The sequence below is a fragment of the Schistocerca gregaria genome, chromosome 8 (assembly GCF_023897955.1).
Source record: "Schistocerca gregaria isolate iqSchGreg1 chromosome 8, iqSchGreg1.2, whole genome shotgun sequence".
NCBI classification, from domain to species: domain Eukaryota; kingdom Metazoa; phylum Arthropoda; class Insecta; order Orthoptera; family Acrididae; genus Schistocerca; species Schistocerca gregaria.
The window spans coordinates 249,167,156-249,293,631 of NC_064927.1; the positions used below are offsets into that span (position 1 = coordinate 249,167,156).

At 40.1% G+C, this 126,476-nt stretch overlaps 1 protein-coding gene across 1 annotated transcript; it reads left to right on the forward strand.

The window, feature by feature from the left end:
- The first annotated feature begins 19,493 nt into the window (after positions 1-19,493).
- Positions 19,494-110,494, forward strand: LOC126284128 (osteopetrosis-associated transmembrane protein 1). Its single transcript, XM_049982836.1, has 6 exons — positions 19,494-19,659; positions 19,743-19,920; positions 46,555-46,672; positions 59,638-59,879; positions 71,434-71,602; positions 101,215-110,494. The coding sequence occupies exons 1-6, from the start codon at positions 19,529-19,531 to the stop codon at positions 101,268-101,270; spliced, it is 894 nt and encodes a 297-aa protein (XP_049838793.1). The 5' UTR covers positions 19,494-19,528; the 3' UTR covers positions 101,271-110,494.
- Positions 110,495-126,476: the final 15,982 nt, after the last annotated feature.

Genomic DNA, 126,476 nt, shown 5'->3' on the forward strand with positions numbered 1-126,476 from the left:
TTCCATAGTTTGAGAAATCAACAGTTTTTTGCATATTATGTGAACTGCTTATTTCAACTTTCTGCACTCGTCCAGTTAGGTATGATTTGAACCATTTGATCTCTGTTCCATTCGTACCACAGTACCTGAGCTTATCTAGAAGTATTCCATGGTTTACATAATCAAAAGCCTTTGAGAGGTCACAAAAAATCCCAACAGGTGACATCCGGTTACTAAGAGCATTTACTATTTCATTAGTGAAAGTATATATAGTATTTTCCGTTGAAAAACCTTTCTGGAAACCAAACTGACATTTTGTTAAAAATTTATTTTTACAGAGGCGTGAAGCTAGTCTACGATACATTACTTTTTTAAGAATTTTGGATAAGGCAGTCAGAAGAGAGGTTGGGCGGTAGTTGTTGGCGTCAGACGTATCCCCTTTTTTATGCAGTGGTTTAACATTGGCATACTTCAGTCAATACGTTACAAGTGTCAGTTGTGTTCTTAACAACGTTCTGTGTAGTCGTGAGGGCATTATGTTAGAATGAATTCGGACGTGGGCAAAATAATGGTGCTCGCATGCTGGGTGCTGTAACTGAGGTAGTATAGGTGTTCGGCATTTCAAGAGACACCATATCGAAGATTTATACCATATGCAGGGAAAGCAGAAAAACATTATCCGTTAAGTCACATACAGTATGTACAAAAATGGGTTCTGAGTGATTGTGATAGACGGCGATTGAAGAGGATGGTGACGAAAAGTAAAAAGAAAGCAGCTGCAAAAGTCACTGCAGAACTGAATGTTGTACCTGCGAACGCTGTCAGTAGCACCAAAACAACACGAAGGGTGGACATTGTAGGGTGAGCTGATACTCCAAAACCGCTAATCGGTGATGCAAATCCTTGTAACAGGAAAATGTGGTGTCGAAACCGTAAAATCTGTACTATGGGGCAATGGAAGATAGTCATTTGGCCGGATGAGTCTTGTTTCACACTGTTTCGAACGTCTGGCCAGGAATACGTCCCAAGAGCAAAACATGGTGGGGGTTTGGTGATGATTCGGGCAACCATATCATAAGGTATTTCATGGGACCCACGGTTACTTTGCAAGGTCGCATTACTATCAAGCATTATGTGATAATTTCGACTCGTCAGGTCTATCCCATGGTACTATATGTGTTCCCCAGTGGTGACACTGTGATCCAAGGCCCCTGTCCCCACAGCCTGCATTGTCGAGGACTGGTTTTGTGAGCACGAGGATGAACTGTCGCACCTTCCTCGACAACCACAGTCACTACAGCTCATTGTTATTGAGCCTTTGTGGTCTGGTTTCGAGAGAAGGATGCGTGACCACCGTTCACCTCCATCATTGGTATCTGAACTGATCACTATTTTGCTGGAAGAATGGTATAAGAGCCCCTTGAAAAGCATATAATATTTGTATTTGTCCATTCCGAGGCGACTGGACGCTAATTTGAATGCCAACGGTTTTTCTGCAGCGCATAAGGCATGGTAATGTGTTACGTTTTTGGTGGTATCATATTTTTTTCTACCTTCTTTAGGTGATCTATATTAATAGTCTTAACAGCGTTTTGTTGATCTTTCGCAAATGTACAACTTTCCGTCGAAGAAATAAAGAGTCTCCCAAAAGTTTAAAACCAATGAAAAGGCTGTGTCGTACTGTAAATTAGTTATAAGCAAGGAAATGGCATAATACAACATAACAGGCACTTCACTCTGAGTAGAAAGAGAGTGTTGCCACATTTCCCAACATTACTTGTGTAAATTGAGCCTTGACTCAAGGGCGTCATCAACTAAATCTTCTGTTCCAGATGCCTCAGAACATTCACGAGCAGTAAATGAAATATGAGTTTATTAGGTCGTGATTCAGGCACAAACACTTTCAATGGAGGCAACAGCGATCAGAGTGGTGGATAATTTAGTTAACAGGAACAGATGCCCTTACATATCCACACACCGCATTTCCGAAGTAGGGTGATGGTGTAAGCGCAACTTGTTAGTGGAGGCTGCATACATTCAGGGGAAAACTTGATTGGTTTGTGGCCCCCATCATCCTCCACTTAGCTTATTGTTCTGCTGACTGATTTATGACTTCCTGGGAATAATCTGTCCTTCTGAAAAAAAAAACCATACTTCCCCTCCCCATCCTCCTCCCTCGCCCCTCTGGAGACCTCAACCCTCTCACCTTCCCCTCACCAATAAAAGCACACTTTCAGACCTTAGGTATCTGAATAGTCCAGCCCCACTCTATAGATCTGACTGACTAATTAATTAAATAAATAAATTAATTAACCACAGTCCACTGCGAACCCTATTCTCCCACACCCCACTTGGAAATTGGTAGGAAAAGGACTCAATCTGTGCTGGAAAGGAGAGATTTCGTGACAGAAATTCAATTACACAGCAAAGGATATACTGTTTATTTATAAAATTCAATAATCTCGCTCATTATTTTCTGCTGTACTGGATGATGCAGGTCTTGTAAAATATACCTAAAAGAAGTAATTAAATAGATCGCTTTCTTTCTGATCACACAAGGAATACTGCCATCGACGTCAACATAACTCGCCTCTTGTATTCACACTGTTAAAAGCCTTTCACACTGACCACAGGGCATTGTACTCCTATGCCCTGGCCAATTCTCTGGGGTGCACCAGACGCTGGTGTCCAAGAGACCACACTATGCCTAATGAGGCCCTGTGACAACTGTCGGCTGTGCACTACTGGCTAGCTTGTGTTGTGCACAGACTGCAAGTTGTGGTAATCCTCTGAACAAAGTGTTAGTAAGGGAACAAGGGTGACATGAGCTCAGTGTGTGTGTGTGGGGGGGGGGGGGGGGGGGGCAAGTAATGCATTCAGGGGGATAACCTATTGTGCTCTTTTGATTAACAGGTTAATCCCCTTGGGATAATCCTTCCTTTTGACTGACAGGTTGTTAACCTATTGTTCCCTCATCCCTCTCCCCCAACACCTCAGGAAACCTCCTGCCCTACCCCCTCCCAATTGCTGATACAGATACACTTTGAGGCCTGAGTTATTCAAATAGCACCTTCTCACACTTATCAGTTTGATTGACCACTTAATTAAATTGATCAATTAATAAACCCCCTCCCCCTCTGGTAAGGTGTCCACCCTCCACACACCTCTCACCCTCCCCTACCTGGAAATTGGCATCTCTGTGTTGGAGAGGAAGGATCTCATGACAGGAAATTCAATTGCATAGCAGAGGTTATATTGTTATTTATAAAAAATTCAGTTTTCAGGGGCTGCCTGAGAAGCAGCAGCGCCATGTGCAGGTATCCACTTGTGCTTCCCAACTGACGGACTGGATGTCATTCTAATCCTTGAACAAAACCATCCGAGATATTCCCTTTGAAATGCATGCTCTTTCTCAGCTTTTCCTTGTATCTTGCGGGGCTTGCATGTGCTATCGGTCACTATCGGACCAAACCGCAAACAAAGCGGCGTTTACCATTTAAATCTCCGTGGGAAACTGATGCACGTGAGACACCTTCCTTCCAAGGCAAGTTCCAGACCGAGAATGGATTTCGCCATGGGCTCTAAGCTACTGTCTGTGCTGGAGAGAAAAGCTCACGATGAGAAATTCAATTATATAGCATAGGATATACTGTTTATTTACAAAATTTAATTTGCAGGGCTGGATCTCACATTTGTTTCGTGGATAAAGCTCACATCCAGCAACTACATGTCCTATTTATTTAGTTACACTGCGGCAGGTGGAAGGTGTCGTCCTGTGTACCCCCACATTGACATGCAGGAATCGACTAAGCTAGTGTACAGCGCCACCAATAGAGGATGTTCCAACCCCCTACCCCTCCCTGTCCCTCCCCACCACACCCAGAAAAACATTGGTAGAAAAAGACTCACTCTGCGCTGGGAAAGATGAATCCCACAACATGAAATTCAAATCAAAATCAATGGTATATTGATACATATTCTTTATTTAATCAGTTTGTGGGAGATGGGGTTCCCTCACTTGGGCAGACTTCATGACTGCACCCCCTACACTTGTTCCCCATGACATAATAGCTGTAATCACAAGAGAATGGAATGAAGTGCGATATGGGAGCCACCATTTGGGCTCTCCCACGTGTGTTTTTGTCGTCTGTGCGCCTCCACGATAGTCAAAACGTCCCAATGTCCTAATTACAGATCACATTACTAAATACAACCGATCACAGACCAGATAACGGCCTCCTTTGATTTCACGGCCCCTAAACAAAGTATCAAGTGGCTGCATTCTGTTGATTGGCGTATCTGTGTGAACCAACGTCTCCAAACATGAAGATGGAGGTTTTCATCTCTGCTCAGATTACAGTATTCATACTGGCTAAAGCTGGAGACAAAGGGAAAACTGAAGCAATTTCGATATCAAAAATAGAGTGAAATATTCCATCTGTGCTACTCTGTTCAATTAATTGTTTGCAATTTACAGGAATCAAATAAATCGCTTAAAACAATCACTGGCCCCTTACAATGATCTTTCTTCATAATAAAACATATTTCAACATTTCAGTATCACATTCAAAATTTATGCAAATCAAGTAATGAAATTTTCGTCATAAATAGATCATAGTGCTGAATACATCTGAAGTCTTGGAACTTTTTGGCAGATTAAAACTAAGTGCCGGATCGCGACTGGAATTCGGGACCTTTGCCTTTCGTGGGCAAATGCTCTGCTAACTGAGCTACCCAAGCACGACTCACGCCCCGATCTCACAGCTTTAATTCCGCCAGTACCTCGTCTCCTACCTTCCAAATTTCACAGGAGCTCTCCTGCAACCTTGCAGAACTGGCATCCCTGGAAGAAAGTCTTGTCCGCACACTCGTCCAATACAATGTTTCCATTGAACATATCTAAAGAAAAAAAAATCTTGACACAAGGTAGCGATCGCGAGAAACGCACCGTCAGCTGACTCCAGGGTAGCCCCGTCTGCACTATTTGGGAGAGAGAGACCCACAAGTGCACTGGCCATTCTCATCAGCACCGAACGCACGTGGGCACGCAATATAACTATCAGAAACAATAACTTGATCAATCGGGAATTTGACGTCACGACTGGATTTTTAAAAGTACAAAAAGGTGCTAAATTAAGGAGATGGTACCTGGATAGACTGAAAAAACCAGAGGTTGTAGAGTGTTTCAGGGAGAGCATAAGGGAACAATTGACAGGTTGGGGGGAAAGAAATACAGTAGAAGAAGAATGGGTAGCTTTGAGGGATGAAGTAGTGAAGACAGCAGACGATCAAGTAGGTAAAAAGACAAGGGCTAATAGAAATCCTTGGGTAACAGAAGAAATATTGAATTTAATTGACGAAAGGAGAGAATATAAAAACGCAGTAAACGAAGCAGGCAAAAAGGAATACAAACGTCTCAAAAATGAGATCAACAGGAAGTGCAAAATGGCTAAGCAGGGATGGCTAGAGGACAAATGTAAGGATGTAAAGGCTTATCTCACTAGGGGTATAATACATACTGCCTACAGGAAAATTAAAGAGACCTTTGGAGAGAAGAGAACCACTTGTATGAATATCAAGAGCTCAGATGGAAACCCAGTTCTAAGCAAAGAAGGGAAGGCGGAAAGGTGGAAGGAGTATATAGAGGGTTTATGCATGGGCGATGTACTTGAGGACAATATTATGGAAATGGAAGAGGATGTACATGAAGACGAAATGGGAGATAAGATACTGCGTGAAGAGTTAGACTGGGCACTGAAAGACCTGAGTCGAAACAAGGCCCCGGGAGTAGACAACATTCCATTAGAACTACTGACGGCCTTGGGAGAGCCAGTCATGACAAAACTCTACCATCTGGAGAGTAAGATGTATGAGACAGGCGAAATACCCTCAGACTTAAGGAAGAATATAATAATTCCAATCCCAAAGAAAGTAGGTGTTGACAGATGTGAAAATTACCGAACTATCAGTTTAATAAGTCACAGCTGCAAAATACTAACGCGAATTCTTTACAGACGAATGGAAAAACTGGTAGAAGCCGACCTTGGGGAAGATGAGTTTGGATTCCGTTGAAATGTTGGAACACGTGAGGCAATACTAACCTTACGACTTATCTTAGAAGAAAGATTAAGAAAAGCAAACCTACGTTTCTAGCATTTGTAGACTTAGAGAAAGCTTTTGACAATGTTAACTGGAATACTCTCTTTCAAATTCTGAAGGTGGCAGGGGTAAAATACAGGGAGCGTAAGGCTATTCACAATTTGTACAGAAACCAGATGGCAGTTATAGGAGTCGAGGGGCATGAAAGGGAAGCAGTGGTTGGGAAGGGAGTGAGACAGGTTTGTAGCCTCTCCCCGATGTTATTCAATCTGTATGTTGAACAAGCAGTAAAGGAAACAAAAGAAAAATTCGGAGAAGGTATTAAAATTCATGGAGAAGAAATAAAAACTTTGAGGTTCGCCGATGACATTGTAATTCTGTCAGAGACAGCAAAGGACTTGGAAGGGCAGTTGAACGGAATGAACAGTGTCTTGAAAGGAGGATATAAGATGAACATCGACAAAAGCAAAACGAGGATAATGGAATGCAGTCAAATCAAATCGCGTGATGCTGAGGGAATTATATTAGGAAATGAGACACTTAAAGTAAATCGGGTGATGCTGAGGGAATTAGATTAGGAAATGAGACACTTAAAGTAGTAAAGGAATTTTGCTATTTGGGTAGTAAAATAACTAATGATGGTCGAAGTAGAGAGGATATAAAATGTAGACTGGCAATGGCAAGGAAATCGTTTCTGAAGAAGAGAAATTTGTTAACATCGAGTATAGATTTAATCGTCAGGAAGTCGTTTCTGAAAGTATTTGTGTGGAGGGTAGCCTTGTATGGAAGTGAAACATGGACGATAACTAGTTTGGGCAAGAAGAGGATAGAAGCTTTCGAAATGTGGTGCTACAGAAGAATGCTGAAGAACAGATGGGTAGATCACATAACTAATGAGGAGGTATTAAATAGAATTGGGGAGAAGAGGAGTTTGTGGCACAACTTGACAATAAGGAGGGACCGGTTGGTAGGACATTTTTTGAGGCATCAAGGGATCACAAATTTAGCATTGGAGGGCAGCGTGGAGGGTAAAAATCGTAGAGGGAGATCAAGAGATGAATACACTAAGCAGATTCAGAAGTATGTAGGTTGCAGTAAGTATTGGGAGATGAAGAAGCTTGCACAGGATAGAGTAGCATGGAGAGGTGCATCAAACCAATCTCAGGACTGAAGACCACAACAACAACAACAACATAGTCTTCCTAAATGGTTCCTTCCGCTACATTCAGAAGGAAGCAGCAGAGCCCACTGCACTGTATTGAGAAGCACTAAACATAACACACTTAAACCACGATCTAGTCTGGAGCAGTAAGCTGCCAGGGCTAGATGTAAGAGACAGCTGGAAACAAAATGGTTCAAATGGCTCTGAGCACTATGGGACTTAACTTCTGAGGTCAATAGTCCCCTACAACTTACAACTACTTAAACCTAACTAACCTAACGACATCACACGCATCCATGCCCGAGGCTGGATTCGAACCTGCGACCGTAGCGGTCGCAAGATCATACTACTGCATTCAGCAGTTCCAATGATGGAATTCCAGTCGTCCGATTAGGAGAGTGACGCTGCACGCACTATGAAATGCGAGAAGTGAGACACTGCAAGTGCCATCACACCTCTCGCCTGTAACGAACTATGAGCGAGCACCCATCATCTGTTGCACTTTGCGACTTTGTAGAACATAGTACACTCCAGCCGCTGTGTTATGATACACGAAACTACAAAGTCATAACATCAGATAAGCACATCTATAAAATGTATCTTATGGTGAATGCAAATTATTTTTGAAGAAAAGTTTTGATATATTTTGCTTGAGGTGTAGAATAATTACAGGATCCTTTTCGCTTCAGGTGTATTACAAAACTGATATGTTGCATATCATTTGCGTCAGTGTTATGAGACATTGTCCGCTGCTCGTGGTATCGCGGTAGCGTTTTCGCTTCCCGAGCACGGGGTCCCGGGTTCTATTCCAGGCGGGGTTAGGGATTTTCCCTACCTCGAGATGACTGGGTGTTGTGTCGCCTTCATCGTCATCATTCATCCCCATTACGGTCGGAGCAAGGCGACGGCAAACCACCTCCACCAGGACCTTGCCTAGTAAAGCGCTGCGGGTCTCCCACATCGTTCCCCTACGCTCTGTAAAGAAGCATGGGACTTCATTTCATTTATATGAGACATTAACACTGTCCCTTGTTTTTTTTCTGGATAATTTTGCATTGCTAAGTGTACATACCACAAAGGTAGATTATAATCTATTTCTTTGGTGAATGCAGTGATGAGTTCTTATTGATGACCTATTCATGTCATCTAGAGATCGACGCTACCTCATATTTCCGCGATATGAGTGATCGAACTAATAGACTGCCTGCTCGTTACGGTATATTGATAATTTTTACTTATGGGCCGTCTGACAGCAACTGAATAAAACACAATTTTAATGCCATACGCGTTGCGCCTTTATTTTCTGCAAGGCATCATCAGTGGCAGGCTCCGTGGACAGTTTCTTACATATTACACTCCTGTTGCATTTTTGGTGCTCTTCTTCTTATGAATGCCAATTTGCGTTTTTTCCCCCACAGCCCACAGCACTATGAACTGAACGCTTGTTTCAATGCATTCATAAGAAGAAGAACACCAAAAATGCAACAGGAGCGTAATATGTAAGAAATTGTCCACGCAACCTGCCACTGATAATGCCTTGCAGAAAATAAAGGCGAAACGCGTATGGCACTAAAATTGTGTTTTATTCAGTTGCTATCAGATGCTCCATAAGTAAAAATTATCAATATACCGTAATATTACAAGCAACTGAGGAAGACAGGACTACAAAAGTTGAAGATGCCTGCTCGTTATCTACTGGGTGTGAGTCACCCATATGCTGCGTCTAGTGTCTCCTCACCCAGGCAGATTTTACAAAGATTTGCTAATCAATGCAACTTTAGGGACAAAGGTAAATGAATACTGTGTTAGAGTTGATATCATAATGTTGTGGGCAAATTACTACAAAGATCATGCGCCTGAGTAGTCTATTTACAGCAGACTCCCATCATTCGCATGGTATGATTTACAGAAATTACAATATATCTAAATGAGGATAGCAACTCAAAAAAAAAGGAAAATTGCAACTTGCTCCTCATGAATTCATGTGCAGTGTCGTATCTATCCATTACACTATTCAATGGTATCAAGGGATTCCGTGAGACCTCTTATTCAAGCAGCCGGCCGCGGTGGTCTCGCGGTTCTAGGCGCTCAGTCCGGAACCGCGTGACCGCTACGGTCGCAGGTTCGAATCCTGCCTCGGGTATGGATGTGTGTGATGTCCTTAGGTTAGTTAGGTTTAAGTAGTTCTAATTTCTAGGGGACTGATGACCACAGATGTTAAGTCCCATAATGCTCAGAGCCATTTCATTTTTCTTATTCAAGCGATTCAGCTAGATCATGATTGCCGATCTCATCTTGGAATCATGTAGTCTTCAGTGTGTCAGCACAGCTGTAGTTGACACAATTTCTTGCAATGAAAGCATTCACCATGCTTTTTAAAACACTGACTGTGTCAGAATGTGAGACACGGAACTGCCATAGTGACACATATCTAATTTTTTATTTTAATGATTTTCGTAAGATCGTTTTAACAAGACCTCATCAGTAATTTATGCTGCTGTAGAATCAATAGCAATGAAGATGTCACCACTACTTTTGATAAGTTCTGTTAAGACCTCTTTTCTGTATTGTGTTCGAAGAAGCTGCCTATTGAACACCATTACTTGCTGCAGTTCTTGTAAGATATCACAACTCTCGATGTGAGTTTGATATGCAGTGTAAGGAGAGTGATAAATTTATTTTCTGTCAACAATAGTAATCTTTGAGGAGGCGTAACTGGGGAAACGTCTTAGCGCAAAGCATAGCAATGGATTTGACCAATGCGTTTGTTTTGATAATCTACATAGTCTACTAGATTGTGGGACGGTAAGTTGCACATTAGTACTATCTATGAGTTTCCTGCAGCTCAGCTCTTAAACATTACTAGACAGTTTCGTATTACAGGTAGAGTAAAAACACAATTGGGATCCGAAAGAGCGTCTTCCCTATTCTGAAGCAACTTTGTGTATAATGGTTGCAGTTTTCGATACATTCTTAGTACAGTCATATATGGGGCGTGGGGGGGGGGGGGGGGGGGGTTTAGCCAACGAACGACATTGTAATTGTGTCAGAGACAGCAAAGGACTTTGAAGAAGAGATGAATGAATTCGACAGTGATTTGAAACGGATGTGTAAGACAAATAACAACACAAGTAAAAAAACGGGGTAATGGGCTGTGGCAAAGATAAATCAGACAAAGTGGGTGACAAAGTATCAGGAAATAAACATTCGCCATTCGATATGCAAGAAGGGAAGTCAAACGGTGTTCAGAATAAAGACACTTCGAATGTCACAATTTTATCAGTAAACTTTAGAAGTATTCGTAATGAAGTTCGCGAATTTACCGCCCTCCAGGAAAGTTCTCTCCCTAAGATTATTCTTGGGACCAAGAGCCGGCTGAAACCCGAAGTGGGACGCTCTGAGATTTCTAGCGAGTCGTGGAACGTATATTGGTAAGATAGATTAGAGGCCATAGGAAGGAGGGGGAGTGTTCATTGAGATTGACAAAAATATTGTTCCTATTGAGTTGAGTTTGACAGTGAAGTTAACTGGACGCGTATAACAGGTGTAGATGAAACCAAGTTAATTGTTGGATATTTTTATGGCTACCTTTTTTTCTAGCGAGTCGTGGAACGTATATTGGTAAGATAGATTAGAGGCCATAGGAAGGAGGGGGAGTGTTCATTGAGATTGACAAAAATATTGTTCCTATTGAGTTGAGTTTGACAGTGAAGTTAACTGGACGCGTATAACAGGTGTAGATGAAACCAAGTTAATTGTTGGATATTTTTATGGCTACCCGATTGCACTGTGTTATTCAAAGAAAGTCTATAGTCAGTAGCGCGTAAATACCCAGATCATGAAATAGTAGTTGGAGGCGACTTTAACCTACCGAGTATAGACTCTGATGTCTATGGATACATTGCTGGGATGGGTGGCGGGGAGGGGGGGGGGGGAGGTTGCGGTGGGAAAGACAGACAATCATGCGAAGTACTTTTGAACACGTTTTCTGAAAACTATCTTGATTAGCTTGCTTGGCAGCCCACATTCAATGGAAATATCTTAGACCTTGAAGCTCCAAACAGACCTGGCCTTATCGACAATGTCAATACAAATGTTCAAATGTGTGTTAAATCCTATGGGACCAAACTGCTGATGTCATCGGTCCCAAGTCCCACAAACTACTTAAAGTAACGTATGCTAAGAACAACACATACACCCATGCCCGAGGGAGGACTCGAACCTCTGGCGGGAGGGGCCATGCAGTCCGTGACATTGGCGCCTCAAACCGCTCGGGCACTCTGCACGGCAATGTCAGTACAGAAACGGGGATTAACGATCATGATGCCATTGTAGCAACTATGTGAAAGTTAATAAATCAGTCAAGAAGACTGGGAGAATGTTCTAGATAGAGCAGCTAAATAGTTTTAGCGTCTCACTTAGACACTGAATTGGCATCACTTAGTTCCATCGAAATGTATGTAGAGCAAATATGGGCAAAGTTATGTGCCTAGTAAGTGGATAAAGGATGGAAAAGACCTACCATGGTTTAATAACAAAATTCGGAGGAAGCAGGGGCTATTACCTTCTCGGTTCAAAAGGGAACGCACAAATGACAAGCGATGGTTAGTAGAGCTTCGTACGTCTGTGAAAATATCTACACGAGAAGCATAAAACAACCACCAGTGCCACCCCTCAGCAAGAGATCTGACAGAGAAGTCGAGAAATTTCTGGTCTTATGTCAAATTACTAAGCGGGTCTAAGGCTTCCATTCAGTCCTTTGTTGATCAGTCTGGCGTGGCAGTTGAAGATAGCAAAACGAAAGCCGAAGTTTGAATTTCACGTTCAAGAAATCCTTCAAACAGGAGACATACCGCCATTTGACTGTCGGTGAGACATACGTATCGACGACATAGCAATAAACATCCCTGACGTACAGAAACAACTGAAAGATTTGAAAGTAAATGAATCACCAGGTCCGGATGGACTTTTAGATTTTACAAAGTGTACTCTATGATGTAACCTCTTACCTAGCATGCGTTTATCGTGAATCTCTCGTCCTGCATGAAGTCCGAACCGACTGGCAAAAAACGCAGGTGACTCCTTTACATAAGAAAGATAAAAGAACAGACCCGCAAAATTAAAAACCAATCTCCCTAACTTCGGTTTGGTGCAGAATCCTTGAAAATATTCTCAGTTCGAATATGATAACCTTTCTTGAGACTGAGAAGCTTCTGTCCACTTATCGACAAGATTATAGAAAGCATCGCTCGTGGGAAACTCAGCTTGCCCCTTTTCTCACATGATATACTGCGGACAATGGATAAAGGGCAACAAGTAGATTCTATATTTCTAGAAATCCAGAAAATATTTGACACGATGTCCCACTGCATTCTGTTAAGGAAGGTATGAGTATACGGAATAAGTTCTCAGATTTGTGAGTGGCTCGAAGACTTCTTAAGTAATAGAACCCAGTGTGTTGTCCGCGATGGCGAGTGTTCATCAGACACAAGGGTATCGTCAGGAGTGCCCAAGGGGTGTGTGATAGGATAGCTGTTATTCTCTATATACATAAATGATTTTGCCGACTGGCTGGGCAGAAAATCTGCAGTCGTTTGCTGATGATGCTGTGGTCTACAGTAAGGTGTCAAAGCTGAGTGGTTGTATGAAGATACAAGACGACTTAGACAAAATTTGCAGTTGGCGTGATGAATGGTAGCTAGATCTAAATGTAAAAAAATGTAAGTTAATGCGAATGAGTAGCAAGAACAAACCTGTAATGTTCGGGCACAGTACTACTAGTGTTGTGTTTGACACCGTCAAGTCTTTTAAATATCTGGAAGTAATGTTGAAATGGAACGTGCAGCTAAGAACTGTGGTAGGGAAGCCGAATGGTCCACTTCAGTATATTGGGAGAATTTTGTAAAAGAGTGGTTCACCTGTAAAGGAGGTAGCATGTAGGGCAGTGGTGCGACCGATTCTTGAGTGCTGCTCGAGTATTTGGGATCTGTACTAGGTTGGATTGAAGGAAGACATCAAAGCAGTTCAGATGCATGCTGCTAGACTTGTTACTGGTAGATTCGAACAACACAGAAGTGTTAAGGAGATGCTTTGGGAACTCAAATGGGAATTTGTGGAGGGAAGGCGACATCCTTTCCGAGAAACATTACAGAGAAAATCTAGAGAGCTGGCGCCTGAAGCTGACTGCCAAACGATTCTACTGCCGCCAACATACATTGCGCGTAAAGACCACGAAAATAAGATATTGAAATTGGGGGTCATACGGAAGCGTATAGATAGTCGTTTTTCCCTCGCTCTATTCGCGACTGGAATAGGAAAGGAAATGGCTAGTAGTGGTACAGGGTACCCTCCGCCACGCACCGTTACTGTAGCTTGTGGAGTATCTTTGTACGAGGGTAATCCCAAAAGTAAGGTCTCCAATTTTTTTATAAGTACATAGACATGTTTATTTTTACAATGGTTTACATTAGTTTACAGCTTGAATATTTAGCTACTTTTCGACATAATCACTATTTTTGTCGATACATTTTTGTAGGCAATGTGGCAGTTTTTGTTTGCCCTCGCTGCCATGCTGTTCTGTTGAAAGTTACGAACCTCTTCTTTCACCTCGTCGTCGGAAATGAATTGCTTTCCGGCCAAATGTTCCTTTAGCCCAGGGAACAGGTGATAGTCACCGGGCGCCAAGTCAGGACTATAGGGTGGGTGGGTGATTATGTTCCACCGAAACTGTTGCAGGAGAGCAACGGTTTGGCGAGCGATGTGTGGGCGAGCGTTGTCATCGAGAATGTGTACGCCTTTGCTCAACATTCCTCTTCTCCGGTTCTGAACTGCCCATTTGACTTTTTTCAGAGTCTCTCAGTACCTGTCAGCGTGGTCCCTGTGGACATAACGTCGACCAACAATACCCTCTTTTGATCCCAAAAAACGGTTGTCATGACTTTATCGGCAGACAGTATTTGTTTGAATTTCCGCAGCTTTGTCGAAAAGGATGCCGCTACTGGCGTGATTGTTGCTTGGCCTCAGGTGTAAAGTAGTATGCCCAGGTTTCGTCATCCGGGATGATTGAGTCCAGAAAGTTGTCCTGTTCGGCTGTAAGGCGGTGAAGAAATGTGCGGGAAGCATCAACTCGTAGCCGCATGTGGTTCTCAGTCAGCATGCGTGGCACCCATCTTGCACACATCTTCCGGTAGTTCAATGTTTCCATTAAAATTCCGTGAGCGGTGCTTCAGGAAACCTCAGGAATTAACGTGCAGAGATCATCCAGGGTGATCCGCCGATCTTCACGCATGCTTTGCTCAACCTTCAACACTGTCTCCTCAGAAATTGACGGTCTCCCGCTTCTTTGTTCGTCGTGAATTTTGGTCCGACCTCTCTACACCACTTAAGGACATTTCTGTCATTCATGCACGACTCACCATACACTTCCGTCAATCGGCGATGGATTTCAGTAGGTGATTATAATAAAAGTTAAACTTTCAAACCGCTATAGACATAACACCACTGGTCAGAATGACATCAAATATAATTTACAAACAAGTAATAGTAATATAATTAGCAAACAAGTAATTTCTACCTCAGATTATTGTTTTGCCTTAATAGAAACCTCAATTTGTGTATTTACTTCACTTTTAATAGGGAAATAGCAATTTTTAGCTCAAAATCTTGAAAGATAATGACTGGGCTTATTTCAAAATTTGTTCTCTGTCTTGTAATACACTGCACCAACCAAAGTGTTGTCCCACAGTGAATGCTATTCTCAAACATGGGATGAATTGGTTGATGTTTGCAAGCAGATGGAAATCGCCCTGATTACTGTCAAATGATAGGCACCTGTTGTGAATCTATGAGTTGGAAGATCTCATAAGAGTCGTGTACCTATGACATCTGTACCAGAGGTACCTCAACTACTATCCTCTCCTGTGGATACTGTCTCTTATGCAGAAAGTATAGAATCGGTCATTACGCGACCACTTGACTGTGAGTGGCGTGTCAATGGTAGATCTAAGCATCATGTACAGGGTGGATGGCGACCAGGGAGGACTCAGACTGTTTTACCAATCCCCATAACCATCAAGTCTGAGGTGCTATCTTTCACTGAAATTAAAACTGAGTCAGTAAGACTCACTTGGCCTGTTTAATGGAAACCTATTTTGTCTGGTGTCAGGAGGAGGCACACACAAAAGGATATGGGTCTATTAATTGTTGACAGCTCAAACATATGGAGATTGATGTACGCCTTAGCGAAATGGCAGCAAGGGACAAGAAAGGATACCAGGTGCTCTCAGAGTGTATTCCTGGGGGCTTCATTCAACATGTTGAAGAGGCTATTATGACAGCCATAGAAGGAACAGGGTGCAACCAATTGCAGATTGTGGTGCATGCTGGAACAAATGATGCCTGTTGTATGGGCTCCAAGGTCATTCTTGAGTCATTCCAGTGACTGGCAGAGAAGGTTGAGAAGACCAACCTTATGCGTGGAGTTTTAATGACGCTCACAATTTGTAGCATTGTCCCCAGAACTGAACGTGGCTCCTTGGTTCTGAATCGAGTGGAAGGACTGAACCATAGGCTTTGGAAGTTATGTGATGAGCTGGGCTACGACTTCCTGCACTTCCACCATAGCGTTGAGAGCTGTAGGGTTCCCATAAATAGGCCAGATGTGCACTACACATCAGGGGCAAAGTGCCAGAGTTTGAAGTGCTTCGAAAAAAGCGCTGTAGCTCACATAATGTTAGACACAGGCAGCTGGTTAAAATTTCATATTGACAGTAGTGAGATCTTAGTGGAAAAATTAAGCATATAACGAAAGAATAGGTAAATGGGTAACGGAGGTGGTGCATTTGTTGCAGTAGACAAGACTTTCAAATCCACAGAAATAGAAATTGAAGCTGCATTTGTCTGAGCAAGACTCGGTATGAGGAAAATTGGATCCTTCTGTCACCCACCAGATTCATCTCCTGATGTAACTGTAAGCTTTAGAGAAAACCTCAGTTCACTTGTATGTAAGTTCCCAGTCATACTGTTATCATCAGTATAGACTGTAATCACCCAATAATTAATTGGGAAAATTACAATTTTGTTAGTGATGAGTGTGATAAGACATCCTGTAAAACATTTCTAAATGCCTCCTCTGAAACTATCTAGAATAAATAGAAATCCACTCACAATAGAAATATATTGGATCTAATGGTACAAACAGACTGGACCTGTTTCAGGATATCTACATCGAAACTAGTATCTGTGAATGTGGCACAGTTATGGCAACAATGATGAACAAGGTATGAAGGATAACTAAAACAAGCAGAAAGATATATATATATGTTCAATAAACTAGATGAAAAATCAGTAATGTCATAACTCAATGAGGAACTTAAGATTTTCAGCATAGTTCAGGAGCACATGTAGAGGAACTATGGCCCAAGTTTAGAAAAACAGTTGATCATGCACTGGATAGATATGTACCCAGTAGAACAGTTCATAATGGGAGGGACCCTTGATGGTATACAGCCACTGTAAAGAAACTTCTAGAGAAATAGAAATTACCACATAACAGGTATAAAACAAAATGTAGGGCTGTAGACAGAGAGATGCTGAATGAAACGCATTTGGCTGACGAGATAGTAATGTGTGATACCTTCAATGACTACAATAGTAGAATATTGTCAAATGGTACTTCACAAAACCCACAGATATTTGGGTCATATGTAAATGTGTTTAGTGGCACCAAAGATAGTGCCCAGCCCCTAGCAAACGAGGCAGGAACTAAAATGGAGGGTAGCAAATCAAAGACTGAAATGCTTAACTCTGTTTTCAAATTTTCCTTTACAAAGGAAAACCCAGGAGATTTGCTTCAATTTAATCTTCATGCGACGGAAAAGATGAATCAAATAAGTATTTCTGTCAGTGATGTTGAGAAACAGCTGAAATCGTTAAAATTGAACAAAGTGCCAGGGTCCAATGGAATCCCTATCAGATTCTACACTGATATTGTGGCTGACTTTCCCCTCCTCTAACTATAATCTATTGTAGATCCCACAAACAAAAAATCGTGCCCAGCTCTTGGACAAAAGCACTGGCAACACCTGTCTACAACAAGAGTAGTAGAAGTAATCCACAAAACTACTGTCCAATATCCTTGACATCAATTTGTTGTAGAATCTTGCACTTTTTCTGAGCTCAAACATAATGAGGTATCTTGAACAGAATGATCTCCTCAATGCCAATCAGCTCAGATTCCAAAAAACCGGCCATGTGAAACCCAAAAAAATGGTTCAAATGGCTCTGAGCACTATGGGACTTAAGATCTATGGTCATCAGTCCCCTAGAACTTAGAACTACTTAAACCTAACTAACCTAAGGACATCACACAACACCCAGTCATCACAAGGCAGAGAAAATCCCTGACCCCGCCGGGAATCGAACCCAGGCGCGGGAACCGAGAACGCTACCGCATGACCACGAGCTGTGGATCATGTGAAACCCAACTCAACTTTTCTCACATAACATACTGAAAACATTGGATCAAGACAGTCAAGTAGAAGCAGTAGTTCATGATTTCCAAGAAGTTTTTGACTTAGTGCCACACATATGTTTATTGTCAAAAGTACGATCATATGAGGTATCAAGCGAAATTTGGTGACTGGATTGAGGACTTTTCGGTGAGGAGGACAGTGCATGTTGTCGTGGATCGAGAGTCATCGTCAGATGTAGAAGAAACTTCAGGTGTGCCCCAGGGAGGTGTGTTGGCACCCTTGCTGTTTACTTTGTATTGCAATGACCTTGCAGACAACATTAACAGTAACCTCAGACATTTTGCAGATGAAGCATTATCTATGATTAAGTTCTGTCTGAAAGAAGCTGCATAAATATTCAGTAAGATCTTGATAAGATTTCAAAGTGGTGCAAAGATTGGCAACTTGCTTTAAATATTCAGAAATGTAAAATTTTGCACATTACAAATGAAAAAAGGTTGTCTCCTTTGATTGTAATATTAATAAGCTACTGCTCGAATCTGCCAACTCATATGAATATCTGGGTGTAAATCATTGTAGGTGTATGAAATAGAATGATCACATAGGCTCAATTGTGGCAAAAGCTGGTGGTAGACTTCGATTTATTGGTAGAAATCTGGGGAAGTGCAACCAGTCTACAAAGGAGATTGCTTACAAATCACCATTTGTAGAATATTGTCCAAGTGTGTGTGATATATACGAAGAAGAGCAGCAATGCTAGCCACTAGACATATATAAAGTTTTACTGTTACCATTGAAGTTGTGAATTGTGCGATTAACCTTAATTCAATCATTTTATGAACCACATGTCCCATTAAAGAGTATATATATTGATAAACAAGTGTAAGAATCTCTTTATCCCTAAAGATACTGCTAAAAGACATTACTTTATCAACTTAACACGGTAGTCTGATTGCTCTCTCTTGTAGATTAAACAGTTTTAAAAAATTGCAACACTGTCCTAAAATATTATGGCATGGGCAGTAGTAATCGAAAGTATGCTGGGTAACGGAATGAGAGAGATTTTAAGTGCAAAGCAACTAGAATTGAATATTTTTATTAAGTCTGCAGGGACTGATGACCTCAGCTGTTAAGTTCCATTGTGCTTGGAGCCATTTGAACTACTTGATTAAGTTCGCAACGATTTTTTTTTAAATTACAGTTTCTGTGTTTGCCGTAGGGCCAATTGCTCTTATTTTCTCTATAAATAATTATAGGCAGCTGCCTACTTCTATCTGGCGCTATATTGCTTGATCTTAAATTTCCACAAACATGTGTGACTCCTATAAATTTTAATAAATTGAACAATGAGCTCCCTAAAGTTCTGACAGACATCACCCGCCTTAGAATTCACTGTGCACGCAAAGACAAAATACTGTGGACTGAGCAGACAGCTTTCTCAAGTACGTCCCGGACTCCAGAATTCCGGCGATCTCCTGTCTACACTCTCTAATCTATCAGCGCACATGTCATTTGTGCGCAGAGATTGGAGCAATTTTTCTCAAATCTCTAACTACAGTTTCCAAATCCTGCGATCTGCCTCCTCATATGTATTATGCGCAGAGATTTTGCGCAAACAAGTCGTTTCTTGGAGACCGATCTGTACTCCATACCTTACCGATGTCAAACTAGTCTCTCACAGAACTAAACGTTTTTGTTCCGCAGACTGTATTATATGGGGCCGTAAACATGGAGGTAATACCTCCATGGCCGTAGCTGTAGCATATGATCATCTCTGAAATGTTTTGACAGAAAGCTGTGACCAACCAACCACGTGATGATGTATACAACGTACGTTCGTGTTGTAATGTGTGTGTTTCAGTGTACGATGAAATTCGTTTTGCGAAGTGAAATGGTTGTATTTATTTTCACGTTGATTAACTTTTGTTCGTTGCTTACACTTGCTAGGTAATATTACGAAAGCATAGATGGAAAACAAAAGGAAAACTGGCGCATGCTGTAATTTGTTAACTCGTGTACTTTTCTTTTAGGGCCGATGAAATGGACAAATTTGACAGTAGTCGATGTACCCTTCTGCTACAGGATTTTGCGAGACTTACGTCAAATTTTACGTTTTGTGCTATAAATTATTCGCGGCCTATAACATTGTGCGAGACATGCATTAAAGAGTATTTGCAAGTAATAGATGCCCACACTAAGATACTGGAGGTAAACTAAAAAAAATTAAAACAATCCTTTTAAAATAGAAACTGCATTTATTTACTATTAAACATTTTATCTTTTTGTTGGAGTTTGTTACATTCATAAAAATACATAAGAAACATCCGGTTTGTCACTTTTTTGTTAATGAATTTTTTTCTGCAGTTTATCGTTTTCTTTTCGTTTGTCACCTGGCCTTTAGTTTGGTGCTTTTGTATGTAACACGTTATTCTTTTCATCTGTTGCATTCTTGCGACATTTACATTGTTATTTCACTATTCTTGCCGTACAGCATCATGAAGTTAGGCGAATTGTTTCTGATTATTTAAAAAGGAGTCACTCTGGAACAATAGGTGTGAAAGAGCTGTAGCACGGATTAAAATAAGTCTTTTGAAAATGATTAGTGGAATGCATAACTGCAATTGAGAAAGCAACTCAACGGTGAGCGTTATAAGGCGGTAAAAGTATGAGATATCTCCAGAATACCCTGAGCTGTATTTAAAACCAAAGTGTAATGAAAGTATTAGTCAAGTACAGAACATTAATCATAAAAAATGAATTTCAGAGTTAAAGCTTTAAGATGATTGATGGCATATGAGAGATTGACAAACAGTGGCAGGTTGGGCAGGTAGCGACAGCCTGGGATTGCATTGTTGCGGTATGGCTATAAACGTGCTTTGCGCTTGAAGGAAGCATATATCCTGCGAATTATGTCTCGCATTTGCGTATGTAGAATTTGTCACTTGCCACCACCATCATCGATGACAACTTGTTCCAAATAGAATAAAAAGTCACTAAATAATTGTTTACAACACTTTAAATGCTTGAATTGGGTACAACATTCCCAGCAGAGCACTCAGAACAGAATGCCCATTGGTAGCCAGAGAATATGTGACATAGGTGTGCAGAATGAACCTTAACTCAACTGCCATTGTTTGTGATTCCAGCTGTAGCACTTCTAATGTTTTGAACATGCTTGTATTGACAACATCATTCGTATTTTTTTAAATATTCTAGACATTTATTTTTCAGTTTGGCAGAATGGGACGAAATAAATTCTTTAATAACATTAAAAGGCTTGTTTGTATTACAGCACAGCTAAATTTTGTGTCTAGGGACCGATGACCTAAGCAGTTTGGTCCCTTAGGAATTCACACACATTTGAACACAACTAAATTTTTGTGATCAAAGTACTAAAGATTTTACAAAAATACAAAAAACAGTGAATTAATCACAATACACCTTAGAGATCTTGCCTTCTGGAACTGTTGTTCAAAAGCATTTTTATTAACAGATATCTAAGTTTGCGTCTGGAATAACAAAGAAATTAGTGTTTCCAGGTGTATTTTACACATTGTAGGCAACTAACTAACTAATCAAGAATGTTTTTAAAAGAACTTGGTTTCCTTAGGTAGATAGTTCAAGAGGCAGTCAGTAAATTGTTCAATGTATTGACTGTCTACCTATCAGAAAATTAGTGAATTATGAACTTTGCAACAACTATATTCACTATGGTTCAGCTTTTGAAATTACCAAAAATATCAAATGCATGAAATTTTGCCTATCTTTGACATGTTTCAAATTCACAAGTACAGTGATGTTTCAGATTCACAAGTATAATCAATTAAATGCTGAAAAAGAAAACCTCTGTTTTCATTATGGTGTTGTTTCATCCATGGCACAAAAATTGGGCTTATATTTGAGACTGGTGACCACTGTCACCAAGAGGTCATGTCAGATGGCCAAGGAAGATCAGCCATAGGTTTATCAAGTTCCCAACTGTGACTAAGTGTTCATACTACACAAGCCACCATATGGGTGCATAGCAGATGGTACATTTTACAACTACTAGTCATTCCCTTTTTTGTTCCACATGCAAATGTAGCAAGGGAAAAAATTACTCTTTATATGCCTTCAAACAATCTCTCTTATCTTGCTTAGCAGGCCTTACATAGAATGTATGTTGGCAGCTATAGAATCATTAAGAAGTGAGCTGCAAATTCCACTTCTCCTCATATTCTTGGTTGCTCCTTATGAAAAGAACGTCTTCTCCCATCCAGGGATTTACAAAGTATCTCTGCACAAATGACAGGGGTCCCAAACACTGGAGCAATACTCAATAATGGGTTGCACAAATGCTTTATGTGCAGACTGCTTTATAGATGAGTTACACTTTCCTAAAATTACAGTCAGCCATTCGGCTGTATGTGCTCATTCCATTTCATATTGCTTCGCAAAAGTTTACGCCTTAATATTTCATTGTTGTGACTATGTCAAGCCGCACACTTTCAAATAATTACCAGGATGTGGTTAGGTTTCTTTCTTACTCCGAAGCCATATTCTTTTTTAAGCAGTTCAATGCCTGAAATTTTGTTCCCATCAATGAGTACATGTGTGGCAAGCATGGGTCCCCAAGTACCACCATTCCCTTCTGTGCTACAATGTCTCCTCACTGACTATCTTTCCTTCTCTTCTGGACTTTCTCGTGGTGGCAAACATTATAATGTCGACCCAGCTATTCCCTAGCTTCTCCCTTTCTTTGTTGGAATGTTCTTTGGTTCACCTCCTTTTGGCTGAAATAGTCTGTGATGAGTTTGACCTTCATTTTCCAAATTTTTCTGTAGTGTGGACCAATTGGGGGAGAACACCTTGAATAGTGCCTACTGCATGCAGTGTTTACATTCTGTGTGCAGGCTCTTATTTGCACTTCAGATACAAAGCAGTAGCCAATGTGACATGGTAGGATCATTGTGTAATTGTTTGGTTGAGTCCCCTGATGACACATGATCACACTGCTGATACCTGAACTTCTAGTTTGCCACGTGTGCCAAGGAGTAGATCCTGTCTTCCTGGGAGGTCAGGACTCCTAGCAACAGCCATTATGGCACATGGCCTTTGCTGCAGCTGGGTGGCACCCTGGGAGAGTGCTAGAGTGGAGCAGTTGGCATCAGGGCACATGAAATGTATTAAATTACATAAAAACAGTGACCATTCTAATCCAGCCTTACTACTTGCCCAACTTTGGCTACCCCATTGGAAGAGGGAGAAACCAGATGTCTAGGAACAAAACAATTTTACCAATACTTAGTATGTACCTGAACTGTTGGGTTGCTTCTGTTGGTGTTGTGGTTTCTGCAAGCCTCCGTTGTTTATCTCTCCTTGTTGTGTCGGTCGTGGTCGGTTGTTGTTGGTCTGTCGTTCGACTCGTCTTTGTGTTTACCCGGTGGTGCGTGCTGCACCGCCGGCATCTTCCCCACCTGGCGGCTCCGATCGGCAGCCCAAGGCATTCCCGCAGTTGGTTTTGGTTACTACAAATCACACCCCAATACTCCATGTGCCCCACCTCCCATCTGTGTCAACTGCGGAGAGCACCATTTGCCATGCCTGCCTGACTGAAGGATTTTCCAGAAAGAAAGGAAAACCATGGAGTACAAGACCCTGGACAGGCTGACCGACACTGAGGCTAAGAGGATATTTGAATGCCTGCATCCTGTGCGTATGACATCATCTTACGCCGCTGCTACAACAGTTGTGGCACCATCATCTCCGCCAACCCAGGTCACCTCTCAGAGCCGGAAGACTACACCTGCTCCCTTGATGGTAGGGGCCATTTTCCTCCCTGTTGCTCCTGCACCACCTACTTTGACAGCAACACCCCCCCCCCCCCCCCCTCCTCCCTCACCCATTGGGGACGTCTCTCCCCACTTCTAAGCAGGAGAAGAGTAAGTCTCCGGCTTCTTTCACTTGGAAGGGGTCCCTTGGGTCACTCCCTTCCCAGGTTTCTTGTAGTGGGAAAGACGACACCCACCAGTGGCTGAAGAGCCCAAAAGCAGCTGGTCGTAGGGCTTCGTGCTCATCCTCAGTCCTGGAGACTGAGCCAGTGAAGTCCTCCCAGCCAGGGAAACCCAAGGAGCAGTGAGAGAAATGCAAAAAGAAAACCCCCTAAGACCAAGGAAATTGCGGTGGCACCCACACCACTGCTACCTACAAGCTCTGCGTCTGAGGAAGGGGTGGAGATTTTGGCGTCCGCTGAGGACCTAGATCTCACCAGACCCTCAGTGACAGCAGGTGACTCTGAGGCGTAAATTGCCTCATTGAAAGTTCCATACCTTCTCGGTCTCACGATGTCATCCTCCAGTGGAATTTCGGCTGTTTTTTCCATCGCCTGGCTGAGTTATGGCAACTGTCAAGCTTTACATCTGCTGTCTGCATTGCCCTCCAGGAAACCTGGTTCACAGCAATGTGGACCCCTGCCCTCCGCGACTATAAGGGATATTACAGGAATCGTAATGACTATAATCGAGTGTCAGGTGGAGTTTGCCTTTATATCCTAAACTTGGTCTGTAGTGATCATGTTCCCCTTCAAACCCCTCTTGAAGCTGTGCCTGTCAGGATAAGGACACAGCAGTAAATAATTGTCTGCAATGTATATTTCCCTCCAGAAGGTGCAGTACCCCTGAATGTATTAGCTGTACTGATTGATCAACTCCGTAAACCTTTCCTACTTCTGAGAGATTTTAAGGCCCATAACCCCTAGTGGGGTGGTACCATGCTTACTGGCCGAGGTATGATGCCGAAACTTTACTGTCGCAATTCAATCTCTGCCTCTTAAATACTGGTGCTGCCACACGTTTCAGTGTGGCTCATGGTAGTTACTCGGCCATTGATTTATCAATTTGCAGCCCAGGACTTCTCTCATTTATCCATTGGAGAGCACATGACGACCTGTGTGGTAGTGACCACTTCTCTGCCTTCCTGTCTCTGCCCCAGCATCAGGTGCTTGGATGCCTGCCCAGATGGGCTTTGAACAAGGTGGACTGGGGAACTTGCACCTCAGCTGTCACCGCTGAGCCTCCCCCACACAGTAACATCAATGTGTTGGTTGAGCAGGTGACTAGCACAATTGTTTCTGCAGCAGAAACGCGATCCCTTGCTCTTTAGGGTGCCCGAGGCGAAAGGCAGTCTCTTGGTGGACGCCGGAAGTCGCTGAAGCAATTAAGGAGTGTTGGCGAGTTCTACAGCGGCATGAGCGGCACCCTTCCCTTCAGCACCTCATATCCTTTAAATGGCTCTGTGCCCGTGTTTGCTACCTTATCAGACAATGGAAGGAGTAGTTTTGGGAAAGATACATCTCCACCATTGGGTGCCACATGTCACCTTCCAAGTCTGGGCAAAGATCAAACTTCCTTTCGGGTACCAGGCCCCAACAGCTGTCCCCGATGTTACCATAAATGGTGAGTTATGTACCAAGGCAAACGCGATTGCCGAGCACTTTGCTCAAGCATCTGCGTCAGAGAACGTCCTCTCATTCGCTACACACCGCAGTGAATCCTATAATGCCCCATTTACAGAGTTGGAGCTCCTCAGTGCCCTTGCACATTGCCCCAACACAGCTCCTGGGCCTGATCACATCCACAGCCAGATGATTAAACATCTCTCTTCTGACTACAAGGCACCTATTCTCGTCATCTTCAATTGGCTCTGGTGCTATGGTGCCTTTTCATCGCAATGGCGGGAGAGCACCGTCATTCTGGTGCTTGGATGCGGTAAAACCCTGCTTGATGTGGATAGTTATCGGCCCATCAGCGTCGCCAACGTTCTTTGTAAGCTGCGGGAACGAATGGTATGTCGACGGTTGGGTTGGGTCGGGTCCTGGAGTCACGTAGCTTGCTGGCTCCATGTCAGGGCGGCTTCTGCCAGGGTCTTTCTACCACTGATAATCTCGTGTCCATCGAGCCTGCCCCCTGACTTTTCCAGATGGCAACACCTGATTTCCGTCTTTTTTGACTTGCGTAAAGCATACGACAAGACTTGGCGACATCATATTCTTTCCACATTGTATGAGTGGGGTCTCTGGGGACCACTCCCGATTTTTATCCAAAACTTCCTGTCGCCCCGTACTTTCCATGTCGAAGTTGGTGACTCGTATAGTTCCATCCATATCAAGGAGAATGGAGTCCCGCAGAGCTCTGTATTGAGTCTCTCTCTATTTTTAGTGACCATTAATGGTCTAGCAGCAGCTATTGGGCCCTCCGTCTCACTTTCTCAGTATGCAGGTGACTTCTGCATTTTGTACTGCTGCTCCAGTAATGTTGTTGCTGAGCAGCGCTTCCAGGGAGCCATCCGCAAGGCGCAGTCATGGGCTCTAGCCCATGGCTTCTAGTTTTCAGCTGCAAAGTTGTGCGACATGCACTTCTGTCGGTGTTATACCATTCATCTGGAACCCGCACCTTACCTTAATGACAAATCACTCACTGTAGTGGAGACATATCAATTCCTAGGACTGGTTTCCGACACTTGATTGACTTGGCTCCCTCATTTTCGTCAGCTTAAGCAGAAGTGCTGACAGCACCTCAACGCCCTCCGTTGCATGAGAAACAAGAGTTGGGGAGCAGATTGCTGTACGCTGCTGCAGCTCTACAGAGCCCTTGTGCCAATCCTGAATTGACTATGGGAGTGTGGTTTATGGTTCAGCAGTGCCTTCAGCATTGCATTTACTCGACCCTGTGCACCACTGTGGGGTTCAATTAGTGACAGGAGCTTTTAGGACGAGCCCGATGACCAGTGTATAGGTGGAGGCTGGTGTCGCTCCACTGCAGGTCAGATGTGCGCAACTGCTCTCCAGTTACACAGCACACATTCATAATTCCCCTGAGTATCCGATTTACCGTCTCCTTTTCCCACCCGCGGCAGTCCACCTCCGCGTTGGTGGCCCAGATCGTGTCTAACGATTGCGGTTCACATGTGGTCCATTCTCTCCGAACTGGAGTCCGTCCCTGTACCACCTCTACTTGTGGTCCATTCACGTACGCCTCCATGGTGTATGCCTCGACCGCAGCTTCATCTGGACCTTTTGCATGGTCCTAAGGACTCTGTTAACCCTGCCGCTCTCCGCTGTCACTTCCTCTTGATTCTTGACGTGATCCGGGGCTCTGAAGTGGTTTACACTGACGGCTCAATGGCTAATGGTCACATAGGCTTCGCATATGTTCATGCCAGTTGGCTGCAATGTTTTCACTTCAGAGTTGGCAACCATATCTCGTGCTCTTGAGTACATCCGCCCATGGCCTGGTGAGTCATTTCTCCTGTGTACTGACTCACTGAGCAGCCTACAAGCTATTGACCAGTGCTACCCTCGCCGTCCTATGGTAGTGTCCATTCAGGAGTCCCATCTATGCCCTGGAACAGTCCCGCCGCTCCGTGGTGTTTGTGTGGATCCCAGGACACGTCGGAATCCCCGGCAACAAACTTGCCGACAGGCTGGATAAACAGGTGACGTGGAAACGGCTTCTGGAGATAGAGATCTCTGAAGCTGACCTGCATTCTGTCTTACACCTCAGGGTTTCCCGACTTTGGGAGACAGAATGGCATAACAGCACACACAACAAACTACATGTCATTAAGGAGACTATGAATGTGTGGAAGTCTTCCATGCAGGCCTCTCGCAGAGAACCAGTTTCCCTCTGCCGGCTCCGTATTGGCCATATGTGTCTAATGCATGGTTACCTGCTCCATCGCGAGGACCCACCTTAGTGTCGCTGTGACTCCCAAATGACAATCGTCCACCTCTTGCTGGACTGCCCACTTTTAGCCACTGTGCATCAGACTTTAACTTTCCCAGCACCCTGGTGTTGGGTGACAATGCCTCCACAGCAGCTTCAGTCTTAACGTTTTATCTTGGTGAGTGGGTTGTATACTTCTGTCTAGGTTTTAGCGCATGTCCTTTGTCCCTGTGTGTCCTCCACCCTAGTGCTTTTAGGGTGGATGTTTTAATGTGTTGCAGAGTGGCTGGCTTTCCCTTTTTATTCTCGTGGTCGGCCAGCCACTGTAATCGGCTTTCATGTTTTACTCTCTTCTTTTCCTAGTGTGTGTCTGTGTTTTCATGTCCTCTTTTGTTCCTTTTAGTGATCGTTGCCTTCACTTCGTTCTTGTGGCTTTTCCTTTCTTTCCGTTTTGTGTTATATGTTTCGTCCATTTTATTCTTACACTTGTGGCATTGTTTTATTAGGAACAAGGGACCGATGGCCTCGTAGTTTGTTCCTTTCTCCTGCCTTTAAATCAACCAACCACCCATCCGCCCGGCACTTCCAATTCTAGTTCTGTCACGGATTTATCATACCCCATGAGGGGCCAGGCCAACTGTGAAAGCAGCCATGTTATTTACCTTCTCTGCTGCAAATCATTGAACAGCTTTTTATATTGGTATGACTACCAGCCAACTGTCTATCAGGATGAGTGGCCACTGCTAGACTGTGGCCAAGAGCAAAGTATACCACCTGTGGCACAACATGGAGCTGAACATAACATGATTTCAATGACTGCTTCACTACCCGAGTCACAAGGATCCTCCCCTTCACCACCATCTTTTCTGAACTGTGCAGATGGGAGTTACCCTTGCCACACGTTTTCCTCTTCTGTAAGTATTCTGGCCACATCCTATGGTAATATACTGTTCCTGAACCCTCCACCCAACACTTTCCACCCTCTCTTTCCTATCACCTCCTTCCCATTCTCATCTCCCACCCTCTTTGTTTGTTGCCCTCTGCCCGTGCACCCATCCATATTTCCCCGATCCTTCCCTTTTTCAGTCTGTTTTCCCCAACTCTCTGCCCCACAACCTCCTGCCTCTATGCCTGTCGGCATTCTCCCCCCCCCCCCCCCCCCCCCCCACCTGTATGCTGCTATTCCTTCTCCTTCCCCACCCTTCCAGATTGGTGCTTCCATTCCACGTGATAGATGCATTTTGGCCTGAGCTGCTGGTGTTGGCAATCATGTGTGTGTGTGTGAGGTATGCTTGCTTGCGTGAGTGAATAGTGCGTGTTTCTCGTTTTCTGGCAAAGGCTGTGGCCAAAAGCTTATATGTAAATGTCTTTTAATTGTACCTGTCTGCGACTCCATACCTCTTCCATGTGGTGAGTAGCAATCTGTCCTTTTTCGAAATATTGTTATACCCCAGGAAATCCTGTCATATTCGGAAAAATATGCTATATGTCTGAGAAATACATATGAAAAACAGTTAATCTATTTATATCTTGCACCGGAACAAGTTATTGGATTCAATGATTCTCATTGGCTACTGTATACTATACCACATTTGGTTATGACCAACAGAAAAAAATTGTCAATAGCAGAGCTGCCGACACTGTAAGTGCATTTTGATTTAGGATTGAACAGTTGCAATAGAGGACATAAACAATTAATTGGTGTTGTCACATGAAATTTCTCAAATTTTTCCATTGTATAATTTCTGCTGTAGACACAACCTACACAATGGCCATCATGAGTTAAGTAATGTTGATAGATTTGTATGTTGCATTAGTGTGCAAATCATTATTGGTCTCAAAAAAGTACCCTGTTGTTTCACACATTGTTATTCTGAAGTCTTGTTTTATCAATTAGCACAAAACTGTTCCACGAGGAAGGCTTTGAAACACTTAGCTCTGGCAAGAGAATGTGGTGGAGCCGTGGCTCAAGCATTGAGCAATAATTGACTTAACACTAGTACACTGCTGGCCATACATTTTTTCTTGTTGTGCACTTAGTATAGCTGGAAAAATTTGTGATTAAATGTGTTGGCGGTTTGAGTGGTATACAGGAAGTGAAACTTGGCAGGCAGAGCTACCACCTCTGACAGCAACAGTGGATGTAACCCAGCTGGGCATCGAGCCTAACACAGCTTAGCTGATAAATAAGGGTACATCACTGTGTGCTATTGAAACACTGTGTATGATTTCATCATTTGCATTCCTGTCAAGTGGTGTCATGCTAGCATCTTGCAACTCGTGCCCAGATGTTTTCATTGCAAGGGAGATCCAGAACAACGTGCTGGCCGGGGCAACAGTCGAACACACACTATATTTAGGAAGGGCAGGACAGCACAGGAAACATGCAGTCTCGTTGGAAGATAACGTGATGGAGGCCTTGAAATAGAGTACAGCCGAAAGCCTTGACACAATCAGAAAAGTAATAGTTTCTATCAAATTACTGGCTATGCAAATCGTAGGTAATTGTATTATGTATCTGTTGCGTCCCCCCTGTAAATAATCCTGGCAGGTGGTGAAACTACACTTACAATGTCTATAACTTTTGCATACTGGAGCTGTTGTTAATAGTTCATGTTATGAATGATGAAAAGTGAACATGACAGATCATGAGTGAGGTTTGGATAGTCAATTATAATGTCTGTCTGTAGTGTCCCATGGTTGGCAAAAGAAATTAGCAGCTATTGTATTTCACTTTCAGCAAATTGAGTTGAGTTTTAGGCATCTGCCCCCTCACCACAATCTGAGTACACTATATACTACTAAAAACATGAAAAGTTTATTATAAAACTGACTGTAAGGACCTGTGCTGCTCATTTCACTCACACCAATAATTTAACCTTGCCAATGGCCTTGCTACAGTGGCAACTCCAGTTCCTGTGAGATCACCAAAGGTAAGTACTGCTGGGCTGTGCTAGTTCTTGGATGGCTGACCATCCAGTCTGCCATGCACTGTTAGCAAGCAGGGTGCATTCAGCCCTTGTGAGGCAAACTGAGGAGCTGCTGGATTGAGAAGTAACAGCTCCAGTCATAAACTGACATAAAGCCAGGAGAGTGGTGTGCTGACCACATGCCCATTCATATCCTCATACAGTGACACCTTTGGGCTGAGGATGACACGGCAGCTGGTTGGTACCGTTTGACCTTCATAGCCCGTTTGGGTGGAGTTTAGCTTTAAATAATTTAACCCTAGCAATATCAATCAATTTTTGATAACGTGGAGGGGGGGGGGGGGTGTCTTTATGCCCACCACAAAATAGTGCATTAATTGTTGTTAATTTTTATGAACAATACGCTTTTTAAATAGTTACTGCTGTATAAGTAGGGTCCAGAACCTGAAAATATCTTTTAGCACAATTTTAGGAATACCAGTGCATTTTTCGCATTGTTTTCGCCACATTGGGGGGGGGGGGGGTAATTTTAAAAATACAAGTTTCATTAACCGTTGTTGACTTTAGGAAGTCGTATCCCTGCTGGAGAGCCACATTCAGAGTCTGATCCAGTCCCGGGAAGTATCCTGTCACAAGTGGGGCACTTTTGGGGTTCTTGTGTGAGAGGTTCTGGGTTTGAGGGGATGAGGAAGTGGCTCTGGTTATCTGCTTCTGTACCAGGTCAGGAGGGTAGTTGCGGGATGCGAAAGCTGTTTTCAGGTTGTTGGTGTAATGGTCCAGGGATTCAGGACTGGAGCAGATTCGTTTGCCACGAAGGCCTAGGCTGTAGGGAAGGGACCGTTTGATATGGAATGGGTGGCAGCTGTCATAATGGAGATACTGTTGCTTGTTGGTGGGTTTGATGTGGACGGATGTGTGAAACTGGCCATTGGACAGATGGAGGTCAACGTCAAGGAAAGTGGCATGGGATTTGGAGTAGGACCAGGTAAATCTGATACAACTTCCTAAAATCCTGCCCCGAAATGAGATCCATCCTTCATGAAATCCTCCCCACTCCACCAAGAGTGTCTTTCCGCCGTCCACCTAACCTTTGTAACCTCTTGGTTCATCCCTATGAAATCCCCATACCACCTTCCCTACCCTCTGGCTCCTACCCTTGCAACCGCCCCCGGTGTAAAACCTGGCCTATGCACTCTCCCACCACCACCACCTACTCCAGTCCTGTAACCCGGAAGGTGTAGACGATCAAAGGCAGAGCCACGTGTGAAAGCACCCACGTGATTTACCAACTGACCTGCCTACACTGTGACGCTTTCTATGTGGGAATGACCAGCAACAAACTGTCCATTTGCATGAATGGACACAGGCAGACAGTGTTTGTTGGTAATGAGGATCACCCTGTGGCTAAACATGTCTTGGTCCACGGCCAGCACATCTTGGCACAGTGTTACACCGTCCGAGTTATCTGGATACTTCCCACCAACACCAACCTGTCCGAACTCCGGAGATGGGAACTTGCCCTTCAATATATCCTCTCTTCTCGTTATCCACCAGGCCTCAATTTCCGCTAATTTAAAGTTGCCGCCACTCATACCTCACCTGTCATTCAACATCGTCTTTGCCTCCACACTTCCGCCTTGACTTACATCTCTGCCCATACTCTTTGCCTTTAAATATGTCTGCTTGTGTCTGTGTATGTATGGATGGATATGCATGTGTGTGTGTGCGTGAGTATATACCTATCCTTTTTTCCCCCTAAGGTAAGTCTTTCCGCTCGCGGGATTGGAATGACTCCTTACCCTCTCCCTTAAAACCCACATCCTTTCATGTTTCCTTTTCCTTCCCTCTTTGTTGAAGAAGCAACCGCTGGTTGCGAAAGCTTGAATTTTGTGTGTATGTTTGTGTGTCTATCGACACTGAATAACTTAAAACAGTTATGGAACCTGGAATAGGAAATTATTAAAAACAATATTTTTTTTCAAAATTTTTAAAATATGAAGTACATGGCTAAATTACAATATTTTCAAGAAGTGGGCATAACTGTTAAAAAGGTCTACAACTCAGTTGGTCATGAATCTCTCTTCCAAATTTTAAAGAAACAAGGGCTAGATAATAAAATTCTAACATTGAGTAAGGAAATGCTAATCAGCACTAGCTCGAAAGTTAAATTCATGGGAAAAATTTCTGAACTATTTGATATAAAGACTGGTGATACACAAAGAGATGGACTCTCCCCATTATTGTTTAACTTTGTTTTGGAAAATGTTATTACAGAGTGGGAAAAGCAAAAGTCATGTCAAAATATAGATCAATCAATTTAGGTAGAAGTAGGATTAGAGTAGATTGCCTTGCCTTTGAAAGTGATCTGGGAATTTTGACGAAGGATATTACCACAGCTCAAAATTAAACTGAAATTCTCAAAGAACCTGTGGAAAAATGGGACCCAAATATCATTAAAAAATGAAATATATGACATGCAATAAACAAGCACCAGAGTTGTTGAACAAAAAATGTGGAAAAATAGAAAAGGTTTCTCAATTTAAATACTTGTGGAAAATCATTCTAGAAAACAATCTGGTAAAAGGTGCAAATGAATTTCGCTGTCAAGATGTGGCAGCTGCATTCAGATTAACACAAATATTTATAATAAAAAATCACTTTCTAAATTCAGTAAATTTAGGCATTACAGCACTGTAATCAAAGCTGAATGTCTTTATGAAACATAAATTTCAGTTTTAAGTTGAAATAAGGATATTGAAGAAATTCAAAAGAAAGGGAAAAAAAAGATTAGGAAAATATTAGGTCCCAAAATTACTGATGGAGGAACTTACAGGCCAAGAAGTAATAAGGAAATAAAAGAATACAGACATACATTGTGACAGGAGAAAACAGACTTAAATTTTATGTGAATGGCACCCACTAGGTTGACAAAACAAATGTAGAATTCTACAAAAACAGAAGTAAGGTCAAAACTGAGCCACTTAAATGGTTCGCTGTGTTTTAGGAGGATCTTAAAGTAGATGGTATAATTCAGGCAGGCATTACAGATAGAAAAACATTCAGGCAAAAGATGTGTGACTGGAAAGGTGGTCAGAGGAAAATTTAGAAAACACCATGGTCTGATAAATTAGAGATTTTATTCTGAAAGCATGAAACAAATTTGGGCACAAAGGAAGCCCAATCATCAAAAGCGACATTGTTTGATTGTACCTTGTGTCGTCCTATTGGGCCCATACATTAATAATAATAAAAAAAGCCATCTGTAAGAAGGATGACAGAAGTGTTCCACAGAGTTACCACCAAATAGCACTGAAATCTGTTACAGAATCTATGAACATATTCTGCCATTAATCATAGTGAGGTATCTGAAACTGAATGACCTACTCAGAGCCAGCTAGCATAGAACCCAAAAAAATTGCTCGTTCAAAATCCAATTCACATTTTTCGTAGGTGACAGGGGTCATTCCACATCAAATCACGCAGGTCATGTCACCCATCATTTCTTATTTTCATGAAACTTTGCACATTTGCTTATACTTATAACAGAAGAACTTCTGCAAAAATCTTTTTGCTCTCAGATTAAAACTTTTTTATATCAAAATTTAAATGTAATGATATTCTGATAACTGGGCTCAGCAAGAATGCCAATGCAAAATTACGTTACTTGTCTACTTAAATGCCCATAACTAAGATGCTTATGAAGCTTTTGTTTTGGAATTTTCTTTCAAAAGTTATGAGAAGCACATACTTAAAAGACATGTAATTCTTTAAGCAATAAAGCTAGAAAGTAGAAAGAACAATACAAAAAAAAAAAATTAATGTGTGTCATTTTCCAATTTCCGGGAAAAGGACAGATACATTGAAAAACGCATATATCACATTTCTTCAACCTGGTGAGAACTTATAATTAGTCTTAAATAATTCCCAGGACAGTACACATTGTAATAAAATAAAATTATTAATGGGTTTTCTACAAATGGACACACAAATAAATCTGAAATCACAAGACTTTGTACTGTGATGAAAAACAATAATTCGAAGTAAGATCGTTCATACCTGACACCCACTGCTTCAGATTTTTATGAAACTTTTTTTTACCTGCTACTTTCTGCATGACAATAGTCATTGCAAAATTTCTCCATATTCTTCATGTAAGTTGAGGGGGGAAAATGGAAATATTTTACAAACATAAATGCCGCAACTTAAGTTTGTCATTTGGGTTGCATTACTTTGGACAAAAATAATAATAACAGAAAGTATCTTATTTTCAACACATCACTGACACATTTCCCCAGATATCACAGAAGGGATGTATCTTTATTGGAAAGAAATTAATAACTTACGGGAATATAGAAAATCAACTTAAGCTGTTGTGGTCCAAACTGTGCTTTTTAAATATGTAAAACACTTTCTGATAACTGATACAAGATATTATTTAAAAAGGAAAGAAAAAAGAAGCAGCACCCTGAGTTTTGATAGATATTTTATGCCCGTTTAGAGTATATCACATAATTGTTCAGAAGGACATTCATATTCAGATTATGTAAACTGACAGCACATAGTAAGGCTGCTTCATGAAAGTGCAGAGCCAAAAGTTATAAAATTAACTTAAAAATTTCCATTAAATGGGTTAACTATATTTACCTTGTCAAATTAGCATCTTTAAACAACAATTGCATCTTCTGGAAATAGTTTCATGGTGTCTGTTCCTGACATTCTTCACAGTGACAAATCATACAATATGTTAATTCCCAAACATAAGACAGTTTTGCTAAGCAACAAATTATTATCTAATTTTGCTGGGACATGTGTCACTATTAGTTTTACAATATGAAGTGTTGTTCACATACTGAGTGTAAACATGATGCATCTACAAGAACTAAAATCCCCTGATGGAGAGAGAGAGAGGAAGGAAAAAGAGAGAGAAAGGAAGGAAAAACATTAAATCAGAAACCTTTTTGACAGTAACTTTTGACGTAGAATCTTCCCCTACAGTACATCTGCCTACTGATATGGATATTGCACCCAGTCATGCATGAAGTTGTGAAGGAACAGCGACTTGACCAAAGTACCATTCACTTTCAGCTAGTCCAACACCCTGTCTTTCAGTGGTGGTACAGTGGAACTGTAATGCTTATAAGTGCCGCCTGCTGAATTGAAGTTGTTGGTGATATCCCTCTTCTCTACTGTATGTTTTGTACTGCAACAATCATTGTTATTGGAATAATGTGACATGAAACTACCATGTTTTATTGAAAACAAGTGAACTAACACAGTGAGGACTTCAGAAGGCATTCACACATTGGTATGATCATCTAATTTTAACAAACTAGTATTACTGGGCACCACGTAGAGGCCATAGCTATTAAATCCAGCTGCTTTAAAGATTTGCATCGTATTCTCCCAGCAGATAGAGATATGCTTCACCAGCTGTGACATAGTCACGTATATGAACAGTGATCCAATACTGTCAAATGTTTTTTACTCCAGTCTTGATCACAATATCAATTATTTTGATGATGACCAGTTTCAGTCAGTAAAGACCATCCTCAGATCTACAATATAAAATATATACACCTAGTGGTACTGTGTCTTTCAACACAATACAGCATTACATATCACAATATACTATCATACAACCAGGGAAATGTACAGATAAAATATGGTAAAACACAACTTTTTGCACCATGTCCTAAAGTGATGAGGCTGTAATGACATCGTCAAAACATATAAATGTACTCAGCACAGCATCGTCACATAGATCTAAAATCAGGTGTAGAATAGGCCACGTTGTCCACACGATCATTTTTGCAACTATTATGGAAACCAATTGTGATACAGTAAAAGATGAATACAGTTACCCATATAAAATTATTAAAAGGAAATATATAAAGATAATAGGTTTGACACTTTTATGGGGAATTTACTGTCAAAAATTAATATACGTAATACATTGCCTATAGCAACCTATAAGTTACACATCAAAGATAAAATGTCTATATGACAGCTAAAGAAAAGACAGATCAGTGATCAGCACCCTCTGTTGGGTCGGCTGCATGGACATTATGTAGGCACGCACTGATCATAAGTACTTAACCACTAGAGGGCTTTACATACATCGTGATATGTCTCCCACAGCCATCGTCCCACTGGTCATCATCAAAAGGATTGATATTGTGATCAAAGACTGGAATAAAAAAAATAAAAAAAACTAACATTTGATACAGATATGTCCTATCAGGAGAAAGATGATATGTTACATCAGTTGCACATTGCTTTATCATACTGGATGATTTTGACACTGATATTTATCTGTGGTAGTGATTATAGAAGTAGTAGAGTTCAAGTAGTCCAGTGCCTCGCCCTGTGTTTTATCTTTTGTTTGGTGAATACAGGAATACCATTGCATTTTAATGGCATCCGTGGCATCTTTTCTGCAATCAGCCTAATTTTCTACAGTCTGTCTTTCTTGTGTGATACTATGGCTCAGCCACAGTATTTTGTGTGACAGCAACCATTACACAGTCACTTTATTGACACAGCATTGAGACCCACTGGTGTACTGCTTTGGTGTTCCATTTGAAAAACCACCTGGAATAAATACTTTAAAGCCATTGTCATTAAGTCCCATGAAAAGGATGTTGGCGAGGTAGTGCAAGGAACAACAAATTTGATTACCTATGGCACAAACAATGTAATATTTGTATCCAGCTGTTCTGGACCATCTCAGAACAAGTTTGTGTGAAAATGGTCTCAGGAAACACGTGATGCCATAAAAAGTAGATGAAAAGCTTTGTGGTGACAAAATAAATCCCTCAACTAAATGATGTCATTTTATATAAACGGTTATGATCAAAAGCGCATTATTTTTACTGCTACATCTTGTTTACGATTTGTGGAGGAGCGTAATTTGTGTACCACTATCACTTTTTATTTTCCAGTCACAAATGCTTCTCAGGGAAAAGAGTTTGTGGTGACTCTCCACGTGAGCTAGAATAGCTCTACTTGTACCTCAGTGATATTTTTGCAGGATATATGTAGAAGGAAGCATTATATTGGTTGCCTCTTTTAGAATCTTATGCTCTTATAACATTGAACCACAGCATTATGCTGAACGCTTCTATTGCACCGTCTGCCACTGGAGTTGCCTGGCACATGATGCTTTCAGACTTACTAAATGAACCTGCAATGAGACTGACATTATTAGAGTCTTATTATGCATTTCATCCATGATATGGATCCCAGATTGATGAGCAGTATTAAAGCTTTTGTTGAACAAGGGTTTGTAAGGTACTTTGTTTTGCTGGTGGCCCAGATTTCCTGAGGATTCTCTCAATGAACCTGTCTGGCATCTGCGTTACCTGGGATTAATTTTATGTGGTTGTTCCACTTTAAATTGCTCTGTATGCATACTCCTAGATATTTTATGGATGTGACTGCTTCTACTGTTTGTTCTATAACTGTGTAATCATACAACAGCGGGCCTTTGTACCTACTTATTTATAGTATGTTACAGCTGTTCATGTAGAGGGTCAATTGCTGTCCCTGCACCAAGCACCAGTCCTCAGCATGTTTGGGAGGCCAGCTGTCTAATTCTCTGCCTAATCACCTAGTTTTAGGTTTTCTTCAAGTTCCTTGAATTGCTACAGGCAAATGCTGAGGTGATTCCTATGAAAAGGCATGGCTGATTCCTCCCCCCCATCCTTGCCACAACCCGAGCTTGTGCTCCATCTCTGACGTCCTCCATGTTGACAGGATATTAAACTGTAATCTCCCTTCCTTCTGCATTTCGCTATAATTTCCTAGCATTATGACTTCTGTGTACAGTGGCATTACCTTCAAAGAGTCTCATGGGACTATATTGTGAAAAGTAATGGTCCTATAACACTACCTCATGATACCCCCAAATTTACTCCTACATTTGATTATTTTCTTCCATTAAGAACGACATGCTGTGTTCTGTTTGTTACAAGCGCTTCAATCCAATCGCACAGTGGTCTGATACTCAGTACGCTTGTAGTTTGTTCATTAGGCGGCAATGTGGAACTGTATCAAACACCTTCCGGAAGTCAAGGAAAATGCCATTACCTTGGGTGCTGATATCTACTGCTTTTGGGGATTTCGTAGATGAAAAGAATGAGCTGAGTTTCTCATGATTGTTGTTTTTGGAATCTATGTTGTTTCTTACAGCAGAGCATTTTGGTCTCCAGAAATGTCATAATTGTTGTTGTTGTGGTCTTCAGTCCAGAGACTGGTTTGATGCAGCTCTCCATGCTACTCTGTCCTGTGCAAGCTTCTTCATCTCCCAGTAACTACTGCAACCTACATCCTTCTGAATCTGCTTAGTGTATTCATCTCTTGGTCTCCCTCTACGATTTTTACCCTCCACGCTGCCCTCCAATACTAAATTGATAATCCCTTGATGCCTCAGAATATGTCCTACCAACCGATCCCTTCTTCTAATCAAGTTGTGCCACAAATTTCTCTTCTCTCTAATTCTATTCAATACCTCATTAGTTATGTGATCTACCTATTAGTGAGCATAAAACATGTTCCCAGAATTGTACAACAAAGTGGCATTACACGTATAGTCTTATAGTTTTGTGCCTCTGTTCAACAACCATTCTTCAGAACGGGACGGACCTGTGCTCTTTTTTCCAATCTGTAGAATGTTTTGGTCCTCTAGCAATTATAGCACGCTACTACTAGAAGAGGAGCAACCTCTCTCACAAATCATATTTTCATACAGTGAGGTCCAATGGCTTATCCTCTGTTAATTGGTTCTTTTCTATCCCTTAGTCACTTATTTTGGTGTATGTCATTTTTACATTTGTGCAATGATTTGAAGAAGGACTTACAATACACTCTTCCTCAGTGTAACAGTTTTGAAAAAAAAAAAAAAAAGACATTTATATAATTTTACATTCAAATTCGCTGAATGCTTCACACATGACTCTCCTTACACTAATGTTGGCTTTGTTCCATTTTGTCTGTGAGGTTTTATCTATGTTTAAATTCGCTGTGAAGCTCCATTGTTTTCTTAGCAGCTTTCTAACACAGCCATCAAACCATGGATGGTCTCTCCCATACCTACCAGCTTCACTTGGCACGTAATTGTCTAACATGTATTGTATAATGCTCTAGAATTTGGTCCATTGGTGTCGAACATCGTGATTCTTATAGATGAAATTTTCATGTTGACCACTCAAGTAATCTGAAATCTGTTTCTTGTCGCTGATAAGCAGAAATATCTTCCTACCTTTCTTTATACTCTTATTTACAGCCATTTTCAGTGATGCTGTAATGGCCTTACAATAGCTGATCCCATGTTCTATACTAACAGAGTCAGAAAGTTCAGGCTTGTTGGAGACCTGGAGATCCAACATGCTATTTTCATAAGTCATTTCCCTGATTACCTGCTTAAGGTGTTGTTTTTGGCTAAGACGGAACAGTTTCACATTATTCCCTGTCCCTACTACTCACCTTAATCACATGAGTCTTCTAATCTACATCTGGGAAGTTGAAATTTCCCCATGATAATATAACATGAACAGGAAATTTATGCAAAATATTCTCCAAGCTTCCCCTCAAATGTTCTTCAACTACTGCTCCTGAGGCAGGGGGTCTATAAAAGCATCTAGTGACGATGATTGAACCACCTGTAACACATATCTTCACCCAAACTATTTTGCATTCACAATCTGGACCAACTTGACTAGATATTATCATACTTTTACAGCTATAAACATTCCTCCACCACCGATGTTCAACCAGCTTCGTGATGTACATTCCATTGGGCATTTAGAACTTCTTTGCTATTAACACTTGCTTTCAGCAAGAGTTCTGACCCTTGTGCTACATTGTTGCCTTTTACAAGTGAGAGTTTTCCAAAGTTTCCATAGACATTCCTGCAGTTAGCTAGTATGACATTAATGTTTTTTTACCACTGATGTGCCATTATGAATTCTACTCTCTTGAATTAATGTAGATAGTATTCTAAAATCAGAATATGTCTTAGTTGGCATGTGGAAGAATTTTTCTATCCTAAGAACATCGCATTTGTGTGCCACATGTACTCTGATACCCTAGTAGGCCTACTTTGTACCAATCTTTTTGAGATAGCCTAATCACTGGCCACATATTGCACCAAAATGTCCGCTTCAAACAAGTTTCAGCCAGATGTTACTTGACATCAATTTTGAACAGACAAAATGTTCTATCTTCCAAAGCTTGACAGTCATATACTGTTCCTTTCACAGACTAGAATTTAAACAGTACTGTAGCACAATGAAGAGATCCTTCTTCAGTCCCAGATGCCATACACAATCAAATGCTTCACCACTGCAGTGACTAGCAAATAAAGTGTCGTGACTGTGTCTAACCAGAATTGGCAATAGGAGAGCTGTCTCCTACCCAATGTACGGAAAGTATCATTGTACCAATATTGAAATGTGGCAAAGAAAAATGTAAAACCCATAATACAGACAGCTATAGACCGATTAGCTTAATGGCAGCGTTATGCAAACTCTTGGAACAGATGGTCAGTCACAGGCTTTTTCAGTATTTGGAAACAAGGAAATTTCCTCTCACCATTTCAGCGAGGATTTCAAAGATCCAGATCCGTAACCAACCACCTTTTATGGGTGAAGTCTTTTGTCAGGCAGCCCTTCGCACTTTGTCGACACCTGATGGTGGTTTTCCTCGATTTACAAAAGATATATACTACAACATGGTGAGAATAAAATTTATGAGACAATCAACCAATTTCCGTTAAAAATTTCTTGTCGTATTTGGCGTTTCTGAGTTAGTGTTCGGATGTGTGTAAACAGTGTACACTTGAGTGCTACCCTCTTTACACTATCATAGAGTTGCCACCTTTCCAGTAGCAAATATGTCACCAGCCTTACTTGCTGTTCCAGAGTCAATGACATGCCAAACCATTTCTCTCCTTACCATGAAAACAACTCCCACAAATTGTCCCTAAGCAATAAGTCAGTTTGGGATCTGTGTGCAGGACATCTTAGTGGCACTTTGTGGGGAACAAACACCTACTCTATCCCAGTTCATATTTTTGTTAATCCATCCCAGATTTTCCATTGTTTAAATGTGAAAAAGTAAAATTACCCAAGTAGTTTGAAAACTTGAAAGGATTTAGAAAATAATGACAAAGGAGAAAACATTATAATAGTAGTGAAATTCGCCTCATTACATTTGAGTACAAACTTTAATCCATTGTTCACTGAGGACATCATTGAAATTTAAGTATTGTTCAATACCTCACAATGCATTGTTGTAACTCTCAACTTTGTTACGTTATTGTTGGCCCATTACTGTGTACTGTGTTTGCAGTAGGTAGTCACAAAATGGAGGGGCAGTGGAGAACATTGTATGGTACTACTTTCAAATGTAAAGTAATACTTTATGTTGAAAAATATGGCAACAGAAAAGCACAATGAGAGTTGTAGCTGAGAGTAACATTCGCTTGTAGAAGAAACAGAAAGTGGCGTTACTTGCAACTACCGCTACTAGGAAGAAATTCACTGTCCCTTGCAATGGAAGACATCCTGACATTGAAGGAAAGTAAAAATTTTGGGATTAGTCTGTGAAAGGAGGAATAATGAGCAACCTGTGACTAGTGTCACCATAAGAAATAAAGCAAGCAGTGGCTGCAATTCTTAATATGCTAAGGCATGAGATAAAGGCTGGTCATGGATGGTATGATTGCTTTATGAAATGGGTGGGCTTCTCTTTACAATGCCCTACAATAGTATGCTAAAACTTCCACAGGATCTTGAGAAGAAACTGCAAGAGTTTCAGTTGTATGTCATCACACTTCAGAAAGAGAATAATTTTTTGGTGGCCCAAGTAGGCAATGCTGATGAGGCGCCAATTTGGTTTGAAATGCCACATAATTAATAAGAAGGGGATAAAAGAAGTTACCATCAAAAATCAGGAGGCACATAACTAATGTTGACAATTACAGGAGGTGGGCACAAACTTTTCCCGTTCTTAATCTTCAAATGGAAAACGAGCCCCAAGACCCCTAAAAATGAAAAACTGTTCCCTGATGTTATTGTTCGAAATCGAGAGAAGGGATGAATAACTGAAACTTTAATGATTGACTTACTCCAAAATGTATGGAGACTCTGTCCTGGAGTGCTTTTCAAACTACCATCAATGCTTTGTCTTGATACATTTTGTGACCACGATGATAAAAAAAAAGAGATCCACATCCTAGCCAGTGGCCTCATTATCATTCCTGGAGGAGTGACTCTTGTGTCACAACCCCTGGACATTAGTGTAAATAAATATTTCAAAGGTTAAGTTCAGGAACATCAGGAAAAATGGTTATGCAAACCAAACTATGAACTGACTCAGACAGAAAGATTAAGCGTGCTGCACGCCACATTGTTGCACACTGACTGCCTGTAAAAGCATCAAAACACCAATTATTGTAAAGTCATTCAAGAAATGCTGTATTTCAAATACTCTGGAAGGCAGTGAAGATGATGTGCTCTGGAACTACCCCAAGGATGATGGTGATGAAAGAAGAAATGAATCTGTTTCTGACGTAGACTCCTACGAGGATACCTCTGATGATGACATTAGTGATCTATGAGTAATGCCTGTAATTTATGATATATTCATTTGCCTGTCATGTAGGTAATCAAGTTAGGCATTCTTTTGTAGTAATGCTTGTCACTTAACAGTGAGGCACTTAAAAATTGTTTTTTCTTTTATGGCTATAATTTTTAAAATTGAGGTGCACAGTACATACGATGGTGTATTAGATTCGCGTGAATACTGTATATGCTGTGCAAAAGATGTTAATTAAGTGGATGAGAAAGTTACTGTAGCCTAAGTATGCACTATAATAGGATATACAGTTGTTTGCAAAATTTATATTGCTAGTGCAGCACTAAGTCATTTTTATGCTGAATTCTCAGTTACTCCAACAATAGGACTTAAACTATATGATCTTAAAACCATGTATATCTAAGAAAGTGGATAAATATAGCTCTAAAATATTTTAAGCGTTAAACTCCTTATTTGCTTTACCATTTCTAAAGTGTATTTGTTTTGTTGGCTAAGGGATAAATGGCAGACCACTAATCCGAAGGTTGATGGTTCACTCCTTAATTCGTCCTGTGGTCTTTTCACTTACTTTTTGCTTACTTTGCCTGTTAGTGTGATTTATGCCAGGTGTGATTGGTAAGTTTTAAGTATGGATCCACTACTGCTTTCTGGTTTGGCGGGCAGGTACACGGAGGGTGGGGAGTGAGTCTTTGCCTTGTCCTTGAATGCCCTCTTGACAGGAAACTGTGTTTACTTTATTCAGTTCATTGTGGCAGCTGGTTGAGTGCAGGTCTGTTAGGGCTTGTTGCCAGATTCTGTCTGCATGGATGTAAAAATGGAGGAACAAGTTTGTGTGAAATTTTGTTTTAAAATTGGGAAATCAGCTTCTGAGACTTACAAACTATTAAAAACAGCTTTTGGAGATAACTGTATGAACCAGTCAGATGTTTTTGTCTGGTTCAACAGATTTAAAATGACCGCAAATCATTTGATGATGAACCACGGCCTGACTATCCTTCCACCTCAAAAACGAATGAAAATGTTGTGAAAGTTCACAACTTAGTGTGCGCTGGTTGTAGACTTATAATTGGGGAGATGGCTGATGAACTTAAGTTTCTATTGCAGTTCAGTCAATTTTAACAGAAGATCTGAACATGCGTTGAGTGTCTGCAAAATTCATTCCAAAAGTGTTGTCAAGTGACCAGTGACAATACCGACTTGAAGTGTACCAAGGACTGATTAATCGAACTAAAATGAACCAGATTTGTTAAATAGGATAATTACAGGTGACAAATCGTGGGTATATGGATATGATCATGAAACCCAAGTGCAGTCTTCGCAGTGGAAGACTTCAGGTTCACCACGACTGAAAAAAGTACATCAAAGTTGGCCGAAGGTGAAGACAATGTTGGAGTTTTTTTCTTTTTTTTATACTCTACAAGTATTGTGAATTATTAATTTATCCCTGGAGGACAGAGAATTAACCAGAAATACTACAATTGTGCCATTGAGCATTTGCACAAAAAGGTGTGGAAGAAAAGGCCTGCATTTTGCAAAGGCAGGAGTTGGGTGCTACACCATGACAATGCACCGGCTCATTGTGCCTTCTCCAGCATTGAATTTTTGATCAAATTCAAAATTCCTGTTTTTCCACAACTGCCATATTCCCCTGATTTGACCCCTGCGGACTTCTACCTGTTTGCTAAACTGAAATTTTCATTGAAAGAGAATTATTTGACTCGATTGAAGAAATCCAGGCAAATATGGAGAGCATCCTTAACACACTTCAGGACAAATATTTCCAGGAATGTTTCTAACAGTGGAAACACAGTAGGAGTCGGTGTGTTCAGTCAGAAGGGGACAATTTTGAAGGAGATGCATCATAGTAGCTTGTAAGAACTACCATTGTACAAATACAAGCCCATTCTTAAAACTTTCCAATCACACCTTGTATATGAGGAGGGAAAATATCCAAGCTGCACTATGATTCAGGGTCCACATTAAACTGTAGGTGCTGCTATAGTTGGTTTGTAAAGCACTGTGTTGTTAAAAGCAACCTTCATGTGAGGACATCTACACTCCTGGAAATGGAAAAAAGAACACATTGACACCAGTGTGTCAGACCCACCATACTTGCTCCGGAGACTGCGAGAGGGCTGTACAAGCAATGATCACACGCACGGCACAGCGGACACACCAGGAACCGCGGTGTCGGCCGTCGAATGGCGCTAGCTGCACAGCATTTGTGCACCGCCACCGTCAGTGTCAGCCAGTTTGCCGTGGCATACGGAGCTCCATCGCAGTCTTTAACACTGGTAGCATGCCGCGACAGCGTGGACGTGAACCGTATGTGCAGTTGACGGACTTTGAGCGAGGGCGTATAGTGGGCATGCGGGAGGCCGGGTTGACGTACCGCCGAATTGCTCAACACGTGGGGCGTGAGGTCTCCACAGTACATATATGTTGTCGCCAGTGGTCGGCGGAAGGTGCACGTGCCCGTCGACCTGGGACCGGACCGCAGCGATGCACGGATGCATGCCAAGACCGTAGGATCCTACGCAGTGCCGTAGGGGACCGCATCGTCACTTCCCAGCAAATTAGGGACACTGTTGCTCCTGGGGTATCGGCGAGGACCATTCGCAACCGTCTCCATGAAGCTGGGCTACAGTCCCGCACACCGTTAGGCCGTCTTCCGCTCACGCCCCAACATCGTGCAGCCTGCCTCCAGTGGTGTCGCGACAGACGTGAATGAAGGGACGAATGGAGACGTGTCGTCTTCAGCAATGAGAGTCGCTTCTGCCTTGGTGCCAATGATGGTCGTATGCGTGTTTGGCGCTGTGCAGGTGAGCGCCACAATCAGGACTGCATACGACCGAGGCACACAGGGCCAACACCTGGCATCATGGTGTGGGGAGCGATCTCCTACACTGGCCGTACACCTCTGGTGATCGTCGAGGGGACACTGAATAGTGCACGGTACATCCAAACCGTCATCGAACCCATCGTTCTACCATTCCTAGACCGGCAAGGGAACTTGCTGTTCCAACAGGACAATGCACGTCCGCATGTATCCCGTGCCACCCAACGTGCTCTAGAAGGTGTAAGTCAACTACCCTGGCCAGCAAGATCTCCGGATCTGTCCCCCATTGAGCATGTTTGGGACTGGATGAAGCGTCGTCTCACGCGGTCTGCACGTCCAGCACGAACGCTGGTCCAACTGAGGCGCCAGGTGGAAATGGCATGGCAAGCCGTTCCACAGGACTACATCCAGCATCTCTACGATCGTCTCCATGGGAGAATAGCAGCCTGCATTGCTGCGAAAGGTGGATATCCACTGTACTAGTGCCGACATTGTGCATGCTCTGTTGCCTGTGTCTATGTGCCTGTGGTTCTGTCAGTGTGATCATGTGAGGTATCTGATCCCAGGAATGTGTCAATAAAGTTTCCCCTTCCTGGGACAATGAATTCACGGTGTTCTTATTTCAATTTCCAGGAGTGTATATGTTAACCTCCAATTCAGCAATCTCTTCTCCCTATAAATATCTCACAATTGAATATCTATAACAATTAACGAATGTTCTGTAAGTATGGTTTAACTTATTGAATTTCTAAAGTTTATTTTTTACCTTCAACAGATGAAAGATGAACATGGTGAAGAATGCAAAACGAAGCTGATCAATCAAGACCGCTTGGAAGTTATATATAGTGCATACCACTATGTTTCCAACCTATGGTCAGATGCAAGTTGTGATAGTAAGTATTCACGCTATAGAGAGAAACTGAATATAATCTGTCATGTAGTTCGGGTTACAAGGATTCTAGTGAGCATCACAAAACGAACAGTAAATGGCTATCTGATCATGACATGCAGCATCTTGTGCTAAATGTTGAAACTTGTCAGGATAAAATATCTCAAATCAGTCAAAAATTGAACATTTTAGGACATTGCTCAAAGACATGAACTGGGTAGATGTTTACAACACTTCTGACTAAAATGTAAAATACAAAGCATTCATTAATAAAGTTGCTTCCACTTTTAAATATTGTTTTCCCCTAAAGGTAACTCAAACCAAACAGAAGTTTAAAAATAAACCATGGATTATGCAAGGAGTAAAGCTATCATGTGGGACAAAAAGGAGACTGTATCTACTATCTAGGAACAGCTCTGATGTTAGCATTGCAAAGAATACTGTGAAATATTGAATCAGGTAATCCAGAAATCTAAGCAGCTTTATTACAAGAAAAAGATAATTACATCAGGCAACAAAATAAAAACTATATGGAACATAGTGAAGACAGAGACAGGTGAGGCTAAAAAGGAAGAGGAACAGATAGCTCTAAAAATAAATGAGATATAAGTAACAAGTGCCTATAGTGTTCCAAACCTCTTAAACAAGTACTTTGTTTCTGTTACCAACAACTTGGGGTCATTTGGTTCATTTATGCAATGGAGTAGCTGAGACCAGTCTTTACAAGTAACTTTAGTAAAATGTGAATTACACTCACATCTCCCAAGGAAGTAGCATCCATCATAAAACTGTTAAAATCTAAGTGTTCTAGTGGTTGTGATAACATATCAACAAAGTTAATCAAAGAATGCTTATGCGAGTTGAGTTCTATCATAAGTTATTTTTATAATCAATCTCTTACTGGGGTAACATTTCCAGACTGGCTAAACTTTGCTGAAGTTAATTCTCTTTTAAAGAAGAGGGATAAAGAAATACCATCAAACTATCGACCAATTTCAGTTCTGCTGAATTTTTCAAAAATATTTGAAGAGGTTGTGCTCAAGCGTCTACTTAAGCATCTGACTGCAAATAATATAGTCCAAGTCATAGTTAGGATTTCGTAAGGATTCCGATATAGAGAAAGTTATTAACACATAGCGGGAATGTACCTAATTCATTAAATAACAAATTAGAGGCTGCTGGCATCTTTTGTGACCTATCAGAAGCCTTTCACTGTGTGAATCATGACATTCTCTTAAGTAAATTAGAATATTATGGTGTCACCAGCAGTGCTGTGACATGCTTAGAGCCTTACTTAACTAACAAAGGGTGTTGTTTCGAAATACCTGTGGAGTAAGCAACCAGTCTTCATCTGATTGGGAAGTAATTAATGGGGTTTTCCTCAAGGTTCCATCTTGAGCCCGTGTTAGATTAGCTGTTTTATGTATGATAAATTTATTAAAAGGTATAATTGTATGCCATTCTGACAGTGTATTAATTATGTAAATAATAGCATTTCCAGTTTACTGTAATGTGTTCACTTATTTTGACAGTCTCCAGACAAATGATCGGGGGTAGTGAGTATTATATTCAAATTTTTATTTTATACTTTCTGACTCACTCTAAGCCCATCTGAGAATCATCTCATTTTTGGGTCTATGTAACGAGAACTAAATCTAATTTACTAAGAGGCTATTTTGGTTTTCTAGTGTCACCACATGTAGATCATGAGTTATGGATAAAGTTAACATTTCACATTACCTTAGGGCTGAACATTACTTTCTTTCACCTGTCTTAAGCTGGATTATGCATGGACTAAAATTTTTGCTACGACCTTTATGTACCTCCTTCGTATTTTTTGTCCTTGCTTATATCCACGACCTTAATAACATTTCATACTTATGACTATATACCTATTATATCTAACTCTCTTAATGTGTTGGTGAACTTTCACTGTCACCGCTGTCATATTATAATCTTGGTTTTGAGATTTTAATGTTTTTCCATTGTAACAGTTGCTGAGAGTCCAAAATCATCGACTTCAGGCTACGTATTATGTTGTGTATGTATCAGGCTTTTTGCACAGATGACCTGTAGTGTGCTTACCACTATAAGTATGTATTAAAGACAATAATTTTGAATTTACTTAAAGAAGGATAGCCTCTTTGTCACCTTCATAACAAACTCCATATGAGGTCTCTATAGTATGCAATTTCATCATCTACTAGGTTTCTTTGTGTGAGCATATTGTCAATAAATATTATTGTATGATTATTTTGTCTTGTATCTGCTGTTGTACATAGACAGAATTTGAAACATGACTTTGGTTGCCATCTTCATGACATGCTGACTTCTTTTACTTATTGTTTTACTTTTGTAAGGTTACGTATGCTCTGTCGGTTTCTAGACAATATTTCAGCTTTTCCTTCAATAAAAATAAATTTATAAATGTATACATCATTATAGATGATGTAAATAAAATAGAAAGAAGCTTCCACATGGGAAAAATATATTAAAAACAAAGATTCCAAGACTTACCAAGCGGGAAAGCGCCGGCAGACAGGCACATGAACAAAACACACAAACACACACACAGAGTTACTAGCTTTCGCAACTGATGGTTGCTTCTTCAGGAAGGAGAGGGAAAGACGAAAGGATGTGGGTTTTAAGGGAGAGGGTAAGGAGTCATTCCAATCCCGGGAGCGGAAAGACTTCCCTTAGGGAAAAAAAGGACAGGTGTACACTCGCGCGCGCGCCCACACACACACACACACACACACACACACACACACACACACACACACACACACATCCGCACATACACAGCTGTGTATGTGCGGATGGATGTGTGTGTGTGTGTGTGTGTGTGTGTGTGTGTGTGTGTGTGTGTGTGTGTGTGTGCGCGCGAGAGTGTACACCTGTCCTTTTTTTCCCTAAGGGAAGTCTTTCCGCTCCCGGGATTGGAATGACTCCTTACCCTCTCCCTTAAAACCCACATCCTTTCGTCTTTCCCTCTCCTTCCTGAAGAAGCAACGAAAGCTAGTAACTCTGTGTGTGTGTTTGTGTGTTTTGTTCATGTGCCTGTCTGCCGGCGCTTTCCCGCTTGGTAAGTCTTGGAATCTTTGTTTTTAATATACATCATTATATATTTATTAAAATTACATATTTATATTTGCAATTGTAGATGACATGAATACATGAGTGACCTCCAGCGGCACTAAATGTCAGCGCATTCTCTAGTAACTTCACCATGTATCAGTTCAGTGGCGCTCTTGTTCTACTGATGTACTCCATGTCTTGCAATATGGGATGGATGCACTTGGAAAAACATATTTTAAAAACTGGTCCTAACTTTGAGACATCAGTGCATCTCGTGTCAACTACCTGGCTAATTAATATATGGAGTACATTTATAGTTATAGTTGGCCACTCGTATTTACCTTCTCTGAGGTACATTTAATAATAATTTGCTCTGTATATTACATTTATGACACTGTATGCTGTTGTACATAATTTTGTGTCATTACACTCTATGGACGCTATTCACAGATCTCATGCTATGATAACTATGGGTTACCGAAACCAGCCACCATAAAGGTTTTACCACTGTGAGTTTGGTTGAGAAGTTCTCTTTCTCCAGGTTGCTCTAATACTTTGTTCTGGCACTGTTCTCTGTCACAAGTGTTCGAGCATTTCATTTTTATAGTGCCTGTGTCACAGAAACATTCTTCTCACAAATCTCTGTTACATCCCGATAAGTGTTCTGCATAAAAAGAACACACATCATCCCCACCTTCCACTGCAATGTTGTCAGATGTAAGGTCATTTTTGAGACACACAAAATTTTTCTTATTTTTACCACTAAAAGTCAAAAACTAGCTAAATGTGAAAACTGCTGAGGACACTCTGTCTGCAGTCAAATGTGGCACAGAAACAATGGACAGTAATAGAAAAAAGACACGTCATTTTATAATAACTGTGCATGACTCAAATGGAAGATTACATGGGTATTGAATCTCTAATCACTATTACAGATTCCAGAATGAGATTTTCACTCTGCAGCGGAGTGTGTGTACAGATTAAAACTGTGTGCTGGACTGAGACTCGAATTCAGGACCTTTGCCTTTTGTGGGCAAATGCTCTACCAGGGCGCAGTATCCTGGCAAAGATTGCATTAGCATTGAAGCATACTAGTGTTGAGTTTGTATCTGTTCTTGGGCGCCATGACCGACCTCATTTGAACTCTTCTGTCAAGAGTGTTAATTTGGAGTTGGAACAGTTGCTTATGTCAGGTGCAGGTTCACACATTGGTGTGGTTCCTGTTGATTCTCTCAATAGGTGGGATTATACTAGGCATGGCCTTCACCTCAACAGGAAGGGGAAGGGTAAACTGGCTGGGAAAATAGCAGGAAAGTTAAAGGGGGGAGGCACTGTCATGAGTGATAAAATACCAGTGGTTATAGGGGTCAGAAAAGACCCTTTTTTAGGATAGTGAGGACAGAAAGAAACAAAATTTTAAGAGAGGTTAGGACTGAGACAAACCTTCAGTTTGAGAAAGAAACCAAAAAACATAATTCTAGCTTATTACATCAGCATAAACAGTCATTGGTTAAAAATTTTCAACAGTGAGCAGATATTTTAACTCTACCCAATTTTAACTCAGTCAATGTGAAATGTCAGCTATCTTTATTGCATCAAAATATTCGAGGACTGAGAAATAAAATTAATGAATTAATTATCTGCATAGATGAATTAGTCTTCAAACCCAGCTGACATAATCCGCCTCTCTGAACATCATGTGACCACTGGTATAGAACTTCATGTTACATGGTTTAAGTTAGCATCTCACTTTTGTAGATCAGAAATTTGAGAAAGGAGGAGTTGCCACATTCGTCAGGAACTGTCATAAATTTAAGAACATAGACATTCATAAATTTTGCCTAGAACAGCATATGGAAGCATGTGCAACAGAAGTAGAATTTCACAAAAAATCCTTCATAATATTAAGTGTATATCAAGCACTTATGGGTAACTTCAATCTGTTCATAAAACACCTTAAGCTGTACTGGCCCATTTAACAACCAAAAACAAAGAAATAGCGGTTGCTGGTGATTTCAGTGTAGATTTCCTTAAAGACTCTCCCGATAACAACTTATTTGAGTTAGTAACACAATCATTCAACTTAATTCCCACTGTAAAGTTCCCCACTAGGGTAGCCAATTGCTCGCAAACAACCATTGATAATATCTTTATAGAAAAGTCCAATGAACAAAATTTTATTACAAAACCAATAGTCAATGGCCTCTCAGATTATGACATGCAGTTCCTTCTATTAAATGTTAACACTGAACAGGATATAAAATCTGTTAAATCTGAGCTCAAGAGGATAATCAATAAACCAAAAATTGATTATTTTAGGACACTACTCAGGGACATTCACTGGACTGATGTTTATAGTGCTCATGGCATGAATGAAAAATATAACACTTTTGCTAATAAAGTGCTTACCTTATTCGAACACTGTTTTCCCCAAAAACTTACCAAGGTTAGAGCAAAGTCTACAAAGAAGCCATGGCTTACTCAAGGAATATGGGTATCTTGTAAAACAAAAAGAAAACTGTATCTGTCAATCTGAAACAGATCCGATGTTGATGCTATAGCACATTACATGAAATACTGCAAAATATTAAAGACTCTAATACGGACATCAAAGCAAATATATTACAAGGAAAAGACAGTCATATCAGATAACAAAATAAAGACAATATGGGATATAGAGGAGGAGGAGACTGGTAGAACCAGACATGAAGAGGGACAAATAGCATTAAGAGTAAATGATACATTGGTGACAAATGTGCATAGTGTTGCAGAACTTTTTAACAAACATTTCATAACCGTTACTGAAAAGATGGAGTTGTCAGGTTCTGTAAATGCTGCTATGGAATACCTCAGACCAGACATTTCAAGTAGCTTCCATAATATGAATTTGACCCTCACTACCCCAGCAGAAATAATGTCCATCATAAAATCTTTAAAATCAAAAACATCTAGTGGGTGTGATGAAATATCACCAAAGCTAATTAAAGAATGTGATTCTGAGTTAAGTAACATATTAAGCTATCTGTGTAACCAGTCATTTGTCAGTGGAATATGTCCTGAATGGTTAAAATATGCTGAAGTTGAGCCACTGTTTAAGAAGGGAGATAAAGAAATAGCATCAAATTTCACTTTTGCCAGCATTCTCAAAAATTTTAGAAAAAGTAATGTACAATCGGCTTTATAACCATCTTATCTCAAATAACATACAGTCAAAGTCACAGTTTCAGGCAACTGGTATATTTTGTGATCTGTCAAAGGCATTTGACTGTGTAAATCACAATATCCTTTTAAGTAGATTAGAATATTATAGTGTAACAGGAAATGCTGCAAAATGGTTCAAATATTATATTTCTGGCAGGAAACAACTTGTGTTATTAGGAAAGAGACATGTATCAAGCTATCAGGCATCATCCAGCTGGGAACTAATTGCATGTGGGGGGTCCCACAAGGTTCCACTTTGGGGCTCTTACTCTTTCTTGTATATATCAATGACCTTTCATCAGTAACATTGCCAGATGCCAAGTTTGTTTTGTTTACCGATGATACAAACATTGCAATAAATAGCAAATCTAGTATAGTCTTAGAAAGATCAGCTAATAAAAATATTTGTGAACATTAATCACTGGTTCCTAACCAATTCCTTGTCACTAAACTTTGAAAAAACACCCTACATGCAGTTTAGATCATGTAAGGGGTGTCCCACGAGTATATGCCTAACGTATGATGACAGGCAGATAGAAGTAGTGGACAGTGTTAAATTCTTGGGATTACAGCTTGATAATAAATTCTACTGGGAAAAGCACACCACAGAACTGCTGAAGCGTCTAAACAAATCTCTATTTGCAATGTGAATTGTCAGACATGGAGGGGGGGGGGGGATATAAAAATGAAAAATCTGGCATACTATACAACTATGCTTACTTTCATTCCATAATGTCGTACTGGATTATTTTTTGGAGTAATTCATCAAGCCAAACTAAAGTTTTTCAGGCACAAGAACGTGCAGTAAGAGTTATATGTGGTGTGAACTCAAGAACATCGTGCAGAAGCAAGTTTAGGGGACTAGGGATACTAACTACTGCTTCTCAATATATTTATTCTTTAATGAAATTTGTCATTAAAAATATATCACTTTTTCAAACCAACAGCTCAATTCATGGAAACAATTCTAAAAATAAGAATAATCTTTACAAGGATTTAAAGTCACTTAGTCTTGTACAATAAGGTGTGCATTATTCAGGAACACACATTTTCAATAACTTGCCAGCAGCCATAAAAAGCTTAACAAACAATGACATTTAGTTTAAGAGAAGCCTAAAGGATTTATTGGTGGCCAACTCCTTCTACTCTATTGATGAATTTCTCAGTAGAACCAACTGATATATAACTTCTGCACAATTTCAGTGCAGTAATGTGTTCATTGTAAATGTGTGCGTGTGCGCGTGTGTGTGTGCGGGCGCGTGATGTACAATCTAACTTCTGCACCATTTCAGTGCAGTAATGTGTTCATTGTAAATAAGTATTATAGTAGTTGTATTATGCATTTATTACCTTATAAATAAATAAAAAACTTTTTTAGTTAAAATTCAGTGCATTAGTATTTGTAAAATGATTCTTTCATATAGTGTTCATTAAAAAATGATGATCATTCCACCTGTAGAATAGTACATTGGCTTATTTGTTTGAGTTGTAAATACTTGTCATGTATTGTCATTTTTCTAACATGTTCCACATCCTGGAGGACCTCCTCACTATGGATCAATTGGAATGAAAGTAAATCTAATCTAATCTAATCTAATCTACAACTAGGTCAATAGAGATGAATCACTTGCACTGATTGAGGAAGATCAGAGGTAGTAATTGGCCACAACATAGTTAATTGAATCATCCAGGCATTAATGTCATACAATTTAAGGAAACCACAGAGAAAATATCTTTGAATGGCCAAAAATGGATTTGAAGCTACTCTTATCAAATGAGAGTAGTTTACCTTAACTACTGTAATCACTTTGCTCAATTTCTTATGGACTAAAAAAAGAGTAGCGAGAGTAAATACTGTTGCTGGCAGACTAATATCCCAGAAATTGTGTAATTTCAGCAGTCAGGTTGAGATTCAAAACTTTCGTCCCTCACTATTCAGTGAACTACAGAAGTTAGATTAGATTGAATTACATTACATTACATTAGATTAAGTTTACATTCCATAGATAACCAAAAATGACGTGATTCTTGTGGACATAGAACAAATCAGAAAGTATAACATAAAAAACACGAACCATTTGAATAACACTACCCTCATCACATGTCAAGAGTGTGTCAAAATATGTGAATACATGACAGTAAATTAATATACTGTCAGAATGAAAGATTGTTATGCCTTTTAATAAATTTATGCACAAAATATCTGACCTTGACTATTGTGACAAAGTACTGTCAAAACTGAAATCTAACAGACAAGCTGGCACATCAGCCCTGTTAAGGTGTTAATCTGTAGAGTAGGAGGAGTTGTCTACCAAAAAGTCTTTCAAACTCTGGTGAAACTTTGCTTTATATGAAATTATGTTTTAATGGTTGCTGGCAATTTATTGAAAATGTGTGTTCCTGAATATTGGACCCCTTTTTGCACCAAGGTAAGTGATTTTAGGTCTCTATGTAGATTGTTATTATTCGTAGTATCGATACTATGTATTGAGCTGTTGATTGGAACTAGATATATTACTTGCAACAAGTTTCATTAAGGAATAAATATGACAAGGAGTGGTCAGAATGCCAAGTTCCTTGAACGGTTTTCTACATGATGACTTTGAATTTAAACCACATATGAGTTTTATTATATGCTTTCGCACACTAAAAACTTTTGCTCAGTTTGACCAGTTACCCCAGAATATGATCCGGTATGATTTAATGCAATGAAAGTAAGCAGAATGTGCAAGTTTTTTTTTATATCTACATCTTACCCAATTCTCACTGCAAATACAACTTGTTCTGGCACTTTAGCATGTCTGTAGTATGCCCTTCCCAAATGAATTTATTATCTAGTTGTAATCCCAGAAATTTAACACTGTCAACCTCTTTGATCTGCATGTCCTCATACATTGCACACATGCTGAAAGGAAATCTCTTACAGGTTCTGCTCTACGTATAGTGGGTCTATTCAAAGATTGATGACAGTGAATTAGCTTATGTCAGTGAAAATTTGTTTAGCAGTCATTTCTAAATCTGTACATGACTTGCTAGTTATTGCAGTGTATGTTCCATCTGCAAACAATTGAAAATTAGCATGTGGTAATGTAACAGACTAGAGGTCGTTAATGTACACAATAAAAAGCAACGCACTCGAGATAGAACCATGAGGAACACCACATGTGATTAATTCCCAATTAGGTGCAGGCTGATTGCTCACTCCACAGGTATTTCGCAATGTCACCCTTTTTTCCCCTCAGTTGGGTAAGACTCTAGCCATATCGCGGCACTGTCGGTGACACCATAATATTCCAATTTACTTAAGAGACTGCTGTGATTCACACAGTCAAAGGCTTCTGACATGTCACAACAAATGCCCATAGCCTGTAATTTGTTGTTTAATGAATTAAGTACATTCTCCCTGTAAGTGTAAATAGCTTTCTCTATATCAGAACCCTTAAGAAACTCGAACTACAATTTCGACCATATATTATTTCCATTCGAATGCTCAAGGATACAGGGTACTTATAAATGGTGGAAAAATCAAAATTTTTTAATGCCTTTATTAAATTCTGGTGTGCCTATGTAGATCAACACCTTCAGCCCATTACATGCAGTCTCCCATCCTTCATCAAAGACACCAACCACTTTCTCGAACGCCTGGAATCCGTACCCAGTCTGTTACCCCCAGAAACCATCCTTGTAACCATTGATGCCACTTCCCTATACACAAATATCCCGCACGTCCAGGGCCTCGCTGCAATGGAGCTCTTCCTTTCACGCCGATCACCTGCCACCCTACCTAAAACCTATTTCCTCGTCACCTTAGCCAGCTTCATCCTGACCCACAATTTCTTCACTTTTGAAGGCCAGACATACCAACAATTAAAGGGAACAGCCATGGGTACCAGGATGGCCCCCTCGTATGCCAACCTATTTATGGGTCGCTTAGAGGAAGCCTTCTTGGTTACCCAAGCCTGCCAACCCAAAGTTTGGTACAGATTTATTGATGACATCTTCGTGATCTGGACTCACAGTGAAGAACAACTCCAGAATTTCCTCTCCAACCTCATCTCCTTTGGTTCCATCAGATTCACCTGGTCCTACTCCAAATCCCATGCCACTTTCCATGACGTTGACCTCTATCTGTCCAATGGCCAGCTTCACACATCCGTCCACATCAAACCCACCAACAAGCAACAGTACCTCCATTATGACAGCTGCCACCCATTCCATATCAAACGGTCCCTTCCCTACAGCCTAGGCCTTCATGGCAAGCGAATCTGCTCCAGTCCTGAATCCCTGGACCATTACACCAACAACCTGAAAACAGCTTTTGCATCCCGCAACTACCCTCCCGACCTGGTACAGAAGCAGATAACCAGAGCCACTTCCTCATCCCTTCAAACCCAGAACCTCTCACAGAAGCAGCCCAAAAGTGCCCCACTTGTGACAGGATACTTCCCGGGACTGGATCAGACTCTGAATGTGGCTCTCCAGCAGGGATACGACTTCCTAAAATCCTGCCCCGAAATGAGATCCATCCTTCATGAAATCCTCCCCACTCCACCAAGAGTGTCTTTCCGCCGTCCACCTAACCTTCGTAACCTCTTGGTTCATCCCTATGAAATCCCCATACCACCTTCCCTACCCTCTGGCTCCTACCTTGCAACTGCCCCTGGTGTAAAACCTGGCCTATGCACTCTCCCACCACCACCACCTACTCCAGTCCTGTAACCCGGAAGGTGTAGACGATCAAAGGCAGAGCCACGTGTGAAAGTACCCACGTGATTTACCAACTGACCTGCCTACACAGTGACGCTTTCTATGTGGGAATGACCAGCAACAAACTGTCCATTCGCTTGAATGGACACAGGCAGACTGTTTGTTGGTAATGAGGATCACCCTGTGGCTAAACATGTCTCGGTGCACGGCCAGCACATCTTGGCACAGTGTTACACCGTCCGAGTTATCTGGATACTTCCCACCAACACCAACCTATCCGAACTCCGGAGATGGGAACTTGCCCTTCAATATATCCTCTCTTCTCGTTATCCACTAGGCCTCAATCTCCGCTAATTTCAAGTTGCCGCCACTCATACCTCACCTGTCATTCAACATCATCTTTGCCTCCACACTTCCGCCTTGACTTACATCTCTGCCCATACTCTTTGCCTTTAAATATGTCTGCTTGTGTCTGTGTATGTATGGATGGATATGTGTGTGTGTGTGCGCGAGTATATACCTATCCTTTTTTCCCCCTAAGGTAAGTCTTTCCGCTCCCGGGATTGGAATGACTCCTTACCCTCTCCCTTAAAACCCACATCCTTTCATCTTTCCTTTTCCTTCCCTCTTTCCTGATGAAGCAGCCGCCGGTTGCGAAAGCTCAAAATTCTGTGTGTGTGTTTGTGTGTTTTATTCATTGTGCCTGTCTACCGGCGCTTTCCCGCTTGAAAAACAAAGATTCCAAGACTTACCAAGCGGGAAAGCGCCGGCAGACAGGCACATGAACAAAACACACAAACACACACACAGAATTACTAGCTTTCGCAACCGATGGTTGCTTCTTCAGGAAGGAGAGGGAAAGATGAAAGGATGTTGGTTTTAAGGGAGAGGGTAAGGAGTCATTCCAATCCCGGGAGCGGAAAGACTTCCCTTAGGGGAAGAAAAGGACAAGTGTACACTTGCACGCACACACACACACACACACACACACACACACACACACACACACACACACACACACACACACACACATACACATCCATCCGCACATACACAGACACAAGCAGACATATTTTAAATTCGTTTCTGCTCTCAGTGTATGTAATGTTATATACGTGTGAATCATTGTAACAAAGTGAGAGACATCAACAAAAAATAAATAAATTTAGATGTACTATTTGCTTGTATCCCAACCATTCCGTGGTATGTCTCACAGGTTTCAGTCAGTAGATTTGGTTTCCCAAGGAATCGTTTATCCATTACTTTGATTTCCCAAGGATTAGTGAGTTCCACTTCTCTAACTTTGGTAATGAGAGTTGCTGAAGTTTTCCACTGTATCGTCTGGATTGAGATTGGAGCTTGACGAAGGCGATGCAGCTGTTTCTGAGCATACGAAATGACTGAATCTGTAGCTAGTTTACAGATTTCTTCCACTGAGAAGATGACACCTACCAGGAGAGCTTCTATAAAGTCTGGAATGTAGGAGTCGAGGTACTGGCAGAAGTGAAGCTGTGAAGACGGGGTGTGTGTCGTGCTTGGGTAGCTCACATGGGAGAGCACTTGCCCGTGAAAGGCATAGGTCCCGAGTTCGAGTCTCGGTCAGGCATACAGTTTTAATCTGCCAAGAATTTTCATGTCAGTGCACACTCCGCTGCAGAGTGAAAATCTCAATCTGCACCCTACTTCTCACTGGACAGATACCACAGGAGAATAAGGTTTGGATGCTGTCCAAATTTTCCCATGTCTGTATTTTCTGTGGCTTATTATCTAAAAGTCTTCAGTTGGTTCTGCTCTTTACTTTTGTTCAGTTGAGTTACTGAATTAACCTTTTATGGCCTTGATATTCTGTAGAAGTTGAATTCTAACCCATTTTCTAGCATTTTATGCTGCTTGAAGAAAAATGAATCATTGGCTCAGTATGGGCTACCAACTGATTGCTATTGTAAACACTCATAACTAAAGGAAACTTAATTTATGTTGCAGGTTGTTTCGTGAAACTGAGCAATGGCAGCCTTACCCAAGAACTGTCAAACACCACAGTTGAATTTCAGCGTCTCCACGATAAAACACACAAATGTTTTCTAGATCATTATTTTGTGGCAAATAAAACATTTGACAAAAATGTATGTGCAGACTGTGAAAAGTCGTATTGTGAGATGAATGATTACTATGATCGTCTCAAGAAAGAACAGGAAATGGGAGTCTGTGTGGATATTGTTGATACAGTAAGTAGAATGAAATGTCTTCAGCAGTTCGTTCTTGATTGTATTGTGCAGTTTCTTAATATGATGTAGTATCTTAAGTCTGTACTATACAATATATGAAATGTTTTCAAATCAATTTTGAAGAAATATAATTTTGGATTTCGCTCTTTTAGTACCTAGATGCCTTGCATCATAGGGACCTTAGAAATACAGAAAACTGGTGATTTTTGTAGTATTTGAAAAGTTTACTGAGAAATTTCCATTTAATTTGTCTTAAAGGGCCATACTCGTTATTTCATGTAAATCTCCAGAGCTTAATTTATACCTTAATTTTGGTTCTCTAATTGGTAATTGTTTTAACTGTAATGAAGATAGATAGTACGATTTCACTTAAAATAAATTTATTTTCAGTTATAATGAGAATTTTGCAAGTATATGTTTTGAGCTAAAACATTGCATAATACAGAGAAGTACAATACTTACAAAGAAACGTCACCAACTTGACCTTGTATTTTTTGGAGAAAAAAGAACAATTGCAAGATATCAGATCTAGCAATCAACTCCACGTGAAAATTTGTGCCGTAAGTCTGATAGTGCACAATTATAACCTAAAAGTATTCAAGTTTTCCTGTCTACTCCACTTTATTTATTTACAGTTCAATTTTTTACTTTTTCATTGCATTACCACCACACTGTTAAATATGTTACTTACTGTATGTTTCTGCTTCAGTCTAGACGTGTTACTTCTCTTCCAATGTTGTTTGCAAACCTTGTAACTTCTTTGGTGACAATACTCACTAAATCTCTGAAGATGGCCATGTAAGTCAAAAACCGGTTAACACAATAAAAATTAATACTGTAGAACAAAAGCAAACTGGTGCTTTTCATATATTATAATGTTGTTCTACCAAGTCAATGCAAGATTCTGTTAACATAAAAGTACAGTTTTTAAACTCTATCGTGCACTGTTTGTTCGGTGCTTGCTCTGCCCCACTTCAGCTGCCCTATACCGAAGTACGAAACACAGTATGTAGGAGTGACAACCAGAGCTATTCTGTTTGTGGAATATTGAAGGCTAAGGAACAGGAGGGAGAAGGTGGATACATTTTCCCAGTGTGTTTGGAAATCTTGTTTGAGAACACATTATTGTATGTGAAAAGTAGTAAGTAATATGAGTGTGTAATGTGCCAATGTCGCACACATATATGTTCCATATTATTTTAACAATATTCTCATATTGACATTCTATAGTTATATAGGGTAATTCAAAAGTATCAGTACGCGCTTCATGGGTGTAATATGTGCATCAAATTAAGAGTAGAATGTTAAATAAAATTTCGACTGAAATAATTTTATTTTTGAGCTATGATGCATAATGTCATTTGTGGTAGTCATTACATCATGGACTTGTACAGGCTTTTGGCATTTCATGTTCATCTACAGGATGTATACGCCCCGGGACAACTTGGAATCCTGGAAAAACCTGGGAACATTTTAGGATTCCGGGAATTTTTCATTGTTTTAGTTTTGAGTTAAATTCTTGTAATTTTAACTGGTGAGAACTGATAATCGAACAAAGAATTTTACTGTAGCCCGCTGCTGCAGAATAATACTGGAGCAGTAAAGCATAAGAGAGAAAAACACCAGTATAAAACTTAAATTACAAAGAAAATGCACCATTTGCAACAATAAAACACAGTGCACACACAAGTGTGTGCCGAAAGCAAGATGCTATGAAGGCTTTAGGACAAAGATTGTTCAGTATTTGTAACAACAACCTGCTTTCAGAGCACAAGGCATCATTACTGTTTAAATTACGTTCGTTTGAGCCGATGTGAGTGGGCCTGTGAGATGAGCAGAGCTACCTGTAAAAAAATTTCTGGCATGTCCAAGGTGCACATGTGTAGAGCAGTCATAGTTGTAGTGAGGAGCAGTATCCACATGAGTCATATGTATGTTTCATGATTTTGCTGCTCTCTTCATTTACAGCTCTCAAGACAGGTGAAAACATGACAGATTTCTGTGGCTGGGAACTATCAAATGAATTAAAATACATTCACACAATTATGGAAGACTAAAATATGCTATTAGTTTCAGTTTTCTGACCTCATTTTATTTCCACATTATTGGCTGTCAAGCATTAATCACTTTGCAGAACAATGAATTTACTTTTGTTGGTTTGCTATGGAAATTTGGCTTTTATTAATCTTTTCCACACAGGCAGACAATTTATTTGAAACGAAGTGTTTTGTTCCAAGCTATTAGTTAGTTTCAACTGTTCACTGAATTTGAAGTGCACATTTTCGTCTTCTGGCATTTATGACATTATGCCATAATAAAGAATGAAACACGAGATAATACAGTAATGGTGACCCAAATAAATTGGCATCCCGAAAATCTCACTGAAAAGCTTTAGCGGAATTTTAAATATCTGCCTTTCATGAAATACTATCTTTTCTGATTGCAAAACATCTTTCAACATTTGTCTGGTTCCTCCTCTAGGCCTGACATTATTTCTTAATTTGTGTTGTTTATGTCTTAAATTTACAGGTTACCATTCTTTGGTAAATTATGCACTGGTAGCACACTGTGTTTTATCATTGTAACTCCCTGTGATACTTCATATATGCTACTGGAGTAGAATATAAAGTGACAGTTACACCATTTCCTTATTTCACAAGCAACATTATTAATTTTTATACAGTTTGAAAAAGTCATAAAACGGTTATTGTTCTAAGTCCTGGTGTGTACAAACAACTGATCTTTTTATTTTTTCAAGAAATTTGTATTCCTTCTTACTAGCTTTCTGCAGTGCTGTGTCAATGTACACGGGGTCGCGGGTTCAATTCCCAGGGAGAAGGGGGGGGGGGGGGGGGGGGAAGGGGTTGTGTTGTCCTCGTCATTTCATCATCATTCATGAAAGTGGCGAGATTGGACTGATCAAAGGTTGGGAATTTGTACGGGTGCCGATAACTGCACATTGAGTGCCCCACAAACCAAACACCGTCATTTTAAAATTCAAATTAGGTAACACACAACAGCAATGTTAATAATTAAATAGTGCTATGCTATGACAGTCGTTCATTTCCACTTCATGTTCAAAGCAGAGAAATCTGTAGCACTAGTTACAGTTTACAAATTGTGCACTTTGACATAATGGAAAAGCATGGTAGCAATGTCACAATAGTATTTCACAAATGTCTTATGCATTCCACAGTGTAATACTTCACACATGGGCATTAAATGGTTGCAGTGGGGCAGAGTGAGTGACAAACAACAAACAAATGGTGCAAGTGAAAGTTTAAAAGCTGTCCTTTCAGAAGGCCGTAACTGTGCGCTATCAGAATTATATCCCTAATTTCGAAGCAGGATCAATTGATAGGGCAGATGCTGTGCTTTCTTCTCCCTTCAAATATGAGGTCACGTTGGTGATGTTTACTTGCTATACCCTACCCCATCAGTGGCTAGGCCACCTGTGAAAGCAGCCATGTTATACACCAGCTCTGCTGTAACCACCGCACAGCATTTTACATTGGTATGCTAACCAACCGTCAACTAGAATTAATGGCCACCACCAAACGGTTGCCAAAAACAAGGTACCAACACAACATGCAGCGGAGCTCAACATTCAAGATTTCAATGACTGTACTCCCACCACCTATCCAGTAGACTGTGTGTGTGCACGTCGCGCATGTGTGTGAGCACATGCACACGTTTTTTCAACAAGCTTGAAAAAGGAAGTTCATTCCAAAAGCTATCAAAGCTCCATACCTTTTATTTGTGTACCAATCGACGAAGCAGCACTTCTGCCTTTCAGTGAGACATCGCCTTTATTCCTAAATAATTTGTAATTCTCAATGGGAGCTTTCTGTATGTTGTTATAATTACGCTATGCATTTTTACAGAATTCTGTCCCAAAAGATCTCGGAACTTCCACCAGGCATCAATAAAAGTACTGTTGACTTGAGTTGCAAGTGCTATTAATAGTTCAAAATGCCATGCAACAATTACATACTGTTGCTAATAATGACTTTTCACTCAACAACTGCTCTCAACTCGTTCTTCAACCTTATATCCCTTTAAACTCTTCAATTCCACTTCTTCCTTGTTTGGTTGTTCTCTATACATATATATAAGTTGGATTGAATTTCTAGCAGCAATTAAAAAATTATTGAACTAGGCTTAATTCATACAGTTTATGGCCGTGTAATTTTAAAACCTAACATAACAGTAGTAACGCGTATTTCTTTGTAGTTCTCAGTTATTCATAGTCTCTTTAAACATAAATTAATCAAATCCTACATTTCTGGGGCAGAATTTACGCAATATTCATACTACTTGTTTACATAAACAATGACATCTTCAAATAACTTCCAAATTATTGCGTATTAGTTAAAAAGAATCAAGAAACTAAGTATTTTAAGATCAGTATAGGTCAGTGTTACAACAAAACATTATTATCAAAGTTGAAATTTTTAGAGCACATAGTGTTACGAAGTAGCAAAATATAAATTACAGTCTGATTTCATAAGAAATTGGAAAAATAGCTTAAGGCATAATTCTGATAAATTTTAATCCAAAAATATACTTGTAAAAAGAAAAAATAGCATTTACTTATTTTAGGAGTGACACAGGAGCAAATGAAAGTGCTCCACTAACCTATTTTGATTGTACAGATAGTTACTGACAAGGGAACCTCCCCATCACACCCCCCTCAGATTTAGTTATAAGTTGGCACAGTGGATAGGCCTTGAAAAACTGAACACAGATCAATCGAGAAAACAGGAAGAAGTTGTGTGGAACTATGAGAAAAATAAGCAAAATATACAAACTGAGTAGCCCATGTGCAATGTAGGCAACATCAAGGAGAATCTGAGCTCAGGAGCACCTAGTCCCATGGTTAATGTGAGCAGATGCGGAAGGAAAGGTCCTTGGTTCAAGTCTTCCCTCGAGTGAAAAGTTTAATTTTTTATTTTCAGACAATTATTAGCTGTTCATCCATCCGTCAAATGTTTTTGGTTCCCATTGGAGAGGCACGTCCTTTCGTCTACAAATCGCACGGTTTTGCGGTGCGGTCGCAAAACACAAGACACTAAACTTATTACAGTGAACAGAGATGTCAATGAATGAACAACAGATCGTAACTTTGCAAAAATAAAGAAAGTAAACATTTCACTTGAGGGAAGACTTGAACCAAGGACCTCTCCTTCTGCAGCTGCTCACGCTAACCACGGGACCACGGTGCTCCTGAGCTCACATTATCCTTGATGCTGCCTATCTTGTGCATGGACTATTCAGTTTGTATACTTTGTTTATTTTTGTCATAGTTCCACACAACTTCTTTCTGATTTCTCGATGATCTGTGTTCAATTTTTCAAGGCCTATCCACTGTGCCAACTTATAATTAAATCTGAGGGGGGGGGGGGGGGGGTGCAATGGGGAGGTTCCCTTGTGAGTGTAGCAAACTGGATAATCCAGTGGAAGAAAAGTCTGTGTAATTGAATCAAACGATATGTAATAAATTCCTGCTGTTATGAAAATACAACTATAAATCTGTTATGAGGATCATTCTAAAAGTAGAGAACATTTTCATTTTACAAGCCATGTGATTCTTTCGTCACTCTCTCTGTGTCGTAGACTTGTTTTAATTATTGGCACCAGTATGATGCTAGCAGTGAGCAGGAATGGTGTTTTACTGAGCATTTGTGCAGTTTTAAAATAAGTGACAGTATTAACAATCCCACTAAGTGTAAGGTTCATAGTGTAATAATATTTATAAATGCAAAAAGCTCACCTTATCAGAATTTACAGACAAATAACTGAAGTTTGTGGAAATGTGATGAATAAAGCTGCAGTTTGAAAATGGTGGGTGGATGAACTGTCAAGCCAACCTTCAGTCATAACTGATGAGCACAAATGAAGAATTGTAGAAAACGTTTGATTGGATAAACTTTTCATTTTTGACAGATCTTCAGCTTTCCTTAAATATCACGATCTGTTCTTTATGAAAATATTGGTGCTGATTTGGGCTATAGAAGAGTGTGTGTGTCAAATGGGTTCCTCTACTTTTGACAGATTAACATAAAAAAATGAATAGAAGCTGCTCTGACTTTTCTCACCCAGTACAAGAAGAATGGCGAAGAGTCTTTATACACAGTTACTTGCATTTTGCATTAAAAGTCCAGAAACAAAACACCAGACGATGGAATGGCATTATTCATGATCCTCAATGAAACCAAACAAAGCCAAATAAATTCTGAGCACCAAAAAAAGTTATGGCCACAGGTTCTTGGGATTGAAAGGGCAGGCTACTCATAGACTTTTCCTTCCCCCCCCCCCCCCCCTCACCCCCCTCCTGAATTGAAGGACTTTCTTAGTGTAAAGCTCTATGGAAATGACAATGAACTGAAAGAGGATGGTAGTGAATATTTCAACAACATTGCAACTACTGAGAGTGAAGAGGACATAGGAAAGCTTGTGGGATGCTGTGACATGTATAATTGGAACAGAGACTACATAGAAAAATAAATAAGCTATCAAAATATGTTCTTTCATTATATTAATAAAAATATCTGGAAAAGCAAAGGTCATTCACTTTTAGACACAACCCTAATAGTTCTTTATGCATAATTCAGTGAAGAAATTGAATTTTTTAAGCAGCAGAATCTTGACAAATTTAAAGTCAAATGATAAGATACCCAAACTGTGTTAGATATGGAATATATAAAAATGTGTTATACAATAAAAATAATAAAAAACTAAGCTAAACACATATTTGCAAAATATTTCAATTCTTTTCTTTTTCTTTCATTCAAGAAGGAAGGACTTGGAAGTTTTCAATAGAGTGAAGAATATTTTTCTATGTGCTTAACACAATTTTACTCTCTCTCTCTCTCTCTCTCTCTCTCTCTCTCTCTCTCTCTCTCTCTCTCTCTCTCTCTCTCTCTCTGCCCCATGACATGTTCAGCTCCAGCCATTACCACTTACTGTTTAGATGCAGCCTCATGTTGATTGTTTCAGCTACATGAAAAGGAGTAAATAAAAAGCTACGTATGTCAGTGTTTATTGCCTTTAACTATTACACTACCTGGTGATGTGCATGTTTGCTTAAAGTACACATTTTGATTAATTAATAAAACCAAACAATAATATTTATTAAACTTAATGTTGAAAAGGAAAGTTGTTACGCACCATATAGGAGAGTTGCTATATGGTGAGTAGCAACTTTCCTTTTCGTAACATTGTTACATTCCACCCTGAATTTTCCATTGTTTGATTAAACTTAATATTGTAACTTTTATTGAGAGGAGGGAAGCTGTTCTCTGTGGGTCAGTGTTACTATATAGTAATAGTGGTCCTACCACTCTTCCCTGGGGTGCTCATGACAGTACCCTTGTCTGTGAGGAACACTTCATATTCGAGAATAATGTACTGATTCTAATATTTTAGAAGTCTTCAAGCCAATCGTATATCTGGGAATCTATTCCATATGCTCATGCCTCCAACAACAGTCTGCAGAGACGTACCGTGTCCAGAAATCTGGAAATACAGAATCTGCCTCTTGGCCTTCATTCATAGTTTGTGGTGTATCACCTGAGAAAAAGGCAAACTGAGTTTTGAGCATGCAATGCTGATTGTGATCATAAGCTTCTTGGACTCAAGAAAATTAATAACTGAGGATATGTTCAAGTCTGATGCAGCAAACAGATGTGAGGGATGCTGATCTGTCATTTTGAGGATCCATTCTTTTGCTCTTCTCATATACAGGAGTCACCTGGGATTTTTTCCATTCGCTTGGGATTTTGTGTTCGCAAGAGATCAGCAATATATGCAAGTTACATAAGGGACTAATTCTGTAGATAACTCCTTCTAAAGCCAAATTGGGATTCCTTCTGGACCTGCTGACTTATTTATTTACAATGCCCAGGATTTATTTCTGTACACCAGGAATGCTTATTACTGTGTCATCCATAAGAGAGTGAGTCTGATGGTCAAATGATGGTATGTTTGTACGATTCTCCTGTATGAACAATTTCTTAAATGCAGAATGAAAACATTGGCTTGTGTTTTGCTGCCACACCAGACTGGTCAACAAGTGACTGGATGGAGGCATTAGACCCACTCAGCAATTTTACATAGGAGCAGAATTTTCTCAGGTCCCCTGACAGATCGTTTTCTTAAAGTATGGTGATGGTAGTTGTACACTTCATGTACAGACACACGAATTTCTACTAAGCTTTGCCTGTCATTATTTGTGCCTTCCCTTTTGAACCAAGAGTACAACAGCCTCTGCTTCCTCAGCATGTTCTGAATTTCATTGTTAAGCCATGGTGGGTCTTTTCTGTCCTTAATTCACTTACTAGGCACGTAGTTTTTCAGACCATGGTTTATTATTATTACTATTATTATTGTTGTTCTGTGTCCATTTTACTGGAACTAAGCTTTGTTAGTATGGAACCAACCTTTCGTCCCCATAAGAACCCCGATTCATCACTGAAAAATTGATGCTGACCTGCCTACCTGCTGACAAAGGCTCCACCGCAGTGTTTATGGACCATAAAGATTACCTGCCAGAGGACTCTATCGCCTGTCAAATACCTCCACCTGCAAACCCTGCCACAGAAATCCCACAGGGTGTCCACTCCCTCCTCAAATCCTTTGGCTCATCTCAGAAGCTGTCACTGTGTCTGTCTCTCTCCTTACCCTTAACACTCCCCACACTCCTACCTTCTACATGATTCCTGAAGTTTAGAAACCCATCCTCCCAGGACTCCCCATTGTGCCTGGTTACAGTTCCCTGACGGAGAATCCCTGCTTTTCCAGACCAACACCTTCAGCCCGTTACCCATAATCTACCCTTCTACATAAAAGACACCAAACTTTTCCTCGACTAACTCTCCATAGTGCCTGTTCCTTTAACACCCTCTGTCCTGTTTATCACTATTGAAGCCACCTCCCTCTACATTAACATCGCCATTGCCCATGGCCTTGCTGTTATTGAACACTATCTTTCCCAATGCCCAACTGATTCTGATCTTATATCCTCCTTCCTGCTTGCCATGACCAAACTAAAATCCTTACCCACAATTACTTTTCCTTTGAATGCATTAAGTACAGAAAACCTGTGGTACAGCAATGGGCAGACGTAGGCCACCTTCTCATGGCAACCTAGTCATTGGCCATCATGAGGAATCCTTTCTAACCATTCAGCATCCCAAACCCCCACCTGTTTCATATTCATAGAGTACATTTTTATGATCTGGACTGAGAACGAGGACTTGTTGTCTACGTTTCTCCAGATCCTCAAAGCCTTCCCCATTCACTTCATCTGGTCCTCCTCAACACAGCAAACCACCTTCCTCTCTTGACTTAGTCCCACACAGGTCTGTTAATGAGATGAGAGAAGCAATTTGGGCAACTCTGTTTTACAGAATATCCACTGATGAGAACCCACAGTAAGTCCTCTGCCCTAAAGGAAACACTTCATGGTTCAAGTATAATGGACAAATCATACACAAAGCACCCCATGCCAGAAACTGTTATGGTAGAACTGAAGCCAAGATATTGAGATCTTTCAGATGCTAAACACATGGAAAAATGTTTACATGGCCAAACATAAACTCCAAATGAAAGCTTCAATTGTTGCATTTGGGAATGTGTGCCAGAAACTGTTATTTTGGTAGTCAGCTTTTTAGATTGGTGTGATGGACACCATAATATGTTTTCATGTTGGAGTAACAAGCAGATTAAAAACCATGAACAGAGTAGGCATGAAAACTGAAGACAACATGAAAAGTGGGGTGGTATGAGTGGACAGGCTGAAGTTGAAACAGCTGTTAAAAGCATGACAGAGGTCAGAATAACAAAGAAAAGAAAGAAAACAAAAGACGATGAAAAGGACACTTGGAATCAACAAAATTTTGGAGGTTAAAACTTTTGACATGTTGTCATTGAGAAGAAAATGACATTCAGATCTTTAGTTTGTTTCCTGTAATCAACATTTTTGTATGCTTGTGTGTCATTACCTCTTAAAAAAATGCATGAATAGTAATCTAGTGCTTGCTTACACACAGTGAACCACATTATTCAAAAATGTATTTAATATTTTAAGCTTGAGCATGTCATCTGTCCTTAAATTATTAGGAAAAAATTGACTTCTAAAAAATATTTTTTAAAAATATACGAAACAATCCTGGTTTACTGTTTCAAAAATAATTAAAAGAATAAAATTTGTTTTTGCATTTTATTGAGAGTAGTGTGGAAGTACCGTGCAGCTAACATGAAAACTACACGTAATTCAGTGCATAAGATGAAAATCAATAATTCACTCTTGATACATAGTCCCCAGATTTAATTTTTTTTCACATAGAGATCACAATATACTAATTTGGTTAATGTTTCATTTCAATGTCTCTTCAGTTTTTGAGTTACTAAATTTCAAATACTAGTGCTAACTATGAACCATGAAATCCAGCTCCCCTTAAATGGCTCATTTCATACAGTTTTTGGTCACATCACTTTGATCCGTAACATAAGATTACTAGCATTTTCTCATATTTCACAGTGTTTCATATGCCCTTTTAAGTATAAATTAATGTATGCCATACTTTTTGAATCAACATTTAAGCAGTAGTCATTACTACATTTTTGTACAAGGTATCTGAAGAGGAATGGTGAGTGTTCAAGGATATGGCAGAAACAATCATTTGAAACAAAAACGTGCAATGAACACAAGTTATGATGTGTATACCTTAAGAGCTATGAACAATTCTTCAGTGTTCAAAACTGTGAAATGAATATCTTTTATTGCAGTCTTGTTGCTTTCTGTATTTTGAGAGGTGGTAGTATGGACCACAAGGAGGGGAGGGGGGGGGGGGGGGGGGGAAGTCCAATAAACATGAACTCTAAAGGGAATACCTCTATAGCTATGGGCATTTGTTCATATTCACTACTGTGAAACATGTCTCTTCCATAGAACAAATGCTGATAGTTCTTTGCAGTATGGATGTTAGAGCCCATGTTTACAAGGCTTTTGCTTTGAATGACTGTTCAGTCATATCCCTGAACATTGACCATTCCCCCTGAGGCACCTTATATAAACCACAAAAATTTTAAGTAACTTCCAAATTACTGTACATTAAATTGGAAATTCACACTTCTCTTGGTGGAAAATAGCAATACTGACGCAAATTATGTAAGGTGTCTATACCACTCTTGACAGAGTAGAGAATGGAGTAAACTTCCACATGACACACCATTCAAACAGTTGAAACACGGCACACAGTACAAAAGGATGATATTACTGAGCTTGTCTCCTAAAGTTGCTATTCTGGCATAGAATAATATCATAGGTCCATAAAAAAATAAATAAGTGGTGTCTACACCTCAGTGATTAACGAAGCTGTAAAAACTTATTCATCTTTGTTTTGTGATCCCTTGACCACTATACATGTAGATGGAAGCAGATTGAAAATATCTTTAATGAGTGAAAAGTTAGTTGAGTTTATATTATATGAAGTTTATTTTTGAAATGATTCTATATTAATTCCTCAATCTTTCTCTGTTAATTATACAGATGAACAGAACACGTTCCTTCTGGAGTGGAAGACTGGGTTGTGATAGAAAGAATCATTCAGTTGATGTGTATCTGGTGTGTCTGTTTACACTTATGGCAATAATACCTGTAATATTTTACACATCTTTGCGGTCTCTGGTTAGGAAGACAGAACACAAACTACTTGTTCGTAAGTATCTTGAACTGACAGCAAATAATGTAATTTCGAATACATATATTTGTAACTTATGTACATTCTTTGAAAATGTGTGACTTGACCTACTTCAGTGTACATCAACCATCTGCATATACTGAAATACATCCACAGAACATTGCTGTAACAAAATTACTATGTATAATGGTTTATGATAATTAATCAACTTCAATTCTTCTGTAGGGGCTTCACAGTTGTAGTCTCCAGTTTTATTCTCATTTTACTCATAGTAGATAAAATAGAAAGAAACTTCCACATGGGAAAAAATATATTAATTATTTATTTAATATATATATATCCTCTCTTCTCGATATCCGCCAGGCCTCAACCTCCGCTAATTTCAAGTTGCCGCCACTCATACCTCACCTGTCTTTCAACAACTTCTTTGCCTCTGTACTTCCGCCTCGACTGACATCTCTGCCCCTACTCTTTGCCTTTAAATATGTCTGCTTGTGTCTGTGTATGTGCGGATGGATATGTGTGTGTGTGTGTGTGCGCGAGTGTACACCTGTCCTTTTTTTCCCCTAAGGGAAGTCTTTCCGCTCCCGGGATTGGAATGACTCCTTACCCTCTCCCTTAAAACCCACATCCTTTCATTTTTCCCTCTCCTTCCTTCCTTCCTGACGAAGCAACTGCCAGTTGCGAAAGCTCGTAATTCTGTGTGTGTGTTTGTGTGTTTTGTTCATGTGCCTGTCTGCCGGCGCTTTCCCGCTTGGTAAGTCTTGGAATCTATATATATATATATATATATATATATATATATATATTTAATATATTTACTCATAGTAGGTTACTTAATTTGGCATTGTCAACTTTGAATACTGAAACTGTTTTATTTAGAAATAGATTTTGATCTCAACACATTGTGAAAATGGTTGTTAGATGATACAATGAAAATTAATGCCAAAAATAAATTGTTCAGTTTTCATGGAAGATACCTGTAAAGGGGAGACTGTACTCCATTGTTGGTGAACAATGCAAATAACTGAGTGTTGCAGTAGTGAGAAACTTCGATTATGCTGACTATGTTAGAAGCATAATAAACAGGAACTAGATGAGAAACTTCGATTATGCTGAAGTCTGTCCTTCTGCTGTTTTTTTTTCCTCTCTCTTCACTGCCTTTCCATTGGATGTCTTCTTGGTGGCAGTGGTGCTTGGATCTGGTTTGTGTTTTGGTCACTCATTTTCTTCCCTTCCAGCATTCTGAAACTTTCATTCATAACTATGTGGTTCTCTTGTTGGGTCTGGCTTGTTATGCTAATCCTTTTCCAAATTTTACACAAGTGCAGATTGTGCAGGGAATGTTGCACAGTGTGACCTGTGTGCCACTTTTTGCATCTTTCTTTCTTTGCACCTAATTCAGAGCTGTGTTTGTGGACACGATTCCATCCCCAATGGTGACAGGCAGTAATCTTGCTGTGTGACTGGTTCTCTTAGCCCCTTCACACCTGACCTGGCCTCCAGGCACATGACCATTCAGTAGAATGGAATGGGTACTACTGTTCCCTGCCAGAGCACTATCTTGTTTCCTCTTCTTCTGTGGTTTGCATTGCTCTCCAAGAAATGCATTTCACAGATGACCATTATCCAACATTCCATGGTTGTTGCGTGCTCTATCGGGACCATGCTGATCCCAAGAGAGCATCGGGAGGGATCTGTTCTTGGGTTCGTACAGGTATTGTCAGTGAGTGGATTTCCCTGTGTACCTTTTTGGAGGCAAAAGCGGTGCAAGTGCAAACAACCTCAGCGATTGCCATTTGCATTGTTTACTTACATTCACACGGGTCACTTACTTGTGTTGAATTGACTCCATCAGTTCAACTTCTACTCCCTGCCTCCCTCCCATTTACCTGTTTTCTCCTGCTTTGGGACTACATTGTGCACAACCACCTGTGGGAGAGTACCAAGTACGTGTTCGTCTGGTGGGAGCCTTCTAATTGAGCAACTTCACACAGACCATGATCTGTGCTTCCATAATTATGGTTCTCCCACATGCTTCAGCGCCACCCATGACATCTTTTCAGCTAACAATCTCTTCTCCTAACCCTATGGCTTCACTTCATTGCTCACTATATGATGACCTTGTGACAGTGACTGCTTTCTGGTGATGCTGTCATTTCTTTGCCACCGCAAGACAGACCATATAACGCATTGGGCATTTCACAGGACCAACTCCCCTTGTATGCCTCTGGTGTTACATTCACTGCATCTGTCTTATTGTATTGATGAGATTGTGCAATGTGTCTCAGATGCCATCTACACCGCTGCATTTGTTATTCCCCTTTCTACAGATACCTGCTTCCCCTCTATGTTGGCTAGTGCCATAATGGATCAAAGACATTGAAATATCTGCTCGGGATTTATGACGAGCCCTGCAACCCGGGTGTATACACTCTGGGAAATCCAGGAAATACTTGGGAATTTTTTCATCCAGGAGAAAACTGGGAAAAACCCGGGATTTTTTTAGAATTCAGGGAATTTTTCATTGTTTCAGTCTTCAGTTAAATTTTTGTTATTTGGCTGGTAAGAACTGATAAACTACGAAATGTGTCAAAGGCTTTAGGATGAAGACTATGGAATACTTCATAAAAATAAAGTGCTGCCGATGAGAGTGACATCACAGTTGTTTACATTAAGTTCGTTGGAGCATTTGCCAGTGGGCTCGCACATGTACAGTTGAGTTGGGTATGGGCAGTACATTTTCACACTTCTGACTACTTGAAGTGTGGCTGTTGGCCATATCAGCAGTAGTAACAAGGAGCCAGATGCTACCCAGAAAAATGCTAAGGCTCACTACCTAATCAGTCACAGTAAGAAGCAATGCTAGGACTGCCATGTCTCCTTCCTGGGCTCGTATGCCTTGTCACCTCAGACGTGGGCCGAGCCCTCTGGTCTTACGGGTTGTCACTGTTCAACAGCTGTTCTGGGTCTTGTCCTACGATGTGGTCTTTGTACTGATTCACTTTGTGACGGAATCAGTGTCCTCTTCCCGTCTGACTACCTTTCTACAGCAGAAGCAGCTAGTTGAAGAAGTTCCCTTATGTTTCATACTCCACCAAGCCTAATCCTATAATGAATTGTTCAGTAATTGGGAACTGCGTCATGCTGTTGCCACATCCCAGACCACAGTCCCTGTGCCCTGATTCAATTCAAAATCAGATGATTCAATGCCTAAATGTTCTCCAAAGACAAAATTTTCTGAGGGTCTTCATCTTTCTTTGGTTCCAAGGTGTTTTGCCCTTGCAATGGCAGGATAGTACATTTGTTCCAATCCTTAAGCCAGGCAGTATCCCAGTGTCTCTTAATAGTTACCGATCGATTAGCCTGACCAACGTACTCTGTAAGCTGCCTGAAAGGATGGTTGCCTCCAGATTATGCTGAGTTCTTGAGTCTCAGGGCCTTTAGTTCCCTATCAGTGTGCTTTCTGGGAGGGATGATCCACAACTGACCATCTGCTTGGACTGGAAACAGCAGACCGCCAGACTTTTTCTAAAAGCCAACATCTTGTCTCAATCTTTCTTGACCTGCATAAGGCTTACACCACCTTGACATTAGCACATTTTACTCACTCTAAATGACTGGGACATTTGAGGACCCCTACCAATTTTCGTTTATGAGTTTTAATCCCACCAGTTGTTCTGGGTTAGAATCATCACTTTACTCAGGTCCCCACAGGGCCAAGAGAATGGCATCCCACAGGGATACGTGTTGGGTGTCACTCTCTTCTCATTGGCATCAGTGGGTTAGTGACCTGTATTGGACCACTGGGCACTCCTGCATTATGTATCAACAACTTTTGCATTTGGTACAACTCCCAATCGGTAGCCTCTGCTGAAAATCAGCTCCAATGGCCATCTGATGGCCCTGTGCATGGGCTGTTTTCCATGGTTTCAAATTCTCTCTTACAAAATGTGAATCATACATTTCTGCTGTTGTACCACAGTCCATCCTGACCTGGAATTCTACATGGGTCTCAGCACCTAGTGTTACACCACAGTCCCATTTATTGTGTCTCCTTTTCGATAAAAAGCGTTCTTGGCTGCCTCGTGTTCATCACCTGAAGACTAGCTACATGTGAAATCTTACTGTAGCGAATCATGCTACTCTTCTATGTATTTACTGAGACGTGGTTTCATCTCGACTGGACTATGATTGCCAGGATATTGGCTCCATGGCTTCGTCAACTTTGAAACTGTTCTCAGTTCACCATTGTGGTGTGTGTGTCTGTCTTTCGGACTAGCCCTGTAGGCAAGCTTCTTGCCAAAGTGGTGATCTTTCCTCTTCTGATGTAATGGTATCAGATCTTGATCTCATATACAATCACCATTTGATAATTGCATGATCATCCCATGTATTTGATTTTATTTACATATGAGGGGTATTGGTTTCTGATTCCCACCCTCGGATGTGATTACCAATTGAAATGTGCCTCACTTCCCTCTTGAGAGATCTCTATCTCACCTTCCTGAACTTTGCTCCTCATGTTTTCTTGTACACTTCCCCCTGGATGGTGCTCAGGCCAGAGATAGGGACCAATCTTGTCCAAGGTCATAAAGACTTGGTTGTCCGTGTTTTGGTGTCCATTATGTCCAGTTCTTTAAGAGTCATATGCATTTACATCTCCTCCTGTATGGAACACTGTTTGTTGTCAGGAACATGTAGTGTATTTACATCAGAGATGACAGCCGTCACCAGAGCCCTCCATTGTATTAAACAGGCCTCCCTTGACCGTGTTTTAATATGTACTGACTCAGTGTGCAGTTTCCAGCCTGTTGACTAATGTGATTCTTGTCACCCTTTGGTCTCTGGGCCACTGCCCCATTTAATAAACTCTGTACAATTGAGATGACTGTTGCAGTGTCACACTCTTCCTTCTGCTTCTCATGGGTGATCATACCAGGTTAACTGCTAGTTTTATTTTGTATAATGTGTCGCTCCCACTTGTGGTTGTGGAACCTTACAGACTGTAGCTCATATGTTGGTGGTCCTCCACGCTAAAGCGGACTTAAGGATCCATTGCCCCTAATATTGGCGGACAATTCAAGGGTGGTTATACTGGATCTAAGTTTGTTCCATGAAAGTGGTTTTTATCCTCACTTTGTAAGGTTTTAACCTACCTCCGGAGCAAGGACAGGGTGGTTGGAGATGGGCCATCTCCCACTGTGTGCTAGGTCTGAGGAATCCCAGACTTGACTTCCTTGACCAGGCTACTCTTTCATCATTCTTTTACTCTGTTTTAATCACTTTTAGTTTCGGTTTGCCTCCTTTCTGCCACACAGAATTTTCAGTTCTGTTTGTCCCACTTTGTTGAGTAGTTGGCACTCATGATTGTAATGGATCAAGGATAGGACAGCTGTGGATGGGATATTTCTTGTCACATCCCGAGCTCCGGGAATGCCCACCTGCTGACTTTCCTATTTCCTTCATGTTGCTTTTATTGTTGATGGTACAAAAGATGTCCTTTACATTTGTAGCCTCTTTCTTTTACTGTTACAAATCTGCTGATTAAATCAGAAAACTTTCTCAGTGGACAAACTGATGACCTCGTTGTTTGGTCCCTTGGCCGCTGCCCCCACCTCCCCCCCCCCCCCCCCCCCCCGCCCCGCCCCTCCCCTCCCCTCCCCCTCCTGCCCTCCATCCCAATCAATTAGTCTCTCAGTCAACGAACCAAATAAACATTGATAGGTAGCTAGAAAGACACAAAACAATTAACATACCTAAAATTAATCATACCAAAACTTGAGTATGGAGCTTCCTAGTACATTAGACTCAGTTTTCATTCCATAGATCCAAAAATGAGATGATTCTCTTGGGTGTGGAACATGTCAGAAAGTATAACTAAAAAACATAAAATATTTGAGTATAATACTCACTGCCCTTATCATTTGTCAGGTTTTGTCAAAATAGGTGAATACATTACAGTAAACTTGAACTGCTAATATTTACAGAATTAATGCACTGCCAGAATGAAAGATTGTTATGCACTTTTTAATAAATTTATCAGACACAAAATTCCTAATCTTGACTGTTGTGACCACATGCTGTCAAAACTGAAATCTAACACTCATTTTATTTAAGCTGGTCTAACAGTCCCTGTTAAGATATTCATTATGAAGTACGAGGAGTTGCCTTTCAAAAATTCTTTCAAACTCTGTTTAAACTGTACTTTGTTTGAAATGAAGTTTTTAATGATTGCTGGCAGTTTATTGAAAATGTGTGTTCCTAAATATTTGACCTCTTTTTTTCAGACCAAGTTAAGTATTTTAGGTATTTATGTAGATTGCTCTTATTGCTAGTGTTGAGACTATGTATTCAGTTATTGGTTGGAAACAGAGACTTTCTTGCAACAAAATTATTTAATTAAGGAATAAATATACTAGAAGCAGTGGTTAGAATACAAAGTTCCTTGTACAGGTTTCTAGACGATGTTCTTGAATATACACCACTAATGATTCTTCTTACATGCTTTTGCATGCTAAAATCTTTTGCTCGGTTTGATGATTTACTCCAGAAGATGATTCCGTACGACGTAATAAAATGAAAGCAAGCAAAATATGCAAGTTTTTTTTAATATATTAAAAACAAAGATTCCAAGACTTACCAACCGGGAAAGCGCCGGCAGACAGGCACATGAACAAAACACACAAACACACACACAGAATTGCTAGCTTTCGCAACCGATGGTTGCTTCTTCAGGAAGGAGAGGGAAAGACGAAAGGATGTGGGTTTTAAGGGAGAGGGTAAGGGGTCATTCCAATCCCGGGAGCGGAAAGACTTCCCTTGGGGGAAAAAAAGGACAGATGTACACTCGCACACACACACACACACATATCCATCCGCACATACACAGACACAAGCAGACATATTTAAAGGCAAAGAGTCTGTTTGTGTGTTTTGTTCATGTGCCTGTCTGCCGGCGCTTTCCCGCTTGGTAAGTCTTGGAATCTTTGTTTTTAATATATTTTTCCCATGTGGAAGTTTCTTTCTATTTTATTTACAAGTTTTTTTTAATATTTATATCTCCTACATCTGACGCCATTCTCACTAAAAATAGACTTTTTTAGGTACTTCAGCAATTCTGAGGTATCCTCTTCCCAACTGAATTTATTATCGATTTGTAGTCCAAGAAATTTAACACTGTTAACCTCTTTGATCTGATTGTCTTCATATATTTTACACATGCCGGAAGGTATCTCTTACAGGTACTGCGTTGCATATAGTGAAAGTTTAATGACAATGAATTAGCTTCAAACCATTTATTAATGTCAGTGAATATTTGATTATCAGCCATTTCTAATCCTGTACGTGACTTCCTACTTATTGAGATCCTCATCAGATTTACTTAATAGATGAATTAGGAATTTTGTAATGATATGCTGTTTTATACACCTGCAATGCCCTTAATTGGTGTAGTAGTCCTGGTTGATGGTCTGATGAATGCGTTACCTGGGGAAGCATTGCAGCAAAGAATGAGAAAATCTTGGCTATGTGACATTCTCAAAAGCTCTGCATAAAAACCAGAACAAAAAGAATTGTTCAGTCCTGCTAGCAGGTTAGATTGCAAACAAGCTGTTAATGTTATGGTAGGGTCCAAAGAACTGATTTATGGAAGTTTTCTGTCTAGGATACGGATAATTAATAAGTAGAGCACAATATCTGCTCAAAGCCTGGTCCCATCAGTGTGAGATGCCCTATATATAATCTACATTTGTCATAAATTAACTCTGTTTTCGAGTTTGCTAACAACTGTAATTAATATCAAAACATTTTTGGACACCGTTACTTTTTACCACAGGTTTTCATGTTGCCTTAATAGAGATCTTGTTTTGCGCATCTGCTTGAATTCTTATAGGAAATTAGCAACTTTTTAGCTCAACAGATTAAAAGATAATCAGCAGGTTTAATTGAAAGTTATATGTTCACTGCATTGTAGTACATTGCACCAGCCAAAATGCAACCCACTATGAATGCTGTTCTCTAACACAGAACAAGTTGCTTGATGTTTGTAATAAGCTGGAAATCGCCCTGACTACTGTAAATAATAAGCAGCTGCTGCAAATTGGTGTTTTGGAAGAGCTCCCGAGAGTCATTAATGCACCTGTGTGATACCAGTACAAGAATACCTCAAATACTATCCTTTTCAGTCTCCTCTGCAGAAAGAACAGAATCTGTCATTACCCGTCCACTTGACTGCGAGTGACATGTCAAGTGTAGATCTAGGGTGGACAGGGACCAGAAAGGACCCAGGGTGTTGTATTGATCTCCCTATCCAACAAGTTTGATTGCTGTCTTTCATTGACTCTGAAGCTGAACCAGTGGGACTCATCTCACTCATTTTGGGAAACCTGTTTTGTTCGGTGTCTGGAGGAGGTAGATGCAAATGGGTATGGATCTATTAATCATCAGCAGTTCAGATGTATGCCGAATTAAGGTACCCCTTAGGGAAATGGCAGCAAGGGACAGGAAAGGACACTAGGTGCACTCAGTGTGTATGCCTGGGGGCCTCATTCAGCATGTTGAAGATGTTATTCCGGCAGCCATTGAGAGAACAAGGTGCAATCAGCTGCAGATTGTGCCGCATGTTGGAACAAATGATGCCTGTTGTCTGGGCTCTGAGGTCGTTCTCGTGTCACTCTAGTGACTGGCAGAGAAGGTTGAGAAGACCAACCTTGCGCATGGAGTTTCAGTGAAGCTCACAATTTGGAGCAATCTCTCCAGAACTGATCATGGCCCCTTGGTTTTGAGTCGAGTGGAAGGACTGAACCATACACTTTGAAAGTCCTGTGGCAAGCTAGGATGTAACTTCCTGTACTTGCACCATAAGGTTGAGCACTGTAGGGTCCCCTAAATAGGTCAGATGCACACTGCATATCAGAGACTGCTACTCAGGTAGCTGACTTTGTGTCGGGAGCACTAACTGTACTGCGATCAACAGCAGCATCTCCATACACCTTTTTCAACCTCTTGTGGATGTTTCCCACTCTCTCTCTTTTTCACAGCACAGGAATTGTATGACGGCACATTCCTTCTGACGAACGTCAAGTGTAGCAGCCATCTTGAAGACATACTGTGACAGCGCCACTCACAGGAACAGATTGAACAAAGTTTGAAAACAAGCGGGAAGGATGTATCTACACATTGTAAAACTTTCACACATGCAGAATGAAAACTGTATTTTTACAAAAATAATGTGCATTTCTTTTGGAGTGACCCTCGTATTAGAAGAAGGAAGCCAATGTGAAATTGCAGCAAAACATATATGAGAAAAATTGAAAAAGGTATTGTTGTTGGATATGCATATTCAGCATACAGAAAATTCAATTAACTTCTGTAGGATTAAAAAGCAATGATGTCTATGTTAAGAATGCAAAATAAATTCCATTGCCATATGCAGAGAAGTGAGTGGAAAAGTGTAAGAGTATTTTGAGGGTTTCTGTAAGAGCAAGGAACTGCCTGCTAACTTGGTAGAAGAAGAAATGGGTCACATTTTGTAGGACAGAGGGGATCAGGTATTAGATTTGGACCTCAGCTGTGAAATTTTTGGAATCTTTTCGGGCAAGTGGTAACCAAACAGTTATTCAAGTTAGTTTGCAGAGTCTGTGAGACTGAATACATACCACTGGACTTCAGAAGGAATGTTGCTCAAACACTCTCAACGACAATAAGGCCGATAAATACTAGACCTATTGTATGGTAGCTTAATATCTCATGCTTACAAGAATCATATACAGAAAAATTAATAATAAATAATACACAGGAAAAAATGTAAAATATAATTGATAGTTTAGTGGTGGTTAATCATCAGTGTGTTAGTTCTGACAAAATCTTGATAATGGAAGCAAAATTTCTGAAAATCAAGACTTTTCCTATTACTTTTTGACCAAGAAAGAAGTTTTATGATGCAGAGGGGTCCAAATGTTTGACATCGTCAAAAATAAATTTGAGAGATATAATATATAAGGGTCACTCCAAAAGAAATTTACACTATTTTTGTAAAAATGCAGTTTTCATTCTGCATGTGTGAAAGTTTTACAATGTGTAGATATATCCTTCCCGCTTGTTTTCAAACTTAGCTCAACCTGTTCCCGAGAGTGAAGCCGTCACAGCATGTCTTCAAGATGGCTGCTACACTTGACATTTGTCAGAAGCAATGTGCCGTCATAGAATTCCTGTGCCGTGAAAACGAGACAGTGGGAAACATCCACAAGAGGTTGAAAAAGTGTATGGAGATGCTGCTGTTGATCACAGTGCAGTTAGTCGGTGGTCAAGCAGGTTACATGATGAAAGCGGGCACGGCAATATTGAGGATTGTCCTCGCAGTAGCAGGCCTCGTACTGCACACACTCCAGACAATGTGCAGAGAGTTAACAAATTGGTGACTGCTGACAGACGCATCACAGTGAACGAATTGTCACACCACATTGGGATAGGTGAAGGAAGTGTTTGCAGAATGCTGAAAGTGTTGGCGCTAAAAAAGATTTGTGCCAGGTGGGGTCCCAGGATGTTGACAGTGGCTCCCAAAGAAACAAGAAAAACAGTATGCAGCGAACTTTTGGAACAGTATGAGAATGGTGGAGATGAATTTCTTAAAAGAATTGTGATAGGTGGTGAAACATGGCTCCTTCATTTTTCACCATAGATGAAGAGGCAATCAATGGATTGGCATCATGCAAATTCACCCAAGGAAAAAATTCAAAACCACATCTTCTGCTGGAAAAGTTAAGCTGTGGTGTTTTTCAGCTCTGAAAGACTCTTGCTTGTGAACATCATGCCAAGTGGAACTACCATAAATTCTGACGCATATGTGACGACACTGAAGAAAGTTCAAGCTCGACTGAGTCATGTGCGACCACATTGGTAAAAGCAGGATGTTTTGCTGTTGCACGACAATATGTCAATCAAAAAACCATGGACGTGATCACAAAACTTGGATGGACAACACAGAAACACCCACCTTACAGTCCTGACCTGGCTCCATGTGACTATCATCTCTTTGGGAAACTGAAAGACTCTCTTCGTGGAACAAGGTTTGAAGATCATCACTCCCTTGTGCACGCTGCCAAACAGTGGCTCCAATTGGTTGGTCCAGAGTTTTACCGTGTGGGTATAGAGGCACTGGTTCCAAGATGGCGTAAGGCAGTTGAGAGGGATGGAAATTATGTGGAGAAATGAAAATATTGTTCCTAAAGGATGTATCTACACACTGTAAGACTTTCAGACATGTAGAATAACAGATGGATTTAAAAAAAATAGTGTGCATTTCTTTTGGAGTCAACCTTGTACAATACATTCAGGAATAAAGAGGAAACAATTAGAATGGGATATCAAGAGAACGCTGATTGGATTAAAAAGAGCATAAGGGAGGGATACAGCCTTCCTCCTCTACTCTTATGCCTGTATATCAAAGGACTAATATAGGAAATAAAGGGAAGACTCAGAAATAGGATTAAAATTTCAGGTGGAAGGATATCAGTGATTAGCTACACGGATGGCAGTGCTATATTCGAAGACAGTAAGGAAGAATTATATGGCCTTTGTACTCCTCCATTAGATTCAGTGTGGGATGATGCTGTAACTTTCTGTACGCTAGGTGCAGCTTCTTTGCATTTATAAAACCTGATTTTGTAAACATCTTTATGGCAGCACCTCTTCATATCTCAAGAGGTGGCTTTTGTTGTTGTCCACACCTGTGTGTGCTTCACAGTGAAAGCTGCCAAAAGCACTGCAAGGTATCAAGGATTTCCTCAAGTTGACTGAACTGTAAGAGTTTCTCAGTAGCAAAGAATGAATGTATTAAAACTTCATATGTGATGTCATATCTCCTGAACTATGATAGGTGGGTGGGTGGATCTTAACCCAGCAGCTATTGATGCCAGACAAAAACAAATGTGTGTTCAAAGTTTGGTTGAATTCTGTCCAGTGGTTTACGAGGAGACTTGGGGGGGGGGGGGGGGGGGGAGGAAAAAAAAAACCAACACACACACACACACGCACGCACGCGCGTATGTCTATTTTTGTAGTATGTTCCGCATCTCTTCCTAAACCAGTGGGTAGATTTCAACCAAACTTGGCACACAAATCACTTATCGACTGGAAATTATCACTGCAGGGGTAAGGACCACCTACCTATCAAAGTAAAGGCAGTGTAGCTCACAATGTGCAAACATCCATAATTTGGTCAACCAGTATTTGAGAATGAGAGCCCTTAGAGGCTTTCGACAAACTTCACTCATAACTTCAGATCTTTATGGAACTTTTTCTTGCTGACAAACCCAACAAAATGATGACAGGAAAAGAAATTATCACTTATTACATTTTCACTGTTTATGCAGTAAAATTGTCACATGTAGTGTGATGTTATAACTTATTGCATCTTTAGTATTAACTGTATTTTGCAGCAAATTCTGCAGACAGTATTCATGTATGCCACTGAATGTACCAGCAAGATTACATCATTGTATAGCATGTAGCTCAAGAGATAAGGCCTCATAAACATTGAGCTGTGTGACAATGAAATTGCAGGATGAAATTTGCTAGAGGTACAGGTGCAGTACATGTACAAATACGTCTGACATGTTTTAAATGTATGTGAAATACATTTGACATGTATGCGCACAGTCAAACCCATAGGTAAAAAGCTCATCCTAAACCCTTGGAACAATTTCAACCAATTTTGGTACATATATTAGTTACATTGTGGAAAGAAATACTGTGGGGGTAAGAACCACCAGCCTCCTATTGAGGTGAACATGATAATGTGAAGTCAGAAGGAGGAAATGAACAGACCATGAGGGGAAAGGAGGAGATAAACAGAGAGAGGTTGAGGAGGAAATGGACAAAGGGAACAGAGGAAGAGATAAGCAGAGAGAGGTGGGAGGAGAAGACAAAGAGACATTGGAAATTGAGGAGATGGACTAGTGGAAAATTGGAATAAATACATACCCGGGCAATGCCAGTTACTCAGCTAGCTGCATATAATTCAGTCATTGTGCTGAACTATGAGAAGTGGGGGATAGAAGACAGGCTAGGAGAAAGATAAGGTAAACTGAGCAGATTATGTTACCAAGAGGGAGACAAATTAATGTGTACCATAAGTTGTGGTCTTCAGCCCACCATACTAGTCTATCCTCTGCATGCCTCATCACATCTAAATAACTATTGTTACATATATCCATTTGAACCCGCTTACTCTATTCATAAATTGATCTCTCTCTACAATTGTACCCCCGCCCCATACCAAACTGACAGTTCTTTGATGCCTCAGAATGCATCCTATCGCGCACATCCTTCTTTTAGTAAAATTGTATCATAAATTTATGTTTTCCTCTGTTCAATTCAGTACTTCCTCATCTACCCACCTAATCTTCAACATTATTCTGTAACACTGTGTTTCAGAATCTTCTGTTCTCTTCTTGATTGAACTGCTTGTCATCAGTGTTTCATTTCTGCACAAGGCTATTGTAGTGTTCATGACTGGGGGGTGCATCATGCCACAATTGATGAGCCCAGGTAGCAAGGAGCAGTAGTACTTCTATTAATTCTAAGGAACAGAATACCTCAGTTTCTTGGGATATCAGTCTGCATTGCTTGGTGCAGGCTAAAAGTCATTGAGATGTTGCAATGGAACGTTCTTGACTGAATGTCAATCACAGAAATTTCACTGGGATGATCTTATATAGACCAAGTCTCTGAGGTCATAGTCAGCACAGAGTAGTAAGCTGCTTGAGGATGGATTGAAGGTGGTCATATGGTGTGATGAGGTTGAGGAAAGATCGAAGATGAGGTCCAGTGAGGCTGTGAGCTGAGAGCTGTTGAAGACAAAGCCCAGAGAGACAGTGAATGGCAGATGCACTCAGCAAAGGCTTGAATGCTGCACTGGGATGATCCCCTTTCTGCTCAGCAAACTGCAAACTGACTGTAGAGTAGCTGGACGGCTTCCTAAATACATACCCAGTGGACGGACACCAGATGCAGCATAGAGCAGACACATGATTTTCAGAAGGGAGGTATTTCCTTTGAAGGAAATACTGTTTATGTCTAAGCTTACACTTCTGGTGGCGAGGCTGGCTCCCCATAGTACCATGGCAGTTGGTGGAGGCTTGATTGAAAACATCGCGGTATGTTTGTGTTGGTGTCATATAGTTTTCATTCAGTATCCAGAGTGGACCGAACCTTTGGCAACCTACAGTATAGTTGATGGCTATGTCACAGGTGGTACCGTGGGGATACTGCAGCTATATTCAAGATAAATACCAAAAAAAAAAAAAAAAACAGACTTCCTAACACTTACATTTACATTGGATGTTAATAATTCCCCTTTTTGAGAAATTTTTTGGAAGCTTCAGCCATTTTGCATGCATTTTATATCCTCTCTTTTAGGCCATCATTAGTTATTTTACTGCTCAAATAGCAAAACGCATCTAGTACTTTCAGTGACTCATCTACATCTACATAGATCATTCGCAAGCCACCATTTGGTGCATGGTGAAGGGTACCACTACTAGTCATTCCCATTTCTGTTCCACTCACAAATAGAGCTAGGGAAAAACTACTGTCTGTATGCCTCTGTGTGAGCCATAGTTTCTTGTATCTTATCTTCATGGTCCTTATGTGCAATGTATGTTGGTGGCAGTAGAATCGTTCAGCAGTCAGCTTCAAATGCCAGTTCTCTAAATTTTCTAAGTAGTGTTTCTCAACAAGGATTTCCAGGGATTCCCATTGGAGTTCCTGAAGCATCTCTGTAACACTGATATGTTGTTTGAACCTATGGTAACAAATATAGCAGCCCGCCTCTGAATTTCTTTGATATCATCCTTCAATCCAAACTGGTATGGATCCCAAACATTCGAGCAGTACTCAAGAATAGGTTGCAACAGCGTCTTTCGTGCGATCTCCTTTACACGTGAACCACTCTTTCCTAAAGTTCTCCCAATACATTGAAGTCGATCATTCGCCTTTCCTACTGCAGTTCTCACAAGCTTGTTCCTCTCATATCACTTCACAGCCTTCTCCACATTTAGGGCTAGCTGCCATTCATCACACCAACTGGAAATTTTGTCTAAGTAGTCTTGTATCTTTCTACAGTCACTCAACTTAGACACCTTCTGTGTACACCATGGCATTATCAGCAAACAATCACAGATTGCTGCCTGCCCTCTCTACCAAATCATTTGTGTGTGTAGAGAACAACAGTGGTCCTATCACATTTCCCTAAAACACTCCGGATGATACCCTTGTACCTGATGAACAATCACCGTTGAGGACAACGTAGTGGCTTCTATTATTTAAGAAGTCTTAGAGCTACTCACATATCTGTGAACTTATTTCATATGCTCACTTCTTCGTTAAAAGTCTGAAATGGGGCACTGTGTCCAATGCTTTCTGGAAATCTAGAAATATGGAATCTGCCTGTTGTCCTTTATTTATAGTTTGTAGTATATTCACAGCAGCTGAGTTTCGCACAAGCAATGCTTTCTAGAACCATGCTGATTCGTGGACATCTCAGTCTCAAGAAAATTTATTATTTTCGAACTGAGAATATGTTCCAGGATTCTGTAGCAAACAGAAATTAAGGATATTGGTGTTCATGTTGCAGATCAGTTCTTTTACCCATCTTATATATTGGAGTCACCTGCGCTTTTCTTTCAGTCACTTGGGACTTTGCACTGGTTGAGAGATTCTTGATAAATACAAGCTAGGTAAGGGCCAGTGGTGTAGAGCATTCTTTGTAAAATCAAAATGGGATTCTATCTGGACCTGATGAAATATTTACTCTCAGATCTTTCAGTTGTTTCTCTACGCCAGGGATTCTTATTACTATGTCGTAAATATGGGAGTCAGTCTGATGGTCAAATGAAGGTATGTTTGTATGATTCTCCTTTGTGAATGATTTCTTGAATGTGAAATTTAAAAGTTTGGCTTCCTTTTTGCTGTCTTCAGTTGTCCTACCAGACAGGTCAAGAAGGGACTGAGTGGAAGCCTTAGACCCGCTTAGCAATTTTAGACAAGAGCAAAATTTCCTCGGGTTCTCTGCCAGATCTTATGCTAAGATTTGATGATAGTTGGTGTATGCTTCGCATGTAGATCTTTTCAAAGATGCCTGAATTTCTACTAACCTTCACTTGCCATCATTTGTGCATTCCATTTTGAATCAAGAGTGCAACAACCTCTGCTTCCTCAGCATCCTCTGAATTTCGCTATTAAACCATGGTGGGTCTTTTCCGTCCTTTATGCACTTACGAGGCACATAACTCTCCAGATCGCAATTTACAATTTGTTTAAACTTTGCCTATAATTCCTTTACATGCACCTTACTGGAGATAAATGATGCCAGTTCATTGACTAAATGATGTACTAATAACCACGTATCTGCTGTATCTAGCAGAAACACTCTCCTAGCCTTCTTGACTGATTTATTAACTTCATGATTACTAATCCCTCTTTCCATACTGACATTGTCGATAAGGCCTGCTCTGTTTGTAGCTATAAATGCTTTCTATTGCATGTGGGCTGCCAAGCTAGCTGCTCAAGATAGTTTTTAGAAAACTTGTTCAAAAGTATTTCGCATGACTGTCTGCACCCCACCCTCTGCAATGTATCCATAGACGTCAGAGTCTATACTCGGTAGGTTAAAGCTGCCTCAAACTACTACTGCACGATCTGGGTATTTAAGTGCTGCTGACCCTAGACTTTATTTGAACAACTCTAGAGCTGACACAGTGGAAACGGGTGGCTGGTAAAAACATTCAACAATTAACTTGGTTTCTCCTACATCTGTTATACATGACCAGATAACTTCAGTGTCATACTAAACTTCGACCTCACTAGAGACAGCATTTTTGTCAGCTGCAGTGAATGCTCTCCCTCCTCTAGTCTAATCTGTCTATCCAGTATACATTCCACGACTCACTAAATATCTCAGAGCTTCGCACTTCGGGTTTCAGCCAGCTGTAGGTCCCAAGAATAATTTTAGTGTGAGAACTTTCCTGGAGGGCAGTAAATTCAAGAACTTTATTACATTGTCACCTAATTTGTCTGACTTAGTTTTGCAACAGTTCATTACCCTATTTTTTACTTGGGTTGATGTTTGTCTTGCACATTCCTTTCAAATCACTGTCCATTCCATTCATCCGTTCTTCAAAGTCCTTCACTGTCTCTGGCAGAATTATATTGTCATTGCCTAACCTCAAAGTTTTTATTTTTTTCTCCTTGAATTTTAGCTCCATCCCCAAATTTCCCCTTGGTTTCCTGTACTGCCTGATTGTTGTACATACTTATTAATGGTGGGCATAAGCTACAACCCTGTCTCACTACCTTCTCAAGTGCTTCAGCTCCAGCAGTGAGACATACTGTTGTTGGGCTTGTTTCTGTTTTGAGGCGCCAAGACCAGCCTCATTTAAACTCTTCTGTTAGGAGAGTTAATTTAGAGGTGGAATGGCTGCTTGGATCATATATGAGGTCTCATATGGGTGTGGTTCCTGTTGACTCTATCAGCAGGTGGGACTATACTAGGCATGTCCTTCAGCTCAACAGGAGAGGGAAGGGAAAATTGTTTGGACTAATAGCAAGTAATTTAAGGGGGGGGGCACTCTCACAAGTGTGAAGTGCCAGTGGATACAAGTGATAGAACAGCAGTCTTTTTTTAAAAGGTAGGGATGGCAGAAATGAAAGATTTTCAGGGTCAGGCTGAAAATGAAATTGAGATTAATAAAACAGGCAGGCAGAAAGCAAATTTTAATGTACACAATTCATGCAAACAGCCTTTCATTTCAACTTGATACTCGAAAATTGACTGTAAAGTTAGGTTCATCCAGTTGTAATTCAACCAGTGCACAGAATCATTTATCCTTATTGCATCAGAATACCCGAGGACTAAGGGGTAAGCTTAATGAGTTGGTTATTTGTGTTGAAGGATTAGTTGAGCAAACCAGTTGATACATCACTGACCACTGGTATAGATATGTTAAATGTTACAGGATTCAAGTTATCTTACGTCTGTAGAGAAAATATGGAGAAAGGAGGAGTCTGTAGAGAAAATATGGAGAAAGGAGGAGTTGCCACATTTGTCAGAATCTGTTTTGATTTCAAGAATATTGATAGTAATAAAAATTGCTCAGAGCCACACTTAGAAGCTTCTTCAACAGAAGTATTGTTTCATTATAAGTCCTTTATAATAGTAAGTATACACAGATCACATTCAGGAAGTTTTAGCCTCTTCATAAAAAATCTGGAATCTCTGTTGTCCCATCTCACATAAAAAAGAAGTGGTTGCTGGTGATTTTAATGTGGGTTTATTGAAAAGCTTTGCCTGTGAACGATTGTTGCAGTCAGTAACACTGTCATTTAGTTTAGTTCCTACTGTGAACTTTGCAGCTAGGATATGTAAATGCTCTGAGACTGCATTTGATGATATCTTTTTAGATAAATTTAGGGACAAAAGTCATATCACAAAACCAATGGTAAATGGGCAATCTGATCATGACATGCAGCATCTCGTGTTAAATGGGGAAACTTGTCAGGATTTAATATTTAAAAAAAAAATAAAAAAATCTGATTACAGGAGGGTAATAAATCAGTCAAAAATTGAGAAACTCAGGAAATTGCTCAAAGAAATGAACTGGATAGATGTTTACAATACTTCTTATTCAAAGGGAAAGTACAAAGCATTCATTAATAAAGTTACCTCCACTTTTGAAAATTTCTTTCCTCGAAAGGTAACTTAAGTCACACAGAAGTCAAGAAATAAACAAAGGATTACACAAGGAATGAAGATATGTGGGACGAAAAGGAGACTGTATCTACTGTCTAGCAACAGCTTTGATGTTACAATTGTAATGTATTATAAAGAATACTGCAAATTCCTGAAGCAAGTAATCCAGAAATCAAAGCAATTTGTTATAAGAAAGAGATCATTACATCAGGTAACAAAATGAAAACTCTATGGTATATAGTGAAGAAAGACAGGTGAGGCCAAAAAGGAAGGGGAATAGATAGCTCTAAAATTAAATAAGAGATTGGTAACAAGTGCATGTTGTGTTGCAAAACTCTTAAAGAAGTACTTTATTTCTGTTACTGTCAGCTCGCGGTTATCAGATTCGGTGAACAGTGCAATGAGTATCTGAGACCAGTCTTTAAAATTAACTTCAGTAAAATTTAAATGACACTCACATCTCACAAAGAAGTAGCATTCATCATAAAATCCTTAAAATGTTAATATTCTGGTGGATATGATAACATATCAACGAAATTAACCAAAGAGTGCTCGTGCGAGTTGAGTTCTTTCTTGAGTTTAATCACTCTCTTATCAACGGAATATTTCCAGACAGGCTGAAATATGCTGAAGTTAAGCCTCTTTACAAGATGGGTGATATATAGATACCATCAAACTATTGACCAATTTCACTTTAACCGGCTTTTTCAAAAATATTTGAGCAGGTTGTGTTCAAATGTCTCCTTAAGCTTCTGACTGCAAATAATATATTGTTCAAGTCACAGTTTGGGGTTCTTAGGGGTTCTGATATAGAGAAAGTTATTTACACTTACAGTGAGAATATATTTAATTCATTATATAGTAAAGATATGAATATAATAGAGGGAAACATTCCCTCTTTCCTTATGAAGCAACCGTAGGTTGCGAAAGCTTTAATTTTGTGTGTATGTTTGTGTGTCTATCGACATGCCAGTGCTTTCGTTTGGTAAGTCACAACTCTTCATTATATAGTAAATTAGATGCTACTGGCATTTTCCGTGATCTGTCAAAAGCCTTTGACTGTGTGGGCCACAGCATTCTCTTAAGTTAATTAGAATAGTGTGGTTTCACCGGCAGTGTTGCAAAATGGTTTGAGTCTTATCTAACAGGAAACAAAGGGTGTTGTTGTGAAGTGCCCGTGCAGTAAGCAGTCAGTCTTCATCTGATTGTGAATTAATTTTGTGTGGTACTACTCAAGGTTCCATCTTGGTCCATTGGTTTTTCTTGTGTACACCAACGACCTCTCGTGTGTTACATTGCCAGATGCTAAGTTCGTTTTGTTTGCAGATGATACAAATATTGCAATAAGTAGCAAATCAAGTACAGACTTAGAAATAGCTGCTAATCAAATTTTCACAGGCATTAATTAATGGTTTAAAGCTAATTCACTGTCATTAAATTTTGAAAATACTAACTACATGCAGTTCAGAGCCTGTAACAGATCTCCTTCCAGCATGCAGATTGGAAAGGTTGACAGTGTTAAATTTCTTGGTTTACAACTCGATAACAAATTGAGTTGGGAGGGGCATACCACAGAATTTCTGAAGCGCCTGAACAAATCTGTACTTGCAATGAGAATGACGTCAAATGTAGGAGATATAAATATAAAAAAAACTTGCATACTGTGCGTACTGTCATTCTATTATGTTATACATGATGATATTCTGGGGCAACTCATCAAACCGAGCAAAAGTTTCTAGCATGCAAAAGTGTGTAATAAGAATCATTTGTGGTGTTAATTCAAGAATATCATGTAGAAACCTGTTCAAAGAACTTTGTATTCTAACCACTGCTTCTCAGTACATTTATTCCTTATTGAAATTTGTTGCAAGTAATATATTTCCAACCAACAGCTCAATACATAGTATCAATGTTAGGAATAAGAACAATATACATAAAGACCTAAAATCACTTACATTGCTACAAAAAGGAGTCAAATATTCAGGAACACATTTTTGATAAATTGCCAGCAACCATTAAAAAACATGGATTCAGATGAAGCACGGTTTAAACAGAGTTTGAAAGACTTTTTGAAAGGCAAGTTCACCTACTCTATAGAGAAATGTCTTAACAGGGACTGTTAGACCAGCTTAAATAAAGTGTCTGTTAGATTTAAGTTTTGACAGCATTTGGTCACAACAGTCAAGATTAGGAATTTTGTGTCTGATATAAATTTATTTAATTTATTCATTCTGACAGTGTATTAATTCTGTAAATATTAGCAGTTACAGTTTACTGTAATGTATTCACCCATTCTGACAATCTCCTGACAAATGATCAGGATAGTAAGTATTATATTCAAATGTTTTACATATTTTATGTTATACTTTGCGACATATTCCACACCCATAACAATCATCTCATTTTTGGGGTCTATGGAACAAAAACTGAATCTAATCTATAATCTAATCTTTTTTGTCCTTCAAATTTCTATAACTACAATCTGGTTCCTGTACAAGCTATAAATGGCCTTTTCCTCCATGCCCATTGTGTTCAGAATTTTGAAGTGTATATTCCAGTTAGCATTATCAAAAGCTCTTTCTAAATCTAGAAAATATCTTCACCTGTTGGCATCTGCCTTCTTTGGCATCAGAATGTGTTGAGAGTATTTCTTCTTTCTCATATATCTTGCATACTGGGTGTGTTATATAAATTGTGTGAACTGTGCAAAATAGTTAATTGTGTGTGTGTGTGTGTGTGTGTGTGTGTGTGTGTGTGTGTGTGTGTGTGTGTGTAGGGGGGCTTACAGTAGTGGCAAGTGAAAAAGAGAGCAAATGATTATGTATTTGCAGATGTGTGGTGTGTGATAAGTAATGGAGCAGGGCAAAAACTTTTATTTTTTTCTGTTTGAGAAATGTTTGTGATGTAAGCTACAAGTTTAAAAATTATAGCATTGTTGGTGTTGTTTTGTGGAGGCAATCCCACTGTCAATGTAGACTTTTGTACAGCACCGCTGTTAGTACCTTTAAGTTAGCCCTCTTGATGTGTGCCTTTGTCGGGAATAAATATGGGTTGGGTGCTTAACAACCTGCACTGCAGACAGATGGTGAGTTAGTGTCTTGAGTCACCAAACTCTTTAACCCTTGTCAGGCTATTGGTAAGGTGGTTGGCAGCCCTGCTGCAACATGTAAATACTGTAATGTTGATATTCTGGCCCCTGTGGAAGAATATTGGGAGCAGTGGACTGAGGAAATCTGGGTAAGGTCATGGACTATGCTCAGTTGCTTCTATCTTCTTAAAGTTTGGCTAAATAACCATCTGTTTCCAATAATTTGTGCTTAGGGGCAGTAAATTAAAGAACTTTTGAATCCAAAGACAGGTTAGTGGTGGGAAGGGAATTAAAAAGATCAACTGGGATATAGTTGTGGTGTGAGATGTTGGAGAAATCTCAATGAAAATAGCAAGACTTCTATTAAAAATATTAAAAAAAACATTCCATGGAAATTGTTTAAATCTGTGCATCATTGTCTCAGAATCTGGTGATGAGGTAGAAGATAGAAGGCTTCTAAAAGGAGACAGAAACATAAATAATAGCAAATCCGACTTCAATATGACAATGGTCATTTGACTGTGATAATAAGTTTAAAGATCTATTCTTCAGTGGAACTCTTTGAGTGTGTTATCCAATATGGCAGAGGTTATATATTCATTGAACTTGCCAAGAATAGCAGCAGCGGAAATGGAATTAAAAGTAAACTTTGCTGTATTTAATGAAATAATAAAGAAATTGTACAGGGTGTGATGAGCCTCACATACCTTAAATATTGAACGGATAATGTACTAATGGCTAATGTACTAATATGATCCTCCCCCCATGAACCATGGACCTTGCCGTTGGTGGGGAGGCTTGCGTGCCTCAGCGATACAGATGGCCGTACCGTAGGTGCAACCACAACGGAGGGGTATCTGTTGAGAGGCCAGACAAACGTGTGGTTCCTGAAGAGGGGCAGCAGCCTTTTCAGTAGTTGCAGGGGCAACAGTCTGGATGATTGACTGATCTGGCCTTGCAACATTAACCAAAACGGCCTTGCTGTGCTGGTACTGCGAACGGCTGAAAGCAAGGGGAAACTACAGCCGTAATTTTTCCCGAGGACATGCAGCTTTACTGTATGATTAAATGATGATGGCATCCTCTTGGGTAAAATATTCCGGAGGTAAAATAGTCCCCCATTCGGATCTCCGGGCGGGGACTACTCAGGAGGATGTCGTTATCAGGAGAAAGAAAACTGGCGTTCTACGGATCGGAGCGTGGAATGTCAGATCCCTTAATCGGGCAGGTAGGTTAGAAAATTTAAAAAGGGAAATGGATAGGTTAAAGTTAGATATAGTGGGAATTAGTGAAGTTCGGTGGCAGGAGGAACAAGACTTCTGGTCAGGTGACTACAGGGTTATAAACACAAAATCAAATAGGGGTAATGCAGGAGTAGGTTTAATAATGAATAGGAAAATAGGAATGCGGGTAAGCTACTACAAACAGCATAGTGAACGAATTATTGTGGCCAAGATAGATACGAAGCCCACACCTACTACAGTAGTACAAGTTTATATGCCAACTAGCTCTGCAGATGATGAAGAAATTGAAGAAATGTATGATGAAATAAAAGAAATTATTCAGATAGTGAAGGGAGACGAAAATTTAATAGTAATGGGTGACTGGAATTCGAGTGTAGGAAAAGGGAGAGAAGGAAACATAGTAGGTGAATATGGATTGGGGCTAAGAAATGAAAGAGGAAGCCGCCTAGTAGAATTTTGCACAGAGCACAACTTAATCATAGCTAACACTTGGTTTAAGAATCATGAAAGAAGGTTGTATACGTGGAAGAACCCTGGAGATACCAAAAGGTATCAGATAGATTATATAATGGTAAGACAGAGATTTAGGAACCAGGTTTTAAGTTGTAAGACATTTCCAGGGGCAGATGTGGACTCCGACCACAATCTATTGGTTATGACCTGTAGATTAAAACTGAAGAAACTGCAAAAATGTGGGAAATTAAGGAGATGGGACCTGGATAAACTGAAAGAACCAGAGGTTGTACAGAGTTTCAGGGAGAGCATAAGGGAACAATTGACAGGAATAGGGGAAAGAAATACAGTAGAGGAAGAATGGGTAGCTCTGAGGGATGTAGTAGTGAAGGCAGCAGAGGATAAAGTAGGTACAAAGACGAGGGCTGCTAGAAATCCTTGGGTAACAGAAGAAATATTGAATTTAATTGATGAAAGGAGAAAATATAAAAATGCAGTAAATGAAGCAGGCAAAAAGGAATACAAACGTCTCAAAAATGAGATCGACAGGAAGTGCAAAATGGCTAAACAGGGATGGCTAGAGGACAAATGTAAGGATGTAGAAGCTTATCTCACTAGGGGTAAGATAGATACTGCCTACAGGAAAATTAAAGAGACCTTTGGAGAGAAGAGAACCACGTGTATGAATATCAAGAGCTCAGATGGCAGCCCAGTTCTAAGCAAAGAAGGGAAGGCAGAAAGGTGGAAGGAGTATATAGAAGGTTTATACAAGGGCGATGTACTTGAGGACAATATTATGGAAATGGAAGAGGATGTAGATGAAGACGAAATGGGAGATACGATACTGCGTGAAGAGTTTGACAGAGCACTGAAAGACCTGAGTCGAAACAAGGCCCCCGGAGTAGACAACATTCCATTAGAACTACTGACAGCCTTGGGACAACCAGTCCTGACAAAACTCTACCAGCTGGTGAGCAAGATGTATGAGACAGGCGAAATACCCTCAGACTTCAAGAAGAATATAATAATTCCAATCCCAAAGAAAGCAGGTGCTGACAGATGTGAAAATTACCGAACTATCAGTTTAATAAGCCACGGCTGCAAAATACTAACGCGAATTCTTTACAGACGAATGGAAAAACTGGTAGATGCAGACCTCGGGGAGGATCAGTTTGGATTCCGTCAAAATGTTGGGACACGTGAGGCAATACTGACCTTACGACTTATCTTAGAAGAAAGATTAAGAAAAGGCAAACCTACGTTTCTAGCATTTGTAGACTTAGAGAAAGCTTTTGACAATGTTGACTGGAATACTCTTTTTCAAATTCTAAAGGTGGCAGGGGCAAGATACAGGGAGCGAAAGGCTATTTATAATTTGTACAGAAACCAGATGGCAGTCATAAGAGTCGAGGGGCATGAAAGGGAAGCAGTGGTTGGGAAAGGAGTGAGACAGGGTTGTAGCCTCTCCCCGATGTTATTCAATCTGTATATTGAGCAAGCAGTAAAGGAAACAAAAGAAAAATTTGGAGTAGGTATTAAAATTCATGGAGACGAAGTAAAAACTTTGAGGTTCGCCGATGACATTGTAATTCTGTCAGAGACGGCAAAGGACTTGGAAGTGCAGTTGAACGGAATGGACAGTGTCTTGAAAGGAGGATATAAGATGAACATTAACAAAAGCAAAACGAGGATAATGGAATGTAGTCAAATTAAATCGGGTGATGCTGAGGGAATTAGATTAGGAAATGAGACACTTAAAGTAGTAAAGGAGTTTTGCTATTTAGGAAGTAAAATAACTGATGATGGTCGAAGTAGAGAGGATATAAAATGTAGACTGGCAATGGCAAGGAAAGCGTTTCTGAAGAAGAGAAATTTGTTAACATGGAATATAGATTTATGTATCAGGAAGTTGTTTCTGAAAGTATTTGTTTGGAGTGTAGCCATGTATGGAAGTGAAACATGGACGATAACTAGTTTGGACAAGAAGAGAATAGAAGCTTTCGAAATGTGGTGCTACAGAAGAATACTGAAGATAAGGTGGATAGAGCACGTAACTAATGAGGAGGTATTGATTAGGATTGGGGAGAAGAGAAGTTTGTGGCACAACTTGATTAGAAGAGGGGTTCGGTTGGTAGGACATGTTTTGAGGCATCAAGGGATCACAAATTTAGCATTGGAGGGCAGCGTGGAGGGTAAAAATCATAGAGGGAGACCGAGAGATGAGTACACTAAGCAGATTCAGAAGGATGTAGGTTGCAGTAGGTACTGGGAGATGAAGCAGCTTGCACAGGATAGAGTAGCATGGAGAGCTGCATCAAACCAGTCTCAGGACTGAAGACAACAACAACAACAACATGATCCTGAATAAAAAAGGATACAAACCTGGGAAGAAACAGAGTTGTCTGATAAAAAAATATTATGGTCTTTCAATTAAGAAAATCTCAAATAGAAATACAGCTGTTTTGAAAATTTATTTAATAGTGAGAGGTACCAAATTAAATCAAGCTGTAAGTTGAACATTTTATGTAATGATGGATATACATAAGCAGATGAAATAGAACAATTATTTTACAAAGATATTTCTGCAAGCAAATGTTACTGGAATGATGATGCCAGATGGGGTGCGTAAAATCTTTGGAATTTCAAAGGAAGGAAAGAAACTTTGAGATTATGGTATTTAAATTAAGGAAACCTCAAATAGAACAAGGCAGCTGTTTAAGAGAAGGCATTAGTTTCAAACAAATGATAATAGGAACATGTTAGAATATGTTGATTTGAACAAAACTATCTGGAAATGCCCTAAAATGCATTTGAGAATTTACAGTGGGAATTTACCAAGGGAAACAATTGACAGAAAAATGAGTTCGTGAAAATAAGACAGAAGCTTACGTTAGGTAGAAGTCACATTTTATTATTAAAGATGAAACTGTAACTGACAGTAGAGAGAAAATGTTCCAAGCATTACATCTTCAGCCAGTCAACAGTGTCCTTCTAAATTTACACTTTTCTGCAATGAATTTTCCTTTTGATTCAATAGAAAAAGCATTAGATATTTATTAGCCAAAGGAACAATCTGGTTTTAGAAGTGGACATAGCACATGGACCATTTGCCAGATGTGAAAATGAAATTATAGTTCTGAGCAATGAGTGTGAATTACCACTTTTCTGAAATTTAAAGATTTTGAGAAAAGCTTTTGACTAAGTTTGAACAAAATCTGTTGTAAAAGCCGATAAGAAAGGAGCCACTGATTTTTTCCTCTTAATATATATACTGAGGAGTATATATTTGTAAATGTTGTAGATTCTGTTGAACTTCACCCTAACTGTAAGAAATTCAGATTTGAAAGAAGAGTCAAGCAAGAATATTACATGGCACGGAAGCTATTATCTGCTGTTCTAAAGGAATTTACCTTAAACTGGGAAAAGAAGCACCAATAATTGATAATGGAAGATACTTGATGTGACTGCATTTTACTGATCTTATTGTATGTACTATTATTTAGCTCTATTCATAATAAATTTCAATAATGAATAGAAGAAATTAATAGAGCAAGTTTGAAAGTAGGCCTGAAAATCTTTGAAAGTATTAAGAAGTGATATGTATGACAAACATTGCCTTTCCCACTGTGGTCCACCTAGTATGAAAATTCAAAACTGTAATTTGAAACACCAGATGGAGTACTTACTAATGGCAGCAGTGCAGTAATTGTTTTGTTGTAGTCCATAATACTTTAAAATCTGAGGAAAAATGAGAGCGGTAGAACAGTCTTTCACTTCTACAGAAATAGGAACTGACAGGAAAGGTTATAAATATCATGCAAACCTCATTTCAACTTGATATAAAACCTTGGCATACAGTAGTGAATGCTAGTATGCTGGTGAAGGTGTATGAAGTGAGATGAGTTGGGCCAAGAAAAAAAAGAATGAGATTAACAACAGAAGAATATATAAATGGAAAACTGCAAAAAGAACATTTAGTACACCATTACTACCAAAAGTAATAGTAGTTCTGAACTGGCACTGAAGTTAGGTTTATGATAAGTCGAGGAAAACAAAGAAAGGGATAATAAAAAGTAAAGGAGGGCCATTAACATTTAACACCCCAGTGTTAGTGAGTTCATTTATGATGTTAAATGAGAGTTCTTTTTCTTATTCAATAAATTAACAATGATAGCAATGTTATAGGATAAAAATGGTAGGATGAATAAAAGAATGACAAAAAAGGCAAGAGAACAGAGCAAGACTAAAAAATGGAAGCTGTTGTATTTTTGAAATGACATGTGTAGAGGAAAGGCAGAGAGAAAAATAGAATGGCATTGACACACACATACAAAAACACAGTGTGATATTATTGCAGTCTGTTGAAAGGCACTGTCACAATGCTGTTGTCAGTGTTCCCTCAGTGTGAGCATTTATATGAAATATCAAGATGGTAAGGCATCTCATAATCACTGTACCCTTCAGGCTCAGTGTCAACTGAGAACTCCACTCTTTATATCATATCATTGCTGGCAATCGCTCATGTTGCTTCTCTTGAATTGCCTGCTCTCTTTTTCTAGATTTGTGTCTGTAATAAACTAAGTATTTTATCTGTTCTTCTCTTGCCCTAAACCTTAATTTTGTTGACTCCATCCTTTTGGTAGTTTCACATTTCCCTGCTATCTCTTTGTAACATTATATTCTTAGAATCAGTATAATTATTGATAATATCTCACTTACCAGGGGCGTTTGAAAAGTCCGCGCAAAAATAAAAACTACTTACGTGTTTGGGGTAAACATTTATTTTTCGACATAGCCTCCCTTTTAGACTTACACACTTTGTCCAACACTGTTCTAATTTTTTGATCCCTTCCAAATAATAGGAATTGTCCAAGTCTGCAAAATAGCTATTAGTTGCTGCAATCAACCACCTCATTTGAATAAACTCTTTGTCCCGCCAACCATTTCTTCAAATTGGGGAACAAATAGTAGTCCAAGGGGGCCAGGTCTGGAGAATAGGGGCAATGTGAAACAAGTTGGAATCCTGTTTCCATTAATTGTGCGACCACAACTCCTGAGGTGTATGCCGATGCGTTCTCGTGGTGGAAAAGGACTTTTTTGCGGTCCAGTCGCCAGCATTTTTCTTGCAGCTCAGTTTTCAAACAGTCCAGTAACAATGAATAATATTCAACTGTAATAGTTTTACGCTTTCCCAGATAGTCAATGAGGATTATCCCTTGTGAATCCCAAAAGACAGTCGCCATAACCTTTCTGGCCGAAGGAATGATCTTCACCTTTTTTGGTGCAGATTCTCCCTTGGTAACCCATTGTTTAAATTGTTGTTTGGTCTCAGGAGTATAGTAATGTATCCATGTTTCATCCACAGTGATGAAACGACACTTGAAGTCCTGCGAATTCTACCTGAACAGCTGCAAACTTTAAACGATTCCGTTTTTGGTCACGAGTGAGCAATCGCAGAACCCATCTTGTGGATAGCTTTCTCATGTCCAAATGTTTATGCAAAATATTATGTACTCATTCATTTGAGATGCCCACAGCACCTTAACTCTTCTGTCATCCATCACCATATCATGGATTTTATCAATGATTTCTTGAATCATAACCTCCACAGGGCGTCCAGAATGTTCAGCATCACTTGTGCCCATATGACCACTCCGAAAATTTTGAAACCACTTATAAACTGTTCTAATCAAAGGTGCAGAGTCACCATACTGTTTATCAAGCTTCTCTTTAGTCTCCTGAGGCGTTTTGCCTTTCATAAAGTAATGTTTAATCACCATAAAGAATTCTTTTTCGTCCATTTTTGGCAATCACTTGACTTCCTTGATTCACATGAATGCCAAACACAAAGAAATAGACCAATATGGCTGAAACTTGGTGTGTGTTCTTTACAAAGATGCTACTAACTAAACATGACCTCGATACGTGCCGGTTTTGCCATCTCTCGGACTTTGCAAGGACATATCAAACACCCTTCATACAGTTTTTAATTTACATTGTCATTACATACAAAACAGCATAGTTAGTGTTTGTAATTAATTTTAAGGTAACTTTATACCACGCAAATTTTCTGTGATGGCCATTTAATTTACAGAGAAGCGGTTGGCAGAGCATCTAAGCAGGCCATCAACAAGTACAGCTGCTACCTGATGATACAATGACATAATCTAATGTTAATGTACCAAAGATTGTTGTTACTTTTATAATAGCTGTTATGTTCATATTTGAAGCTGTGATTTCATTCTTTGTACATTATCTTCTAAGGTTACATGGCCAAAAAAATTGTGATATGTTTCAGTTTTACAGTATTTATTTAGGTGTGATATTTTTCATATTATAATAGAACAGGAGTCTCGTAGCAAAATACTAGATTCATATATGTATGTTTATTTATTTTTAGGTTAAGTAGCCATATTAAAAAATTGCTGCAAACATGACTAAATGTGCAAACTACTGTTATTGGTTAAGTTTCATGACCTGTACTCATTTCCTGTCTTTATGGGAGACAAGAAAATGTGCATGTGAATGAGAACTAAAACATTGAGTGACAAATGATAAATGGCAGAAGACTGGCTGGAATGTACAGTGAACAGTTAAGAAAGAAATGAAAAGTTGTGACAGCACTGATTGCTTAATTTGCTGTGTTTGAAGCAACAAAAGGAAAAAGTTTCAGTGAAATTGAGGTAATTAAAGACAGAGCATTAGCTCAGCTGGTAAAGTACGAGGACGGAAATATCTAATGTGAGTTCAGTGCCTTAACCATTGTGCAACATAGTTCAGCCCCAGTTGCCAGCAGGTGTGAATATTCAAAGAAAATTTGAATATATCTGGGGTCTGAATCACAATGCAAACTAATTAATTGCACAATTATTACTGAATTTTGAAGTTAGCCAGCCAGTTGAAGACAATGTGTAATGTACTTACACACAACTGAATATTAAATTTTATATTGTTTCTATGCTAGAGTTTTATATTTGAGCCACTTGATGATGGTACAAATCTGCTGGTATTTGAACTAATTAGATGGCAGGGAGGAACCTTGCATCAAATAACACAGGAATAAACATTAAATTATTGCTGTAAGTGACAGTGTTTGGGTACATCTACGACAAATGGGTCACACAATAATCAGTGTCATAAGTGCAGTAGAATGAATGTACCTAAAATGCTTCTTACAACCCTCCCCTTACCTGTTCTTCATATCCCAGTCATGAAACTTGTAAGTGCACTAATGTTTTTACGTTTGCAAGTTTAGTAATTTTTTACACTTCTCTTTGTTACCTGTTACCAATCATGTTATGTATGTTGGGTGTTTTTGTAGTTATTCCATGTTAACAAAGTAAACTCATTGTAACAATGGAAAATCCAGGATGAAATAATGATATTATTATGAAAAGGATATTTTTACACTTCTCTTTGTTACCTGTTACCAATCATGTTATGTATGTTGGGTGTTTTTGTAGTTATTCCATGTGAACAAAGTAAACTCATTGTAACAATGGAAAATCCAGGATGAAATAATGATATTATTATGAAAAGGATAGTTTTCTACTCACAATAAACCGGAGATGCTAAGTTGCGGATAGGCACAACTGAAAGTGTGTCAAAAAAGTAAGAGTTGGCAGAAAGTGTCCTTTCTTTGGCAGTCTGTTTGTTGTCCCTATCTGTGACTCACCATCTTTACTATATAGTGAGTAGCAATCTGTTGTGTTCATAATATTATCATTCAACTCATTGTAAACTGCATGCCTCTTCTAGGAATGTGTGTCTCACTACTTTCCATGATGTAGTTTATGTTACAACCAAAATCCATAGCAGTATAGCTTGATTTTTGAAACATTAAATATTCTGCCATATATATTTCCGGCTTGTCTTTCTGATATCTTTCCCTCAGAGCCACTGTCCTCAAGGCAACATAATCTGGAAACGACCACGTTTTGTTGTGATTGATTGCTGTAAAACCCTTCTGCAAGTGCTCTGGTACCTTATTGATGTGAGGTGGATATTTTCTTCATCTGTAGTTATGATTATATTTCCTTCTTCCATACCAACTCTATAAAAATATGAATTTTCTGTATGAAAATGTGTATAGAATAGCTCTGTTATGGACATCTTGCACACTTTGCTACCCAAAAGTGGCTTCCGTAGTTTGTCATCCAGTAGTTTGAGCCAATGAAAAAAGATTGAGATCCCGGCAGAAGCCTGTATGTGACACCGTGGCAACCAGAGAATCTGACCTATCTTCAGGATCAAGTGCTTTATCATAGGAATGGTGCTTGGACATGTCATTGGACTGACTGTCTCTTGTCACTTGTGATCCAGACATCTGTCAGCGCATAGCTGGCAATGTTTGGGGCATATGTCATAAGAGAGAGGAGGAGGGGGGGGGGGGGGGCTGTTAATATCAGTATAAGCTTATTCATTGACAAATCAAAGAGTGGAAGGAGAATATTATCAGAAATGATAATAAGTGATGACAACTATAGCGTACCTTCACTCATACTTGCTATGCTCTTAAATAACACTTAATCTGCCAGCACGTAGCTGTTGGTGAGAGGAGTACTTGCTACTTTATTCAGATGACAACAAACTTAGTAACTGCAATTTCTCCATGTGGAATATGGATTCAGAATAAGTTATTTTACAGTCATTGTTCACATAGAGGTCCTTTACACAATGGTGCCATGCTTCAGCTAAAGGAATCCCCTTTTCCCCTCTTTAATCACATGTGGGAGATTGGAGTCTTCTCTGATTCTTAAAGGTATGTGTTACTAACTATCGTAGTGTTCCCTTACTAGACTTATACCTTCGGCTGGATGGTGAATTGCTGTCTCGTGTGGGATTTGAATCCAAACACCTTCTTGCTTCTAGAGCAGATCCAGGTGATATAAATTCCACTGTTAATAATCTCATTCTGCAGGAGATTACTGCACAGCAGGCTTGCACAGACAAAACAGCACTACTTAGAAGTATCTTCCAATACTGAAATAGCCAATAATACTACTTGAAGGTATTTCATCTGTGATATCTTCATATAACGTTATCAGTGTGGTTTCGAGTTCACTGTCTGTTCCAAGCATTTAGAACAGTGTTCCTAGGGAGAGTGTCTTGCCTTTGCTGTTGTCATCAGTAGCGTAATAGACATATTTAGGAGACCACTACATTGTTCAGAATATATCAGTTGTTTTCACATATATTTTGCTTTTTTTTCCAGTCTCTAAACAGCAACACATGAGCTACTAGTCAATATCCTGAGTCTGGAGAAGTGGGCACTATGCTATGGTTTTGGGTTGGTTTATCAACAGAAAAACATTAGTCTAGATATTCAGTTTTAACGGCGTAAATAGTGTTTAGGTATTCAGTTTTAATGGCGTAAGTAGAAACCAGTGGCATTACAAATAAGGAACAGCTTTCTTAGTACTAAAATTTCATTGAAATTTCTCCTGTGTAGCACACCTCAGGGATCTTTAAGGTCTGCAAGGAACTAAATATTCTTCAGTGCTTTAATCACAATTCAAAGAATACCTGTTTCAGTTTTATAAAACATGTATGCAATCCCAATCCAGTTATAGCTGCTGGTTATATAAATCAGTGGGACTGCACATACTGAGATACCTAACACTATACACCATGACAGGATTTGCCTGGCTGTAGACTCCTACAGAACCAGTCCCGTAACCAGTCACTGCTGAAATAAGTGGTCCACTACGATCTGTTTGGCAGCAACCCCTAATAATGCATGACTATCCCACCCTGTGGCTACTCATCTCACTGTGCAAATGGTTTTCACAAATCATGTGTGAGCAAACCATTTGGGTTCTCCATATTCATCATCATCATCATCATCATCGTCTTCTTCTTCTTCTTCTTCTTCTTCTTCTTCAGTTTCCCATCAGTGTCTGCGTAGGCTTCTTTATCTGCAGTGGTCTTCCCACCACCTCTGTGCTATTGCTCTGGCTCAGACCAGCGCATATGCATACTTTCTTCCACCCCATTTAAGCACTTGTCCCTTGACCTTCCCAATGGTCTCTAATTCTCTTCTTCAACTGGTGCATCTTTCTAGGCTTCATAGTTTTATCCATTCTCTGAAAGTACCCAAACATTGGTGATGGCAGTAACAGTAACTAATGTAGCACACAAAGTAAATTACTCTGCACTGAAAACAATTCAAATGCAAGCAATATGCCTCATTTTCTGATTGTTATTTTTAAGTTTTTGTTCAAATTGTGAGACTGTAGAGCTGCAGGTGGCTTTAAGCTACACTACTTAAATTTGCCCTAAACATTACAGATAGAAATTGAGCAACAACAGACTTAATAAATGAATTAATTACAGAAAATCATAATATTCATGAGAGAGAGGAGGGGGTGGTGTGTTAATATCAGGATTAGCTTCTTCATTGACAAATCAAAGAGTGGAAGGAGAATATTATCAGAAATGATAATAAGTGATGACAACTATAGCGTACCTTCCCTCTTACTTGCTATGCTGTTAAATAACACTTCATCATCATCAATTTAACATACACTTCTGGATGGAGGCTCCTGCTAGGCTTTTTCAAGCAATGCAGTCTTCAGTTAAAAGCATTTCTGGTGCTTCTTCACATTTTAAAATGGCATCTTACCCATCTTTTGTTCAGTTGTCATCGCAGTCCTCTCTTAGCTGTTGGATTGCAGCAAAGAACTTCAGTGGTCCATCTATCATTCATGTGTATGGCTACATGAACTGCCCATTCACATTCAGTTTTCATTACAGTCATGATTGCCTTCATTTCCAGTCTGATTTCTGACCATTTGTTTTCCTGTCTGGTCTGAACATGCATCTCTCCCTTGCTTGCTGAGCGATCCTTGGTTCTTTAATGACTTTTTCATTCGAATTTCTTGTCTCAGCTGCCACAATTCAAACCAGTAACACACAAACACCAGGCACAAATTGAGACTCACATAGCATGTGTGGCACAGCTTCCATTTTTGTAACTCAGCAGGTCCAAGTGCAACTGTCCAAATTGGGATGTGGCGCATGGCGACGTGACATATGCCTGCGCCAGGTCGTGTGGCGGCATGTTTGAGGCACAACTCCTCACACCATGCGAGCATTATGGGAGGGGTGAGGTGGGGGTGGAAAAGTTGTCCTGGCATGTCCTCCGTCAGGCTATCCACACATGGCCAGTGGTAGTGTTGGGCGTCTGAAAAATATTGCCTTATCACTGAACATTATTGTCATTGAGTGATGTTTCATTTTTTTCATTAGTCCATTATATTTTTCAGTTATTTATACCTATATAGTTTTGCTGTTTCATTTCATTATTGTTTCTTTTGTCATGAACCATTCACAGTTCATTGACTGGTGAACCATTAGCCACTGGGATTATATCTTCTGTTTCCACAATGTTTTCAAATTGCAAGAAGGGACAGACAATTCATCACGAGGGTAATGAAGTAGGAAGTAATAATATAAAATCATGTGACCAAAAAGCAAGACCAGAAATTCTAAATGTTATACTGTGAGACTAGGGTGTGTATGTGCTGCCTGTGCTAACATATCTGTACAATCCATTACAAAAATTTGAAAAGTAGAAATTCCCGTAGATGTATCTGCTATCCACTCCTGGTAAAAAGTGTCCAATATCTGAAGTATATGAGTTTCACTTTGATTACTTGGATATGAATGTGATAAGGGACTTCATACTGCATGCATGCAGACATCACATTTTCGCTGTAATCTAGACATTCCCCCTGAATGACATTTTTAACTGGCGCATAGTTTAGAGAAAAAGCATTTCAGTGGTTGTGTACACGGTATCATCATCGATTAACTAGTTACACAAAAGGCTACACGAATGACGAATGCAATTGGCTTTATTTCGAAAGTATGGTTGACCTGGAAGAGTCTGATGATATGATATATATTTAATTTACTGAAATGTGGTGGTGACAAGACAGTCCTACTTTCATGACAGCGTTTTTTTTTTTTAACAACGTGAACTCTTCCCCACACAAGGCCCACCTGGCTAGTTTCCATATTCCTGTCACACGCATTGTTCTCAGCTGCTGACAGTACACTGACCATTGTGTTGTTTTCTTTTCTCAATAACTATCCTATTCACGAATCACACATTGTCATTGTGGCCAGCTGTAGGCAAGTAACCATTGTCTGACATGGGCGTGTCACTCTGCCTTAATGGTATGCTCATCGTCATTTTAATACTGGCCAGATGAGAAACAGGAATAAAACCCTTTGGCAAATTTCCATTCCAGTCATTTCATTGTTAAAAATAAAATGGGTTATGAGGATTCAACCAAAATTGCAACAGAATTGACAATTTATTTTTGTGTGAATTAATAAGCTTTCTTCATTCTAAGAAGCATCGCCATTTATGATTAACAGCTACATTTCTCTTGGTGACAGGTTTCATTGTACTCCTCTTGGCAAAACACAGTATAATTTGCACAAACTCACTTTGCAGTAGCTATTTAGACAAAATTCTGAAACGGCAATTAGTGATGAGAGAAATCAATAGCTTACAGAAACCTTCATTGTGTCAGTTTGCAGTAACATAAGAGAAATTTCGTGCTAGGAAATTCTCCGCTTCACTAGTTAGTGATGACACTTAAAAAATTATAGTCGCAGAAGTGAAAAAATAAATAAAATAAAAACTATAACTTCTTATATATCACCATAGATAAAGTAGGTGTTAACAATTTCACAAAATGCTCTCCTCCTTTGGTGCTACAATTCAACCAAATTTCATTTCAATATGAGGAGTGTTATGAATATTATATTCTCATAGCTTTGCAATCTGGAGTGAACTCGCTATGTCCAATCCTTTTTCTCAAGATTGTAGGCCGATAGTGGCCTCATCCCAAGTCTAAAGAAAAATTCAGTTTGTTAGCTAAATTTCACTTGCAACATCGTATAGTGTAACGTGCACCAAATGCAGGATCATAATGACCACTATTTTTCCTTGCAAACTTTTCAGAATTTTTGTGCAGTGTCTTACCTAAATGGGTGCATCGTAATATGTAGTGAGATGATGGGCACTTCACCATGAAGCTGACATATATCACTACAGATAAAACAAAAATCAAATATTTTTACTGAATAGTTTTCGTAAAATACTTTGAGATAGATTACAGAGTGAGGGCTCTTAAATTTCGTTGGCGCAGAGCTTCATCAACCTGTGCATGCAAAGATTGTGTACACATCTCAATATGCACAGGACCAGTGCAACACATGAGGAATGTGCGAGTCGCACTGTAGTGTCGTGTCGCATCACACATGCTAAACATGTCTCGATTTGCTCTCAGCGTTATGGTAAAGTTTCCTTTTCTGGCACAACTGAAACTTAGTTTCAAAACCTTATTTATGTTACTATAATTGATCTATTTATTTCTATTTCTGTCCATCCAGCTATCTTCAGCTGCCCTCAGCACAAAAACTGAATAAGAAAAACTGACTTCACTACTGACTTCCATAATCTTTTTTTGGTGCATTTGTTGTATGTTGTACAGCAATTGTAATTTGAATCGTAGCTTGCATTGTTTGCAGTTTAGATTTTGTTCATGTTCTTAGTATCCATTTCTCTAGCAGAAACAGTATTTATTGGTTTTGTCTTTTACTTCACAAGTGCAGTACTTGTAGAACTTTTCGATCGTCTTTTTTCTTCTGGAAAAGAAAATTTTATTTTTTCTCATAGAAGCTCAGCAGTCTTAATCAGTTAGTGCAGATTTCTGATTTTATTTCTGTCTGTAGTTTTCAGTTGCTTTATACAGTTTAGGAAATACTTGCATTTGATGTTCTTAGTAGTTTGGATTTATAGTAATATAGCCTGAGGAAAAAGAAAAATGTTTGTCTAAGGAGGCTGAGATGAAGACTCTTTGTGAATAGTGTGATTTAAGTTTTGCACTTACTTCTTTCTTTTTAGTAATTAATAAAGTCAGTACTAGATTTAAGAGAGAATTTTTTAGTGAGTTTAATTTTAAGTGTGGATTAATGTATTGGAACTCTTAACTGATTAAAGAAACATTACAGTAATTAAATTTTATATTTGTGACAAATTTCGACAAATTGTACTTTCAGTAAAATGTTTTGGTGGGTAGTGCTTCATAAACAATTGGTATGACATTTTTGAATGAAGCTGTAATAAGATCCATGTATTTTAAATTAGAAGAAAATGTTATGAACACAGCTGACCTATGAAGTGAGGCATACAAGAACACAGAGTATACATAGAGTGTAAAACAACAAATGTTGTATGACTTTAAATAATTGCTACTAGAAATAAGAGAAGTGTGATTTTTTAAGAGAGACATAAAGAGTATTGTACAAAGATTTTATGTTTATAATAGTTTGAAATGTATAAACATTGTTATACAGTTGCAGTGATATGCCATCAGTTATTAATCACACGCTCTAAAAAGGCTCTTAGCACAGCGGCTAACTGGTGTAGCTGTACATATAGAAATAGTAAGATCATACTTCAATTTAGATTGATATTCACTTGTGTGCGCTTGCTACCAACTGTAGCTTTCAATACTGTGTGCAAAGAATATGTCAATACATTTAAACTGTTTCAAACTCTGTTACACATAATATGTAAAATAAAGAAAGGCAACCACTGACCTTTAGCTGATTGATGCATGGCGAATAGAAACATGTAACAGAAAACATTATTTACATTAGCTTTTGAGCTCTTGCTCTTTCTGTACTAAAAGTACACACACACACACACACACACACACACACACACACACACACACACACACACATTGTAGTCATGGTGCGACTCCCACTGTGTCCATGGTGTGTGTGTTTTTTTGTGTTTGATTGTGTTTGTGTGTGTTATTTTACCAGAGAAGAAGCTAGATCTTGAAAGCTAGAGTAAATACTGTTTTCTATTACATTTTCTATGCGCTATAAGTGAGTGGTTACTTTTCCTTTGTTTTGTGTGTTACCCATTCAGGAACTTCCATTCCTGTTACATATATTATGCCTGCTTTCATTTATGATCACTTTGACACACTGCTTACTCGTGCTGACTGGATTGTTCACTTAAATGAAAAAGCTTTTGATACCTACTGAGGCCATTTGACTTCAAACAATGCAGCCACTCCAGTCAGCCGCTGAACCAAGAGTCTTAATAGTGTGAACAGTTTGTATGAGATATCTCTGTTTAGTAAGTGAGCAAGTTCCTCAGTTAAATTTTCTTGCATAATTTTGTAAAGAATATTAAAGTTTATTGATATCTTTTGCTATTGTTGTTGGTTTAGAGTTTGAATAGACAACATATACATTTCTGCTGTATTTATTAAATGCAAAAGAGATACCACTTATTTAAAGTTGTTCCCTAATTGTTAATAAATTAATGAAATTTAGCTCTGTATTTTATATAGCTGTCCCCCTCCCCCTTTCTCTCTCTCTCTCTCTCTCTCTCTCTCTCTCTCTCTCTCTCTCTCTCTCTCTCTCTCTCTGCAGAATCTCTGAATTCTTGGTGAAGCAGTTACGTGAGACCGGTTTGGTTCTGTAGTGAGTTTGCTTGAGTTTTTCAAAGCTTGTTGCATCTAAATACTATGTACATATTGTATAATTTGGCCTTCATGAAAAAGAAACAACTATTGGGATTTGATTTCAGGCATGTAGTCCTAAGTGCCTCTTGAGAAGCTAGTATGACATCATCCCATGTAGAACCATTCTATAGCATTGCTGATAGTTGTTCTTTCATCACTACAACTGCTACACTCTCACCTTTAAATGTCCAACTTTTTTTTTTCCCCTGTATTGTTGGAACTTTTAAAAACAGATTTGGTTGTAAGACACATTAGTGGTGGAGACTATTCAAATAGTGCATTTAGTCTACTGTTCAGAAACCAGTAGCTTGGTAAAGGAAGAAATGACTTACTCATGATGAAATAGTCAAACTTCCCATGTTCTTTTAAGTTAATTACCTATTTCCATCTTTTCAGCCGTAATACTGTGTTTTCCCAGCCAGAAAATTTATATATTGCATTCTTTTGCTTCTTAGTTAGGTCACAGATGCTGCGTGCAGATGTTACAGGTAAATGTAATGGCCTGGAAATACATGATGGTGCACCCAACACTGATCTGTTCTCACACTTTCGCCAAGAAATCCACATCCCACAACAGTTAAAGTTTTCCAGAACAATTATGTTTTGTACACGAGGCTGTTTCTTCCCTGACATAGCTTAGCCACTGCCTGGGGGAGTTGTGCTTGGGTAGCTCAGTTGTGCCCATGAAAAGCAAAGGTCCCGAGTTCGAATCTTGGTCAGGCACACAGTTTTAATCTACCAAGAAGTTTCATATCAGCACACACTCTGCTGCAGAGTGAAAACCTCAATCTGGAAACCTCCCCCAGGCTGTGGCTAAGCCACGTCTCTGCAATATCCTTTCTTCCAGGAGTTGCTAGTTCCGCAAGGTTTGCGGAAGAGCTTCTGTGAAGTTTCGAAGGTAGGAGGCAAGGTACTGGCAGAATTTAAGCTGTGAGGTCGGGTCGTGTGTTGTACTTGGATAGTTCAGTTGGTAGAGCAATTGCCTGCAAAAGGCAAAGGTCCCAAGTTCGAGTCTCAGTCCGGCACTCAGTTTTAATCTGCCAGGAAGTTTCATATTAGCGCGCACTCCACTGCACAATGAAAATCTCTTTGTGTGTGGCAATTCTACAAAAAGGACCACACTGCTGCTCAGAAGGCTAAAATTTGACCCCTTTCAGACTCACTCAATTCGTTGTAGGAAGCATGAATGCGAGACTGTGGCATGGTTGCATGCTTGTTTCATATGTTAGCATCACACTGAGCATTCTGGCTGTGAGCATTCCCTAAGAAAGTGTAGACACAGATGGTGCTCTGGTAGCTATGCCATTACACTATCTGTTGGCGGACGACGACGACGAAACCTCTATCAGTACATCTACCATCCCCTGGGTGACATATGCTGTCATTGAATAAAAATCGTTGTCGACTTTCCAGGTGTACTAATTTTTTTCCAGCAGTTTACTTCTTAAAACTGTTGTACAAGATCTGTTCAAAAAGTTCAGGAACATTCTTAGCTTTGTGCCAGTGGTGTGTTGGAGTGAAATGCAGTGGGCATCCCTGCAAGTGCCTGTGTTTAATGTGTAACTAAGAGATATACAACAATGAAACTGCTAGAAGTTTCATTGTTGTATATCTCTTAGTTATTGTTCAGTGTTGTATTGAGTAGAATGTTGTATCACACAGTTTGTGGATTTTGAGATGGCAAAATTAGAGTCATATCTAGTAATACTTCAATGTCCATCATAGACATACGAACAAAATTTTTGAAACCCTGTATGTCTTGAACTTTAAGCTCCGTGACTACACCGATAACTGAGAAAATTATGCACCCACCATCTATGTTCCTTTCTCTGATTTTTATTCTCTCGTTTTACAATTAGATTCACAGTGCTAGCGCATAGAAATAAAAGTTCTGTGTCAGAAACCATGTTTCGTGAAACTGACTCACTACTTGTCACCGAGCGAGGTGGCGCAGTGGTTAGCACATTGGACTCGCATTCGGGAGGACGACGGTTCAATCCCGTCTCCGGCCACCCTGATTTAGGTTTTCCGTGATTTCCCTAAATCGTTTCAGGCAAATGCCAGGATGGTTCCTTTGAAAGGGCACGGCCGATTTCCTTCCCAATCCTTCCCTAACCAGAGCTTGCGCTCCGTCTCTAATGACCTAGTTGTCGACGGGACGTGAAACACTATCCACCACCACCATCACTACATGTCACCCAGTGAGAACACTCTACGTGGCTGCTTGTGGCGGGAGTTCCCTGAACTAAGTCATGGTATACATGCGCTGAGATACTTTTCTCTGCAACTTGTGCCGAGTACAAATCTCCGTGACAAATCCCACAGTGTAAACTTAGCTTTATAGAACAAAATTTTCATTTTTATTTAAGAGAACAATTCTTAGCCATCATTTTGGAATAAAGCAAAATTAAATGGGAAGGTAATTTTACATTATTAGTAATAATAGCTTTTATTGAGCATAAAACATTAATATATATGTTAACAACAATTGTAAACATTAAGATAAGTTTTGCTCGGTGAGTATCAAGCCTCCCAAAATTAATTGGACAGAGTATATAATTTGATAGTCTCCTAAAGCCATAGGCAACATCGCAGGCAGGAATATCAAAATACCCTTCTTTGATACGCAAGCTATGTCTTCTGCTTCTGTGAATACAAAACCGGTTATTTTTTTTACTTTTTCAAAGATATGAGAGTTTATCACTACCATCTACTGCCTTCTACATTTACGCTTTAAAAAAAAAAAAAAAAGAGGAAATTTAACCAAAATATAATACATCTCAACAACTCAGTTCAAATTAAAAAGTTCTAGTGATGAACTCCCCTCTGGTTGATTGGATGACATCTCATCTTTATCGCTTTGTTCGTCATTTTCATTTGAAGCCCTTTACTATTGTGTTGCGTAGTTACCTGCTTATTGGTGCTCTTCACACTTCCTTTTTCATTTCTACTAACTTTACCCATTTCCTTAAAGGTTATTCTTCAGTAGCCGCTTTTGCAGATGTTGACTTCAAATACGATGCTTCTCCCTTTTAAGCCTCCGCCACACACCGTCAGGTGGCTTGCGGAGTATGGATGTAGATGTAGATGTAGATGTAAGTGTCCTATCGTATTTCAGGTAGGAGCTTTCGAGGAACCGTAAAAATCCTTCAGTAAGATACTTGATTTGCTGGTGCTATTCTGCAACTTGATAAATTGTCATCGGCTTGAATTTCTCACCATCCACATCTCTACACTCTTTTTCACTATCTGAAAGTGTTTCACTGTGTACTAAAGATACCATAAGAAAAAATAGTCATGTTTCATAACTTACATACCTAACATGTATAAAACCAGTCAGCAAATAGCTAAAAGTGTACATTTGAGCACAAAATAGCAAATTCATCTTACCTGTATGTATTATGGAAAATATTTAAATTTTGAAATAGATGTTGACTTTAATTTCTGATCATCCAGAAGGCAATAACATATCATGAAGAATGCAGCTTACCAAATTTTCCACCATTACTGTCAAAAAATCTCATTGATATCAACACGAAGAACAGCTATTACCAGTAGTAGCTGAAATGATACATTTCACTGGGTACTATGTTTCGCTGTGTACTACTCCCCCGTATTTTCAAGTTCCTGCATAACCACATACTCCAAAATCATGACATATTCATGGAATGCATAACAACATCCTCAACAATTGTGAGGTAGTGGTACTAATCAGCAAAGTATTTCTGACAAATCAGATTTCGAAAGTGATTGGTGCTTATTTCATTTGCAGCAATTAAACCTGTGATATTAGGTACCTGCCTAACCACATGCTCGAAAATTGTGACTTATTCATAGAAACAAGAAATTAATTTTTGACAGTCTAGATTATGAATGTGGTGGGTACTTGCTTCACTCTCAGCAATTAAAGCTGTCCTAAATGGTGCCTGCCTAACCATATGCTCAAATATCCTGACACATTTGCATCCGTACTCTGCAAACCACTACAAAGTGTGTGGCAGAGTGTACATGCTATTGCACCATTTATTAGAGTTTCTTCTCATTCCATTCATGTATGGAGCACAGGAAGAATGGCTGTTAGAGTGCCTGTGCTGAATTATGCCAATTTTGTCCTTACGATTCTTGCGTGAGTAATTTGCAGGGGGTTGTAGTATATCCCCACAGTCATCACTTAAAGCTGGTTCTTGATACTTTGCAGAGTTCCTCTGCATAGTTTACATCTATCTTCAAGAGTCTGACAGTTTTCTTCAGCGTCATGGTAACTCTCCCCCAAGGGCCAAACAGACCTGTGACCATTTATGCTGCCCTTATCTGTATGCATTTAATATCCCTAGTTAGTCCTATTTGGTATGAGTCCCACACACTTCAGCAATAATCTGAAGTGGATCGCATGTGTGATTTGTCAGCAGTCTTCTTTGTAGACTGACTGACTGTACTTACCCAGTATTCTACCTAAGTATGCCACCTGCTCTACCCACAACTATCCGCCTATCATGCAAAAGCCCCGAGTTCGATTCCCAGCAGGGGACTGGGTGTTCTGTGTCCTTCATCATCATTTTCACCATCAATGACCCACAAGTCGCCAAAGTGCCGTCAACTAAAAAGGATTTTCAATACGGTGGCCGCACTCCCCCGCATGGGGCCTCCCGGCCAACAATGCCATACAATCATTTCCATTTTTTCTACCCACAACAGATCTCATGTGATCAGTCCATTTCATACCCTCTAAAAAGTGTTACAGGCCAGATATTCATATGAGTTGGCAGATTCCAGCTGTAACTCATTGTTATCAAGATCTGACTGAATATTTATGTAGCTTCATTCAGACAGTAATTTATTGTATATATAACTGCATCATATGTAAAAAGTCTGAAGTTACTATTAATATTGTCCTCAAGATCCTTAATATACAACATGAACAACTAGGGTCCCAACACAATTCCCTGGGGCACACCCGAAGTTACTTCTACATCTGACGACGACTCTCCACCCAAGATAATTTGCTGTGTTCGCCCTACAAAAAAGTCTTGAATCAAGTCACAAATTTTACTAGATACTCCATATGATCGTACTTTCGACAATAAGTTTAGGTGTGGTACTGAGTGAAATGCTTTTAGGAAAGCTAGAAATATCTACCTAATTATTGTGATCCAAAGCTTTCATATATGTTGTGAGAAAAGTAAAAGCTGATTTTCACATGATCAATCTTTTTAGAATCCACGCCGATTGGCATTGAGAAGATTCTGTTCAAGATACCTCATTATGTTAGAGCTCAGAATATTTTCTAAGACTCTGCTACAAATTGACGTGAAGGATATCGGATGGTAGTTTTGTGGATCATTTCTGCTACCCTTCTTGTAGACAGGTATCACCTGTGTTTCCTTCCTGTTACCGTGTATAGTTTTTTGTTCACAATATCTGTGAGAGATAATAGTTGAAAGAGAGAGTAACTCAGGTACAAATTCAATATAGAATCTGATAGGGATTCCTCCAGGGCCCTGTTGCTTTGTTCAGTTTTAACAAAATTATTCTTCAACACCACTGACACTAATACTGATGTCAGTCATCTTTTCAATGGTATGTGGATTAAATTTAGGCAATTCTCCCAGGGTTTCCTTTGTAAAAGAACATTTGGAAACGGAATTAAACATTTCAGCTTTCATTTTGCTACCTTCAATTTCAGTTCCTGTGTCATTCACTATGGACTGGGTGCTAACCTTTGTGCCACTAACAGCCTTTATGTATGACCAGACTTTTTTGGGTTTTGTGAATGATCATTTGACAATGTTCTTCTATGATAGCAACTGAAGGCTTCGTGCTTTGCTCTCTTGACAGCCAAACATGTTTTATTCAGCATCTCTCTATTTATAGTCCTATGCTTTGTTCTACCCTTCTTGTGCTGTAGTCTCTGTTTCTTTCAAAGTTTCTTTTCAGTGACTACTTACTATGGAGGTTCCCTCCAATTATGAACTGCATCCAGTGCATGAGCAGCTATTCATATAAACTTGAGTAATAGTTCTTCTACATGCTCCTACCTTGCGCTGAAAGTTTCAAGTTCCTCTTTGAGAGTTGACACTACTGGTTTTTCGTCTAGTTTACTGAATGTACATATCTTTCTGCTTCTTATAGTTGTGCATTGGTAATCATTGTTGCCACAACCATGTCTATTTCCTGCCATCAGATCAAACACATTTTCATCATGAGTGGGGTTCTGAACTATCTATTCCAGACAGTTATCAGGGAAGGCATTTTGTAATATTTCACAGGATGTTGCATCATGACCACCACTAACAAAACTGTAGTTTTCCCAATTGATTCTTGGATGATTCACATCTGCACAAGTGATTACAGAGTGACTGGGGTGCTTATGTATAAGCAAGCTGAGGTTGTCTCTAACGCTTCTAGTCATACCAGATGAGTCTGGAGGGCAAGAGAAGGATGTAGTTAGCGTTTTATGCCCACTCCTGATACTGAATCTTGCCCAAACAGTTTTGCATGCAGCTTCAATTTCTACCTCGGTGGGTTTGAGTATTTTGTATACTGTGACAAATACAACGCCTCCATTTCCCATTAGCCTATCCTTTCAGTATACACTGAAATTTTCCCCAAGAATCTCCCTGCTGTCAATTTCAGGTTTAAACCAACTTTCTGTACCTAGTGTTGCGTGAGCTTTGCTGCTTTTCAGGAGTGCTTCTAACTGGGCACTTTGTTGTGAATGCTTTGGCCGTTAACCTCTAGAATTTTAATACTGTCGCCAGTGGGAGGGATTTCTTTCGGTCCTACACTGATAGTTCTGGGACTCCAACAGCCATCATTAACTGGATTGGCTGGAGAGTCGCCTAATCTACAAAATCCTTGTGTGCATTCAACATGCTGTCAGCTGCCTGGGTACAGTGTGGTACAAAACTGCAAAGTATTTCTGACACATCAGATTATGAATGTGATTTGTGTTTGTTTCACTTGCAGCAGTTAAAGCTGTACTACTAGCTACCTGCCTGAGCATGTTCTGAAGAATGATGACGTATTCAGAAGAAAACAGAATAGAGTGCTGGATATAGTGAAATATCTGCAACAACAAGCAAAAGCAATGAAAGCACTACTAATATTATGAACAACAGTTGCCAAGGGAAAAAATGTAAAAAGTGGATTATGTTTTATTGAATCTGATAGTAGACGGTTTCTGCAGCCTGCAATAGACATAAAAATAAATCTGCCTCACATGGATGCTGGTTCCTCCAGACATATTGAAAGTGACAAGAATAAAAAATTTAAAAGAAGTTTTTTACTGTGTAGTGCCGTGCAGAAAGCGATTATTACTGGCCCATGTGCTTTCTCTGGCATTTGTATGGGCACCTGTGACCGAGCCCTTCATGGTTTACTGTGAGATGCTGGAAACCTGCATGCAGCAGGAGAAACAATCTGACCTCATAATGGTTCCTGGCAAAATATTGTCCTTTGTGAGCTTTAATAGAATAAGTTTGGAACACTTAGGCACCACCCGATTTCTTCTCACCTCTGCTAAACTAGTACTTTTCACTGGAATTCTTCTTGAGGTAGCTTTCCTGTTAAGGGTTGATATTAAGTGCTCGATATATTGTGAGGTGCCCATGTCCCCACGTAATAAGTTACCTTTTTTTCCCAAATTTCCCAGTCGCCATTTTTTAATTTTTATTTTATTTTATTTATTTAATTTTTTTTAATGGTCTTGCTATGTATTTAACCATTCATTTGGTTTCCGATTGCAGGGAGCGAGGGCTATAAGGGAAATTCTACATTTAAATAACTCAATATGAAATCACAATACACTGTTTCCACAATTGTTCTATATTCAGATAACTTATCAACTCGCAACAATTTATAATTAACAAAGCTTTCCGGGCAACATGTTCATACATGATTCTTCACCAAAACCATAAGTTCATACTTAACTTGAGATAGGACATCATAGTGTGCAGTAATATTCACTTTCCTTTATAGTGCTTGACCATTGTCGTCAAGTCCCTTTCTTCTTTGGAGTCCACAGCAACCCCAAAGCACTACTGCAAAGTGAAAGTGACCCTTTCCTAACCAGTCCAAATTACACGTCCACTTTCTATGTTGTGCCTGCATTTACCTGCCTCATATTGCACATAAATTCGAATAAACTCAGACACATTAGGTGCTCTTTACTCTACTGCTAATTAAATTCACATTTTTCACAACCACCTCTTTCGACGGTCTAGTAAAAATAAAGTGAGATGTATTGCTGTGCTTTATAGCATTATGTACCTCTACAGTCTATCTTGACAACATCCTCTTCACCACCAAGTTTGTCGTTCTGTTGGAGTTACATCCAAGCAAACCTCACAACAAAATTGTCACAATTAACGACAGTTTGTTTTGCCAAGTCAAGTTCTCAGGCAGTAAATTCAGCTTTCATTCATTCACCAATAAGTAACTCTCATATTAATCCCTGCAAACCATCAATTCTTCCTGATTGAGCACTTTGAGAAGTGCCGGTTTTTGCTACATTTCTAAATTAAACCAGGAAATTTGTCTCTTTTTTTAAGAGACATTTCTGTTACGCATTTCATACATTTACTTGTTGACACTTTCAAACCGTGACATACACCGCTAAATGTCGTCACCATGCAAAAGCATTTCAGTTAATTCGGTCCATTTCATACAACTGGCCCGCTATAATCACACGAAAAGCAAAAATATCAAACTAGACAATCGCTTCAATTTTGGCAGTGTAATTTCCTTGCTTGTTTTCTCGCCATTCGTTGGTTACGTGAAAGTACCCACCAGTAGTTCTGATCTATACTTTAGCACTACGAACAGCACACTCTCGTATTTCATAAAATATGACCGCAAAAAAGCAAGGGAATCATTAAAAAATTTTGCAATTGTAATATTTGTAATTCCTAATACTTGAATATTTAACAGCTAAATTCTGTTATCTGATTTCATTGCATTGACTATCACCCTGTTTACTTGAGGCTCCCAAAATAGGATTTTGTAAAGCCATTTTCCATTACCACTTCTGGGTGGTCACGTGAACACTTCAAAATCCATTCTGGAAACCCACTTTTAGTTGCCAGTTTTTCAATTCTGCAATCGATTTCCACTCCCATGTAAAACTAATCAGTTTTGAAAAGTGCTTGGACTGTTAGGTTATCTTTGTTTTTAAAATTTTTCGGCTAATATGGATGGAATGACTTTTTCTACAGTTATGGAGCCATACAAGACATAGTAATTTAAAAAAATAGCTTTGGGAAATTGACTTAATCAATTCTAACACTACAAGAAGACGCTAGAGATATACTGTTGAATTTGTATGATTTTTTGAAAACTTGTAAAGTATCTCATACAGAAGGGTAACTTTGAACCACTAAAAATAAAGGCCCAGGCACAAATCCGCCCGGTGCACTTGTATCGAGGTCCGGTGAGCTGGCCAGACTGTGGATGGTTTTTAGGCGGTTTTTCATCTGCCTCGGCGAATGTGGGCTGGCTCCCCTTATTCCATCTCAGCTAAACTGTGTTAGCGATTGATGCGCAAACAAATTCTCCATGTACGCGTACACCACCAATACTCTACCACACAAACATAGCAGTTACATTCGTCTAGTGTGAGACATTCCCTCCCTGGAGGAGGGGAGGGAGGGGGTGTCCACTGGGAGCTGAACCACACAATAACCCTGGGTTCGGTGTGGGGTGACAGAGGGGTGAAGTGGACTGCACTAGTCATTGTGGGGTTGTGGACCGCTGCAGCTGCGGTGGGGACGGGACGAAGCCCCTTTGTTGTTTCTAAGTCCCCGGTTCACATACAAACATGAATAATATCTGTGGTATGCAGCACCACAGGAAACAAACATAAGTTAAATTTTCTAAATAACTGAAAGGAAAAGATGAAAAATAATGAGGAATACAATTTTTTTTTATTTTACATGGAAAATTTTAAGAAATATGAAAAACATTTTGCATAATTAAATCTAATTTTCACATGAAATGTAATGATAATTTGATCTTTATGTGTGAAAATGTAATTATATGGTAATATTCATGCTTATTTATATATACACACTTTCACCCAACTCTGGGACAGAAAAAAAAAAAAAAAAAATAATACATCACTTGGTTATTTTTTTTTTATTTTTTATTTTTATTTTTTTTTTTTTTTTTTTGGAGGGGGGGGGGGGCTGCTTATACCCCCAACTATGTCCTCCCATTTATAAAATAGTACATCTGTAACTGTGGGACACCTCCTATTGTTGCAAGATTGTATCATAGCCCCCTCTTCATCGAAATCCTCTAGTATTCCTGGATAGTATGTGTCACCATACTGTATTACAACAAATTCACCAATCTGCTTACAAGTGGTTTAATTTCATGTTGAAATTTTGTTGTACTAGAAATCTCTTCAATATATTTCTGACTGAAGGATTTCAAGTTTTTGTCAGAATTCGATTCCACAATTGTTGGCTCTTCTAATAGATCCTCATCAGAAGAACATCCAGGATTTGTCTTCTTCCAGGCTTCCTAATGCCACTGGTATAACGCAGTGATTCATTATTACCTTCGTGTTGCTGCACCAGTTCTTCATGAGATAGACTCTTTCTTGCAGCTAGGTTAATCTTCCTCTTCCTTGGAATCTTTGGAGTTACTGCACACGCATGTATTGTACACTTAAGTACATCCAAGAAAGCTGCGGATATACAATTGCACTAAAAAGTATTGGCACAGTTACATTTTATTGGTTGTAGGTTAAACGAAACATACATTTCAGAACAGAACCCAGACATGTGCCACCTTACATTACGTAGGTTACAAATATGTCCATATCACCTGTCCGTAAAGTAACATACAGTGTTATGAAAATAAACATCGCTCTTCAGCATCCAAAAAAGTATTGGCACATGCATATTAATTGGACAGTGTGTTCATTTTCTTCATTGATGTTCACCTTGTAATAGTTAGTGTGCATCCCTTTAGCATCTATAACAGCACATAAATGCTTAGGAATGCTTTGTATTAAATTCCAGGCGATATCAAGGGTACTTTTTGATCATTCTTCCAGGAGCACTTTCTCCAGGTCATTTTTACCAGATGGACACCTTTTTATGACTTGTGTGTCAAGATGAGCCGTAGGTTCTCAATGGGGTTCAAATCAGGGCTCTTAGGTGGTGTTAGAACCCTTCCGGGGGCATTGTGCAGTGACCACTCCCAGGTTTTCATGGTGGTATGTTTTGGACATTGTCTTGCTGGAAATGAAACACCGCAGCAAGGCCCAATGTCTGTGCATTAGCGTGTAAATTACCTCACGACACATTGATGTATCTCATATGATCCATTGTACTGTGGATTACAGCTAGATTTACAATGCCGGACGCCACCATACAGCCGCAGACCATGATACTGCCCCCACTGTGTTTGACTGTGGGATGAATGTGTTTGATGTCGAGGTGCGTATTCGGCTTGTGCCAAACTTTCTTTCTTGCATCGGATCCAAACACACTGAACTTCGATTCGTCGCTAAATATCAGTGTGTTCCAAAACTCCATCGGCTTGCTGATGTAGTTCTTGGCAAACTGCAGGTGTTTCTGCCAGTTAATTTCCAGTATGTGTGGCTTTTTCTTGGGAGAACGTCCATGCATGGCAGCCGCATTTAACACATTTCGTATAGTTTGAACACTAACCGTCTTGTCAGATGCTGTTTGAACCACCTCAGCAATAGTTGCTGCACTTGTAGCAGGTTCCTTCTGAGCAAGTGCAATGATACGGCGATGCTCTCGGGTTGTAGACACTTTTTGATGACCAGGATGACACTTATTCACTGTTGTATAAGGCTTACTCAGGCATGCGGGGCTCTGTCTGAGCGGACCTTTAGTTCCCTAGCTGCTCGTGGGACCGCAATGGACCCTTCGACCTCCACATTTCCCCCTACCAGTGGCTTGGGTGGGCCACTGGTAGGAAAACACACCCCATCGAAAAAGCGGCTACGCACTGCGAGTCCTCCAGCGCCTGGTGTTGCTAGAGATTTAACAGACTGTTGTAACGGAGCACGTGCTGGTAATCAGAATGTGTTTTTGATTATTAAATGGAAGGAGGGTAGCTTTGAGAGGGTTTCTCCCTTTTACATCCACGAGGGTCTTGAGGGAATTGCAGGAACACTGAAATCTGTGAAGAGACTGCGCAATGGGACTCTGTTAGTTGAGACTTCTAGTTCCCGTCAAGTCGCTTCCCTTCAGAAAGCAACCTGTCTAGGAGAGTACATTATCGAGACCGAGCTCCACTCCACTTTGAATTATAGTAAGGGTGTTGTGACGTGTGGGGACTTGGTGGATATCCCCATAGATGAGTTAAAATCTGAGTGGCCTGACGAAGGTATTGTTGATGTGCAGCATATTATGAAATGAGTTGATGGGGACCTCGTCAAATCTGACTCGTTTATTCTCACGTTCAGTTGCCCGAGACTCCCAGAGCATGTTAAAGCGGGGTTCTTACGTTTGCCAGTATGGCCATATTTCCCCAAACCAATGCGCTGTTTCAAATGTCAACACTTTGGGCATACTACGTTGGGGTGCAGTGGGATAGCCACTTGTGGTAAATGTGGTCAGCCTGCCGATGATGGAGCCGATTGTTTATCGCCTGTGAAGTGTGTGAATTGCTCTGGGAGTCACCCTGTCTGGAGCCGGATCTGCCCCATCTATCTCGAAGAACGGAAGGTACAGGAGATTAAAACATCTACGCGCATCCCCTATGGTGAGGCCAAGAAGCTCATTAAGGCCATGCAACCTCCTGTCTTTTCAACATCTTTCGCTTTCGCTCTGAAAAATCCGGTACAAATGGCCACTGTTGCTACGCAAACGGAGGTTGGTAGTGTTATCACTAATACCTGCGTTTGCCAGTGCACTTGTGCTGCTGCAGTTGTTTTGCAACCTGCGGCTCTCCCCGCTATGTCGGACAAGGCCGTGGTTGCTGACATTGGGGTACTTCCTGCCTCTCCCCATATGACGCCTTCTGCCCACGCGAGTAAAGCTCCAACTGTTGACAAGGCTCTGCATTCTAAGCCCCCAAGACAAAGACGCCGAAGGTGAAGGTTTTGCCACCTGAGGAGACTAGTCAGGGTCAGTCCGATGACGAGGCCATCGTACTCTCTGACATCTTCCATGGGTCGTCATTGGAGCTTATGGACATTGATGTCGATCGGGGGCGATCTTCTCGCCCCAGGAATAAATCTCCGGCCAGTACGGGCTCTCCTCCAAGGCACAAAGGCAGGGCGAAAGTTCAGCCACCCTGATCACTGGCTCCCATATTCCATATTGCAGTGGAACCTGAATGGGTTCAGGACGCATGTGGCCGAATTACAACTCCTTGTATGAGAGTACCTCTTATGCTTATGTCTCCAAGAGACACATTTTCAGGCCACTGATGCTCCTTCTTTACAGGGCTATACCGTATATCGAAAAGATGATCTGACGGGGGAAAGGGCAAAGGGTGGAGTTGCGGTTTTTGTCCGTGACATGCACCCCTCATCTGAGCTCCCTCTCGTTACCGACTTGCAAGCAGTTGCAGTTGACATTCTTGTGGGTCGGAGGCTCACAGTCTGTTCAATTTATTTACCGCCTCAGGATGCGATAGAGTCTGAGGCTCTCACAGACCTTATTAGCCAACTCACCCGCCCATTTCTTCTTCTGGGGGACTTCAATGCTCATAATGTCTTATGGGGCTCTCCTACCCCAGGGATCGCATTCTGGAAAGCCTCATGATATCTGAAGAACTGTGCATCCTCAACTCTGGTGCTCCCACTCATTTCTGTACTGCTTCCGGGTCGTCATCGGCTATTTACCTTTCCTTTTGCTCTCCAGCACTCGTGGATTCTGCTCTGTGGGAGGCTGCTGCTGACCTCCATTCTAGTGACCACTTCTCCCTTTGGATTCGCCTCCTGGATGAGGCTGTGGCATTACCAGCGCCGCCCCGGTGGCACCTCTGCAGAGCTGACTGGACACTTTTCAGCCAACTGGCTGTTTTGGATCACCATGCCAGTGTCTACGAATGGGTAGACCATGTTACAGCTGTGATCTCCCATGCTGCTGAATTGAATTGTCAATCCCATGGTCATCCGATCATCCCAAGAGGCGTCCTGTCCCTTGGTGGACCACTGAGTGCCGCTCAGCCATCCGAGTCCGTCGTGCAGCTCTGCGTTCTTCCTTTTAGAGACACTGTGAGGTTCCTGGGCCTCACTTTTGATTCCAAGTTGTCGTGGTTGCCTCACCTTAAAGACCTCAAGGTGCGGGCCCTGAAGGCACTGAATATTTTGAAGTGTCTGAGCCATCGGTCCTGGGGAGCAGATTGGGCACGTCTGCTGCAGTTTTATAGGACTCTTGTCCGATCGCGTCTTGACTATGCTTGCACCGTGTATGGGTCAGCAAGGCCTTCGTATCTGAAGATCCTTGACGCAGTACACCATGAGGGTATCAGGCTGGCCACTGGTGCCTTCCGTACCAGTCCCATCCCCAGCCTGTGTGCTGAGGCAGGGGAACCGCCGCTCACCATCCGGCGGAAACTCCTCATGATGCGACAGGTGTATCTTTCCTTGCCTGTCCTAGCTCCCCTGCGTACCCCACCGTTGCCCAACCGCCTATGGAACGTCTCTTTTCCAGTCGTCCCAGGGCAACGAGACCATTTGGGATTCGTGCCAAGCATTTGCTTGAGTCCCTTGGTGTGGAGCGTGTGGCCCCCCTACGACAAGGTTTTACTCGCCTGCCTCCCTGGTTGCTCCAGAGATCCAGCATCCTTGTAGACTTGTCGGAGTACCGGAGGAGCCGCACTCCAGTGTTTGTTTTTACCTCCTTATTTTACGATATTTTAAACCAGCATCCGGACCATGTACCTGTATTTACGGATGGCTCTAAACAGGGGTACTCTGTTGGTTGTGCTGTTGTTTTCCCTGATCGAGTCGTCAAGTAACAGCTTCCTGCGGCGTTTACCATCTTTGATGCCGAATTGTTTGTGATCTGGCGGGCATTGGAGCAGATGAGATGTGTTCTCAGTATTAAGTTCCTCATCTGTTCTGACTCCCTGAGTGCCCTTCAGACCATGCAACACTTGTACCCAGCGGATATGGTCGTCCAGAACATCCATGATGCCCTACTCCACCTGCAACGGCAGGGCAAGGAGGTTTCTTTCTGCTGCGTGCCGGGGCACGTGGGTATTAGGGGAAACAAACTGGTGGATGTGGCTGCCAAAGATGCATGTTTCCTCCCTCACGTTGTTGAATGTGCTGTCCCCCTCCATCCTGTTACCTCCCTTTTGCATTTTCGTGTTATGCGTCAATGGGAAGAGGAGTGGCTGACAGTTGGTGACAATAAGCTGCGTCTCGTAAAGGCCACTACGCGGCCATGGCGTACGTCCTACCAGTCATGCAGGCGGAATGAGGTTCTCCTCATTCACCTCTGCATCGGGCACAGTCCCTTAACGCATGGTTTTTTACTCCGGCCGGAGGACCCCCCAATCTGCAGTGCTTGTGGCGTCCAGATTACTGTCCGCCACATTTTACTTGACTGTCTTTTATTCTCTGACCAGAGGGCGGTGGTTTCTTTGCCACCGGATTTGCCCTCTATTTTGCAAGACGACGCAACGACTGCGGTTAAGGTCTTATGGTTTTGTGTCCTGTCCAGTTTGTTGCCTCGGATTTTAGGGAGTGGGTTTTAATGTGCTGCTGGGTGACTGGCTCACCCAGGTTTTAGGTAAGAGGTCCGCCAGTCACAGTTACCTCCTTGTTTCCCTTCAGTTTCTGTTCTCTTTT

What these genes read in the sequence shown, in the direction of transcription:
- LOC126284128 (XM_049982836.1), top strand. Translation starts at nt 19,529, where the DNA reads ATGATGTATACAACGTACGTTCGTGTTGTAATGTGTGTGTTTCAGTGT. An exon ending in CCCACACTAAGATACTGGAG is followed by an intron (nt 19,921 to 46,554) that starts GTAAACTAAAAA and finishes TACCTTCAACAG; the next exon opens with ATGAAAGATGAACATGGTGA. An exon ending in GTGTGGATATTGTTGATACA is followed by an intron (nt 59,880 to 71,433) that starts GTAAGTAGAATG and finishes TTAATTATACAG; the next exon opens with ATGAACAGAACACGTTCCTT.